Source organism: Phascolarctos cinereus, unplaced genomic scaffold (assembly GCF_003287225.1).
Source record: "Phascolarctos cinereus isolate Bilbo 61053 unplaced genomic scaffold, phaCin_HiC Scaffold_3;HRSCAF=262, whole genome shotgun sequence".
NCBI classification, from domain to species: Eukaryota; Metazoa; Chordata; class Mammalia; order Diprotodontia; family Phascolarctidae; genus Phascolarctos; species Phascolarctos cinereus.
This window is the reverse complement of record NW_027555736.1, coordinates 250,375,047-250,496,974: the sequence shown is the minus strand read 5'-3', so window position 1 is coordinate 250,496,974 and position 121,928 is coordinate 250,375,047. Positions and strand designations below refer to the sequence as shown.

The 121,928-nt window shown below is 40.5% G+C and overlaps 1 protein-coding gene and 1 long non-coding RNA gene across 3 annotated transcripts; one reads left to right on the top strand and one right to left on the bottom strand.

Moving 5' to 3' along the window:
* Positions 1-248: 248 nt before the first annotated feature.
* ZFP36L1 (ZFP36 like 1 zinc finger CCCH-type) lies at positions 249-92,420 on the top strand. Of its 2 annotated transcripts, XM_021004691.1 has the most exons (3): positions 249-277; positions 82,451-82,574; positions 89,502-92,420. In XM_021004691.1, exons 1-3 carry the CDS (start codon positions 264-266, stop codon positions 90,459-90,461), a joined length of 1,098 nt encoding a protein of 365 aa, XP_020860350.1. In that variant the 5' UTR covers positions 249-263; the 3' UTR covers positions 90,462-92,420. The 2 variants fall into 2 exon arrangements, with proteins under 2 accessions (XP_020860350.1, XP_020860352.1); XM_021004693.2 differs by lacking the exons at positions 249-277; positions 82,451-82,574 and adding an exon at positions 86,524-86,746.
* Positions 91,796-104,733, bottom strand: LOC144456368 (uncharacterized). The gene is made up of 2 exons (XR_013485474.1): positions 94,633-104,733; positions 91,796-94,113 (listed from the first exon to the last, which is right to left on the bottom strand). It is a non-coding gene; the product is annotated as an uncharacterized LOC144456368 (long non-coding RNA).
* Between the last annotated feature and the right edge of the window lie 17,195 nt (positions 104,734-121,928).

Here is a 121,928-nt window from a genome sequence, read left to right as displayed (position 1 = left end):
CATGGTGTAATCATTTGTTATACCTCACAATGGGTGGTTGGGGAAAATGAGACCTGGATCTGGGAGTGATTTGCCCAGAGTAATGCTCCCATGGTGGAGTGGGAAATAGAACCTAGGACTCCCAATTCCCAGCTTTACTTCTGCTGGTTTTAGTCGAACCATGTGGCCGGGCCAAACGATGCTACTCCCCTGGTGGGGTGGGCAGCACTACTGCCATTTATTTTCCATATGGTGGATGAGAGAATAAGACATTGTAGGAGGAAATGAAGTCTACATGGTAAGTTATCTGGTTTTTAGAAATAGAGAATTTTAGCTTCCATAATAGCTGTGTGACAGCTTTTTCAGTTGTGCCCGACTCTGTAACCCCATCTGGGGTTCTCTTGGCAAAGATACTGGAGTGGTTTGCCGTTTCTTTCTTCAGCTCATTTCACAGATGAGGAAACTGAGGCAGACAAGGTTAAGTGACTTGCCCAGGGTCAAACAGCTAGTAGGTAGGGTGTCTGAGACCAGATTTGAACTCAGGTCTTCCTGACTCCAGGTTCAGCTCTCTATCCACTGTGTCACCCAGCTGCATGAAAGAAGCAGGCTACGTTTATAGGATTTGCCTCTCTTAGGATCATAGACTTAGAGTAGAAGAAACTGTAGAGCTCATCTTGTCTATCTCCTTTATTTCATGGTTGAGAAAACTGAGGCCCCAGAAGTGAAGTGTCTTGGTGGTCTTGGTTGCAAATAAAGAAGCTGATCACTCACCAGGCATCACAAGATTTAGGTTCTGCTCCTAATCTCGCTTTGCTCCATCTTACTGTGTGACCCTGGATAAGTAATTTCTCTTTCTTGAGATTCTGGCTCCTGTAAAATGAGGAGTCACAGATAATCCTTAAGGTTCTGTCTTCCTTCTCTAAGATGTAGATACCAGCTGAGGAAATTTGAGAACTGCCAACTTTCTAACAATACTTTCTAATCCTCTGTCACGCAGTCTGGGCTCACTGTCTTCTCCCCTTACGGCCACCTCTGGGCCAAGTTAGCTGCCAGTTCTTTTGAGGCAGGGGAGGGGGGAAATGTTTTTGGATTCATCTGCTTTGTGATACAGTGGTAGGAAAGGACCCCTTGGGAAACAGAGTTCAGCCTGTGCTGGCTGGAGTGAACCATGTTCATAGCATGCAGAATGAGCCTCTGAAAACCTAGGCATCTGGCAGCTTTCGACAACCACTCTTCCTTAGGCCCCTTCCCTGAAGAGAAGAAAAAAGTCTTCTTTTTTTCATTCAAAATAACACAACTTGTTTGAATATCCAAGTCAACAACATAACTATTTTTACATCCATCCCAGCAGAAGTGTCTGGGAATGATAGAGCTGGTAAATGAAGTCTGGTTATGTAAACCACACTTTATCGGGAATATTTTGGACCTTCCCTGTTCTGCTCTGCCCATCTCACCCCCACCTACCCTCTCCCCATTGCTGGTGAGGGTGATTTATTTATCCTTTAGAAATTGCTGCAGGAGAGGGAATACCTCATAGCAGTGGGATAGTAGGATGAGGGTGATGGCATTTCTATAGTCTTTCCCTTGGTACTCACCTTTCTTCCTTTTTTTTTTTTTAAGGATAGGCAATGGGGTTAAGTGACTTGCCCAGGGTCACACAGCTAGTAAGTGTTATGTGTCTGAGGCTGGATTTGAACTCAGGTCCTCCTGAATCCAAGGCCGGTGTTCTATCCATTTCACCACCTAGCTGCCCCACTCACCTTTCTTCCAAAAAACACTTCCCTCTCCCATAATTTTTTTGAATGAATGTGAAAGGGGTCACTTGGGAATGAAGTCTTTTACTTCGACCTGGGAAGGTTAGACTAACCTCATTTCCTTTTTTTTTTTTTTTTTGACAGAGTAACTGGACTGGTAGAACAGGGCTGTGCTGTTGCTAGTTTTTCCACAGACTCCAACAAAGCCATTGTTATCTTTATGTAGAATATGGAGGAATGTGAATGAAAGTTCAAAGTTCACAACTGGTTGTAACCTGGCCCTAATAAGTTCAGCTGCTTATCAATTTGAAGGGAGTTTTCTAGTGGGGCCTCCTGGAGATCACGTGGGTATTTTAGTGGATTGCAAACTCAATAAGGGTCAATTATATAGCACAGCAGCAAGAAAAAAAAATCTCTTGGCTTAGGCCCCATTAAGAGAGGTTCAGTTTCCAAAACGAAGGGAAATGGTAACCCTGATCTTCCTGGGCTGAAGTATTATGTTCAGTCCCCATGTTTTAGGAAGGATGTGGATAACCTTGGGAATGTACAAAGGCAGATGCCTTTGGATGGAAAGGGTGCTGGAGATCGTGTTGTACATGCATGGACTGAAGCTACTCAGGATTTCAGCTGGAAAAAAGAAGACTCCCTTCAAGTACCTGAAGGACTGTTTATATCGAAGAGAGATTAGACTTGCTCTGTATTGCCCCCCCTCTTAGTTGAGGACCTGGTCTCATACTTCCTCAGAGTATATAATATGTGATAATAATAATAATGTGATATATAATAATATCACATATATAATATATATTATATGTCATCCTCAACTCCACGCTTTCACGCTTTACATTCGATCAATTGCCAGATCTCATTCTCTCTCCTTTCACTGTTATCTCCTATATACCTCCTTCTCTTACTCCCAGTTATCACCCTAGTAGAGTCTCATTATTTTCCAGTGGGACTATTGCATCGGCCTTCTAATTGGCCTTCCTCTGCCTCCAGTCTCTCTCCAATCTTTCACACAGCTGCTGAAGATATTTTCCTCTAGCATAGCTGATTATGTCACTCCTCTGCTCAATACCCTAGTGGCTCACTATCCTTTTAGGATCAAATAAAAGGATATCCCTGTATTTTAAGCCTGGATAGCTTAAAACTGCACCGAGGCTTTTGGAATAACCTATATAAAGTCCTTTGGCACTGCAAGCTCTTCATAATGTGGCCCCTTCCTGCCTTTCCTCTCTTCTTATGTGCAATTGTCTTCTATTCCCTCTGCTTTCTAGTCTAGCCATTCTGAGCCTGCCTGCCTCTCCTCAAACATACCAATATATCTATCTTCTTGTTTGCTTTGCACTATCTTAACCTATGATGCTCTCCCCTAGTCAGCTGTGTCTCCTAGAATCCCTGCTTCCTTGAAAATTCAGCTGAAATGCCATCTTGGGGGGCAGGATGTCTTTCCTGGTCTCCCCAGCAGATAGAATCTGATAGCTGCTGCTACTACTACTACTAGCTAGGGTGTTTATATAGCTCTTCAAGGTTTGCAAAGTGCTTTGTAAATATCTCACCTGATCCTCACAAGAACCCTGGGAGGTAGGTGCTATGATTATCCCCATTTTACAGATAAGGATACTGAAGCAGATAGAGGTTAAGTGTCTGTCTGAGACTGTATTTGAATTCAGGTCTCTTGACTCTACCTCTGGCCCTCTATCCACTGTGCTACCTCCTAGTTATGGCAGGTACTTAAGGGAAGTCATTTAACCTGTCTGTCTCAGTTTCTTCAACTATAATATGGGAATAATGGCACCCAAATGAGATAATATTTGTGAAGTGTTTTGCAAAGCTTAATTTGCAAACCTTAAATTACTCTATGGTTTGTTGCTAAATTGGTTTGTATGCTGTTTTTCAGCCATTTCAGTTGTGTGTGACTCTTTGTGACCCCATTTGCTGTTTTCTTGGCAAAGATACAGGAATGGTTTGTCATTTCCTTCTCCAGGTTATTTTATAGATGAGAAAACTTAGGCAAACAGGGTTGGGTAACTTGCCCATGGCCACACAACTAGGGAGTGTCTGAGGCCACATACGAACTTAGGTCTTCCTGAGTTAAGGTCTAGCACTCTATCCACTGTGCCACCTAGCTGCCCCCTGCTCTATGGTAGTAGTCTTTAAAAGTACCTAAATGTGAACTATTCAAAAAGTTATGGGGGGGCAGCTAAGTGGCACAGTGGTTAGAGCACCTGTCCTTGAGTCAGGAGGACCTGAGTCTAAATTGGACCTCAGACACGTAACAGTCACTAGCTGTGTGACTCTGGCCAAGTCATTTAACCCCAACCGCCTCACCAAAAAAAAAAAAGTTATCAGGGTGAACTGCCCTTTCTGGTAAGCTGAAGGCATTCTTTCATAAAGACTAAAGAACAGTGAGACAATAGGATTGTATTGTTACACCTACACACTCCTGTAAGCAGTGTACTGTAGTGGCATGGCCTAACCCATCTGGGGATATGAGTCTGGTATTAGTAATATCTGCTAATAAGTAACTTTCTTTAGCTGCATCTCCAGGTGCCCTGATACAGTGCTTATCTTACACAGCCCATCTTACTCACATTTTTAGGTTCTCATAGTTTGCAAAGTTCTTTCCTCACTGCAACCATGAAGAAAAAGGTAGTGGTGGTGCAGGGAGGTGTTTCTTCCTCTCAAAAGCTGTTAAAAAGATTGTTGGCTTTGTCTCTCTCCTGGACCTCTCCATAGCTGAAGAACATGCAAAGGTTCTCTCTCTCTCTCTCTATTGCCTGCCTATCACTTCAAGTTCAAGTTCTTTTACCTGGCATTCAGGGCCCTTCATACTCTGGTCGCATTTGACCTATTCAGTTTTATTTCCCAGCCTGTCCACCCTCCACTTCTGTTTGGACAGCTCCCCTACTGTCTAAACTTACTCGTGCTCTCTTGTGGCTTTATTTGGGGAGGTCCTTTGCCCTCTTCCCAACTTTTACGCTAACTGGAATAATCTTGAACAACTCAATTTACTATTCTTCTTTTAGCTCATTTTATAAAGTTTTATTATTGCCTCCCCTTCTGACATTGCAGTCATTTCCTGATCAATTGTCTCTTGTAATCAAGAAAAACTGTCAAGCAAAACCAGCCATTGCAGGAGCTGCTGCATGTATTCAACATTTGGCATCTGTACTTGTCCCCTGCGCCTCCCTCATACTGAAAGAAGGGAGGGATGTTTTATCATCTGTTTGACAGAATCAATATTGATCATTTTATTTAAGCTGTTAGTTGCCTTTTTGTAATGTTTTTCATATATATATACATAATACACACACACAAATATATACATATATACACACATACATATTTTCTTGATTCTAATTACTTCCCTCTGATTCAATTCATATCAGTCTTCCCAAGTTTTTCCTGAATTCCTCATATTTGACATTCAGGAAAGCCAGAGTTCAAATCCAACCTCAGGCAAGTTACTAGCTGTATGACCCTGGGCCGGTCACTTAACCTCTCTCAGCCTTAGTTTCCCCATCTATAAATTGAGGATGATCATAGCAGCTACCTCCAAGGATTGTTTGAAAGATCCAATGAGATCATATATTTAAAGCACTTTGTAAATCTTGAAGTGCTATGTAAATGTTAGCTATTATTCCTTCTTATTGTTTTTTTAGTTGTTTTTTTAGGCATGTCCCATTCTTCCTGACCCCATCTGGGGTTTTCTTTCAGCAAAGATCCTGGAGTGGTTTTACCATTTCCTTCTCCAGTTTATTTTCCAGATGAGGAAAATGAAGCAAACAAGTGACTTTCCCAGGGTCACCCAGCTAGAGTAAGTGTATGAGGCCATATTTGAACTCAGGAAGATGGGTCTTTATGGTTATTCCTTATGGTACAATAATATTGCATATCCTCCAATCAATGAGTTTCCAATTTTACTACTAAAAAGTGTTGTTATGCACGTTTTGGGTCCATATAGGACCATTTGTTTTTTGACTTTGGCTTCTTTGGTCCAGCCGATTCAGCAAGGCCCTGATCTGGTCCCATCTCTTCTACCCAAGTCTTAGCTTGGAGATATCTCCCCTTCACTTTTCGGCATCATTTAATGTCCATGTATTTTTGCTGCTTGATGCCCCACACACCCCCATACAGTATAGTGGGAATATTGCTAGATTTGAAATCGAAAGATCTGGCCCCAATCCTAGCGTTATTACTAGCTGTAGGCAAATCGCTGTACCTCTCCTGCTTCCAAATACATTTGCCTCTTTTCCCAGTCTCCCACCCCAACGGTACCCCAACCAATCTCAGCACAACGTCAGGCATCTGTGTCTTTTACCTATTTTGTGTAGCACTCTCTGGGGCCAAGTTTCCTTGTATGTAAAATGAGAAGCAGCCTGGCATGGAGAATTGAGAGGGCTGGGCCTAGATGGTTCAAGTCCAAGCTAAGTCTTGCCCCTGACACACATTACTAGCCCTGGAATCATGACACTTACTTAACTCCAGAGCCCCAGATGTCTCTCTTAAAATTTTGTTACAAATCTGAATTAGTGCAGGGAGCTTTTCATACTGAGAATTCTCTACATTGAAATCTCAAGCCTCCCCCTCCTACTCTTTCCAAAGGTCTGATCTAGTGACAATGGATGGGAGTTGAAAAGAGGCATATTTTAGCTTGATATAAGGGAAAACTTACAATTACAGCTTTCTCAAAATGGGATGGACTGCTTTAGAAGATGATGAGTTCCTCATCACTGGAGGTGTTCAAACAGAGGGTGCACACCCACTTGTCGGGAATTTTGTATAGGCATTCCATGGGTTGGTCTGTGACCTCTGAGATCCCTCTCAGCTGTAAATCGTGTATTCCATTGAATCTCAGAACTGTTGAAGGCTGCCTCTAGCATTGCTTTGAAACCATCCCAGAGAGATGAAGGGTCCATCTTCTTTTTTGAAAACTCCAAAAACTATTTTACAACATTCCTTGAGTAAAGTGTCCTATTCTTGAAATCCTTCTGATGCTCAAATCCATCCCTTAACAGGTTTTTGAGGGGAAAGACTGGAAAAGTACCAAACAATTCCTTTGAACTCTCTTGGAGAGAGGTCTTGGAGGTCCCAGCCTGAGTGAGACCCCTGTTTGGCCAGAAAGTTAAACCTAGTTCTCCAAAGTCCTCCCTCTCCCACCCCACCCCCTCCGGACCTCAGACAGGCTCTGTTCTTTTGGCTGTCCCGTGTTTTGTAAGTGGGAGGCTTTGGCTACCTGCACACCAGATTCCAGTTAATGCTCCCAGAGCCCTGCAATTACTCTTCTCCTTTCTGTCATTACCACCTCCGGGAGATTTGTTAGCCTTTTTGCCCCAGGGGGAGGGAAGTCGAATTTAAAACCAGCCTAACCTGATTGGGTCTGAGAATAGCACTTGGAAACCTGCAATTAGAGTGCACTTGGGAGGGGGGTGGGAGAGAAAGGAAGGAAAAGCCCCCTGAACTACAAGCTGTGACCACCAGCATCTCCAGGGCTTCCTCGGTAGCCTAAGGGGAAAAGAGCTTGGAGCCTGGGGGACAAATGTTTGAGAATATGTTTGTGAATGAAAGGAGAATTAAGGCAGTCCTAAGCATCATAATTAAGCTCCAGACACAGAAAAGTCTCGGTAACCAAACCTTGAATTGCAATCCTTTGTATTTTCATTTGCATACATTGTAAATCCCAGAATGCAAAAATGCAGGTGAAGTTGTTTGTGAATTGCTAAATTTCTCCAAATCCACTAATAAGGCCCAAATAGAGATCTTCCTAACAACTTTGAAATGCAGTTTCTCACATTCTCTTTCCATTTCCTCCCTCCTCCCTCTCCCCTCCTTTCTGACCCCAAAACTGATAACTAACTGTTCATTGGGCCCCTAGCCCCAGGGGGAAAGTCAATTCCTGGCTTGGGATACGTCCTTTAGCAAAAAATAAAATAAAAAATAAAGCCTGGGCTAAAATTATAGTAATGATAATCCCATATTTATATAGCCCTGACCTTGAAAAAGTGCTCCTTTATTATACACAAACTCCCTGAGGGCAAGGGCTACTTATTTTTTTGTCTTCCTGTCATGTCACATCATTGGTGTTTCATAAATGCTTTTTTTGTTTGTTTTTTCGGCTAGGCAGTGGGGTTAAGTGACTTGCCCAGGGTCACATACATAGTATTTATCAAATGTCTGAGTCTGGATTTGAACTCAGGTCCTACTGATTCCAGGGCCAGTGCTCTATCCACTGTGCCACCTAACTGCCCCCGTAAATGAATCGAATTCATTTGATCCTTACCCATAATGCACTGACTAGTAGGTATGAGAAAACTGAGGTTCGAAGAGGTAGTGACTAGTCCAGAGGAGATGGCAGAACTGGGTTTGGTACTCACATCTTCTGATTTCAGTGCCTTTTCCACTGACTATACTTGAGGTCCTCCAAGATGGGTACATTTCTACAAAGGCACAAACTTTTCTCCATGCCAAGATTCAGAAACATGTCTTCAGTCACCACCTATGTCTTAGCTGGTGATCCCTCTTCCTTGCTTATCTTTGGGCACTCAACAGATCAGTCTGGAATTGTCCATATTGAAGTCTGGGGAAAGGCTGAGATCAGGGCTTTCCTTATATTCCAAGCCACTCCCACGCCCCAAACCTAGGTCTATGATATAGTCCTATGTCCCTTTATCCCCACTCTCAGACACTGCATTAACACATCTTTGTGAATGAAAACAAAGATGTAGGTGGTGGTATTGAAAATAGATGAGGAGGAACACAGTGGATAGAGTACCGGTTCCCGAAGTCAGGAGGACCTGAGTTCAAATCCAGCCTCAGACCAAACTTGACACTTACTAGCTGTGTGACCCTGGGCTTAACCCCAATTGCCTTTAAAAAAAAATAGATGAGGGCTATAAACTTAGGATAAATGTGAAATCTGAGCTTGAGACTTTTGGCCCAGATGACCCTTCTGGTCCTCCTTGCCCCCAATTGTTTATTATGATGAAATTATGAAATTGCTGTACCCAGCCTCCCTCTTTCCATGCTTTCTTGTCTGTCTGTTTTTCTTATCCTGCTCCTCCTACCCTCAAACTGAAGTTCCCAATGCTTTCAGGGTCTGTATCCCTCTCTCCCTCCCAAAGCCAGCTTTTAGGACCTTAAGGGATAGAAAATATGTTCAGGCTGATAGTAGTTTAAAACAAGGGTTTTCAACCTGAGGTCCATGAACTAGATTCTTTAAAATATTTTGATAACTGTGTTTGAATATAATTGATTTCTTTCACAATCCCAAGTATTTTATTTTATGCATTTATAAACATTATTCTGAAAAGGGTTTCATGGGCTCCACCAGACTACCCGAAGAGTTTATGAGAATTCAAGAACTGTGACTTAAAATATTCCTCTCAGGGTTGCTTCATACAAGGGTTATAGGCTCATTAAACTCCTAGACTTTTGAAGCTGGCAGGGGTCTTAGAGGTCATCTAGTTCAAACCCTCCATTTTATCGGTGAGGAAACTGAGGCCCGGAGAGGTTAAGCTTATTGAATTATGGGGAAGGGATTCATGCCCAGTTTTTATTTCTTTTGTTGTTAATTCTAATTCTAGTGTTCCTTCCACACCACCAATCTAGTTCAATTTTTGAATGCAAGAATCTCCTCTGGGGCATCTTTTTGCTTTAGATGAGGAAAGGACCTTAGACGTCATTTAAGTCAACCTCTTTAATTTTATAGCTGAGGAAACTGAGGCTCAGAGATGAAGTGACTTGTCTGAGGTCACATAGATGGCAGAGCTGGGGTTCAAATTTAAGATTTGTTACTTCAAATCCAGCATGGTCTACTATACCGCACTGCTTCCTGTTCTAGCAGAGGCTAGACTATTAAACAATGATAACTAGAGAATCCCATCCATTTTGAGAGCAGTTCTAATTATTAGACTTTTTTCTTTATTGAGCTTTAATCTTTCTTCCTATAACTTCTTTCTTTTGGCCTTCTACACAAAGCAATAATAAATATTTGAAGACTATCACAGCTTCTGGTCAAATTTCTGTTCATTTCTAGCTGTGTGGACTTCCTTTTCATCTGCAAAATGGAGACTGGGCTGATGATCTGTCACATTCTACGATTTTATTCCATATTTCCCATTGTCTTCTTGCATTTCCTTAAGTATTTTCAAAGCCATGGACCAGCCAAACTGGTTAACTGTAATAACTAACCTAGTCTAGAGGTTAATGACTATTGCTAGTCTCGTCTGAAGAGACTAATTCTTGTCTCTCCATTTGGAAGATAAATGACAAAACACACTTCTCTTCTCTAGATGGAAAGGTAGAAGGAATATGGAGCCCATCACAAGATGTCAGACTTGGTGCTGCGTCACCAACTATTTTTCTTGGTTACAAGGGAGGGTTTGTTGAGGGGCTAGTATGTTGGGAAAGGCATCAATGAAATTCAAAGAGGATTAGACTAAAAAACGAATTGTTTAAAGGTTGCTTGAGGCATCAGCCATTCGGTGGAAAAGATTTTGAGGTAGGGAAGAAGTGGAAGAGTCTACTAAAATCTTTCTATATGGATTTCTACTGTTTAATAGAGGGCCTATGCTATTAAAAGGACTCTAGGATCATTGATTGAAAACTGGAAGGGGATCCTTAGAGGTCATGTGGTCCAGAGGTGTCCACATTCCTGAGTGAGCTGGAATCAGCTTTAAATGTAACTGAGAAATATTTCACCAAAAAAAAAATATAGATAACATTACATTTTTAAACTTTCTTATTTAATATTTTCCCAATTACACGTAAAAACAATTTTAAAACGTTCTTTTTTTTCAAATTTTGAGCTCCAAATCTCTTTCTTCCTCACTCCTCTCCCCCCTCCCTCATTGAGAAGGCAAGCAATTTGACATAGTCATGCAAAACATATTTCCATGTAAGTCATTCAGTTAAAGAAAACACAGACAAAAAACCCCCAAGAAAAATAAAGAAAAAGTATCTTTGATCTGCATTCAGGCTCTACCAGTTCTTTCTCTGCAGATGGATAGCACCTTTCATCTTGAGTCCTACAGAATTGTCTTGGATCATTGTATCGCTGAGAATCGCCAAGTTATTCATAGTGGATCCCCATACACTATTGCTGTTACCGTGTTACTGCTCATTTCACTTTGCCTCAGTTCATCTAAGTCTTTCCATGGGTAATGTTACATTTTGAAACAAAGTCAGGGTTACGTATGTATGGGCTAGTGCCCCCTTTCTATTGTAGTTTGATGCCACTGTTCTCGTCCATCCCTCTTATTTTAAAGATGAAGAAAATGAGGCCCAGAGAGGTCTAGCAAATTGTTCAGAGTAATACAGGTAATACGTGGCAGAGCTGGCATTCACACTTAGGTTCTCTGCTTCCAAATTCAGGAATTTCTCCCTATTACATATGGTGGAGGTGGAGGGTAGGAGAAGACAAGCAGAAGAGGGGAAAGAGAGGGTGGAGAAAAGGGGGGAGAGAGAAAGATGGGGAGAGGAAAGGAGAAGAGAAGAGAGGAGAGAGGGGGGTGGAAAGGAGAGACGATGAGAATTGGGGGGGGGAAGAGGGAGGAGATATGTCCCAGGGACTTGTACCTCCCTCACATGCCAACCCGAGGCCTTTTTAATTGCCCAGGAATTCTGGTCCAGAAGCAGGCCTCCAGGAATTACTGTCATGGGATTCTGCCTGTCTGCCACTAGGTGGTGCCTTTACACCATGAGGAAGGGGGCGAAAGTGACAGTTTAGTTTGCAATATTGTGCCTAATATAGTAACCTGGATTATGGAAGAAACATGCAATTTACAAACCTCTCAACCCACCACAAGGGAAACCTCTGAGGCTTTTCTTCTGAGAAGAGCAATTAGGCTAACCTCTTAGGAGAAGAAATTGCATTGCTGAGCTTGTCTGGGAAAGCAAAATATCTCTTCAGGAACAGCCCTGGGGAAGATGGGAGAAACCACCCAAAGAGCTTTTCATCCCAAGGACTTAGACAGACGTGGTGGGAAGGGGGAGGAGGGTACGTCTGGGTTCTGACACTGAGTGGGAAATGTCTTGGGTCTTAAGAAGTAGAATCCCCTCCATCTTTGTATCTGGATGAAGTGATGATAATTATTAGATTATCCATTAAACAAAAAAAATCATTAAAAATCTCTACTATCTACATCGGGGGATAAAAAACCAAAAGATAAAACTGACTCTGTCCCCAAGGAGCCTACATTCTATTTGGGGATTATAACTTCAGAGCTGCTCCTTTGGAGGACCTGGATTTAAATCCTGAATTCTTCCTCTGACTACCTGTGTCACTTTAGGCAAGTTACCTCTGTCTGCCTCATTTTCTTCAACTGTAGAACAGGGATAATAATAGCACCTACCTCACAGGGTTATGGAAAGGATCAAATGAGATAATATTTGTAAAGTGCTTACTCTATTGTCTGGGAACATAGCAAGTGTTTAATAAATGCTTGTTTTCTCCCTTTCCTGCCTCCCCAGTGAGACCTCTGAAGGGTGTGGAGTGCGGTTATCTTGGGACTAGGGGAAATTTAGGTTGGAAACTGGGTAGAGGAAGGACAATCAGAAAATTCTCCAGAGAGTGACTTATAAAGAGATATGGACCAGAGTGGTATGGTCTGGATGGGTTTGACAGAGCAGAGAGAAGAAACCAGCCTACAGTGGAGTATCAATATTCTGCCAGGTAGATTGTGGTATAAAGAAAGGCCATCTTATCTATATTAGCCTAAATAGAGTGAAATAAGCAGAATGGAGGGAGTAATGTATGCAGCAAATAAAACAATGTAAAGGAAAAGATCACTAAAGGGAAAGTAAACAATGGATAACTGAAAAACTAATAATGGTCCCAAACAACAGATATTGAAATATACCTCTCAGCAGAGAGGTGGGGGGCTACCAGGGAAAGAATGGGATATACATAGTCAGACATGATCACTGTATTGGGTGTTTTCACTTTGACTGGCTTTCTTAGTTACATAGGAAGGGTCCAATTGAAAGGGGTGGGGGAATTTCTAGAAATGACTGATCGAGAAACATGAGACATCAATAAAACATTAAGACAAAAGATTATCTTACTCTGAGCATAGAAGCTCTCTCATTAGTCCTTGGGAAGAAAAGCAGGACAATATTATCTATCCTCACTGGACATGCAGGGCTATGAGATATTAGCAGCAGCTCTTTCACATTCTCATCATGCAGTCCATGGTTGGTGTAGTTAAGGAGTAGGTTATGTGGGGTTAGGGTTGGAGTTTGGGTGGGAAGAGAGGTATGAAAAAATATGAAACATGGCCAAACAGCTTGCAATCTAGTTTGGGGATAAAACACATAGATGGTGGTATAGCACAGATCTAAGATAGTTGAGTAAAGAGAGGCAGTGTAGTGAGGTAGGAGGAAGAATTATGGATTGGATCCACCTGTGTGACCTTGAAAATTGCTTTACCTCCGGACCTCAGTTTCCTCATTTATAAAACAAGGGCATTTATAAAACTATGCGGCATTTAAGATTTCTCCCCAATTAAAAATTCCAAGGTAAAAATAAACTAAAGTTACAGAGAAAGGCCAAATGTTAGAATATGAACTCTTAGGAGACAGAGACTATTTTCATGTGCCTTTGTACACAAAACTTTGTATACTAGTTTTCCCCCTCAGGCTTGGGTAGGAAGGGTTGATGTATCCTCTTATTGACCTTACTGATGTGGGGAATTCCAGGTATGAAAGTTCCCTACTCCCACGAAGACCTGTAAACTTATAGCTTTAGTTGCTGAGGGGACTTAGGAGGTTAAGTGACTGGCCCTGGGTGATACAGCTAATATGTCTGTGACAGGATCTAAACTGAGTTCCTGTCTCCTAACCTTGTTGTCTCTCACCGTGCCCTTAATAGGTGCTTAATTAATTGCTTGTACAACTAAATTGGATCTTCAAGTGAAGGACAATGGGGTTTTAGTGGCGAGAGAGCTCCTTTTTAGCTAGGATTATCGATTATCGGAGAAGGCATGAAAGCAAAGAGAGAATTGCAGCAAGGTAAAAGGAGAGGATAGACCAGATAGCCACAGAGAAAAAGGGGTAATGTCAGTGGGGGAACGCTATATCAATATATGTGTAAAACGAGGTAGCTGGATGAACAGAGAGGAATTAAGAAGAAATTCTACGTTGAGGCAAATTATGAACTTTGATTAGACCTTACTTCTCTATTTTGCCATCCATTTGTTGTGTCCTCTTTTAGACTGTAATCTTCCTGAGAGCAGGAACAAACTATATTTTATACCTCCTCTAATTCTTGGTTTCTGCACAATATGAGCTCATAATCAATGTTTATTTAATTGAACGGAAAGATAGGACAGTAAAAGGAATGGTTAAGGGACAGTGGAGGGCCACGAATGCCAAACTAAGGAGTCTGGACTTTGTCCTGTAGGTGATGGGAAACCATTAAGAGTATTTAAGTAGAGGGATGACATGAAGTAATGTCTTTCAAGGATTCAATTCCTACTGGATGTACATGAGGAAAAGGAATGTTAGTACTGAGGACCACAGGGGGAGAATGAGACCTCTGAAATATTTCTCATCATACCTTCCTTGGGTTTGTTCCTGTATCCTGATTAAGTAGAATTTGGGACCCTTCAGTCTATCTGGCCACAGTTTCCTTGATGGCTTTAATTAGGCGTTGTGGGTAGAAATATACCTCTCTAGCAACTGTTCTATAATCCATTCTAAGATGTCTCTCTAAGAAAAAAAAATATTCTGAATTTAACAAACAACAAAAAAGGAGCATTTCCATATGTAAAGTAGAACAACAAAGTAGAAGATTATACCTGAAAAAGCAAATCTCTATTAGATATAGCTTGCCTTTTCTATTAAGTATGATGAATTCAACAAATAGAAGCAAACCACTTTTGTGGATGGACAGGACGAAAGGAGAGAGAGAGGTGGATAAAAAGTGGGGCTGGGGGGATAGGATAGAGGGAAATATACAGTAATCACAGCTGTGAAAAAAATTTTACACCAAGTTTCTCTGATAATGGCCTCATTTCTCAAATACATAGAGAACTGAGTCAAATTTGTAAGAATACAAGTCATTCCTCAATTGATGAATGATCAAAGGTTATGAACGGGCAGTTTTCAGACAAAGTAATTAAAGCTATCTATAGTCATTTGAAAAAAGCGCTCTAAATCACTATTGATTAGAGAAATGCAAATTAAAAGAATCCTGAGGTTCCACATCACACCTATCAGATTGGCTAATATGACAGAAAGGCAAAATGACAAATGTTGGAGCAGATGTGGGAAAACTGAGATGCTAATGTATTGTCGATGGAGTTATATACTGATTCAATTATTTAGAACAATTTGGGACTATGCTCAAAAAGCTATAAAACCATGTCATGCCCTTTGATATAATAAGCACTACTAGGTCTATATCCCAAAGAGATAAAAAACAAAGAGGGAAGGGACCTATATGGACAAAAATATTTATAGCAGCTTTTTGTGTGGTGGCCAAGAATTGGAAATTGAGGGGATGCCCATCAGTTGGGGAATGGCTGAACAAGTTGTGGTATGTGAATGGAATGGAATACTATTGTGCTCTAAGAAATGATGAGCAGGAAGATTTCAGAAAAATCTGAAAAGACTTGTATGGACTGATGCTGAGTGAAGTGAGCAGAACCAGGAGAACATTGTACGCAGTAACTTAGCTATCCTCAGCAATACAAAGATCCAAAACAATTCTGAAGGACTTACAATGAAAAATGCTATTCATATCCAGAGGAAGGGCTGATGGAGTCTGAATGCAGATTGGAGTATACTTTTAAAAACTTTATTTTTCTCGTGGTTTTTTTGGTCTGTTTTCTTTCACAACATGACTAGCATGGAAATATATTTTGCATGACAGTACATATATAAGCTATATAAAATTGTTTGCTTTTTCAATGAGGGGTTGGGTAGGGGGCAGCTAGGTGGCGCAGTGGATAGAGCACCGGCCCTGAAGTCAGGAGGACCTGAGTTCAAATCCAGCCTCAGACCAAACACTTGACACTAGCTGTGTGACCCTGGGCAAGTCACTTCACCCCAATTGCCTAAAGAAAAAAAAGCCAAGGATTCAATGAGGGGGGGTGGGGGGGAGGAGGGAGAGAATTTGGAACTCAAAATTTTAAAAAATGAATTGTTGTTATATGTGATTTTGGGGAAAAAATAAAATATTAAATAAATAAGCTAAAAATAATTCAACACATAACTTTTAAAGCTCTCCTTATCTGTGATTCCTTCTGGCCTTTCTTCTGTGCATTAAAAATGTTTTGATGACCCTTGCTTCCTTCCTTTACATCTTCTTACCTCTTAGTTTCTGCAAGAAACTTCTCTTCCTTCTTTCCATTGCTATGTCTTCATCTTCCTCCCACTTCTATCCTCACTAAAAAAAGAAAATCCTTGTAGCAAATATGCATAGTAAAGAAAAACATTCCCATATTGGTCGGTGGGAAATGTATGTTTCATTCTGTCCCTTGTGTCCATCACCTCTCTGCCAGAAGAAATGCTTCCTCATTGGGTTTATGGAATTACGGTCGGTCATTGCATTGGTCAGAATTCTTTCAGTTTTTCTTTTGTTGTTGCACGGTCACGTCCAACTCTTTGTGATCCCATTTGGAGTTTTCTTGGCAAAGATATTGGAGTAGCTTGCCATTTCCTTCTCTGATGCTGTTATTGCACAAAATGTTCTGCTCACTTCATTTTGCATCAGTTCTACAAGTTTTCCCAGACTTCTCTAAAACTGTTTCCTTCACAATTTCCTATAATTCAATAATATTACATTTGTATGCCTTAATATTCCCTAATAGATGAGTGCCTCTTAAGTTTCCAGTTCTTTGTTATAACAGAAAGAGCTGTTTTTAATATTTTTATTTATATAGGTCCTTTTCCTCTTTCTTTGATCTCTTTGGAGACATTTTGTACCTCTTAAGGGAATATTAAGCTTTAATACAGACTCAGTTCTTTGGCAGTCTTTTGGGACAAGATTATAGCACAGATAAGGTATTCTCCCTTTCTTCACCCTGAAACTAGAATAGAGAAGAACCTTACCCTGCCCAATGAGATTTCCTTCCTTCTCAAGTTTGTGAGCCCTATTCCAAACCAACCTTCCTGATCCAGAGTCCATGCCCATCTTGGGTTGAGTCTTCCCCCTGATGGGAGGGGGAGCCCTTTTTGCATTACTGGGTCACAGCACAGTGACCATTGAGAATTACGTTGGTGTTCTTCCCAATATCCACCTCCTTATGCAAATAGTAGTCGGGGTCATGACTCTGCAGAGTCCAGGGTCCCTCTACTACTAGGAAAACTTTCTACTTTCCTGTCTGGTCTACTCACTGACTCCATAGAGCATTCAGAATGGGCCTCTCAGTCTTCCTACCCCCAATCCCTACCCCTACCTTGGCAACAGATCAGGAGGACAATGGGTGGCTGTCCAACCTTTTCCTCAGGGTTAGAAGGGTCGATATCGGGTCACAATTTTCCTTAAGCAAATAGGGTTCTTGACAGACTGGTTGATGATCAACCAAAGGAGGGCTACTTGGGTCACCCAGAGTGCTGAGGGGCAGCCAGGATTAGGGAGTTGTCCATCCCATAAAAGCCCTTTGTTCCTGAGAGCCTGGTGCCAAAGGAGGTGGATCTTTGGGGGCAGGTCTTCACATCCTCTATCAATTACTTGTAAGTCACCAGAGTGCCCATCTTTCTCCCAAACATAGCTCTGGAAGGCTGTGTCATTGTGCTCTCTTTCCCCTATTTCCCCAAACATGCCTCATCAGTCTCGTTAGAATTCATATACTCTTGATAAACTTTAGCAAAATACATGGTTGTGTATAATTGATATCATATTGTTTGTTTTCTCAATGGGTAAGGGAGAGAGGGAGGGAAGGAAAGGATTTGGAGCTCAAAAATTAAAAATATGAATTTTAATATTTTTTACAAGTAATTGGGAAACATTTAACAAAATATATTTTAAAAAGAAAAAACCTCAAAAGTTCTTGTCCTTTGGTTGTAGAGAATGGGGTATGTATGGTTGTACTATATATTGTTTATAAGCCCCTGGGATGTGTGTGTGTGTGTGTATGTGTGTGTGTGAGAGAGATATTTTCTGCCTTTTGAAATTGGTTAGAGCAGAATCATGTAATGATTGTTGGATTTGAAGTTATAGGACTTGAATTCAAATCCTGATTCATTCCTTACCCCTGTGTTACTGTTAAGAGCATTTGTACTTCAGTTGCCTCATGTAGGAGTTGGACTAGGTGATCCCAAAAATGTTTTCTAGTTTTAAATCCTGTCCTAAACATAAATCCTGTCCTTAAACTACTCCAAATCACACAGATTTCTTACTACTTTGAATCTAAATTTCTTTTCTCTTAGTTACAGTTTTATACTTTTGAAGTACTTTTTCTTTTTTTTTAGAAGCTGATAAACATCGACAAACATAAACATTTCCTGATACAGAAGAACAGAGAGAGCTTGTATATGACATTTGTTGTTGTTCAGTCATGTCCAACTCTTTGTGATCCCATTTGGTTGGGTTTTTTTGGGGGGAGGGCAAAGATACTAGAGTGGTTTGCCATTTCCTCCTCCAGGTCATTTTACAGATGAGGAAACTGAGGCAAACAGGGCTATGTGTCTTGGCCAGGGTCACACAGCTAGTACGTTTCTGAGACCGAATTTAAACTCAGGAAAATAAATTTTTCTGATTGCAGATCTGGCACTCTATCCACTGTGCTACCTGCCTGCCCTTATAAATTGTGGTCCCAAAATTTAATCCGACATTCAGATGCTATCTTCTTAAGGAAATTTTCACTTCCCAAATCTGCCTTTCTTCAGAAGCTCTTGCTTTCAAATTCCAACAGTGATAAAACACTACCTCTGGTCTTCTTAAGGCCTTGCTAAAGACTTCATAATCCTTAGCAATGCACTCTAGATTCATAGATTCTCAGAACTTCACAGGAGGAACCTCAGAGGCTATCTAGTGCAATCTGTAGTTCAAAAAGGATCTTTGCCTCAGTTTCCTTATCTGTAAATGAGCTAGAGGAGGACATGGCAAACCACTTCCGTATCTTTGCCAAGAAAACCCCAACTGGGGTCACAAAGAGTTGGACAGTCTGAAAGAACTAAATGAAACAATTTATAGATATAAAGATAAGGCAAAGGTTTCAGTATCTCTAAAAAGGGCTAGTAAAAACAAAAACAGAAAACCCCTGTATTTGCCTGGAGTCTTGCAAATCTAATCAACAGTGCTTTGCAGATCTTAAAGTGCTATGTAAATATTGTTAAGAAGCAAGCCCCAGCGGCAGCTAAGTGGCCACAGTGGATAGAGCACTGGCCCTGGATTCAGGAGGACCTGAGTTCAAATCCAGCCTCAGACACATAACACTTACTAGCTATGTGACGCTGGGCAAGTCACTTAACCCCATTGCCTAGCCCCTCCCCCCCCAAAATAAGCAAGCCCCATCGTAGATGTACTTGCCTAGGAGAGAGGAAAACCTGGGTTCAAGTCCTGCTTCTGACACAGCCTCAGGTCAGTCACTTATAATCTCAGTGTTCAGGGCAATTTCCTAAATTGCAGAGAACATGCTATTTGGAGCTGAAATAACAGGTATAATAACTTATTTCATATATCATATGTTTTCACATAATAGTTCATATAACTTATTTAATGGAACAACTGTTATTTTAGCTCTTATTAAATAACGGTCCCTATCTATATCTTTATTATTTATTTAAACTGAAAAGGAAGGAGGAAGGAGGGCACTGACTACATATATCCACTTACACTGGATACTATAGAGTAGTTAAATTGTAAGAAAGAAAAAAGCACTGGAGAGAACCAGAAATTCATAGAAGATAAAATCCAAAAATGAAGCCAGCAACAAAATCCATGGCTTCAGATATCTACATAAAAATGCAAAAATTGATAACAGGCAAGGTAGACTAGAGATTCTGGCACGGAGGCAAATTGAAATGTGTAGGTGTCGCTAAGACTTGGCTGCATGGAGCGCATGTCCAGAATATGACTCTGGAAGTATGTGCATATGAAATGTTAAAAGAATGTTAAAAGAAGGGGTAAAGTGTGGAACAGAATTGTATATGAAGAAAAATATAGTATATATAAACATATATACACAGAGACATACATATAGACACAAGCATATATGTACATGTATATTTATACACATAAAAACATACACACATATATGTATGTACGTATAAATCTATACACACACAGAAACCAGAGCATGGTAAGTAGAGATCAATAAGAGTCAGAAATCGAAGCAATATTATTGTCTGAGTATTATACTACAGACCACCTGGACAGAAGAGTGAGCTAGATGAGATGTTTAGGAAACAGGTCACAAGCCTAGCATAGATGCATGATATAGCAGTGTTAGGGGCCTTCAGTTATCTTGCTATGTGCTAGAGCTTGCTTTCTTTGCCAAAAGTAGGCCTGATAATTCCTGATTTTTCTTAATGATCATCTCATTCTTCTAAATATGGAAGAAGAAGTGAGGGGATGACTGTCCTGCATTTGCTTCTTACTAAGAACAATGATCGTAGAATCATAGACTCATCGACTTACAGTTAGAAAGGTCATCAAAATCATAAATACCTGGAAGGAATCTTAGAGGCAATCTAGTCCAATTGCATGGTTTTATGGACGAGGAACCTGAGACCCAGAGTGCTTAAGTGACTTGTCTAAAGTCTCCTAGGTTATAAATAGCAGAGCTGGGATTCAAACCTAGATCTTAACTGATTGCAAAATAGAAAAGAAATCTAGAAGGGACATGATCACTCATATTAGAACAAACTAGAATAATGTGCAACACTCAATGTTACATACAAGTGTAGCAGGCCTTGCAGAGGGCCCCTGGGAAATTTAAAGCTTTTTGAAGAGGTTATGTTCCCTTCAGAGCTCAGGAAGCGACATAAGTTATAATGTATTTGGACTGGATTGGACAGGGTTATACTGACCCAGGAAGTTGGAAGTGAACACCTTCTGCTGCAGCGGCAGAGCAGACAAATTGAATAACACGTGAAATCCTTACAATCAGCAAGTATTGCTGCGGAAGGCAAAGATTGCAGCTGGTGTGGGCTCAATTCTTCCTCCTCGAAAGAAGTGGAGCTGAATTCTTCCAGACCACGAATGTCTCCATCATGGGGCTTTGCTTTGGATAGAGCCTTCCCTTTGGTCACTGCCTCCTCCCTCTCACCTCCCACCCCCACCCCTTTCCCTGTCATCAGACTGGTGGGGAATGTGGAGGTTCTCACTTTCAGAACCTACATTCGAAGTGGTCCCAGTGCTCTAGTTAAAGAGATAAGTTCATGGTTTTAGTACAAAGGCTCAGTCCACATGCGTTCCCAACTGTTGTGGGGGGGTAGCATAGGAGTATGCATAATATTGCATATTATTAATAAAATCATAAAGGCTCAGAGCCCCTCAACCTATAAAAACCTCTATATTCAAATAGCCACTGCATCTTTCATTTATACTGTCTCTGCACATAAAGATAAAACCAAGAAATCTTATCTGTTGTTGTGTTTTCAATTGTGTCCATAATTTCTGTGACACCCATTTGGGGTTTTCTTGGCAAAGATACTGGAGTGGTTTGCCATTTCCTTCTCCAGCTCATTTTACAGATGAGGAACTGAGGCATACAGGGTTAAGTGACTTGCCCAAGGTCACACAGCTAGTAAGTGTCTGAGGCCAGATTCAATACAGGTCCTCCTGACTCTAGGGTGGGCACTTTATCCACTATACCATGTTATCTAGAACCTTATCTAGGGAAAGTAAGTTGTGGATTACTGTTAAAATAGTAAGGAATAGCTTTTTAAAAAAAAGGAAACAGGAATTTAGGATTTAAACCTATGCTTTTTTGGATAGAAAATGGAGTAGGGAAGAGAAAAAGTATATAATTCACTAGCTGCTTAGGTTTTCCTTGAGAAAGACAGGTCCTATCATTCCTCAGCAGGATTTTTATTAGAGAAGCTGTTAAATGCTTATCCTATTGAAAATGCCACTGTGGGTGCTTACTTCTCTCCCTCTCTGTGGCCATTGAAGACCCATTTCAACTGCCCAGGTCGGCATAGCCTTGCTCAGTCTTGTCCTAACGTATTTCTACCCCAGCTGGGAAGGCAATTTGTCCCTTGAAACCCTGCCCTACATTTCCCAAGGGGCCCTCTGAACAGCAAGAACGACAGCAGGAGAATTTAACTTTCAAGTGTTCAGTCTGAGCAGTGGAGTGCAATTCCATCCAGATGTTTTCCTTCTTGATTAGAGGGGGCTGAGCACCAGGACTTCTCAGCTGACTAGCTGTCCTCGCTTTAATAAGGATTTTCCTTAAGCCTGGCACCACCGGTGCTAGCAAATGGGGGAAGCACTATGTTTGAAACGACCCATCAGGTGTTACCAAAGCCTGAGAGAAGACTGTAAGAACTTTGCTCCCTGGGACTCTAGTGAGGTGGTTCAGCCAGAGGTCTCTGGTATGTCAGGCCTTGACACCTGACCTATTTCAAGCTGACTGTCTCCACACACAGGCAGAAGAGTCTGGCACAGCTATGCAGGAAGCACAGCTGAGGTTCGTCCCAGAGATACTGGGATGTGAAAGCACTCACCCCATGCTTTGTGAATGATATGCTTTCTTTTTTTTTTTTGAATGGTATACTTTCAACCCTATGCTTTCAGCTATAGCTTTTCTTGCAGGACTGATGGGGCTTTTCAAGCCCCTAATCGATGTTTTTGAAGTGTGAAAGCTTATTTCTCTTATTCTATTTAATCAGACTCCAATTAAGAGTTAATGAGCTGAGATTCTATTCCATCTTAGCATTTGTGATAGATAGAGCTAATTTTGTTGTACATGTGAAAGGAATAGCAAGTACAGTTTCATACGCAATCATCTTTTTACTGTATTATGTTATGGAAATGCTTGTTTTATTCCATAAATTAAAAATAAAATTAAAAAAATTTAGGAATAAACAAGCATCCTTAGATTTTAGGAGAGCAGATTTCAAAGTGTTCAGAGGGTTTGTGAGATCCTTAATATTCTACAGATAGACTATTGTGAAGTAGCTAGGTAGCACACTGGGCTTGGCATCAGGAAGATTTGAGTTCAAATCTAGCCTCGGACACTTACTAGTTATGTGACCCTGGGCAAGTCACTTAATCTGTTTGCTTCAGTACTCATCTGTAAAATGGGGATAGCAACAGTCATAATAATTATAATAATAATAATAGTAAATAATACTTTTCAGGGTGGTTGTGAAGATCAAATGAGATTATAATTGTAAAGCACTTAGCCCAGTGTCAGGCACGTAGTAAGTGCTATGTACATTACTAGTTGTTACTGTTGTCCCCTCCTTCTCCTCTTCCTTCTCTCCCTCCTTCTCCTCCTCCTCCTCCTCCTCCTCTTCCTTCTGTTTCTCTTCCTTCTTCCTATCATTACAAGGGAAATCATCATGGGGGATTTAGGAAGCTCCCACACAAGGGGAACATGAAAGGGACACAATTCTCAAGTTTAAATGTATACATAGGATGCTCACTGACCAACTTAGACTTTAAAAAGACAAGTAGAGAAGAAGCACGAGGAGGTAAGTGAGATAAATACAAAAATGGGGCTGAGTATTCTTAAGATGTCAGGAATATACAACTCAGGGCAAGTAAAGGTTGAGCAGTGCTAAGGAACACAGAAGGGTTTTTTTTTTACTTTTGTTTAGTAAATCGGGGAGAAGAAGATAAGGAAAGGATAGAATCAATGTTTAAGGGATAAAGATAAAGTAATAGAAAACAAAAAAGACGGTAAAACTACTCACCTCTTATTTTGCTTTTGTTTTTCTCTGAGAAAGAAAACTATCTTTGTGAGGAAATAGACATTTTTTTGTAGAACAAAATTTTGTAGAACAAAAATTGCTGGCACAGTTGAAATCCAAGATAAATGATGCTGTCAGAGCTCAAGTCACCAGTATCAGATGAATTGTGTCTCTCAGAGCTACTTCAATTTTCACTATTATAAGTGATTTGGAGCACATTTTCTTCTAAAAAATTTGTTTCTTTGATAGAGGCAGCCATGGAGTTAGCAGATAGAGTGAAGGCCCTGGAACCAGGAAGACCTGGGTTCAACTCCTCCTTCTGATATATGCTATCTTTGTGGCCCTGGGCAAGTCACTTAGCTTCTTAGTATTCTAGCTAACTCATGTTATGCTACCCACTACCTCATAATATTCTACCTGTAGAATGGGATCCTATGAATCCTCTCTCCAAACACTTTGAAATCTCTTCTATGAGTTGCAGAGAAAGTGCCAACTTGGATTCTTCATTGGGGAGTTCCCAATATTAGCAAAATCATTGATTGGATCCTCTATATTTTTTCCTTTTGACAGCCACTTATCTTTTAGAGAATAGTTCTTGGTATTATATGGGTCAATTCCCAATGTGTTTTTAAAATAAATTTTTATTAATGTTCCCCACTGTATTTTCCTTGCCTCTACTCCCTCCCATAGAACCACCCCCACATAATAAAGAATTATAAAAAGGAAGGAAGAAGGAAAAAGTTTTCACAAAACCATCTTCAAGAAAGCCTGAGGTAATATGCAGTACTCCCCCCATGGATCTGTACTTCTGCAAATGAACATGGGGAGTTACCTTCTCATATATCTTTTCTTGGGACTAAGCTTGATCATTATAAATGCATGGCATTCAATCTGATTATTTTAGTGGTGGTCTTTCTATTTACACTGTTGTGATAACGAGGATCATCTTTTTCATCTGTAGCAGTTTGCATCTAATTCACTTTTCATCAGTTACTGGTCATCCATGTCACGATCATTTGCATCACTCAAAAAACATGGACATTTTAGTCCCTTCATTCATATGATCTCAATTTAGTTATACCAGTTATAGCTCTACTAGCAAAGTATCATTGTGCCTGTCTTTCCACAATTCCTCCAACACTAATCATTCCCATCTTTTATCATCTTTATCAACATGGCAAGTGCTATATAAATGTTAGCTATTATTATTATCATTACTATTACTATTTGCTGGGTGTGAGGTAAACCCTCAGTTGTTTTGATTAGAATTTTCTTATTTTTAGTGACTTAAAACATTCTTTCATATTTTCCCCATATGTTTTTTAGTATCAGACTTATTTTCCAGTCAACAATTTCTCTTTCAAAAAATTTTTATTTTATGTCAAATTTGCCTGTTTTATTGCTTATGATCTCCTCTTTCTTGTGTAGTGAAGAATTCAATTCTCAGCCATAATTGTAAAAAGTGTTCGTTTCAAGCTTATTGTTGTATATTTTCTAGGCTGTTCCTCTAAACCTGTTTCTAACAGACTGCTTTGTAGTTTCCTTAGCAGTTCTCATCAAGAGGGAGTCCTTCCCTCAGTGACTTATGCTGTTGGGTCATCAAATACCAGGCTACTGGTTTTGATCACTTCTGTTTCTTACCAAGCCTATTCTAGTAATCAGCCTTTTCTAACTTGCACCAAATAATTTTGCTAATTAATATTTGACAATTAAGTTTGAGGTCCAATGATGCTATATCTCCTTCACATTTTCTAATTCTTTTGAGATTTTAAATCTTTTGTTTGTCCAAATTTCGTTATTATTTTGTCCCAAAAGTCTCAGTGCAGTTTAAAGTTCAAGTTTAGCTGTTTAAAACTACACTAACACTTTGGGGACATGCTATGTAAAATATTCCTTTAACAACTCACTCATTACAGCACTAGATCTGTAAATTAACATTAGCCATTTTTCAATTTCAGTAGCACAGTCTACCCATGAAGAAGAATAGTAAATCTCTCTTCAATGAAAGTTTCCCTCATTTCTGTAAATAATGTTTCATAGTTTAATTTATATAAGTTTTATGTGTATTTCAGTAGGCTAACTCCCAGATATTTTAGGTATTTTGTAATTGTTTGAATGATGTTTCTTTTATTTTTGTATGTACTGAAAGGCTGCTGTTTTTTTTTTTTTAAGTGAGGCAATTAGGGTTAAGTGACTTGCCCAGAGTCACACAGGTAGGAATATGTCTGAGGTCACATTTGAACTCAGGTCTTCCTGAATCCAGGGCCGGTGCTCTATCCACTGCACCACCTAGCTGCCCCTAAGGCTGATGATTTTAATGGATTTCTTTTATATCCTGTAACTTTGCTGAAACTTTTAATCATCTCAATTAGTTTCTTTGATTGTTTGTTTTTTCCTCAAGTATACCATCACATCATCTGTAAATAGCATTTCATCTCCTCTTTGCTGAAGTTTATGCCTTTAATTTCATTCTCTTGTCCTCTTGCTATAGGTAGAATTTCCAGTACAATATCACATAGTATAGAGGGAGAACATCCTTGATGTTTTCCTATGCGTACTGGGAACCCTCTCAGCGTTTCTCCATTGCAAATAATGCTAGCTCTTGGTTTTAATATATATGGTTTTATCATTCCTCCTATGCCTATGTTTTTTTTAGGATTTTTAAAATAAATGATTACTATATTTTGTCCAGGTCTTTTATTCATCTATTGAGATAATCATAAGGATTTTAGCTTTGTTCATGTAGCTCACATAGGCTCTGGGCTCCCTCTCCTATCCCACATATAGCAAATTGGTTCACAGGGTTTTGCTACTTTTCCCTTCACAGTTCTAGGTATGATCCTGCCTGTTACATAGTAAATATTTGATAAATGATTGTTGATTTGACTGACTGTTGTTCATGAGGCCCCATCCAGTGCATTCCTCCCAGTGTTGGTTAACCTGTGATATCTCCTCATATCAATTGACCAATTAACATAAATTATCTTTTACAAAGGGATATTTACTGAGAAAGTATGGCGAGGAGACAGAATTATACAACTACCCTCCTGTACCAGGGCACACTCCTTTACACAACCACTTGGGATGTAGGGGGAAAGTTTACTCAAACTTAAAGTGGTGAGTACTGAATATTCACCCACCCTCTCCATCGCTATCACCCAACCCCAAGTTCCCTTCTGTGTGTGGCATAACTGAAATTAAGTGGCTCCCTAGCTTGGAGGACATGTTCTCTGTACTTGATTCAGTGTTAGGCTGGGTCAAGCAGATTGATCCTCAACATCTGGCTTCTCACTGTCCTTCTCTACTGCACCTGCCGGCAAACTCTGCCATGAATTCCAGCTGCTGAATTTCTAGTGACTCTTCTTATATCTGAAGCTCGCAAGATTATAAATCAATTTATATAATACAAATCAATGATCGATTCCGTCTGTGATACTCATTCACCAAAGGAGATTGACTCTATTTCGCTCTGTTGCTAGTCTGGTTTACCAGTCCCTACTCACCTGGGACTGTGGAGCAAGGATTCTCCTTCTCCCCAGCCTTCCTGGAGGAGGTAACTCCTAAACGTCCCTAAATTTGCTGCACTCCTAGAGGCTGAAGGAATGCCCTGGACCAAAGTACGGGATTAGTAGGGGAGCAGAAATGCTTTGAAAATGGTAGGACTTAAGCCAGCTAGGTGGTGCAGTGGCTGGAGCACTAGCCCTGGAGTCAGGAGGCCCTGAGTTCAAATCTGGCCTAGCTGTGTGACTCTGGGCAAGTCATTTAACCCCCGATTGCCTCACCAAAAATAAATAAATAAAAAATGATAGGAATGAGTGGCTAGTGAGTTGATCTTCAGCTTTTTTTCCCCCCATACGAAATACTCTGTTGACGGTTCTTTTACCTCTCTTGTCATCATGGAGTTGATCGGTATTTTTTTTTCTTTTTTCTTTTTCAATTTTGGGCCTTTTGTATGAGGTATTACTCCTCTGCTATGTGGACATTTTGATTGCTTGAAAGGGGAAGAAAAAGAACATTTCTGTGTAGAACACCGATAAAATCAGGTTGAGAAAAAACAAAGCCCATCAGATAACAGTGCTTTAAGGACAGACATAGACTGTTCTGAGAGTACCAGAAAGAGAACATTGCCTCTCTCTCTCTGAGGCAAAAGGCCTGGTGAAAGGCAAAGATGTGTTCCAGCAGCTAATTTTCACAGTGCTCTTTTAAAACTTTGAAAATTTAAAGCTGGGAAATGATAAATTAAATAACTGTTTGGAGGCCATGAGAAAAGCATATAAAGACTGTTAAGAGTGGATTTTTTCATTTCACATCATAAGGTGAAGATGAGTCACTAAAACAAAGGAGGCAGGAAACTCAGTCAGAAGATTGAGTGCAAGAGGGGTCAGAAGATGCTAGGGATAGAAGACATAGGAGGGGAGAAAAGAAGCTGAGACCTCAGAAGCCAGAAGATAATTTCAGGTTTGTAAAGTGCTTTCCACATATTATCCCATATTATCCTTACAACTACCCTGGGAGGTAGGTGCTATTATTATCTCCATTTTACAGATTAGGCAACTGAGGCAGACAAAAGTAAAGTGACTTGCCTAGGATCACAGAGCTAGTAAGTGTCTTATGTTGCATTCGAACTCGGGTGTTCCTGACCTCAGGGCCACCATTCTATCCGCTGTGTCACCTATCTGTCTAGAACACAAAGAAGAGAATAATAAATGCTTCAAGGTGAAATAATAGACTGGAGATAGTTTTTCATCTGCTTTTTGGTGAGCTGTGCTTATTGTAAAAAAAAAGCATTGCTTTAGTGAGAGCTGATATCCCTTTGTCACCATGTACGGCATGGGAAAATGAACTTACTTAACAGAGGAGGGAAGGAGGGGGTTGGGTTTGCAGCTGTTTTGCTGTTAAGCTATGCAGATTGGAGAAGAGTCGTTGCTAGGAGCTAGTTAAAGAGAGCAGAATCCTGCTGTGTGAAGATATGGCTGAGCTGATCTACAATACTCTTTAGCAGTTGAGGATATATACCTGAAAAGTTTAGACTCAAGGCTTAGGGCTGCCATTTCACTGAAAGAGTGTCTCAAAGAGTTTGGCTATGAAAGGGAGGAGAGATAAAGAATGGCAGCTTGAGAGGATCAAGTAAAGGTTTTTTGTTGTTTTTTTTTTTAAGGATAGGGTTGTCTTGGGTGTGACAAGCTTATCAAATTCTCAAATGACACACTGGTAGGTGTGATACCTAACACGTTGAATGACAAATTCAGGATCCAAAAAAAGTCTCAACAGGCTGGAACATTGAGTCAAAGCTAATACATTAGTCAACTAGGATTTATTATGTAACCACCTACTTACTGAGTGCCAAGCTCCGTGCAAAGCCCTGAGGATAAAAAGAAAGTCAAAAGATAGGCCCTGACCTCAAGGAGTTCACAATCTAATGGAGAGAGACAATAAGCAAACAGCTATGTATAAACAAGTTATATACAAGACAAATTGGAAGATAATCAATGGAGGGAAGGTACTAACACATTAAGGAAAACCCAGAAAGGCTTTCTGTAGAAGGTGGGAAGCCAGGGAAACCAGGAGGTAGAGATAAGGAGGGACAGCATTCCAGGCCTGGGGGGATAGCCAGTGAAAATACCCAGATAGGGGAGAGGTATGGTTTTGTTCAAGACTAGTGAGGAGACCAGTCTCACTAGATCAAAGATTACATGCTGGGGGGTAAAAGGTAGAAGAAGATTGGAAAGGTGGGAAGAGGCTAGGCTTAAAAGCCAAACAGAGGATTTTGTATTTGATTCTAAAGGTAACAAGGAGCTATTGGAGTTTTTTTAAAAAGGTGGGGGCAATAATGTGGTCAAAGCTTCCCTTTAGGAAGATTAACACTACATCTGAGTGAAGGGACATCTCGTGAAGTGAGGGGGGAGAGCCCAACCAGCACATTATTGTAATAACATGAAACTTAAGAATAAACTGATGTTGGGACAGCTAGGTGGCGCAGTGGATAGAGCGCTGGCCCTGGAGTCAGGAGGACCTGAGTTCAAATCCGCCTCAGACCAAACACTTGACACTTACTAGCTGTGTGACTCTGGGCAAGTCACTTAACCCCAATTGCCTAAAAAACCCCAACAAACAAACAAACAAAAAAGAATAAACTGATGTCTTACACTTAGTTAAAAAAAATAAGTAAAAGGGAGGAGGGATGGCAGCTATCCTGCCGTTCATTTGAAAGAATTCTGGCCATTTTAGCTGTCTGAAAGTTCAAGTTAGATAAGAGATGGTGAGGGTCTGAACTAAGATGGTAGCTCTGTGCATAGAAAGAAGAAGATACAGTCAAGAGATACTGTGGCAAATGGAAACATTAAGACCTGTTGGAAATGTGGGCTAAGGAGGAATGAGGATGAATGAGAAAGCTGAGGATGATGCAAATCAGGGAGTCTGGAAAGACTGTGATGACCAGTGGTTTTTGGAGGGAAGAATATGATTTAAAGAAAAGATTTTTGGGGAGACAGGGGTGAACTGGAGTTAGCTCAAACGCTCAAGCTGATTGTTATATTTTCGGGGAGAACACGTACACCTTGGAAATTGACAAAGCTACATCTGAGCTTGATTTATTGTTTCAGGGCCTGAGTTATCATGTTATTGACTGTCTAGACTTAAGAAAGTGATAATAATGCAGATTAAACTTAAAAGTGTGTCATGGGTCTGGGGATAGCCATTTGTTAAATAAACCTTTACCAGCATACCCCTGGAGAGATGTCCCTAGAATTGGAGATGTGGCCTCAGAGTCTGGGGTGCTGGAACATGGGTTATACTTGATCTGTATAATTTGTCCTAAGGAAATGTCACTACCAATCCTATCGGGCCCCAATTTTTTCTTTCTTACTAAATGCTTACCAAATATTATTTGTTCTTTCTGGCATCTTGTGACTGGTGAAGAATCCAGGGAGACTAACCCCACGGAGAAAACTTCTGTATTGATCTGTTAGAAGTATAAGACCTTTAACCTTCAGGGCATTCCCATATAGAATGATAGCAGTAGTGGAATGATGGAATGAACAAAAGATGAGGTCCTAGTCCTGAGTGGAGTACTAGTCAGGGCTTTGCCAATCGCTTAACTTGGTGACTTGAGATAAATCACAGTCTCTCTGGCTTCAGTTTTTCTCTCTATCAAATGGAGAATATCTGTTTTTCCTAGCTCCCTGGGATGTTGTGGTGATTTGGTGAGAGTATATGTGAAAATGCTTTGAAGAAAGTATAAAGGGGCAGTAGATGGTACAGTGGATAGAGCACCAGCCTTGGAGTCAAGAGGACCAGAGTTCAAATCGGGCCTCAGATACTTACGAGCCCTGTGATCCTGGGCAAGTCACTTAAACACAATTGCCTAAAAACAAGCAAAATTAAAAAAAGAAAGTATAAAATATTTACGTCTGTGTGTTTTTAAGGGCACATTTCCCCAAGCTGAGGGAAATCTTACACTCTTGGCAGTGGCTGTGTTTTTTTACAGGCCATCCTGTGTCCACCAGACATTTCATAGGTTAGTTGATTTAGAGCAGGAAGCGACTTCAGTGTTGGAAGCCATCTGGTCCAATCTCCTTATTTTAAAGGTGAGGAGACCCAGGCTCCAAAAGGTTAAATGACTTACCATAGCTAGTAAGTGTCAGAGTCAGGATTTGAACTCAGGTCTTAACCTAACTCTAAGTGTAGAACTTCCTACTGTGTCATGCTGCTCCTCTGAAGACTTTGGGCAAAAGGAGAAAAAAGATAAACCAAAGAGAAATGCTAACTCCTAAGGGACCACAAGGCACCTGTGACAGCAAGGTGTGGCCTCAATTGTCTTATATCAAAGAACACTAGATTTGGAGTCTGAGGGTCTGGGTTCAAATCTGCCTGTGTTGTTTCTATTAGCAGGTCGTTTCATCCCTCTTGGTCTCAGTTCTCTCATCTGCAAAGTAGAGTGTTGGATTATATGACTTGTTACATTTTTTTTGGTTAGGCAATGGGGTTAAGTGACTTGCCCAGGGTCATACAGCTAGCAAGTGTTATGTGTCTGAGGCTGGATTTGAACTCAGGTCCTCCTGAATCCCAGGGCTGGTGCTCTATCCACTGAGCCACTACCTGTCCCAGATTACATGGCTTCTGAAGGATCCTATGATACTGTGTTAGAGCCCCTCCCCCTCATCGCAGGAATCCTCTTCTATTAACTTTCAGCTTAGCACCTATGCACCAATAACCCACCTTCTTCGCACCTGGGTTATTGGTGCTCACTCCTCACCTGCCCCAGAGCATCTTTCTCACGCTCCCTGGCCACCCCAGCTGCTTCTCCCTTCCCTGAGAACCTTAGTCATGGACTGGCTCTTCTGCCCCCAGGTGCTACTCACCTGAAGAAACTGTGATTATAAATATAGGGGTGACACATCGCACATCTCTTAAATGCCTTTCATCTGGGGAGCTGCAGAAGGGCTAATTGGTTTGGGGAGGAGGACGAGTAAGAAGTTGTCAGTCCTGGGCCCAGAGAGATGAGCTGGTGGAGGAATGAGGCCGACCTTCCTCAGGTTAAACTGGTTAAAGAAGATGGTTCTCTGCTTCATAAACTAACTCCCTCTCTCCCACTCTTCTTTCTCTCGGCTCCAGAAAAAATTTAGCAACCCCCTCCCTTTTTTTTTGGCACTTAGGACTTTGAGTTCTCTAGGCTGGGAGGCATGAGTTATGTGTCAAAGAATCATAAAAGTTTAGAGCTTGAAGGGAACTTAACAATTAGACCTAAAGAAGCCCAATTTCCTTACTTTACAGATGAGGAAATCGAGGTCCAGAGAGGGGGATGATAATAATGTATTTGAATAGAGCTGTTAGGTTTCTAAGGCAATTTTCCTAGAACAACCCTGAGTGTTAGGCAATGCAAGCATTATCCTTGCTTTAAATGAGGAATCTGAGGTTTAGGAAAGGGCAGCAGCTTGCCCAGGGTTACATAGCTAAGAAATGTTGGAGCTGGGATGGAAGATTTAGAATTAACAGTGTCCTCAGAGGCAAGTCAATCCCTTCATTTTACAGCTGAGAAAACTGAGGCACAAGAGGTTAAGTGACTTTCTCAGGATCACGCAGCTAGTAAGTATCTGAGGCAGGATCTGAACTCAGGTATTCTGACTCTTAAGTCTTGCCCTCTATCTACTCTGCTTTCTTTACCTCTTATCTCTCTATATCTCCTGATTTTCCATTATGCCAAGGTCACTCTTGTATGACTTGGTTAAGGTCATATGGTTACTTTGTAAAAAGACTTTTATCTCAAAGCAGGGAAGAGTAAGACTATATAGTACGTTGTAGACCCAGTGACAAATTGAATCTACAGGCTAAGGAGCATAAGTATAAGTCCAAAGAGGCTTATACTTATTAATGACCACACATGAAACACAAGAAAAAAATTTTAAATGGCTGTTAGCTCTGTGTAGCCACACATAGTGACAGTGTGTTTAGCAACTGTGGTGGCAAAAGAATTTTTTTCTGACTATTTTTTCTAAGCCATCTATGATCATTAATTAATGGTAGATCCTGTAAATATGTGATCTTACATTTAAAGGCAGCCAGGTGATGCAGTGGAGAAAGCCCAGGACTTGGGAGTCAGGAAATTCTGAGTTCAAATCTAGCCTCAGATACTAACTGTGTGACCCTGGGCAAGCCATATAATCTCTGTCTGTCTCAGTTTCCTCATTTACAAAATGGGATAATAATAGTACCTACCTCCTAAGATTGTTGTGAGGATAAAATGAGATAATATTTGCAAAGTACTTTGCAATTGTCAAAGTGCTATATAAATGATGGCTATTATCATTATTATCTTTGTCAAGTTACTAACAAATGAACATATATTACTGGACAAATTGAATTCCATTAGTATTGATATTCTTGCAATAAATGAAATCAGAACACAAAAGGAATTGGTAACCAAATGGAAAGCTCACTTATAGGCTTTCCTTGGAGCAGAAAATGAAGGAGTTGATTTCATTATGCGTCCAAAAGCAGTAAGAAACATTTCTAGCACGCTTTGCCATTTTGTCTTGTCTAGCCCCTGTTACAAGCAAAAATGTCACCTTGAAAATAACTGTAGCTTATACTGTATCTACACAAACATCTGTCCGATAGGATGAAGAGTTTAAAAAATTGTACAACTTGATGAGGCAGTCAAGTGGGCACAGTGGATAGAACACTGGATCAGGAATCAGGAAAACCCAAGTTCAAATCTATCCTCCTTACTAGCTGTGGGACCCTGGGCAAATCACTCAGCCTCTGTCTGTGTCAACTATAAAAGTGGGATATTAATAACACCTACCTCCCAAGGTTATTGTGAAGATCAAATGAGATAATATTTGCGTAGTGCTTTGCAAATCTTAAAATGCTATCTAATGCTAGCTGCTTCTATGATTATTATTATCATCCTCCCAATCATATTAATATACACTTTAATAGTTGGTGGTGACTTCATTGTGATGGGAAGGAGGAGGATGGTGAAAGAGAATGTTAGAAAATGAATGAAAAATTTATTGAACACTTACTATATTCTAAGTACTGTGCTAAGCACTGGGGATATAAATTCAAAAGAAAGATAGGTCCTTTGTTGGAGGTCCATGGGGCTAACTCCAAGGATAAGAGAAGTTATTTAAAGCTTCTCCTTCCCATTCCCCAACATTTAATAGTTATTGCTGCTAATCTTAAAACCTTCTTGAAAATTTACCAATGCTGACTGGACAGACAGAATGCACAGAAACTCATGAATTGTCTTTTCTGGGTGCTATAACTGTAACTATAGAAAGAATTATCCACAAGTTAAGAACTTTGTTTCTGGGTGGATAGTTCTTTCTATTGTCACTATTGGTGTCTGACCTTCAGTAGTCTCAGAGGGTAGGCATCTGTTGTTGAAGGGGAACCTATGATGGAATGGTTCCAATAATTAAGCCAAGATGATATAAGGTCAGCAATGTTGGGAGGTATCAATCATCTCAAGTTGGATGGTCTGTTCAGCTAGGATTATAATAAATTTCTGACAATGACCTTGAAAGAAGCTACTATTGGGGGAGGGGGAGAACGAGGAAACTTTGGCAAAGATTAGAAGAAAAGGAAAACGAAAATCAGTTGCACTTTTGGAAAGCAAATTCATGCAGTTATAAACAGATATGGTTCAAGGAAAACTATTAACTCAATACACAAGCAAAAAGGATTACCCCCCAAAATCATTCTTAATACAAAAAGTTCTCCTATTTAGGCAAAATGTGGGGAGGGTTGTACTTGCAGTTTCAGAATTCAGTGAGTAAAAATAATTATAATTATAATGATGCTAATAATGATAAATACTGGCTTGATCCATCCCTTAGCCTCCCTTCTATTGGTTCATGTGAGGTGGATCACAGCAGTATAAAGAAAGAAGGAAGGAAAGAAAGAAGGAAAGGAAGGAGTGAAGGAAGGAAGAAAGTACTCAAGAAAGCACTAGCTGATAAGAATAAAAGCAGCCCTGCTTATGGTACTTACATTTTTTAAAAAGATTTTTTATTGATGTCTTTTGTTTTCATAGTGCCTAAACTCCCCGTGTCCTTCTCCCTTCCCAAATAACTACCATTTATAACAATTTTTTTTAAAGAAAAAGAGAAAGGAGAGGTCAACAAAATTGATCAATACAATGAAAAAAACCCTCACCTTATAAATAATGTTCCCATTCGTAGACCCTCCCTACCTCTGCAAAGGAGTATCCTGTCATGTAATTCTTTGTGCCAAGTTTGTTTTTTTTGTAATTTCACATTTATTTTTCAGCTGTTTTATGCATGTTGTCCCTTCATTTACATTGTGGTAGTTATTGTGTATATTATTTTTCTGGCTCTGCTTACTTCACTTTATATCAGTTCATGTGAATCAATAATTCTCTGTATTCACCACGTTTGTTATTTCTTACAGCACAATAATATTCCATTACATTCAAGTTCCACAATTTGTTTAGCCATTTTTCCATCAATGGGTATCTATTTTTTCCCCCAGATCTTAGTTACCACAGAAAATGTCACTATAAATTTATATGGGAACTTTTTTTTCAATGTCCTTCTTGGGGCATATGCTTAGCAGGAGAATCTTTGGGTCAAAGTGTATGGACATTTTATCCATTTTATTTTTATAATTTATATAATGATATCTATATCATGGGCAGCTAGGTGGTACAGTGGATAGAGCTTTGGCCCCGAACTGAAGAGGACCTGAATTCAAATGCATCCTCTGACGCTAGCTAACAATGTGACTCTGGGCAAATCACTTACCCGTTTGCCTCAGTTTCCTCATCTGTAAAATGAACTGGAGAAGGAAATGGCAAACCACTCCAGTATCTTTGCCAAGAAAACTCCAAATGGGTTCATGGAAAGTCAGACATGACTGAAATGATTCAACAACAAAATATATAATGTAATTTGTAAATTGCATTTTACTCCCAAGTCTATATATCTAGCCTTAAGTCTTCCAGGCTCTAGTCCTACATTACCAACTGTCTATTGGACATTTGCTACTGGATAGCCTGTAGGCATCTCAAACTCGATATGCTCAAAAAAGAAAATTCACCTCTCCCACTCTTAATTCATCCCCTTTTCTGAAGGGGATTTTTCATTTATTCATTTTTGTTTTTAAAATAAATTTTATTAATATCTTATTTTTATATCACTTAGATTTCCCTCTGTATATACTTCTTTCTCCCCTCTTATAACAAAGAAATAAAAAAAAACTTTAAAAAGGGGAGAATGAAAGAAAAATTCAGCAAAATCAAATAATTCATCAAAAAAGTGACACATGTTATGTTTTATACCTGGTGAACCTCCCCCTGCCCCTCCCTCTCACATACACACATGTCTGCAAAGCGGTGGGCTATGTTTTCTCATGTATCATGCTTCATTCTCGAGGCCAAGTTTTTCTTTCTAATTTCACAACATTCATTTTCAATTCTCTCATGATTGTTGTTGTTGGGGTTTTCCATTTACATTATTGTAATAATTGTGTATATTATTTTCCTGCCTCTGCTAACTTCACTTTGCGTCAGTTCATGTAAGTCTTTCCATAATTCTCTACATTCATGTTCATGTTCATTGCTTCTTACAGCACAGTAATATCACACACATTCATTTAATTTCCAGTTCTTTGCTATCACAAAAAATGCTTCTGTAAATATTATGATATACATGGAGACTTTCTTTTTGTCAATGATCTCCTTGGGTATATACCTCGAAGTGGAAACTCTGGGTCAAAGAATATGGACTTTTTAGCCACTTTATTTATAGAATTCCAAATAGCTTTCCAGAACGGTTATACTAACTCACAGAGGAGATTACATTCTAATGAGGAAGACAATATATATAAGGAAGTGTTTGGGGAAGGCCAATTTGGTTTAGGATGGTGATTGGAATGATATGGCATTCAGTTGTTTCTAGAAACAACGAGAGTGTTGATTTGATTATGGTTATCCCAGTCAGTGGTGGAAGGTTATGTGGGGGGCGGATTGGGAACAGAGGAATGAAAGAAGTCAAAGGTTGTCATGCCTTTGACTCATGAATGCTTTCTTTTAGAAGAGAGTTGGAAGGTGCTAGACACGGTGAGCACCAAATTAAAAAGCCCAAATTTAGTACCTCTTAACAGACAGTTAACAACTGGCATTTGTTATATCAGAAGTGGATTTCTCTGTACATTCAGATCATTTAATAGAGTAAAAGTCAAAATCAACATTAAATTAGAAAGCCTTTTCCAAACCTTATTAACCTTAGTGCCCTTCCTCTGAGATTATCTCCAGTTTATCCTGTATATATCTGATTGGTATATAGTTGTTTACATGATGCCTCACCAGTTAGACTGTGAGTTCCTTGAGCACAGAGACTTTTATTTGCCTTTCATTATGTCTCCAGGGCTTAGCACAGTAAATAGCACATAGTAGGCTCTTAATGAGTGCTTTTTTACTTTTAGTTGAAGGATAAGTCTTAACCTAACTTATTCAAATGCAAAAAAAAATGAATTGTTGATGCAAAAAAATAGGAAGTAGAAAAAAATGTCAAAAGATGACCTTAATTGTCCCCATTTTCTGAAAAAAAACTTTAGCAGATATAAAACAGTTGCTATGAGGAGGCCCAAAGAAATCAATAAACAGTGGTTAGGATATAAACTAATTTGTAAAAGACTATGGGGGGCTCAGGGTCTGGACTGTGCCTCCCCTGACCAGTGCATGGGCTCAACACCCCCAGCCTCTCTTGCCTATGGCTCCGATGGGGCCGCCACTCCAGCACTGAGCCTGAGACCCTGGAAAGCCGATATGCTGAGGCTGGCCCAGCAGGGCTGATCAAGGAGTGACAGAATCCACAAAAAGACAGAGTGAAACGATTTTCCATCCCAAAAGAACTTAGGACTTCAGGAAATGCCTGTCTCATTTGGATAAAAGAGGAGCAGAGCCCAGGGCAGGTGGTATCCAGGCAAGCCAGCAGGTGACTCTTAGCCACAGTACAGATCATCAGCTGAGGCCAGTGGCCTAGGAGGGCAGTTGTGAGGCCTTCAGCCCCAGCCCAGTAGGCAGATTTCCAGCCCTAGAACCCAGGGCACAACAAGTGTGACTAGGCTGGGCCACCCCAGTGCAGTAGGCAAGCTGCTAACACCTCAGGCCCTGTAGCAGAATGCCAGTGACCAGGCCCAAGCCCCCAGCACAAAAAGCTTGGGACAGTGCCTTCTGTGCCCCAGGAGTAGAGCTTGACTTTTAAAAATGAGCAAAAATGGAAAAGAGCCCTGATCATAGAAAGCTGCTATGGCAACAGGGATGATCCAAACACAAACTTAGAAGAGGATGACAACATCAAAATGCCTGTATGTGAAACCTCAAAGGGGAATATGAATTGGTCCCAAGCACAAAAAGCCTTCTTGGAAGAGCTCAAAAAGGATTTTAACAATCAAATAAGAGAGGTAGAAACAAAATTGGGAAAAGAAATGAAAGATATGCAAGAGAGAGTTCACAGCTTGGAAAAGGAAGAACAAAAATTGACTGAAGAAAACAATTCCTTAAAAAATACAGCTGGCTAAATGGAAAAAAAAAATCTACTCGAGAAAATAATTCCTTAAAAAGTAGAATTGGCCAAATGAAAAAGGAGGTACCAATTCTAATTGAAGGGGCAGCTAGGTGGTGCAGTGGATAGAGCACTGGCCCTGAAGTCGGGAGGACCTGAGTTCAAATCCAGCCTCAGATACATAACACTTACTATAGCTGTGTGACCCTGGGCAAGTCACTTAACCCCATTACCTAGCCCCCCCCCCCAAAAAAAAGCTAGAAAAGGAACAAATTTAAAATCCCCAATTAAATACCAAGTTAGAGATTCTGAAAATAAAAGGAGAGATAAATAAAATTAAAAGTAAGAAAACTGTTGAACCAATAAATAAAACTAAGAGCTGGTTTTATGAAAAAAATCCAACAAAATGATAAATGTTTGGTTAATTTGATTAAAAAAAAAGAAAGAAGAAAACCAAATTACCAGTATCAAAAATGAAAAGGGTAAACTCACCACTAATGAAGAGGAAATTAAAGCAACAATTAGGAGCTATTTTGCTCAACTGTATGCCAATAAATCTGGCAATCTAAGTGAAATGGATGAATATTTACAAAAATATAAATTGCCCAGATTAACAGAAGAGGGAATAAATTACTTAACCTCATTTTAGAAAAAGAAATTGAACAAGCCATCAATGAACCCCCTAAGAAAAAAATCTCCAGGGCCAGATGGATTTCATGTGAATTCTACCAAACATTTAAAGAACAACTAATTCTAATACTATATAAATTATTTGGAAAAATTGGTGAAGAAGGAGTCCCACCAAATGGTTTTTATGACACAAGCATGGTGCTGATATCTAAACCAGGAGGAGCCAAAACAGAGAAAGAAAATTATAGACCATTTTCCCTACTGAATATTGATGAACAATTTTTGAATAAAATATTAGCAAAGAGATTATAGCAGTTTATCACCAGCACAATGCACTATGACCATGTGGGATTTATACCAGGAATGCAGGGCTAGTTCAATATTGGGAAAACTATCAGCATCATTGATCACATCAATAACAAAACTAAGAGAAATCATATGATTATCTCAATAGGTGCAGAAAAAGCTTTGGACAAAATACAGCACTTATTCCTATTAAAAACACTAGAGAGCATAGGGACAAATGGAGTTTTTCTTAAAATGATAAGTAGTATCTATCTAAAACCATCAGCAAGCATTATATGTAATGGGTATAAGCTAAAAGCCTTCCCAATAAGATCAGAGGTGAAACAAGGATGCCCATTATCACCACTATTATTCAATATTGTACTAGGAATTTTAGCTTTAGCAATAAGAGAAGAAAAAGGAATTAGAATAGGATATGAGAAAACAAAACTACCACTCTTTGCAGATGATATGATAATATACTTAGAGAATCAACTAATAAACTAGTTGAAATAATTAATTTTAACGAAGTTGCAGGATATAAGACCAACCCACAAAAATCATCAGCATTTCTTTATAATACTAACAAAGCCCAGCAGCAAGAGATAAAAAGAGAAATTCCATTTAAAATAACTGTAGACAATATAAAATATTTGGGAGTGTACCTGCCAAGACAAACCCAGGAACACAATTACAAAATATTTTTTCATACAAGTAAAGTCAGATCTAAATAGTTTGGAAAATAGCAATTAAGCTAATATAATAAAAATGACAATTCTACCAAAATTAATTTACCTATTCAGTACCATACCAATTAAATTACTAAAAATTATTTTATACAGCTAGAAAAAATAGTAACAAAATTCATCTGGAAGAACAAAAGGTCAAGAATATCAAGGAAATTAATGGAAAAAAAAATGCAAAGGAAGATAGCCTTGCTGTACCAGATCTAAAACTATATTATAGGAGCAGCTAGGTGGCGCAGTGGATAGAGTTCTGGCCTTGGAGTCAGGAGGACCTGAGTTCAAATCCGACCTCAGACACATAACCTTATGAGCTGTGTGACCTTGGGCAAGTCACTTAACCCCATTGCCTAGCAAAATTTAAAAAAAAACTATATTATAAAGTGGCAATCATCAAAACTGTTTGGTACTGGCTAAGAAATAGAATGGTGGATCAGTGGACTAGGTTAAGTACACAAGACACAATAGTAAATGACTATAATAAGCTATTATTTGATAAACCCAAAGACTTCAGCTTCTAAGATAAGAGCTCACTATTTGACAAAAACTTCCGGGAAAATTGGAAAATAGTACGGCAGAAACTAGACATAGACCAACATCTCAAACCATATACCATGATGAGATCAAAATGGGTAGCTAATTTAGACATAAAGGGTGATGCCATAAGCAAATTAGGAGAGCAAGAATAGTTTACCTGTCAGATCTATGGAGAAGGGAAGAATTTATGATCAAACAAGAGATAGAGAACATTATGAAATGCAAAATGGATAATTTTGATTACATTAAATTAAAAAAAGGTTTTGCACAAAGCCAATGCAAACGCGATTAAAAGGAAAACAGAAAGCTGGGAAACAATTTTTACAGCCAGTGTTTCTGATAAGGCCTCATTTCTCAAATATATGTGGAACTAAGTTAAATTTATAAGAATACTAGTCATTCCCAATCGATAAATGCTCAAAGGATATGAACAGGCAGTCTTCAGATGAAGAAATTAAAACTATAGTCATATGAAAAGTACTCTAAATCACTGTTGATTAGAGAAATGCAAATTAAAAGAACTCTGAGGTACTACCCCACACCTATCAGATTGGCTAACATGACAGAAAAGGAAAATGATAAATGCTGGAGAAGATGTGGGAAAATTGAAACACTAATTGCATGTTGGTGGAGCTCTAAGCTAATCCAACCATTCTGGAGAACAATTTGACCAAAGGGCTATAAAATTGTAAATACCCTTTGATCCAACAATACCACTAATGGGTCTGTGTCCCAAAGAGATCATAAAAAAGGGAAGAGGACCCACATGTAGAAAAATATTTATAGTATCTTTTTTTGTGATGGCAAAGAATTGGAAATTGAGAGGATGCCCATCAATTGGGGAATGGCTTAACAAATTGTGGTATATGAATGTAATGGAATACTATCGTGTTATAAGAAATGATGAGCAAATGGATTTCAGAAAACCCTGGAAGATTTGTATAGACCATTGCTGAGTGAAGTGAGCAGAACCAGGAGAACACTGTACACAGTAACAGCAACATTGTGTGATGATCAGCTATGATAGACTTAGCTCTGTTCAGCAACATGATGATCTAAAACAATTCCGAAAGACTCATGATGGAAAATGCTATCCACATCCAGACAGGCATGCTGTTTTTGCTTTTTTTCTCTCTCATGGTTTTCCCTTTTGTTCTGATTCTTCTTTCACAACACAATTAATGTGGAAATATGATTAATATAATTGTACATGCATAAACTATCAGATTGCTTGCTGTCTTGGGGAGGGAGGAATGGAGGGAGAGAGCAAAATTTGCAATTAAAAATCTCATAAAATAATGTTGAAAACTATCTTTACATGTAATTGGAAAAAAATAAAATACTATTAAGTGGGAAAAAAGACTATGGGGAAGAATAGTGAAGGACTGAACAATATTTCTCATAATACAACAAAAAGCAGTAGAATCAAAAAAACAACTCTAGAGAAAGCTTGGTATGGGTTCCTAATGTTCTATGTGATCAAAAGATGATAAAACTGTCAAGACAACAAATTGACAAATTTGCTTTGTTTAATGTCTGTGTTTCCATATTTTTTTACCTTCAAAAGGAGAATAATTACATTTGAACCTTAATACCTCTGTTACTTTTGTGTTGTACTAGGAAACTTTAGAAGACAAAGTTAGGACAGAGAAAATCTATAACGGAGACTTGTAAACACTGAGGGTTCAGTCTATAAACTCAGGGAAGAGAAGATACCAAGAGAAGTGAGGGGAAAATAAAATTGCTACCCTCCCTCCAAAAGAAAAAAGGTGATAAAGAGGATTACTGATTTAAGGGGCTAAGAGATCTAAGCAAAAGAATCGGAGTCAGGAAACCTGAATTCAAATCCATCCTCATTCACTTACTAGCTGTGTGACCCTGAACAAGTCACCTAACATCCCTGTGCTTTAGTCTCTTAATCTGTAAAATAAGGATAATAATAGCATTTACCTCTAAGGATTGCTGTGAGGACAAAATGAAATATTTGTAAAGCACTTCGCATTACTATACATTACTATACAAATGTTTTTTTGTTATTTTTCAATTGTTTCATTCATGTCTGACTCTTCATGACCTCATTTGGAGTTTTCTTGGCAAAGATACTGGCATGGTTTGCCATTTCTTTCTCCAGCTCATTTTTACATATGAGGAATTGAAACAAACAGGGTTAAGTAACTTGCTCAAGGTCACGCAGCTAGCAATATCTGAGGACAGATTTGAACTCACAAAGATAAGTCTTTCTACTTTAGGCCCTCCTGACTTCAGGCCCCTCTATGAATTGTGCCACCTAGTTGGCAATTATCATTATTAGCTATTACATGCCTACGTCTTTTTAACAAAATATTGGAATGATCTATATAGGTATTGAGGGTATCTTTGTAGGCTTTCACATGCTGTCTTCTACTGAAATCATATCTTTATGGTCATATAATTGCTTGAAAGGCACACAGAGTATAAGATCTTTCACTGTTGATCATTTAAAAAGCATTTGACTTGGTAGAGCAAAGGTTCCCAAGTATCTCATGCTTATGTTAAGATCATATAAAATTCCTTGATAAATGCAACCATGGAGATACCTGTTGATGACCCTTTCATTTTTAATGTCAAAGAAAGTATAGAATGAGGAGGTGAATACTTACCAATATATTCACCTTTATCTCGGGATATTCTATGTAGGATCCAAGTGGAAGAGGGATTCCCTACAAATAGTGAGGTTTCTAGATGTTCCTGTTTGCAACTGCAAGTAAGAAGGTCCTGTTATGTTCTGGTACTTCATACAAAGACATACATGATTATTCAAAAGGCTAATAATTTGTATAGTGTCTTGTGCAGACCATATTACATGTAGTTGAATGGACAATCCATTGAATTACTACATTAGAACATCTGTTTGGGCTAGGCATTGGGGATGCACAGAGGTGGTCTACAATTGAATAGGAGAATACAACATGGTTGGATTTGAACTTTTCAAACTGTGTGGTACTTTTAATAATCCAATGATTCCAAGCTATTTCTTGGCATGAAAATCCATTTTTTAAACACAAGTATTTTCCTAGTGTATTGCTTTATTGTTGTGAGTGACTCAAGGGGCAATTGAGAGTTGCATGGTTTGCCCAAGTAGGCCATAGTAAATATTTCTTAAAATTTTTCTATTTTATTAAGAACTTAACAAACGTTTCAATATACAAAGAACAAAAAAGATGAGTGTATAAAAAACTGAACTTACCTATAGTTAAAAAAGAAATATATACATATATAATTATGCTTAACAAGATAGTAGTGACAAAATTGCCCAGTTTTGTGTCTCCTTACATACTTTTTTCCTGCACATTTTTGTTGTAAATTTAACAATCATAAATAAATGCTTCAAGAAGCAAAGAAGATTAAGAAAGAAGAATGTATGAGAAACTGAATTTCTGTTATATACATTTCTTATCTGATAAGATAAGCTAGTAACAAAATTGCTCTATGTTCCTTTCTGGTACTTTTTGTCCTTATTTATTTTTATATGCTTTTACATTTCTTTTTACTATGAACATAACAATCACCAACACATACATTTTAAGATACAAAAAAGGAAAGGAATGTATAAGAAACTGAACTTATAATATATGTTAAGTTTAATAAAGTAGCAACAATTTATTTGTGCCATCTGTACTTTTTTTTTCTATGAATTAAAAAAATAGTTTTTGGGTGCACTCTCTTCTGTGTCTATCCTTACTCATTAATGAACACCCTCCTCCCTTTTCTGCCTTACCCGCCTAGAAGCCTTGTCTTGTAACACATATGCATAGTTACACAAAACAAATTAGCACATTGGCTGTGTCCAAGAATTCATGTCTCATTATTTATCTCCAAAGGCACTAAGACATTTGGGATACTCTGTATGTTTCATCAGTCTTTTGAGGTTGTGATTAACCTGTTGCTTTGCTCAGGGTCCTCAGGTCTTTCGAGTGTAACTTTCCCTCATATAATTGTGGTCATGATGTTAATTGTTTTCCTGGTTCTGCTCACTTCATATTGCATTGGTTCATATAAGTCTTTCTCGGTTTCTCTGAATTAGCCTCTTTATAATTTCTTATGGATCAATAATATTTCATTAAACACATATACCACAATTAGTTCAATTAGGCATACAATTAGTTTAATTAAGTTCCCAATTGATGGATAACCTATTTTTTTTCTAGCTCATTGCTATAACAACCACAAAAAATGCTGTTGTAAATATTCTTATACATATGAGTCTTTCCCCTCTATTCTTAACTTCCATGGAATATATGTCTAATAGTGGAATCATTAGGTTAAAGGGTATATACAGTTTAGTGACATTTGGGACACCATTTAGAATTATTTTTCAGAATGGTTGAACCTATTCATAGCTCTACCAACAGTGTACTAATGTGCCTATTTCCATCCTCCAACTTCCCTCAACTCCTTGAACATTTCTTATTTTCCTCTTTTTTTTGTCTTCCCCAATCTGATGGGTATGAGGTAGAAACTCACAATTGTTTTAATCAGCATCTTTCTAATTAGTGATTTAGAGAATTTTTTTCATGTGATTGTTGATTGCTTATCTTTATTTCAGAATTGCCTGTAAATATATCCTTTGACTACTTATCTATTTGAGAATGACTCATTACATATTTGTATCAACTAGTTATATATAAATTTGATATTTGACCTTTAGCAGAGCAACCTATTATGAAGATTATCTCCCCCCCAAATTCTTTTCCTTCTGATTTTAACTATTTTATGTGTACAGAAGATTTTGATTTTCATGTAATCAAAATCACTCATTTTATCTTTTATGATCATCCATTGTTTCCTCTTCTAACTTGTTTATGATGACCTTTTATAGTAAAGTTTTATATATTTATCTATATAATATACAAATACATGTATTTGAAGTTTATTGTGGTATATACTGTAAAATGTTGGCTAAATTTGATTTAACAGACTATTTTCCAGTTTTCCCAGCAGTTTTTTGGTAGATAAAAAATAGCATGTATATAGGGCTTTAAAGCCTGTGATGCACTTTATATCTATTAATCTTTGTATGTATTTATTTGCATGTTGTCTCCTCTATTAGATTGTAAGCTCCTTGAGGACAGGGGTTGTCTTTTGCCTCTTTTTGTATCTACAGTGCTTAGTATAGTGCCTGGCACATAATAGGCATAATAGTAGGGTAAATGTTTATTGGTTGATTGATCAAAATCTCATTTGCTTCTCACAACAGTTTTATGAGGGAGGTGATGTGATTATCCCCATTTTACAGATGAAGAAATCAAAGTTGAGAAAGGTTAAATGATTCATCTAGAGGTCACACAGCTAATTTGAGGCAGCATTTGAACTCAGGTCTTTCTGATTCCAACTCCAGCACTCCATTCTTTACTCTACCTAGTCCTTGGGGCACTTACGTGGCACAGTGTTGGGCCTGGAGTCTCCTGACTTATCTTCCTGAGTTCAAATCTGGCCTCAGATACTTAGTAGCTCTGTGACCCTGGGCAAGTCACTTATCCCTCTTTGCCTCAGCTTCTTCATCTGCAAAATAAGCTGGAGAAGGAAATGACAAACCACTCCAGTATCTTTGCCAAGAAAACCCCAAATGGGGCCACAAAGAGTCAGACATGACTGAAAAATGACTGAACAACAAATGTAGCCTTTATCCCAGTATTTGGTGTGCTCAGGTGTGCTAAAGCATATTTCCAATAACAAGGAAAATATATGAAAAGGAAATGAGCCGGTCACTTAAGAATAAGGGATGAAGGGTGAAAAAAAAAAGCTTAGATGCTTCACTGATACCTGAAAAATGTAAAAGGTCCAAAAGCCCCCCCAGCATGTTGAGTATTAATTAATAAGAATTTATTAAGCATTTTCTCTGGGTACTCTGGGTCAAGCACTGTGCTAAGCAGAAGGAGACTACCAAAAATAGGGTAAAATAGTATCTTCTCTTGAGGAACTTGTATTCTGATGGGGAAGACAACATTTACATACAAGATTCATATAGAGTAGATGGAAGGGGAGGCTCCAGCTCCTGAAGGGAACTGGGAAAGATCTGCAGAAGATAGCATTTGAGCTTTGGTCTTAAAGGAAACCAGGGATTCCAAGAGGCATTCCAGATGTGGGAAATAGCCAGTTCAAAGGTGAGGGGATCAGAGATGGAGTATCATGGGGGAGGATCAGCAAATAGGCCAGTTTGTCTGGAGGTAGATCCTTTATGTAGAGTTTGTGGGAAAAGAGAGATAAGGACGGGAGAGACTACTCACCCCTTGAGATCACAGAACCATTGAAGTATATAGTACTTTAGAGTTCACTAAGTGCTTTCCTTATAATGATTCTAGGAGGGTGGTGTATTCAAGTAGTTTTACTCCCATTTTTATAAATGAGAAAACTAAGTCTCTAGTCTTAGATCACACAGCTAGTTAGGGTCTGGGACACAGACCCATATCCCTCTGACCTCTGAGTTCAGGACTTTTTTTTTTTACTACACCAAGGAAAGTATTGGTAAAGTAGAAGCCCAGATGGTAAGGGTCTGGGGCTCTCAGGAAAATTGCTAACAAATACAATCACAATAGACCAAAACTGAACTGTTGTAAATGGCGTGAGTTTTATTAGCTGTACCAATATAAAGGGGTGTGTGTGTGTGTGCGTGTGTGTGTGTGTGTGTGTGAGATGCCCCCCCTCCCATGGCCATATATGGCAGACAATCAAGAAATATTTGTGAAATTGAATTTAGGTAGGAAGCCCACCAGCTCTCTCATTTATGTGACAGTTATATGATGACTAAATACTTGCAAACAATATACTTTTTTAAAAGCTCATTTTTGTTGTAAACTTAGAATATTGTTATTATAAACTGAAAGAATATTTCCATATACAGAAGAAAAGAGGAAGATTGCATATAAAACTGTGACTCTCCATTTCCTATTGCTCACTTTTGTTTGAAGCATGAAATTAATTCCACTTGTTACTTTCAAAACTGTCCTGCTTGTCTGTTTTTCTTTCTGTTCCTTTCTCTGCGTTTTTTCCAGTGGCCTTCTCTTTTGTGACATCACTATTGTTAAGTCAAGCATAGTCAAGCAAAATGAATCCACACTAAGGCCATATGTTAAAATGCAAAACTCCTCTTATCCCTTGAATCCATTCTCTGTCAGGGAACGGGTAATGTGCTTTATCATTGGTTCTCTTGAGACATAGCTGGTCATTCATTGATCAGCATTCTTAAGTCTTCAAAAGGGGTTTCCCTTTACATTGCTGTTTTCCTTGTATAAATTATTCACCTGGTTCTCTGCTACTTTGATTTGTATCAATTCATACTAACCAAAATTTCCTGAAATAATCTTTTATTATTTCTTATGGAGCAACAGTGTTTCCTTGCATTCATATGCCACAACTTGTTTAGCTATTCTTCAGTTGATGGGCATTGACCTTTGCTCTTATTTTCCTTTTCTTTTAGAAATCATGTTTGTTTTGCTTGTGACTATTCTTTTCCTGTTATTATTCCCCACTCTTATATATCCCTATTTACATCCCCATTTATTTCTCTGTTGAGATATATATGTGTGTACCCCCCCACACACACACCAGAGTTTGTGTGTATGTGTTTGTGTTCAATCTTCTGTTGTCCATTTCAAATAAATGAGGTTTAACTGATGCCAGCTTGTCCCACCCCTTCCTCCATGTTTGTATATTCTTCTCACTGATCTGGATCATGAAAAGTAGTAAGTTGGACTCCCTTCTTCCTCCCCTTTCTATTAACGTATTTCTTTTACCTTCTCTTTCTTTCCCCTCTTAGAACAAACTCATGCACCCCCAGGTCTTTTGTTTTTCTTATTTGACTCCCTCAATACCCTGTGACATTAGGGTCTTCAAATGTCTTGAAGAAATTGAAGAAGGGGTGTTAAGGGAAGACCAGTATCTCTGGTGTGAAGGCTACTAAGCCCTTATCAGGACTTCTTTCCACTTTTGGTGTCTACCTGCCATCCAACTCTCACCTGTGGCTCCATGAAACTGTAGCATGCACAGTGGCTCCACCCAGGTACAACTGTTCCAGCAGATGGGCCAAGCCAAGAGACTTCACACCTGTCAGTGAGTTAGGGTGCTGTCTATGCCAAGTATGTGAAGACTTCCCTGGTGGTATAGGTGGATGTGAGCAATTTGTTCCAAAGAGCCAGGAGAGAGGCAAAAGCAGGTGCTGTGGAGCACTTAGAGCGTGGTTAGACATCAAAGATACCAAGGTCATTCACTGAATCCCAGGTCATCACCGGTCATCTTGACTTTTTTCTTGCCACTGGACTCCAATGACTCTGGGAGAGAGTGAGGTCAACAATTTTGCACAATTCGGCCTCACTTAAATTTGATTTATGAGTCAAAAGATGTCACATTTTTACCATTTTTACCTACCTTGAAGTCCTGTGGTGATGAGCAATTGATAAAGCAACAGATGGGGATACACTGGGAGCTATAGTCACAACCCTGCACACAGGTGGCCCATACAGTTGTCTTCTCAATGGACTGAAGCAGCAGTGGGATTCAACAGCCCCCTGGTATTTGAGCAGCCTTTTGAAAAGACTGCACTTTTCGCTTTCTTGCATGAGTAAGGGACTAGAAAAAGTGCCTTAAAAACGGTCTGCTTCATCTAACCTAACCCAGGCCTGTTTACTGCAAGAGGTGAGTATCCTACTCTGCAGTTGAAACATTAAAAAAAGTGCAAAAACTTTTGTGAAGGTGATTCCACTCACTATTGGTATATGGAATATTTGAACACTTATGGACAACATGAAATCCTGTAGACCAGAAAGATGAACAGCTCTTGTTGTGAAAGAACTCAGCAGTTATCACATCCAAATAGCAGCCCCAAGTGAAACAAGGCTAGCAAATGAAGGCCAGCCTATTGAAGTTAGAGCTGGATACACATTTTTCTGGAGTGGCTGCAGGGATGGGGAGTGCTGTGAAGCTTGCCTAGCTTTCTCAATCAAATCAAATCTAATCAACAAGCTTATAGGCCTCCCAAAAGGAGTGAATGGTAGGCTCGTGACAATGCAATTACCACTTGCAGGAAAGTGCCAAGCCACCATCATCAGTGCATATGCTCCCACCAGGAGGAACCCTAATGAAGTCAAAGAAAAATTTCATGAAGATCTGGAGAACAGAGAATTAATGAAGATTAATGTGCCAAAAGAAGGCAAGCTTGTAATTTTGAGTGATTTTAATGTCAGAAAAGGCTTAGACTATCAAACATGGCAGGGAGTCCTTGGATACAGAAGTGTTGGATACAGAAGTATCAGAGTCAGAGTTGGATACAGAAACAGCAATGGTCACTTACTACTGAAGACTTGTGCATTTCGTGACTTTCTCATCACCAACACTGTCTTCCATTTACCTAAAGGCAATAAAACTTCACGGATGCACCCTTGCAGCAAACATTGGCGTTTAATAAACTATGGCATTGTAAGGAGAAGAGACAGACGAGATGCGAGAGTGACAGAGGTGATGAGTGATGCAGAGTACTGGACTGATCCTCTCGGAGAGAAACATTCACATTCGACAAAAGTGGCCCCAGGGCAAAACAACTAGCAGATGACTTAATGTCAACAGATTCGAACGCTTCTCTGTGAGTGAATAGTTTGTTGCTAACTTGGAGGAAAAGCTGAACCAATACACAGTTGGCAACAGTAGAGCAGAAAAGCAGTGGGCAGTTTTCAGAGATTTGGTGTATAGCACTGCATTTACTCACCTGGGCCAGAACACTCACAAACATCACGACTGGTTTGATGAAAATGAAGGGGAAATTCAGAAGTTACTAAATGAAAAATGAGAACTCCACAGGGGTTTACCAGCATTTAAATAGTTCATCCATCTCTAAGTAGATAGCATTTAACTTCATCAAAAGTAAAGTACAAGTGCAACTTAGAGAAATGCAGGATTCTTGCTCAGTAAGAAGGCAGATGAAATTCAGTTTTATGATGGTAGTAACAATCAAAAGTGCTTTTATCATGCCCTGATGGCTACTTATGGGCCAAAGATCTATGGTACATCTCAACTACTCAGAACTGGTGGAGCCATATTGATTAGTGATGAAGACATGAGACTGGAAAGATGGGCTGAAGACTTCCATAATGTTCTCAACACACCATCATCAACAAAAGCAGAAGCCATTGACCACATACTTCAGGTTGAAGTCAATTCCTCTCTAGCTGAACTTCCAACTGAAGAAGAGGTTTTGAATGTTATTAGGCTCCTCTTGTGTGGCAAAGTATGTGGTGCTGATTCTAATCCAACTGAGATTTACAAGGCAGGGGTCCGCTGCTCATACAAAAACTGAGTGACATCTTCTGGGTCACATGGCAAGAGGAGATTATCCTCCAGGAATTCAAGGATGCCTCCATTGTCCATCTCTATAAAGGAAAAGGACATAGGTTGTCCTGTGACAATCACAGGTGTCTTAGTCATTGTTGGCAAGATTTTCCCAGAGTCCTCCTTAATAGGCTGATCCTTCACCTGGAAGATGGTCATTTGCCTGAGAGCCAGTGTGGCTTCACAAAGGGCGAGGAATGGGTGATATGGTGTTTGCTGCTGACAACTCCAGGAGAAATGCCAGGAACAGAACAGAGGTCTGTACACAACATGTGTCGATCTGACCAAAGCCTTTGATACTGTCAATCATGAGGGCTTGTGGAATATTACGGCAAAACTTGGTTGCCTCAGAGAATTTCATCAATATTGTATGCCAGTTCCATGATGGTATGCTTACCTGAGGTCTGGACAATGGATGGTGCTCTTATGCTTTCTCAGTTATCAAGAGAGTGAAGCAGGGCTGGGTGGTGCTTGCTCCCATGCTTTTTGGCATGATATTTTTGGCCACGCTGTCAGATGCTTTCAGTGAGGACAAGAACAGTATCACAAGATCACATGGTAAATTATTTAACTTGAAAAGGCTACAAGCCAAGACTAAAGTGGAGGAAGAGTTGGTGTGTGATTTTTGTTCACAGATGATTGTGCACTCAATGCAGCCTCAGAGGCTGAGATGCAACAGAGTATGGATAAGTTCTCTGTCGCTTGTGCTAATTTTGACCTGACAATTCACTCCAAGAAAACAGAAATTCTCTACCAGCTAGCCCTGTACCAGCCTTATGTGGAACCACTGGTCACAGTAAGTAGAGAAATTTTGAATGCTGTGGTTAAGTTCACTTACCTTGGCAGTTTGCTTTCCAGGGATGTACACACCGATGATGAGGTTGATTCACACATTGCCAGATCTAGCTTGGTGTTGGGAGGTTCTGAAGGAAGCTATGGGAAAGAAGAGGTATTAGACTGTCTACCAAACTGAAGGCCTACAGAGCTATCATGCTAACCTTATTGTTGTATGCCTGTGAAGCCTGGACAGTATACCAGCACTATGCTAGGAAATTGAATCACTTCCATTTGAATTGTGTTAGGAAGATTCTGAAGATCACCAAGCACAGGGATGGGGAACTTGTAGCCTCAAGGCCACACATGGCTTTCTAGACCCTTGGGTGCAGCCTTTTGGCTGAGTCCAAGTTTTACAGAACAAATCCTTTTATTAAGGGGATTTGTTCTGTGAAGTTTGGATTCAGTCAAAGGGCCACACTTGAGGACCTAGAGGGCCACAAGTGGCCTTGAGTTCATAGGTTCCCCACTCCTGAGCAAGAAAACATACTGGACACTGAGGTCCTTTCTTGAGCTGAACTGCCAAGCATTCAAACCCTACCACAGAGAGTGCAACTCCAATAGTCTGGCCATGTTGTTCGAATGCCACATCTATTTTTACCTAAAAGACTATTTTATGGAGAACTCACACAAGGCAAGCACTCACATGGAGATCAGAAGAAGAGATACAAGGACAGTCTCAAGGTCTTTCTGAAGAACTCTGGTATCAGTTGTGAAACATGGGAGACACAGGCACAGGACCACCCAGCATGGAGTGCTTGCATCAAAGAAAGGTGCTGTGTTCTAGGAGCAAAGCATACTTGCAGTAGCTAGAAGCATGACAGGTGCAAATTTAGACACGTCTCCATGCCAAATGTTTATTTGTGCCTGACCTGTAGTAGAGCCTTCTGAGCTCATACTGGTCTGATCAGCCACAGTTGGATACACTGTACGTTGACCCTAACATAGTGATATCATTTTGGTCCTCTTCAATTACAAAGGACAACAATCAACCAGTTTGACTCCCTCAATACCCTTTGAAGACATTAAGGTCCTGAAGGGATATTTGTTTCTTCTCCCTCTTTTTTACCTTTTTTTTTTAGTGTTTGCCAATTTCCTCAACTTTTATTTTTAAATTAATTTTTTCTAATTACATGTAAAAATAATTTTTGACATTCTTTTTTTCTTTTTCCAAATTTTGGGTTCCCAAATCTCTTTCTCCCTTCCCCCTTCTCCACTCTTTAAGAAGGCAAGCAATTTGACATAGATAATACATGTCCAGTCATGCAAGACATATTTCCATATTAGCTATGTTGTGAAATAAAAAAAAACAAACAAGAAAAATAAAGTTTAAAAAAAAAGTATGCTTTGGTCTGCATTCATACTCTTATCATTTCTTTCTCTGGAGGTTTCTCTCCCTTTCAGAATGTTAGCACTGCATCACCAGGAGCAACTTCTATTTGCTCAGATACATGTACCTTCCTAGGTTTCTCTTAACTCTTGTGTTAACATTTCAAAGCTCCTACTTAGCTCTGGCATTTTTATCCAAAGTGTTTGAAAGTCTTCTATTCCATTAAAAGTCTATTCCACCTCCCTCAATCCCCATAAGATTATACTCAGCTTTTCAGGGCAAGTTATTATTTGTTGTAAGCCCATATCTTTTGCCTGTTAGAATGTTGCATTACAAGCTCTCCTTTCTTTAAATAGAGGCTGTTGTCAGGTCTTGTATCATCCTGACATTGTTATCTTAACACCTTCCTGGATGCTTGCAGTATTTTTTTCTTTGACATGGGATCTCTGGATTTTGGCATTGACATTCCTGGGACTTTTCCTTTTGGAAGTTCTTTTCAGGAGGTGACTGGTGAATTCTTTCTGTCTTCCTTTTGTCCTTTTGTTCTCATAGATCGGAGCAGTTTTCATCTATGGTTTCTTGAAATGTAGTATTCAGGCTGCTTTTTTTTTTTTTTTGGTGAGGAAATCAGGGTTAAGTGACTTGCCCAGGGTCACACAGCTAGTGAGTATCATGTGCCTGAGGCTGGATTTAAACTGAGGTCCTCCTGACTTCAGGGCCAATGCTCTGTCCATTGCACCACTTACCTGCCCCTGAGGCTGCTTTTTTAAATCATGCTTTTGAAAGAGTCCAACAATTCTTAAATTATCTTTTTTTTTTTTTACTGATTTTCTAATTTTACTGATTTTCAGTTGTTTCTGATATCACATAGATTTTCCTCTATTTTTTCAATCATTAGACTTGTTCTAATATTGTTCGCTACCTAATAAAGTCATTGATTTCTGTTTGCTAACCTACTTATTGAGGAGTCTGCTACTTGGGCAAGTTTTACCACTTTTTCTTCTAAGTAATTTAATCTTCTAATTTCTTCTATCAGAGCTTCTATTTATTTATTTTATCTCTTGCTTCATTTCTTCTAGGTATTCACGTAGTTTTTGTAGAAAATCCATTTTTTCCTTTGAGTCTCTACTTGTAGTTGTGTTACAGAGTTATTCTCTCCTTTTGGGGGAAATCACTACAACTACAATGAATTTTTTTTATATTGGTCACTGTTTTCTTTGGTTTAGTTCTTAAAGTAGAGCTTTGTGCCAGGACCAGGCTCTACTCTCTGCTGTGCCTTTGGGTAGGAAGGTTGGCCATAGCTGGTCATTCCCTCAGTCCCCTCTGTTCTTGCACCTCCTGGGCTTAGGCCCTATTGCATCTTTATGGCTGGCAATGCTAGATCTTCAGGGCCCTCTCTGATATCTTAGGACAGAGTGCTATAGACTTAGGAGGGAGGCCCTGGGTACATAGGCTATCATGATATGGGCATTGCCATAAAGCACTGCTTGTTGAAACTTCCTGGGGTTTCCAAGGTCCTCACTGTGGGTTTCTGATGCTTCTAAGGCTTTTTCAGGGAGCCCTAAACCTTTGCTGCCTTTCCACATGAAGTTCTGCCAGCTAGTGGCCTTTTCTTTATGCTTGCTGGGAAGCTTCCAACCTATTTGCTGGGGCTGGCAATGGAAGTCCCCTTTCCTATTGCCTCATGGGCTTCTGGCTAGCTTTTTGTGTAGTTCTGAGGGGGGTGGTGAAAAAAGTAATTTACTGTAGTTTCTCATTGGATTTCTTGTTAATTATTCAATCTGGTGTGAATTTAAAGTTTTTATCAGAGTGAGTATGGAGAGTTGGGTGGTCCTCTTCTGTTCAGTTCGCTCCCCTTCTGTGTTCTGCCTAACAGAGAATATTGTTTAGGTTTCTTCGGGATTAGAATAGAAGGGGAAAGTGTGTAGTTTTATAACACAGGAGAGGAGTGGTAAGCATTTGGCCCAGAGGCTGTAGGGGAGGGTTTCTCTAGGATAGGACATGAATAGCACTATTTTACTCCAAGCACTATTTTGCTCCTTTCTCCCCCATTTGTTCTGTCCAAATGTTGTCATTTCTGAGACTGAACATAGCTAAATGCACCCTAACAGCAACGCTGATTAACTACATATTTTGTTCTGGTGGCTGATGCGTTGTGGCAAAAGGCAGGTTCGAGGGGCTATGAATGGGAAGGTGGGAAGGATAAAAGACAGGTGACAGAAAAATGGCCTTTTCCAAAAAATAGCAAAGGGTAGTTTCTCCTGACACTGGATACGTGGCATACAGGACAGCTGCATGTGGCAGGGAAGTGGTGGAGGAGGGGGAGGGTAGATGGAACCCACCTGTGGCTCTTCAAAAGTACCTGTATCTAGCTACAGACCAGCACAATGTTATTTCTCATAGTTGCCACTGGAGGGTAGTATGACCACATTTATCTATCTCAGTCCTACAATGGTAGCAATGATGACAGCCTTAGATGTACATAGAGAGTACAGATGAGTGGGGCCATATTCCACCAAGGAACACAAAGAGGGAGTTAGGCACATTTTTGCATCCTCCTAATTGCTGATCATACTTCTCAAAAATTCTTGCAAGCTACAGGTAATCAAAGGTTTGGTTCCAACACGCCCTTGTAACATCAAAATTGTTCCAGAGTCTTTGGGGCAAAAGCAATTTATCCTCTTTGGTTTATTCCTTGTCACAGTGGGGAATTGGACTGGGAAGTTTCCACCCGCTTTCCTATTTGATCGGTCTGCGAGTCCAGCCTCAGAAAATCCTTCCTGCCTGTTAGCTAGTAGGTCTGTCAGGACTGAGATTTGTTCCTGTAGAAAGCAGGGCAGGGTGCCAATTTGGGAGGCAAAGCCTTGACTGTTTCCCCAGAGCCAAAGGGCAGTACTATCCTCGTGATCCTTTTAAAAATGAGAAAACAATTTCACCATCTTTTATGTGGCCAGGTTTTAACCCAATCTTCATCCCACCAAGGACTTTTGTTCAGGTAATCAAATATCCTGCAAGATGAAAATATTTCTGTTTTCCTTCCTGTTCTTCTTTTCTTTTTTTCTTTCCTTCCTTCACCTGTTCCTTCCTTCCTAGGGTCACAAAAAGTCTTGCGAACATTGCCACTCCAACAATAAACTTTGCTCACCAACAACAGGCTTTCTTGAGTTTAGGGTGTGAAGAAGAAATACGGTGAGAATGAGTGATCCCTAAAAACAGAAAAATCTTAGAAATTAGTATCTTTTCTTAGGAGTGCAAGACAGGATTCCCTTGCAAATGAATCCAGTTCATTGTAATTTGGTTGTTTTCTTATGGAATACTGGCTCTGAGGTATTTGCACTCATTTGGGGTCCTCAGGTGGGCGGTTGACCCCCTCAGAATTCTAAGGGTTAATACGATAGCTCCTGAGCCCCTACCAGTGTGTTCACTGTTGTCAATCAGTCAGCTAGCCTCTATTACCTTTTTTTTAAAAGGAGATTTATTAAGATGGTATAACAGATGGTAGAAAATATTCCTCCCAAACTGAGGGTTTAAAATCCTCTTACACACCTACAGTTTTTCTGAGGAGAGTGGGCTCCAACTTAAGGTACAATGGTAGTTAAACATACACGTAGGGAACATGTATAAGCTGCAGGGTACCTACTGCCTCATGGCCCTAGAGATTTTTTCTTCCCTTTATGGAGTCTTCATGAAGTTTCCCCTGGGTGTAGCTCTTATGTAGGCAGGCCATTGCACTGCTGATACAAGGTTGAGCTGTTCTGGTACTCTCTTCCCTACCCCACCCCTCCATCTGCTTGGGTGCTAGGGAAGAAGTCACTAGCTGGCTTTTGTGCTGGATCCTTGCCAGTCTTGGCTGCTGTGGGGTTAGGACACCCAGCTATAACCCTGCCACCTTACAATGATCACAAAGTCACTGCCTGGGCATACCCAACTCAAGGTTGCTATTTAGTTACCTCATTATTCCTGTGGTTATTGCTGCTGTCTCTGGTAGATGCTACTAACCAATTCTGGTTGCTGATGGGACCTGGATCTTCTAAACTCAGTCATTTCCTAGACACATTAACTTTGAAGTACTCATTTCATCTAATACTAGAAAAGAATTAATACAAAGAGACAGAGACATCAATATGCTCACAACTGACACTGGCTGGTTGAGGGGATGCCAGGCAGCCACCTTTGTCCCCAGTCAGCTCTCAGACCATTTCAGAGCAATCCTGCCTCTTCGAAGCTGCAAAGAGAAGACTGAGAGATGGGCAAGTTGTACCTTTCATATGTACACTCAGTTCTAGCTCCATAATTCTTGAATCATTAGTTCCTCTGACTCTACAGCCATTTAGAAGACTTTTCATCATCATTTTCTAGCAATCCCCAAGTCACTCATTGTGGAAACATGGATCCCCAAAGTTTTCATGGGGTTGGATTAGAAGCAGGCAGAGAGCATCTGTGTTTGCTGTGAGGATTTCCTCGTGTCTCCATTGGCCAGTTCCCTCCAGAATCTGCCAGATTCTAGAAAATATAAATATCAGTGGCAATTGAAGTTGATCAGCATTGCTGTCAAATATTTATTGAATGCCCAAATTTCAGGGCCCAAGGCTGGGTGTTTTACAAAGTATAGTATCTAGAACCTAAGGTTCTGGAAGCTTATACGTAGATTATATGTCAACATATTACACCCATCTAGGTACCAAGAGATCTGGGCAGGCTCCCATACTAATTTTAAGATTTTGCTGATAATACTCACTAAATTATTCATTGGATTTAATTAGTTATTCATTTCTTCATCTGTAAAATGAGGGAAATGGAGTAGATTATTTCCAAAATCCTTTTCCAGCTCTAACCTGTAATTCTGATCTCCCTTTTGCCTGCATTTTGGTTACCATGAAAGCAATCTCAGTGAGGTCCTACCTCTCCAGTTGTTACCACATTTCTTAGTTCTCCATCTCCTCCAGGAATGGGGTATCCTAAGTCCTGTTTCTTCTATTTTCTCAGCATCTGCAGAAGCATTATGAATGTCAACTTATAAGTTGGTCCGGGCTTGTCATAGGCAAGTGAATTTGAATCCTGGTTAAAGAAATATTTGAAATAATGTTTTCTTAGACACTATAATGAAATATTTCTTCCTTTTGAGTTTATTGATTTTATTGATTTTAAAATTTTTTAAGAAATTTTTTGGCTTTGAGGCAATTGGGGTTAAGTGACTTGCCCAGGGTCACACAGCTAGTAAGTGTTTGATCTGAGGCCGGATTTGAACTCAGGTCCATCCTGACTTCAGGGCTGGTGTTCTATCCACTGCGCCACCTAGCTGCCCCGAGTTTATTGACTTTAGCAGACTGTTACAAGGACAAGTAAATATAATATTGGACTTGGAGGCAGATGTCAGACCCTGGTATCTTCTTGACTGGGGCATGAGATAGGTCTGGATTTTATCCTTCTGTACCCAGCGGTGAGAATACTTCAAACAGACAGGATAACATAGACTATAATCAGTTACAGAGCATACAAAGACAGGTGAGGAAGATCTGTACCTACCCTAGAAGAGCTTAGGATCTTAGTTAAAGACTCTCTAAGGTCCTTATGGTATTGATCAGAGTGTAAAGTTAGCTTCTGAGATGAATGAAGAAAGGTGCTAAGTTAAATTTAAAGGTGGGGAAAGGAATCTAATTCTTTAACAAAAAAACAAAAAAAATTAAAAGACAACATTTTCAAGTGGAAGACTCTGGAAAACTGCTTTCAGGCCACACCGCCACATGATATAGTGAACGCTCATTAAAGAGAAAACAAACAGTTGTCTAGCTTTATTTATGAATTTAAAAATAAATAAATGAAGTATGACAACAAAATCTGAAACCAGGCTCTGAGACCTGGACTTTCACTTCCTTGATGGGAAGCAAAACAGAGAAGCATCCCCCTCCAAATAAAAGTGAAGTTAATAATCAGACAACTTTAGCTGCCGGCCACATCCTGTGCACTGGCCTCCACACTCTGTTTATAGCTGGTGAGATTGCCTCCAGAGCCTTCACCAGCAGCCAGCTTAACCCCTTCCTTACCCTCACAGGGAAACTCCAAATTCTGCTTTGATTGGATTTTATATCCCTTTACACTCTTCTCATCCCTTTGGAGTATCCTTTCCATGTTCAGCTATACCTCAAACAACTCATCCCAAAATTATTGCAGAAGAGATAGAGATACATCATCACTCCCCCAACTCTGTCACCTCCATATCTCCAGGGAAAATCCATTGGATTCTGAAGCCCATTGTCTACCTTATTCCTCAATCTTTCTCCCTTAGCTCCTGATCTCTCTCTCTCTCTTCTCTCTCCTCTCTCCTCTCTCTCTCTCTCTCTCTCTCTCTCTCTCTCTCTCTCTCTCTCTCTCTCTCTCTCTCTCTCTCTCTCTCTCTCTCTCTCTCTCTCTCTCTCTCTCTCCTCTGTTTCTCTCAAAATCAGAAAAGGGAATGACATTTTTTTTCTCCTTGCCTCAAATCTGTCCCAGTTTCCTATTCTTCGGAGCCAGTCAATAAGTTAACATTTGGTGCAACAGAAAGAATGCTGGATTGGAGCTTAAGGGCCTGGGTTTAAACCCTAGGCCTTGTACAAGTCATCTCTCTCTCGGCCTCAGTTTCCTTGTTTGTAAAATAAGGGGGTTGTTATGTCACAGCTAATTAAGAGAGGGTCTCCTGTTCTTGGGTCTGGGATCTTTCAGAGCAACTGATAAGTCAGAAGAAATTCTTGCATGTGTTATTTTTTTGATTTTCATTTTATTTTTATTGATGTCTTTTGTTATCACATTATCTTCTGAATATCTCTATTTCTGTCTATCTGCACTTCAGTAAAATTAACCATGTCAATGTTGTTTGTCAGTAAATACAATATTCTGCCTTCATGATCCCCCATTACTGCAATGAAAGGACAGAGATGCATCTCCTCAACCCTTCTCTAAGGCCATACCTACCTCCTGTAATTATATAACATTGCTTCTCTCGTTTTTGTTCTTTCCATTTCCATTCTAGTGGTTGTGTACATTGTTTTCTTGGGTCTGTTTCAATCTGAATCAGTTCATACAACCCTTCCTATACTTCTCTAAATTCTTCCTATTTCTCATTGCTTATTCTACATATCCCATTACATTCATCTACTGTAATTTAATTGTTGTTCAGTCATTTCAGTTGTGTCTGACGGTTTTCTTGGCAAAGATACTGCAGCGGTTTGCCATTTCCTTCTCCAGCTCATTTTACAGGTGAGGAAACTGAGACAAATGGAGTTGAGTGACTTGCCCAGGGTCACACAACTAGTAAGAATCTGAGGGCAGATTTGAAAGATGAATCTTTGTAACTCCAGGCCCTGCACGTCATCCACTGTGCCACCTAGCTGCCCTGCAATTTGATTAGCCATTCCATAATCAATAATAACCAACTTTGCTTCTAGTTCTTTTCTACCATAAAAAGTGCTAATATGTATATATTTTTTTTGTATATTTCTGTCTTTGACTTTGCTGGAGCACATGCCTAGCAGTGTGATCTCTGGAGTCAAAGAACATTCATATTTTAGTCACTTTATTTTAGCCTAATTCCAAATTTCTTTCTAGCACAGTCAGGCTGTTTCACAGCAGCACCAATAATTTATTAATGTCCTTGTTTTACCATAAACTCTCCATGGACATTTTAATCTTTTTGCCATATTTGCTAGTTTTTGAGATGGGAGGTAAAAACTTAAGAGTTGTTTTGAATTACATTTTTCTTATTGTTGTGATTTAAAGCATTTTTCCTGTGATTGCTAGAAGTTTCTATCGTGTGTTTAATAAAGGCTGAGCCTTCTCCACTGAGCTCTGACATGCTCAGCTGCAGCTTGGTGTAACCAGATTTGTTCTGTGAAGTTTGGATTCAGTCAAAGGGCCCACTTGAGGACCTAGAGGGTCACATATAGCCTCAAGGCCGAAGGTTCCCCACCCCTGGTGTAGTCTCTGTCCAATGGACCGAGCAGCAGCACCTCCACATAGGGAAAGAGATTCATATGTTCAACGTATGTTTGCCGAAGTGTCTCTTAGCCTATGGCTGTCGGTCAAGAAAAAAAAAAAGAGGTTAAAGTACAGAGCGTCAGTTAGTTAATAAACATTTATTAAGTGTGCCAAGAACTGTGCTGAGCACTAGAGATACAAGATAAAGTAAAAGACAGTCTCTGCCTTTGAGGAGCTTACAATTTAATAGGGGGAGATAACTTGCTAATAACTATGTATAAACAATCTATATACAGGACAAATTTGGCATGACTGATTAGTATTCTCCTGATACTTCTCTGATACCAACTCTCGGCTTTTCGGAGAGCTACACCAAGGGGACGAATCTAGCCCCATAGAACTGGGAGGCCTTAATCTCTTGGTTGTAGTCTTCAGGAAGGAGCTTTAAGCATCAGAGGCCCAATCAGGATATGGGCATAGCAACCATATAACCCAGTGGTACAGTCCTGATTTTAGGAAAATAAAATGCGTGTTTAATAATGCTTTGCAAAAAAGAGTGTACTCTATCTGGCCACCTGTTTCTAATTTTTAGTTTGGAAGACATATGGAGATGAGAGCAAATTCCTTTGACAGGGACTAAACCAACATTATTAGTCACTCTTATAGCTTGAATCCAAAGGATCTTAGCTCCTGATTTAATTCAAATATTTATTAAGCACCAATTATGTGTAGTGCCTGGTTTTAGGTCTTAGAGATAACAGGCAAACTCCTTTTCTCCCGTGCTTAACTTCTGTCTCAGTCCCCTTGCCCAGATACTCTTCAACTTCTCATTCCTCTGCTTTTTATTCAATCGTTTCAGGCATGTCTGACTCGTCATGACCCCATTTAGGGTTTTCTTGGCAAAGATACTGGAGCGGTTTGCCATTTCCTTCTCCAATTCATTTTACGGATGAGGAAACTGAGGCAAACTGGGCTAAATGATTTGCCTAGGGTCACCCAGCTAGTGTCTGAGGTTGGATTTTGAACTCAGGAAAATGAGTCTTTCTTACTCCAGGCCCAGCACTCTATCCACTGTACCACATAGCTGCCCTCTGTTTCTCTGTAGCTACCAATAAAATACCTTCTCCTGTGACTTCATGCCATCCTTGCAAAAAGTCTCTTCCCCATTCCCTAGGGGCAGGCTGAGAATTATTGCGTGATTGAGCTTGCCACTCTGTTCATTTCCTGGAGCAAGCATGGACTAGTAATAAATGATGTTGCTGAGTAAAAATGAAGTACTTTTTTATGCACAGGTAAGGTTATCCGATCTTTCTGTTAGCAATGTCTTCTATTGGGAAGCCCAAGCATTAATACCAAGGCTGATTTTGCCCTGGGTTATAGCTGCTTGGTCCCCTAATGCTGGGAGGCCCTCCCAGATATTTTGCTTACAACAAAGCTCAGTTGTTCATTGCTGGGCATGGGGTCTTCTGTGGATCTGTAGGAAGTCATGAGTTCACTGAACCATGGAATTAATAGATTTCCAGGATCAGAAGGGATCCAGAGGATGATTTAATCCTATCCCCTCATTTTGCAGATGAGGAAACAGATCCAGAGAAGGGAGATGAGTTACCTGAAGTTAAAAAAAAAAGTCACTTTCTCCCGAATCTGGAAATGAGCTGATTGGCAATTAATTGTGTGTGGTTTGTCCTTCATTTTTGAAGAGGACCATGACATCAGGGAGATGATGACATGACTTGCAATTGACTTTAATTTGACTGAGGGAGGGCTGTGCAAAATCACCAGACTCATTTTCTCCTCCAGAGCCATCTGGGTCCAGTGGCCAGATATTGATCAGGACGACTGGAGATGCCCAGGATTTAGGGGGAGGGAGACCTTGACCTTTTAAGCGAAGGTCTTTTCAGGTTCTCCCTTTGAGTGAGGCAAGAAGTGCGTCAAGGGATGGCTTGTTTAATTTAAAAAAAAATCAAACTGGGAGGGGAAGAACCTCAGGGTTGCTGGCCAATAGAGAAACAGTTACTATTTACATTCACTCTGAGCAAGGAGGGCCCAAAAATAGCCATTAAGTGGTGCTTGGGCAGGGACTTATTGTCCAAGCCATGAGATCCAAAGTGAATTGGGTTTAAGGCTTGGTCTTTGAGAAAGAAATCTAGTCGGTAAACCCCAAGTTAACTAGGTAGCTTTCAGCCATCAAAATTTACCTTCCTTTGGGCAGAATACAAGGAGAGAAGGGGAGTGAAGGGGAGGAGAGGAAAAGAGGGAAGGAGAGGAGAGGAGAAGAAAGGAGAGGAGAGGAGAAGAAAGGAGAGGAGAGGAGGAATTGAGTTGCCCAATCAGAACTGGCCAGCTGGTTCCCCATTCAGGCAGCTTGGACTACTCACAGGTGTGGCCAATTATTTAGTGGCTCTATAGCCACCAATACTCATGTTCACTTCTTTTCAAATTTATGGCACAAACCACGTACCTGTGGTCGAGTCTAAACTTGCTCACAGTAAAATTACCATCTCCCTTGTTTTGGATACCCCTAATAGATCAGCCTTTTTTTTTTTTAACTGTAAACTATTAAGGATAGGGTCTGACAGTGAGTGAATGCACAGAGTAATTAGTTGAATGAGTCAATGAATGTATTTCTCAACTCTCAGAGAAGGGATTTATTCTGTTTCCTCCTCTCAACCTTAATTTCCTTTCCCACCTCTTAAAGTAATCTCTTGGGGCAGCTAGGTGGCACAAGGGATAGAGAACTGGCCCTGGAGTCAGGAGGACCTGAGTTCAAATCCGGCCTCAGGCACATAACACTTACTAGCTGTGTGACCCTGGGCAAGTCACTTAACCCCATTGCCTAGCCAAAAAAAAAATGTTATTAAGGTGTCTCTTTAAGAGTTATGTAGTAAAAGATGGTAGTTATCAGAGCTCAGCCATCTGGGCTCCAAAGAAAGTCAGAATCATTAGAAAAGGTAAAGTACAATTTTGTAATGATCCTGGTTGGCTAGACAATATATTGTCCAGGGAGAAAAGTAACCCTTGACAGAAAACTTTGTTCCTGTAAATACAAGGATTCCAGCCAGATGTTTACTGCTAAACTTGTATATATTTCATAGACAAGTGGGAAATAAAGATAAGAGAATCAAATGCCGAGGTATCCAAGGTAGTCTTTCTTCATCCAATTTTTTTTAAAGGCATCTAGCCCAGGGTAATCGGGGAGCATAGCATAGGAAAGACATGGTCTATGATTAATAGATGAGGGTGCAGGGGAAAGAACAATGTAGGAAGTGGAGTCAAGCCTACTCAGGTTATTTTGAGGTTTTGTGGGAAGCAACTGTGACCTGGAGTTGTGCAGGTGGAATGTTAAATTGTCCCCACTTAACATCCAAAGAAAAGGCCCATCCTGCTAAAACTGGGACTACCAGTCTAGAAAATGGAACACCAATGGAGTTTCTTCTCTGATGGAATTCTAAGACCCCGCAGTGCCTAGCAAATCTCTCCTATGTAATGGATGCTCTGAAAGTATTAGAGCTGATTTTGGGTTTTGATTCCAGAAGGAAAGCTTCATTTAAAACCAATCCCATTAAAATGGGATTTCCCAGTACAAGATATCTACACTTCTTGCCTCCACTTATCACCAGATTTCTCTGAGTTCTCTATGATCCTATATCCCATGACCTTTCTCACCTAATTCTCAACTCCTTGCAATCTGATTTCTTTCACTGCTCCTGAGGGAGAGGTGCGCTGAGGGTCAGGAAGACTCGATTAAAATCTACCTCAGAGACTAGCTGTGTGATTCTGGGCAAGTCAATTAATTCGTCTCAGCTTCAGTTTCCTCATCTGTGCAACGAGGACAATAAAAGCAGCTATCTCAGGGAATTGTTGTGATAATATATATAAGTGCTCTGCAAACTTCAAAGTACTATATAAATGTCAGCTATTACTATTTACCACAAGCAGTAGTGTGGTTTAGTGGCTAGAGAGCCTTCTTAGAAGCCAGGCAGATGACCTGAGTTCGAGTCCTCTGTCTGGCACTTATCAGCTATGTGACCCTATGTGGGCAAATCACCTAACCTCTTACTTTAAGTTGCAACCTGTGCTGGGAGAGGAAGTTTTTTATACGGATGAAATCATAGGCCCACTCCCTATTCCTAGTATCATCAGTAAACACAGACTGCTCTTTCCAAGGTCACCAATGACCTCATTGCTAAATCCAAAGACCTTTTCTCTGTCATCCTTTTTGCTCCATCTGTGACATTTGTCAATGCTGACCTGTCCTTTAGGAAACTTTCTTCTCTGGTATCTCATGTTGCTACTCTATCACTGTTCCCCTCCTACTTGTCTTAGAAATTCTTTACTGTCTTTTTAAGATCATTAGCCACATGCTCTTCCCAGCCCACACTGCCAAACCCAGTGCAGAGGTATATATGCCTTGGCCTCCCAGGTCCTCTTCTCTCTCACATTCTCCTTCTTGGTGAACTCTTCAGTTACCAGGTGACCGGCTAACATCCGTATGCAAATAAGCCCTCATCTTTCTCCCGAGGTCCAGTTCAACATCTCCACTTGCCTATTGGATACCTCTTCTACATGATTATTCTTCAATCTCAATATATCAAAAATGAAGCTTTCTCTTCCCCTTTGAACTCCACTCTCCCATCATTCTCCCAGTAACTCAGCTTCACAATCTAAGAGCCATTCTCGGCTTCTCCCTGCCCCTTAACCTCTCCACCCCTATATCCAATCACTTGGCTAAGTCCTGTCTATTTTGCCTCCTCAGCATCTCTCACATCTGCGCATTTCTCTCTGCTCATGGCACTACATAACAGTTCAGGTACTCATCACCTTTTATCTGAACTAAGGCAATAATCTCTTAATTGGTCTCTTTTCCTCCACTCCTTTTCTTCTCTAGTTTATCCTACACACACACACACACACACACACACACACACACACACACACACACACACACACACACTCCTCCCAAATTGATATTCCTAAAGCACATTTCTGACCTTGTTACTCTCCTTCTCAACAAGATCCTTTGGCTCCCTATTATCTCAAAGATAAGTTCAAACTTCTCTGGCATTTAAAGCCCTTTACTGCTTGGTTCTAGTTTTATCTTTTCAGGCTTACTACACATTTCTCCCCCTCATGAACTCCACATTTTGGGCAAACTGGTCTTCTCGCCATTTTCCTATGTCATTTTGTGGAATTCTGTCCCTCCCTCCTCACCTCTGCTTCTTCGAATCCTTGGCTCCCTTAGCACAGGTCAAGGGGTACCTCCAACAGGAGGCCTTGGTCCATTCTTCCTGCTTTTTGTATTCTTGAAATTACTTTTTTATTTATTTGGTAGATAGCTTGTATTTACTTATCTGTGCATGCTCCAGTAGACTCCTTGATGGCAGTACTCTTCAGTTTGTCTTTGTGCCCCCAACGCCTAGCAATAGGTGCTCAGTAAGGGTTTTATTCAAGGAGATGGGTCAATGCATATACATTATAGCCAGCATGGAAAAGTCAGCTATTTGCAAGCAGACCCACCCAAAACCATAGAAAAGTTTGATGCAGGGCTTAAACTAGAGTGAGGATAACTTTTTAAAAAATCGATTTCTGCTGAGTCTAAAAACCAATGAATTAGAAAACCAGATAATAAAAACCAAATTTTGGAACCTAGAAACATCTGTTGTCGCCAAGGCGGCAGTTCTTCTGAGGTTCATTGAGCCCTTCAAAATTTCTGCTTATGTTCAGACAGAGAATTAAAATTTGTTCTCTTTACTGTGCTTTCACCAGCCCATCTAGATAGCTAGCCAGATTTCTTCTAGTAGTCATTCACCCGTCATATTTCTTTTTTTGAGTTAATACTGTATTGAAAACTCAAGTTTAAAGTAAATATTATTTTTTCTAACTTTTATTTCAACTCCGTAAAGAGTAGATTTTAAAAAATAATTCATTTAAGCTCTGAATCAAAGGTTTTTTTTCTGCATTTGGGCAGGTCCCATCTGCCAGCTTGCAAAAGGGCCAGTTTCTACAAATGGACTATAACATGTGTATATATGCAAATGCAGCAAAGAGAAACTAATATGAGAAGATTATCATGGCCCCCTGCAGACTTCCCCCACCCACTTAGAATGCCCCCATCCACTTAAAAGCCCTCATTCTGAGTGATTGAACTTGGCTTGCCTATCCAGTTTTCCACTCGCCAGCTGCTGGGTCCCTCCACTGGGCATTCCCCCTATCTCTTGCTCGAGGATACATGACCCTGCTTCAGTGACTCCGTGGAATCCCACCTTGCTAGGTCTGCAAGCTTACTTTTGTCCTGCTGGTACTTACCTTAAACAGAGACTGTTTATTGGGTCTGCTTATCGGGATTCCTTTAATAATCTACTGGATAGCTATGGTCCAAGGTTAGTGGCCTCTGTGTGAAATTGCTGTCAGCCTTTGGCCAAATTCCCAAAATTTAATAGACACTATTTTCTCAAATGGCCACATTCTCTAGTGTAGACACAACTATGACTTATTAAACACACCCTCATTAGAGGATTAGCTGGGTTGAATGGAATGAATTTTAGGTCTGTCAGTCTCTAATTTCCTTGTTTATTCTTCCTTAAAGTCAAATAATAGTCTGGTTGGCAGATTCAGACAGAGTCTGAAGGTGAAGATTGGGACAAGGAAAAGAGGATGGGCGTCACCTGTCTTACACTGGTTCACTATTCAGTATTTCTTATCACATCTTTATCCCTCCTCTTTTAAATCCCAACACCAAATCATTGCCCCATTACAGATAACCCAGAACTCCTGAGTTTAGAGTAGGATGAATTTTTTTTGTCCTGTCAAGTTAAATGTGTGGCGGTGTGATGTTCTAGCAACAGCAGAGCTTGGCAGAATTATTTATTAAATGGTGTGTGTGTGTGTGTGTGTGTGTGTGTAGAATATTGGAGTACATTCACATTGCTATCTAGGTATTAATCCTAAATGATACAACCTCTTCTAGTAATAGTAAGATCTCCTCTTTCCCTTCCTTCCTTCTTTCCTTTCTCCCTTTATTTTTCAACTCCTTTCAGTTTGCATTCAGACCCATCACTCCATTGAAATTGTTCTCCCCAAGGTTACCAATGATCTAAATTAAATCCAGTGTCCTTTCCTCAGTCCTCATTATTCTTACCCTCTGTAGCTTTTGAACCTTCCTCCTCCTAGGTACTCTTTCCTCTGGGATCTCCTATCTTTTCCTCCCTTTTTTTTTTCACTTAAGAAATTTATGAACTTGACAATCACTCCAAAAATGAATATTTCAATTTACAAAGAGTGGAAAAAGAGGAATACACACACACACACACACACACACACACACACACACACACACACACATACACATACGTACATGAATCTCTACTATGTATAGCTTGTTTTTAAAATATATACTTAAATATATATTCCCACCTTTTGCAAGAACTCTTTCCTGGTCCTCCTCAATGTGTTAGTGCTTTTCCTCTGTTGATTATCTCTAATTTATCCTGTATGTGTTTTATTTGTACATAGTTGTTTGCATGTTGTATCCCCTAATTAGACTGCACCTTTCTTTGTATCCCTGGTGCTTATCACAGTGCTTAGCAAATATTAGGTGCTTAATAAATGTTTATTGACTTGACTAGGAGTATGATATTATCCTTTGCAAATTGTTATAGGTATAGTCAAAGTTAGGAGAATGATAATAATTTGGGCATTATAGTACTTTTAAGGTCTACAAAATGCTTCCCTCATGAGGTAGCCATGTCAAGAATGATTTCAATTTGACAGAGGAAGAAACTGAGGCTCAGAGATATTAGGTGACTTGCTTATTTGTCTCCCAACCACTTAGAAGCAGAACTGGGCCTGAGACCGAGTCAAATTCTCTAAAGAAACCTTTTTTCATAAAGCCAGGATTCCATCTTCATAAAGTCAGTCTTCTGGCTCCAAGTCCAGAACTCTTTCCATTTGGGGATATCTTCTAAGCTGCAAATTATCTATTTCCCTTACTTCTTAATTTTCAGTGGAAGAGATGGAGGAGGAAAGGGATGATGATGGAAAATTGAGAAGTTTAGAGGGAGGGGAAAAAGAGCTCAGACAAGGCTCCAAGAGGAAGGGCATATGTCAAGATGGCAAAGTTATAATTCTCAGCCTCTATACATAGAATTCATATACTTAAAGATGAATACCTGTCCCTCATTCAAGAAGGGCTGTCAGAAGGAGACATTTCTTTAGGACAACAGGTGAGACCTCACTGTTTCTTTATGTTGTTCCAGCTAGGTGGTGCAGTGGATAGAACACCAGGTCTGGAGTCAGGAAGACCTGAGTTCAAATTCAGTCTCATATACTTACTAGCTCTGTGACACTGGGCAAGTCACTTAACCCCATTGCCTAGCAAAATAAAAAAAAAGTAATATCTCCATACTGTTTTCAGATTTATCTTTATTACTTATTATTATTATGGACATGCTACTCCTTTGTTAGAAAATCTCCAAAGATATTCTCTTGCCTGCTGAGTCCAGTTCAGACGTTTCAGAATGGCATTTCAAAGCCTTCCATGAGCTCAAGCCACCCTACCTCATCTCTCTCATTCCGCTGCCTTCCATGTAGTCTGTATTCTATACAAAACACCAGCTGCTGTCCCTTATGTACTCTATAACTCCATAACCCCATAATTCGGCTCATGCTGTCCCTCACATCTGAAATACCATTGTCTCTAACCCTACCTCTTGAAATTTTATCCACCTTTTAAAGGCCAACTCAAACGCCACCTCACTCATGAAGACTTCCTTGATTTCTCACTTCTCTAAGATTCTGACTGGGAACTTCACAGAACAGCTTGGACTCTTTTTTATAAACTTATGTAGGGCAGTGAATAAAGCACTAGGCCTGAGTTCCAATTTGACTCAGACAACTTCCTAGCTGTGTGTGACTCATGGCAAGTCACAACTTCTGTTTGCCTCAGTTTCCTCATCTGTAAAACGGGGATAATAATAGTACCTACCTTGCAGGGTTGTTGTGAGGATGAAATGAGATAATAATTGTAAAGTGCTTAGTGAAGTACTATATAAATGTTAACTATTAATTATTATTACTTTATATTATTTTAATATATTTACATATCATTTTTATGTATTATTTTATGTTTATTTTGTTTATGTTTTGCATTATTTTTATGTGTTGTTTTTTGTTTTTATTCATTTTACGATTCTTTTGTTTTATGTGTTATTTTTATATAGTTTATTTATGATATGTATCTGTAATCTGTAAATTCTGTGAGGGTATGGAGGACATTGAGGTCCTAAATAAGACCTGTGTCTTATTTAAATGCTCCGTCTCCCACAGGCCTAGCACAAGAAGTGTTTAACAAATATTTGAACAGAACTCAGTTGTTAAATTGAATTGTATGATCTCCTAGGCCCTCTTCTATAGGTCCTACAGTCAACACCTGAGAGTTTATATTACTGTTGGTTACCCTACCCTTTAACACCTGCAGGGTCATAGTATTAGTTTCTCCTGGAAGTGTTCCAATATCCCCATTCAGTTTTCTATAGGACAACAGGAATGGCTGGATGCTATTTCAACCTTCACCGCTGGTACTTAGAGCTTAAAGGAAAATTTCGACTAAGGGATAGTCAGTTTCCCCTAATAGCAGATTATACTGGGAGAGGGAGGTAGTCCATAAGGGCTGGATGAAAAGGAAGTATAAGAAGGAAAGTTTGCTTTGCTGGTGCTGTTTTCGCAAGGTGAAGGGCTTTACGTCTTTCATTCATTTTCATTCTGTCCAAAGCAGGACCATTCAATTGGGTTGTTCCTAACATTTATTTTATCATTTTTAGCTTTTTTGGAAGGGAGTGGTAGGGAATTGTTTTGAGTTCATTTCTGGCTCCTTTGCTCTCCTGGTTCCCTTTCCCTTTTTGGCCTATTTATTTCTAAACTTTTTTTCTTTTCTCAGAATATTTATAACGTTTCCCTGTTGTCCCCCTTCTTTCTCTCCCCCACTCCCAACACACATACTGCATCAGTTTTCTTTGTTTTTGGCCTCCTTCACATTGCATCTGGGCTCTTGGATGGTCCCTTCTGTCTTTTGCTTTGAGTTTCCCTCCTTTCCTCTTCTGCCCTGTTTCCTGTACTGGTCTTTCTTGGGCTTCAGTTCTTTCCCCCAAAGCTTTCCTTAGGCCACATGGGTCTTTATTCATGTTCATCTGTCAAAGCTGTGCTGGCAAAGAATGGGCAGGCAGCCGGCAAGCAGGGCCCAGGGCAGCAGATGAGTAAGTCAATCGACCAAGGGTTCTCAGAGATCCAGGTGATTTCCTCCTCTCATGATCTGCCTCCCCTTCTGTAAACTGAAGGGTAATAGCACAGGCTCCTCCTCAGGAGGTAGGGATGATAATCTAGGTAACACCTAGAAGGGTTTGAGTCGAGGCCATTATATCACCATTATATTATATCAGGCCATTATATCATGACGTAGAATCAGAGCACTCTTAGGGAATGTGGTTTCAATCCTAGACCTCCCTTCCATCCTTGATCCCAGCTTATGTGTTTTATTGGGATCATAGAAAGAAAGTGATGATTTCATTAAGCCCCACAAGATGTCGGCTCTGGATATTGATGAGAAGTTAACTTCGGCACTTCCAGGTATCACTTCATGGTGGGTATGGGTGTTCTTCATGCTTACTGTATCCCAGAGGCTTGGAAGCATTTGAAAAGCACATTTATCGATAGTGGAATCGAGGGATTAGAAGAAATCTGGTTTGTTTGTTTTTTTAAGCCATGAGCCTCAGCAGCTATAGCCCTTGACCTTGACAAGTCCTTAAGAAGGTATGTATGCGGGGCACTTAGCATTGAATTAGCCATGGTAGGGCTTTGATGAGAGGTATTCCTATTGCCCTCAGGAAGCTTACAGTCTAGGGTTGCATCAGACAAAAGGGAGAAAAACTTCAGCAGCTCAGGCAGGTATGTGTATCTAAATTTCCAAGTAAGAGCCTGAGACCAGAGGAAATGTGATGTCAAAAAGAGTGACAGTCTTGGAGTCACAAAGACCTGGATTTGAATCCCCTTTCTGATCCAACTAGCTATGGGCCCACCTTAGTCAATTTCCTCACCTGTAAAATAGGGATAATATTAGTTTCCTTATTTGCAAAATGAGTACTCTCTAATTACTTCATCTGTAAAGCAGAGATAATACTAGTCAGTTTTTCATCTATAAAATGGGGGATAATAAAACTAGCTGCCTCATCTGTGAAATGGGCATACTACCAGTCAGTTTCCTCATCTGTGAAAAAGGGATAATAACACCTTTAGCACCTACCTCAAAATGTTGTTGTGAATGAGATTTTTTTTAAAGTGCTTTGCAAACCTTACAACTATTATTTATATGGTGCTTTGTGATTTTTATCATTATTAATAATTACTATTAAGCAGCACAGGAGAAAGTAATCCTTTGCCTACTACTTTCCAGAGATCTACTCCTTCTAGAATATTTAATTGGGTTAGAGATCTGGTGCACCATGTCTCTGACTAAGCTTGAATATGCCTATTCCGTATTCTGCCCTCTCTCTTCCCACGAACCACGTTTTATAAATATTTACACCCCCAAGCTGGCAAGAATCTCTCTCCAGCTGCTTCCCCAGGTCTCTGGGAGGGCTTGTTTTCTCACCAAGCAGCTGCAGGCAGATCTGATTGCCTCTCACCAGACAAGGGTAGACGCTGGTCAGGGGGCCCACAAAGGCCTTCTAGATTTGAAGAGTATACATGAGGGGAAAAGTTTCCTGTATGAAAGAAAACATCGGGAGGTAAACAAAATCAAAAAGGTTTTTCTGATAATGATAGCAGCAGCTGACATTTATATAGTGCTTTTAAGGTTTACAATGCACTTTGTAAACATTATATTGTTTATGACAACCCTGGGAGGTAGGTGCTGTCATTATCCCCATTTTATGGCTGAGGAAACCGAGGCAGGCTGAGGTTAAATGACTTGCCCGGGGTCACACAGCTAGTAAGTGTCTGAGGCTGAATTTAAACTCAGGTCTTCCTGACTTCAGGTCCACTGTGACACCTTGCTCAGTCTTGAGAGTGCAGAGTCTAAATTGGACTGTGGGTGTGTGAACTTCCTTCTAAATGAAGAGTTGTGAAAGACCTGACCTGGGTGGTCCTAAGATTTTGTTCTACCTCTATGGTAAAGAGTTGGGCAGGGTACAGTGTGCACTGCAGTTGGAGTTGGAAGGGCTTGGGTTCAAATTCTGCCTCAGGCAGTTCCCATCTGTATGACCCTGGGCAAGTCACTTAAGTCTCTATATTTTGGTTTCCTCATTTTTGTGTAAAATCAGGGGGCTGGATTTGAGGGCCTCCAAGATCCCTTCTGGCTCTAATTCTACAATCCTATGATGGCTGTTGTTCATCTTTCATTTTCTGAGAGGACCAATGACATCACAGGCGATCTCTTGACTTGCACATGAATTGGATTTAAGTGAGGCAGAGTTGCTGTGCATTGTCCAAATTGGCTACAGACCAAACCAGGTAGCAGGCTTATCCTAAAGGAGATGCAACCTCCAGTTCAAGCCCCAAATCCCTCTAGACACACCCCATTTCCTCTTCTCTAGCCCTCCCCCTTGTCCTGTCTTTCCCCCCAGAATTGGACCAATACCAGTCACTTTCCTCTGGTAGCAAGAAAGTTGGATGTTCCTTCTCTCTCCCACCTTCTTCCTTGCAGTATCAGGGAGTTGTGGGGCTTTCCTTTTCCAGGGAGGAAAGTGTCAAATTTGTCAAATCTTTAATTTCTTTGAAGCATGTTCCCTTCTCTCTTTTCTCTCCATGTTTCTTCTTCTTCTTCTGCCTGTCTTACATTAACACAGCCGAGTCCAACCAACTTCCAGCAATAGATTTCTTTCTCTCCCTATTCTCCTTATCTTAGGAGATAACTTTCAAGAGTATTGGGGTGAGTGGAGATCAGAAGCAAAGTGGTTGTTTTCTGCCTTCCTGACCCTTTACTTGGCTCAATTGGTCTCATAGAACGTGTTGTTGTTTGGTTGGGGAGGGGTAGAAATCATAATTAATATAACCAACCTAAAGCATGTTGTGCCCTACCCAGATATGGGACGTTAGACAAACAGGACAAAATGGTGTTTTTATTCCAACTATTCTTTGTAGTCAAGGGAAGTCTGTGTGAGGGAAGTGATCTGCCAGGTGTGGGAAGCACCCAAGGATGTGACTCAGCCTGTTCACAAGCTGAAGAGGAAGGAGATGGGGTTAAAAAGCCCATGACTTTTTACATGTTGCCCTGTAAAATATTCATTCTAAGTGGTGGTTTGCTGGGAGGGAGTGGGAATGGGAGGGTGGGGTGGGGGCTACAGGCATTAAGTGATGACAAAAGTCCAGCCCATCACACAGTGTGCAAGAGGGGAAAGGGGTCTGTGGTGACTGAACAAAAGCCTCCTTTTCCTTCCCTACACACCCATGCCAGAAAGGAAGAAAACAGGAAGAAAAAAAAATCACCCACACAGAGCAAGAGTCCTTGGTAGCAGCACGATTAAGCTGAGCTACCGTGGAAGGTGCTTGTGTGTGGGGAGATGGAGGCCAGGGAAGGGCTGGACTCTTCACACACCGCACTGGGGCATGTGTGTGGAAAAAGGTGGGAAGCCGCAACTCCGAAATGCAGCTGTAGGACATTCCTGACTGCCTCCCCAACCCCAAATGGTACAACAAAACCCAAATAAAACCCTGACCCTGCAGATATTAATACTTCAGGGCAGGGGCTGGTGTGCAAGAAGGTTTTCCTCCCCAACACCCCCCTCCCCCTTTTCTGTTTCTATAACTGGCTGAAACAAATTTAGCTGAACAACCCCACCTGTCTGAAGGCCTGTGATTTCAGAGCAGTGGGGGCTCCCTTACATGAAAGCCCGTGTTTTTTTGGGAGCTTGTAACTTTGTATAAATTCCCTTGGGGGAATGGAATGCATCATATTTAAGAGGATTATTGCTCTGCAGGGACCGTCCTTCCTAAGTGAATTGTTTGGCATTGAGTGGCCTGTGGAAAAGCTGATCTTGGAATAGTGAGTCGACTTTCAGTCATTTAGTCCTATCCGTTTGTGTGTTTAAATTTTTTAAAAACATTCCATGCTCATCTGAACCTGTGCTATTGGCCTTGTGTTTTATTATTAGCTTCAATTTATATATCTATATCTATATCTATATGTATGTGTATTTATATATACTGCTTACAATGTGTTTTCCTCACAATTACCCTCTGAGATAAGCAGTCCAAGAATTAACTCCATTTTACAAGGGAGGAAACTGTGGTTTAAGGAGTCTATAAGGGACTGGAACATAGTCATAAATCTAGTAACTGAAAAAGTCAAGACCTGAGCAGGTCTAATTGGAACTTTACCACCTTCTATACTTATGTACTTACCTTACAAAGAGCTGGTGAGATGTACATGAGATAAGGTGCCTAAAGCACTCTGTGACCCTTAAACTGATATGTGTGTCTGTGTTGTCATTATTATTAAAAAAAAAAAAAAGATTTGAGCAGGTCTTCTAACTCCAAATACCTTACCTAAGGATCACTTATATCCAAATTTCTCTAGAAAGCATCACACGCAGGGCTACTCTAAGTTACACTGTGATGATTGAGTCCCAGATGTTCAATTTATGGACTAACCTGGCCTTTGGAGGCTCCACTCTTCACTAAGAGGGAGTTCTTCCTCACCCTCAATTTCTTCTTCACATTCTCAGGACCTTACCAGTTAATGGAGCCACTTCTCCTTCTCATGGTGGACTAAAGATGCTGCAGAGCAAGTCAACCCACAAATATGTGTGAAATAGAATTTTATAGGTTAGCTCAGAAACTTGAGTTATAACACTGTATCTATGGGAAAAATATAATCGAATAGGGCTCCAAAGAGTGGTCTGACAAAGAAACATTTGGAATATAGCCCCTTGGTAAACTGGAGACTGCTTTTATTCAGAGTCAAATATATAATCTTTTTTTTTTCTTTTTTAGGCAATTGGGGTTAAGTGACTTGCCCAGGGTCACACAGCTAGTGAGTGTCAAATGTTTGGTTTGAGGCCACATTTGAACTTGGGCCCTCCTGACTTCAGGACTGGTGCTCTATCCACTGCGCCTCCTAGCTGCCTCTCAGACACATAATCTTGTATAGGCCTCTTCTCTCATACGCTAGTAAAGGAGTTCTGAACCATTTTTGTGTGTTGTAGGGATCCCCTTTGGCAGTGTGAAGGCTGTGGGTCCCTTTCTCAAAGTAAGGTTTATTGCCTTCATTCATAATCAAAGGAAATACTAATTTTCAGTTAGGTTAGTAAAAAATAAAAATGTCGCTTTTTTCCCATCTAAATTTACCGACCCTCTGAAATCTTCACGAACCGCAGGCCAAGAAACCCTACTCTAGACGTTTCCCATCTCTCCTCTTCTGTCTTCCCTCGGCTTCAAAGATACCTGCCCTGCATGACTTTTTCCTAATTGTTCTCTTCCTTTGCAGGTTCATAACTGATCACCTCTCCTATAAATGTGAATGTTCCCCAAGATTCTATCCTATCTACATCCTGATCTTTGGTGATCTAAACCAGTTGTGTCAAATTTAAATAGGAATAGCAGTGGGAAGGGGATTTCTAATCTGTACATAAGGATCCCTCTGGGCTACATATTAATTTGGCTTTAAAATGCAATGTTATCTGTGTTTTATTGTATTTTTATTCATTTTGGATAAATATGTCCCAATTACATTTTAATCTGGTTCAGCAGCATTGAGCTGGACACTTGTGAGTTTAATGAGCACCCAAATCTACATATTCAGCCCAAGTCCCTTAAATTCCAGTTGTACATTGTCAGATATTTTGTCAGACATCTCATCTCAAATTTAAGAAGTCCAAAATGGAACGTCTCCTCCTCCCCTCACCTGCTCTGCCCCAAGTTTCATTGTTTTTGTTGGGTGAGCTATCATCTTTCTTGTTACCCAAGTTCACAACCTGGTCATCCTTGCCTCTTCTCCTTCCTCTACCCCCCATATCTGATCAGTTGCCAATCTGGTGTACTTGTGACAAGTACTACCCCAACATCTTTAGGATTTGTCCCAAGATGGGATGGGAAAGAAACTCGCTCTAGCATACCCTCTGGTAGCTTTCTACTTTTAGGAATTATTCTTGCTACCTAGGTGCTAGGATCTATTGTTTCTAAGTTGCTGAAGAACCACATGTGCTGTCAGTATCCTCCAAATTTGATGCTTCAGGGCAAAGCGCCAGTTGCCTCACCCTAGTTACAGCTTTGTATAACAGAAAAGAGTGCCGAGATGGTGGGCATATCTTTTCAACTCTGCAAGCTTCAGTTTCTTCATCTGCATTAATAGGGGGACTGGACTAGCTGATCTTTAAGTTATAAATTCTATGCTTTAGATATCTACTCTGGACAGTTTAGAACTCCTGCCTAGAGGTTGAAGCCTGGACAGCATGACTTTTTGAGGTCACTTTCAAAGTCATTTAACATCTGACACTCAACTTCCTCTAGCTGTAAAATGAGGAAAACAATACGTACTATCTACTTCATGGGACTGTTAGTGACTGTTGCGTAAGTCACACAAGTATATATTATTCTAATTTCTCTCTGCCTAATTTTTTTTCATTAGTAAAATAATCATGGGCCATGGCCTCCACATTTTATAATTCCTAAGTACCCATTATAGCATCATACCTTGCTTAATAGTAGGTTCTTTTTAGGGGACGTGGTGGTGTGGTGGATACAGCACCGGCCCTGGATTCAGGAGGACGCGAGTTTAAATCTGGCCTCAGACACATAGCATTTACTAGCTGTGTGACCCTGGGCAAGTCACTTAATCCCATTGCCTAGCCAAACTAAATAAATAAATAAAGAGTAGGTTCTTTTTAAAAGGCCAAAATACTGTTCAAATGATGATTCCTGCTTTCTATGTACATTAGAAGGATGAAAGAAGAAGCACAAAAACTCAGTTTTGGAAGGGACCTCATATACTATCTGGTTCAACTTGAACCAAAACAGCAATTCCCTTTACATCATGACTGGCCTAGTGGTCACCTAGACTTTGCTTGTCTCCTTGAGGGAGAATCCACTATCTTCTGAGGCAGCCCATTACTTTTGGATAGCTGTAATTATTTAGAATGTTTCTGGATCCACCCCCACCTCTCCCTTACATCAGGGTAACGTTGTTCTTTACAACTTATATGTCTCTTTGCAGGTAGGTGGTGCAGTGAATAGAGTACTGGGCTCAGAAGACCCGATTTCAAATACTCCAGACACATGCTCTGTCATCCTGGGCAAGTCACTTAACCTCTGTGTGCCTCAATTTCCTGCACTGTAAAATGAGAATAATAATAATAATAATAATAATAATAATAATAGCACCCATGCACAGAGTTCTTTAGAGGATCAAATGAGATATTTGTAAGGTACTTAGTACAGTGCCTGGCACACACTAGGTGCTTAATAAATGCTTGTTCTCTTCTTCTCTTGGTAATTTTTACCCTTTGCTCCTAGTTCTACCCTCTGGGGACAAGCAGAATAAGTTTAATCCCTTTTCTAGATGATATCCCTTCAATTACTTTAAGACAATTATCGTGCTTCTTCTTTCAGGTTAAATAAAAATCCTTACGTGGCATTGTCTTGAAGCCCTGAAAAATCCTGGTGGTTCTTTTCTTCGTTTTTCAGTTGAGTTTCAGTCGCGTATGACTCTTCGTGACCCCTCTGGGCTTTTCTTGGCAAAGATATTGGAGTATTTTGCTATTTCCTTCTCCAGCTCGTTTTACAGATAAGGAAACTAAGACAAGCTGGGTTAAGTGACTTACCCAGGGTCACACAGCTAGTAAGTATCTAAGGCCAGATTTTGACTCGTGAAGATGAGGAGTCTTCTTGACTCCACTCCTAGCACTCTGCCCACTGTGCTACCTAGCTGCCCATCTCTGGATGCTAATAATTTTATCAGTGTCCTTCCTAAAATGTGATGCTTAAAACTAACATGATGTTCCAGTAGCAATCTGACCAGTACAGTGGAATTGTCACCTTCCTAGTCTTACTGAAGTATTTCTTTTCTTTTTTTCTTTTTTTTTTGGGGGGGGGTAGAAGGCAAATGAGGTTAAATGACTTGCCCAGGGTCACAGAGCTAGTAAGTATGAAGTGTCTGAGGCAGGATTTGAACTCTGGTCCTCCCGACTCTAAGGCCAGAGCTCTATCCACTGTACTACCTAGCTGCCCTGAAGCATTTCTTTAAAGAACAGTGTGAAAAGTGGGAAACAAAAAGGGAGGATGACCACTGAACATTTTGAATTAAAACAAAAACAAATGTGAGGCTGTTTCAGAAGAGTTGGATATTCTGACAAAGAAAGAGCTGCTCACCCTTCAAGAATAGCAAGGAAACTAATGAAGGATCAGAGGAAGAAGAGACTGGGAGTGATTGATGATTTCCTATTGAAGGGATATTGAGTCAGCTATTTGCTGACCTGATAACAGGAACATCTACTGTTTTCCTAGGGTACTTCTCCAAGAGGTAACAGAGAACCTTCCAAGGTTTGTTGGAACAGATGACCACTGCTTACTTCTGGTGAATTGTGTGGGAACAAAACTTGGGCGATAAACTGAAGACCTTAGGGGGTACAGGTGCTGTTTTTATCACTGCTATCCATCAGAGGCAAAGGATTCAGAAAAGTCAGCAGCGGGTTAGGAAGCTGGCATCGGAGAATGGGATTTGGATTTCTGGACCATGGCCTAAAATGTAGATTCCTGTTCAGGGATGGAGTCTATCTCATGAGGAATGGTAAGAATGGTGTTTTCTGAGAGGCTTGAAAATCTAATCAAAAGGATTTCAAATTTGGGGGAAAATACCATTTAACCAACCCCAAATGATATATAACTAAGAAAATATTCTACACCAGTGGTGTCAAACTCTAATAGAAAGAAATGGGGCACTAAAACCATACCTAAGGATCTCTGTTGCCATGTGTTGATGTAGAAAACCACACAAATCTATGTTCCATTGTATTTTTATTTAATTTGCTAAGTATTTACCACTTATATTTTAAGCTGGTTCTGTGACACTCGGGAGTGTTGGGCCTTGTATATAATACGCCTTCTCTGGACCCCTGAGACCTTTATCTGGCAAGAATGCCTCTTTGAGTTTCAGAATCGAGCAATCAGAGTTATGAGCTAGCTGTGTACAGGTTCTAGAAGCATTTACTGAACCGATCGAAGGTGTAGACTAGGTGCAATAAGTTTTTAAATAACATTAACAGCATTTATTAATCACCTGTTACGTGCCAGGCATTGTACTAAATACTGAGGAGAAAAAGGAAGGCAAAAAACGAAAATAAAACCCACCAGCACCAAAACTCAGTGCCTGATCTCAAGGAGTTCACCATCTATTGGGGGAGATAACATGCAAACAATTATGTGCATAAAAGATATATACAGCACAAATGCATAGAAGATACATTAGAATTAAGTTTGGAATGAATAAAGTGCTTCTAGCCATTGGATGAAATCAGATAACACACCAAAAATGTATTGGGATTGGTGGAAAGAATTAGACCCATAATCAGGTGGCAGCATGGGTGGGGTGAGGCTCCTCTTTGACGGGGGATGACCTTGTGAACTTTGGTTTGTATTTCCCGTGGCTGTTTGTAGCAATATCCCCACTGGTGGCTGACGGCAGCTTTTGCATTAAGAGCTCAGAGATATAGTAAAGGCAGATGTCATATTGAGGAAAGGCAGTTTCAGGTGGCACCAACTTGGAGTATATCAGAGAGCTATACCTATGAATTACTCCTTTGACAAATGTGCCTTCTAAGCTGGAGCCCACTTTCCCCTGGATTCTAGGTGTACTTATGGGACATGTAGTGTTCCAGATACGTGGGGGGAATGCTTTTGTACCAATTATTCTTACAATACTATATTGGTAAATGCCCTTTCTAAAAGCTAAACAAAAGTTTGGCCGGCTGATAATCTGAGGTGGGCATGTTGACTGGGGGCTCATGAGTCATAATTACCCCTAGAACTCTGAGGGAAGAAGTAGCCAGACACTCTCTGAAGACCCAACTTGTTAGAGCTAGGAAGTAGCCCAGAGGTGGGCTGTGAGCACTTCTTGAGCTCCTTTTAAGAATTGTGTGAGTTGGACGTATTCAACTTCCATCATGTGGCAACAATGCACTGTTTCTCTTTCGGTGTTCTGTGATGCTGGATTTAAAATTCAAATTTACCAAGCACTTACATGATGCAGACAGTCGATTCTTGGTCATTTCTCCAGTGTATAGGACTATCAAGAATATTCCAAGGTCTAGATTCAGTTTTACCTTCATTTAGAATAACTTCTCATTTATCTGACAAGACAAGAGAAAGAGATACCAATTAATTTTCTGGAACCACTCCTCCTACCTTAAAACTATTTCAAGTCTGTCATCCAGAGAATGGTTGGATATCAGACCTTAAAAAGCCAGGATAAGGTGTTTGGGTGCTATCTTCCCAGTTATCACTTCCATAAGTTTTAAGACCCGGTCATATTATGTTCCCACATCTGACCAGATAGATGAACTCCTGGAAACTGGTAGCTCCATTTAACAGAAATTTGACTTTTGCTTTCAATGCACTAAGACAACCAGATTTTAATGGAAGTCTATGCTGAAAAACCCTTTTGTAAAGTGTAATAGAAGGGTGAATTGAAATGAAACACAGAACCACAGATTTAGAGCTGGAAAAGAACTGTGATGTCATCTGGTCTAACCACCTCATTTGATCAGTCAAGAAACTGAGTCCCAGAGAAAGGATAAGTGAGTTGCCCAAGGTCACACAACTAATCAGGGATAAAGGCATGACTGGAAGGCAGTTTCTCTTTAATCCAAATCCAGCAATCTTCCCACCTGGATAGTGGGACTGACTATGTCACTGACTAAACCTTAAGTCCTAAGTCACTTAACCTTTTTTTCCCCATCTTTGTCTTTCTTTGAAATTACCTATGAATTACTTCCCCTGTGTCCCTAAAACTTTCTTTTATTGATTAATCTGGCATTTTCATAATGTCTTGCCAGTTTTGCCTTTAATAAATTTATTTTTTAGTTAGATACATCCCTGCTGTTGCCAGACAGAAGATGGTTCTGTGGATGGACACTTGAGAGTTGAAAACCAAGGTGCTGGAGTTAGAAGGCAGTGTAGGTCCCCCTCTCTGACTGGTACACTGACTTGCCTCACCCTTAAATGCAGCCATCGACTTGATCACGTGCTTCCAGCTTCCACTACAGACTACATAGCCGAGGCCTGGCAGCTCTCGGCCTCTCTCTGCAGGAACAGTCGGCTTCCCCTGAGGTCCATGACCCCATTTATGCAAGTGAGTAATTTTGCTACTTTTTAAAAATTACTGACTTCTTTTCCTGGTAGCACCGAGGAGATCCATGTAAAAACAAATTGAACAAGCCCAAACTTAAAAATAACTTGATACTGTGTATCAGCAGACCAGTTTTGGGGCTGAAAGTCCTTCGAAGTCCTCTACAATCAGGCCACTTAATCTGAGTTACTCTTTGCTGTGTATGAATCTGTTGCTAGGCGGGACACCTCCCGGCCAAAAACTGCAGTGCAAGGGAAGGAGTGATTGCCCAGACTGTGGGCTCAGGAAGAAAGGAAAGAGTTAAAAAAAAAAAAACCCAAACAATTCAAGACACTTTAAAGTGGGTGGACTGTAGGGGAGGGGGTGGTGTGACCTAGACCAGTTGAACTCCCGGATCTAGACCTGGTTGCAGTTAAATTTCAGCCCTGCCTCCCATCGGGTCTTAACCCCTCCTTATTCCCTCCTCTCTTCTCCCCTCCCTTACTTAGGGACTGCTCCCTCCTGTGACTCTGTAGCCCCTGTGAGCTCGAATGCAACAGAGGGGCTGGTAGGACTAGGTCAGCAAATGGTTAACACAAGTCTGCTTCCCTCCTGGACTCTGTAACCCTTGGAAAGTCCCTGAAATGACGTTTCCAACCCAACAATTAAAGAAGGTTTAATTATAGAGAGTAGCTCCCAGAGCTGGGAACAAACCCGGTCTGCCTAGCCAGTAAACAACTGCCGAGAGAGAGCCACATGCTGGGGGCTGCTTTGGGCCCTGGCTGCTGGTCTGGGCCAAAGTGGGGATGGGAGGAGGGCTTGGGGAGAGGCAAAGAAGGGGGATCCTTGAGTTGGAGGGAAGAGGGAGAAGAAAATGGGGGTGTGTGTGTGGATATACCACTCATGTTTAGAAAGTTTAAAGAAATTCGTAGAATAGGGTCTTTAAAAAAAAATGTAAAAAAAAAATTCTGGATTGGATGGAGTCTGTGGGCGTCTTTTCGTTTGGTTATTTTGGCTGGTCTTGTGAACCAGAAGAGGAAAATGTGGCAGCAGCCAAGAGGAGAATTTTAAAGCCCAGTTCCCGAGGGCTGAAATGCATGGAAGAGGAAGTGGGAACAGGGGCCATTTGTTTTGAATGGGATCTCTTCTCGCTTCTCCTATTTTCATCATTTTCTCTCCTCCCCAGCCCTCTTATCCCTTTCCCCTCCCCTCCACCCTCGGCCTCTTATCCCCCCCACCCCCCCATTCTTCACTCAGCACTCCCCCCTTGGTCCCCCGCTCAGTTCTTTGCTTCCCCCTCCCTTCTTCGCTGCCCTCTCTTCTTCCTCATTTCCCGTCTCCATCAGCTGTGTCCTACATCCCACTGGAGGTGAGGGGCTAGTCCTGTTGAGTTAAGGACCAGTGTTTCAGAGAGGGGAGGGAGGAGGGCTCAGCCAGGATGGGTTCATTCCGAAATAGCCTCACATCAGGAGTCATACAAACCTCGTGGTCTTAATGTGCAACCTACTTTGTGTATTGAAATCTGGAACTCATTACTTCATCACCGAGTAACTTTATGAAATAAAAACTTACTCTTACCCCCAGACTTTAGAAACTTCTCTCCACCCCCCTTCTCGAATTAGGGGGAAAGCATAGTTTAGGAATAAGCAAAACCCTTAAAAAAAAACCCTGAACCTTAATGATTTAAATTAATGTGGATGTGAGTTATTTCCCTTCCTGGAGCTTGCCAAATTTAAGTTAAAAATTGGAAAAAGGGGAGTAAGGGGGAGTGAATCAACAGGAGACAGTTGTCCAGGGGAGGGTGGGGGGAAGTAAGAAGAAGCCAGTTGTGTTAAAAATATTCAAGTCAAAGTATAGAAACATGGAGTTTGCCCAGAGAGTGAGAATAACTTCACATTTATGCACAGCTTACATTGCTTTATAAGCTTTAAAGTTTGGGAGGATTTTATTTTTAAACCTTAATTTTTTAAAGTTGCTTAGTATTTGCTGGGGCTGTTGGTATTTTTTTTTCTAATAAAATATGGAACTTTAAATGTGCGTTAAGGGGGGGGAATAAGGCGAGTCCTATTTTGCCTTTCCTACGAAAAAACGAGCTTATAATAGGGTGACCTAATTACATCGAAATGGAAAATGCACTTAGCCACACACAAACACATACTGGGTTTCATAATAAGATTGAGTAGTTAAAAGTGTTGTGGAATAAACATTGAGTCGGGTTGAAGGGTTTTACTGTAACAAGATGGCACAAGGGCTCATGGAAACGGAGAAGAAAAACACCCCGGAGACGCTCCTTCTCTACCTTCCATTGCAAAACTTGCTAGGGCGGGGGAAGCAAAACGACCCGTCAGTCAGCTAACAAGTGCCTACTATGTGCCAGGCAAGCACTGCTGAACCCTGAGGGATAATACATTAGCGACGAGTGGATTTTTTTTTAACTTTAAAAAGAACAAGTTTCGGCCTGAGAGCCCCATGCTCTTCCCGTCCCGCCAAAACAAGAGTAGAAGAAAACACCCAGAGTGAAACCAAGCCTTGAAGGGACTGAAAAGCCATCTGTTACATTAAATTGGGCTGAGTTGGGGTGGGTGGGGGTAAATCAAGAACAGGGGAAGAGGCAAGATATGTTCTCTCCTTCCTTTACCCAACCTCAGTTTTAAAGAACAATTTATCCTCGGGTTTGGGGGGGAGGGGAGACCAAGGGGAAAAGGAGGGAGGGAAATGCTTTGGAAGTTTGGAGGGTTCTGCAAGGGAGGGTTTAGTGAAGGATTTAGGATCGTCTTTGCTGGGAATCCTTGGAGGAGAGAGAAGGAGAAAGTGAAAGAAATTACTCTCAGTCGGTTAAAAGAGGGGAGGAGGAAGAAGAAGAAGAAGAAGATTTGTAATTGCTGGAAGCAAAAGACCTAGAGGGGTGGTCGTTTTTTCTTGCAAACTCCCCAAGCGGGAGAGGTATCCCGTAAAACCTGGCTGCTGGAGTGCAGAGGCATGCGGACGCGAATAGTGCCATCCGTCCTGGGCCCCAGCGGCCGCAGAGTTAATTCTCAAGAGGCGGAAAGAAAAAGAAATAGAAAAACTTTCCTGGGTTCCTATCCATCCCCCCCCCCAACAAGCACCTCGTGCACCCTATGGCCCTGCCTCTAAGAAGACTAAAAAGTTTTGAAGGCATCTGAACTTAAAATTTTTTTTTAGCAAAAAAAGGGAAGGAGGAGGACAATAATGGGGAAAGAACGGAGCAAAGTGAGGACAACTTTTTAGGTTTTAAAGTGAGACCTAATTAAAAAAAACTTGTCTGAGTTCCTATAACTCACCCCTCCCCTCCGCCTCTGAGAAAACTTAAAAAGTTCTTGAAGGCGTCTGAACTTTAAAAGTCTTCTCTCCCCTTTTACAAAAAGGGGAAGAAAGAAGAAACTGAAGGGGAAAGAAGGGAGCAAAGTGAGGATGACAACTTTTTAGGTTTTCAAATGAGACCTGATTTAAAAAAAAAATTTAGTGTAGAACCTGCAAGCAGAGACCCGATTCAGATCTCAGCAAAAAAAAAAAAAGAGAAAGTTGATACTGCCTTCCAAAAAAAGAAGAAAAAAAAAGTGGGTGGAATAAATGTGATGTCACGGATCACATTCAGAGGCTGACAAAAGAAAAAAAACTTGTCCATTTCTCCATCCTTCCCCCTCCCTCCTCCCCCCTTTTTAACTCTAGGTGCATTTAAAACGTACATACGGCAAAGGGGAGTGAACTCTAAACTTTTCCTCTTAAAAAAAGTTGTACAGCTTAAGTGTGGTTTTTTTTTCTTTCCTTTTCTCCCCTCCCCATTCTTTCTTTTGAAAGTTTTTTTCCCTCTCTTTCCCCTGCGTTTGACCGCATGGCTGATTCAACCTCGTTGTCAATCAACTTTTTTTCCTCCTCTTCCTCATTTAAATGAGTTTAAAGCTCCTCCTTCTGCAGCTAGCAAGTCTTGAAACTTTATAAATTGGGCCTTAAAAGCTCAGCAGCCTGGGAGAGTCTAAAAGCCGAGGGGGTGGTTAGAACTGGGAGTGAGAGAACTCCAGAACCCAGAGAAACTGGAGGCTGTGCCTTACCAACACTGTGATTCTTTTTTAAAAAATTTTATATATATTTTACCCCCCTCCCCTTTTTGAACTTCGAAGATGACCACAGCTCTGGTGTCTGCAACCATCTTCGACTTGAGCGAAGTTTTATGCAAGGTAAAGCGGGTCAAAGCGTTTTTGTTTTTGGTGGGTTTTTTTTTCCAATTTAAACTTTTGCTTAAAAACAAAACCTTTAGCTCCTGGAAAGTGGGAGGAGGGGGATAGATAGGCAAGATTTTTTTTCGTCCCATTATTACCCTTCGCCCTCCACTTACAACTCGTCGTTCTATTTTTTGCCTTTTTTGTTTTGTTAAAAAGTTCGGGGAAAAATTTGAAAGGGATTTTAAAAAAGCAGTCCTATGGGAGGAGGGAGGAATCAGAGACTTTTGGAAACTTTTTTTTTTTTTGTAAAAATCTGCATTAGTTTCTCAAGAAGTTCAAAGTACACTTCCACGGCTCCGTCCCCCCCCCCTTCCCTCTTTCACCCGACCCCAAAAGTGCCTTTCTCTGGTTTGTAATTCTTGTCCACCTTGGTCTTACCTTCTTTTCAATTTTGTCTTATAAAATTTGAGAACTGATTCGATTTGTATTGCTTTTCCCAAGGAGAGTCTGGTCTTCTTGGGGGTGGTGGGATGGCGAGAGGGTTTGGTGTGGTGGGAAAAATGGTTAAGATTGGATCAGAAAGGATATTGCAAAACGAATTTGCTGAGGAGTTTTGTATTTGTGTTAGTCCTAAGTCTAGGCTGATGCCCCTGCATTCTTCCAATTGAAAATACACAACTTTGCCTGCAGACTTTTCATTTGGGTTAATCTGGTACTTCTTGGGAGGCAGGAAGGAGGGGGGAGTGTAGGTACAGTGACTTTGAGGGCTTGGGAGCTAGAGATATTTTCAAACCTAGAAACTTGTTTGAATTGTGTATCTGAATTCGACGATTTCTTAAATTCGAGGGTCTTTGTGACAAATATGTATGCCTTTTAAGTGGTTTATATAGACTTACAAAAGTTGAAGTTGGCTGGTACCTTAGACATTATCTAGTTTCAAGAAGGTGAGGGTGGTTTAGCAGTTAGCAAGATGTTTGAAGTTGGGAATATTGTGGGAAAGCAGTTTGTATATGTAGCAACTGGCTGACGTGTTTTAAGTTTTCTTTCTTCCGCTGAGTCCTGGGTTCCCCCCCCCCATTTGAAAGGGTGAAGTTGCTCAGCCACTTTTAATTGCTAAAGTGTTTTGACTACATTTTAAACATGTCTGGTCTTGTTTGCTGTAACTTTTCCCAATTTGCTGTTGGTTGCTTGCTCCCACGGCTGGAACTAGAAGTGCAAGGAATTACTAGGAGTTGCACACACACACACACACACACACACACACCACACAACACACACACACACACACACACACACACACACACACACACACACACACACACACACACACACACACACACACAACACACACCCCCGGCCCCATAGAATAACTTTTCCGCCTTTCTTGCTGCCTCCCAGTGTTGCTTTTAGCCACCTGGGAACTTTTCTCTTCAATCCTTCTTTGATGTGATTGTCTCCCCCTACCCCCCCCTCCCCTCCCCCTCCTCTTCTAAATGAGCCCCATTGTTGGAAACCCAGCTCTTAGCTCTGGAGCTGTAATCGGTTTGGCTGGATTGGGCTTGGCTTTGGGGCTTGCCTTTATTTCTAGCTGCTGACCTGGAGGGGCAAACGTTGAATTTGCACAGTGACACCCACATGGTAGTGAGAGCCCAGCTCCCTTTCCCCTTCCAAATTTTGGGTATATTTTTCAACAGGTGTGACTGGAGCGGGGTAGATCTGTGGGGCAGAAGTATGTGGTTTCCTCCCCAGGATAGAGCGAAGGATGGGGGTGGGGTGAGACTTGAGATTGAGGCTTCTTTTTTTTTTTTGCTTTTTTTCCCCCTTCCATCTGCAGCCTTCCTCTAAAGATTAAACACTGGTGCCCTTATCCTGCCCTGTTTTTGCATGCAGCCAAAAGACTAATTGCAATGGAATCCTCACAGGGTTGGGGGTGGGCAGAGGAAGGGGTGGTGATGTAGAACTATGATGGAAGATATTTAGGACAAGAGCATGTGTCTACAGATTATCAATGAGTTTATTTCCCTGGATACCCCTTCCCACCATCCCACCCCAACCCTTCTGCATCCCTGAGCATTTTGCTACCCAGCTATTCTCTAGAAGTAGAGAGCTAATGAAGTCTAGAGATCTGATTTATGGGGAAAGTGTTTGGAAGGGAAGAAATTGAAGGATCTTTTAGGCCAAGTTAGAAGAGAAAAAGGGAGCAGGCAGCAGGGGGTGTAGGGTGGCAAAGACTGATGAAAGGTAAAGGGGAACCTAACTGGTTGGTTGCTACCCCTAAGACTTTTAGGGGGCACTCAAGAAATCAGAGTTCCTTTGGAAAGGCTTCAAGGCTGTCTGGGGTGCCAAACAGGTTGCATTTTGGTGAAATAGGGAGGCAGTTTTTCAGGGCTGTTTTAGTGGCAGTGGGTGTGGCAGGGAAACGTTGCTGGAGTGGTAGGGAGAGACAGAGAATATGATATTTTTGCCAGTAGGGATTGTTTCTTTCTTTGTACTGGAGTGCGTGGACTTAATAAATAGTTGTTGATTGAGGCTCGAGGCCTCAGGTGAGGACTGTATAGAAACTTAGACTGTTAGGAATGAGAAGTGCATTTGCCTAGAGCAGCTTAAGAGCTATTTAGAGGGACTGGCACAGAGAGGACGTTTTGGTTGCCTGGGCTAAGGAGGGGGCGTTGGGGCGGCAGTTTGCTGGGATGTTGGGGTATACTCCCTCTGTCATCTCATTTCTTCTCCCTTTTCTCCCTCCCTCTCTTCTCCCTCTTCTTCCATACAGAATAACAAGATGCTCAACTATGGCCCCTCCAGCCCAGGGGGCTGCCTGCTGGACAGGAAGGCAGTGGGCACCCCAGCAGGTGGGGGTTTTCCCCGGAGGCACTCGGTCACCTTGCCCAGCTCCAAGTTCCACCAGAACCAGCTGCTGAGCAGCCTGAAGGCGGGGGAGCCGTCCCAGGCGCTCAGTTCCAGGGACAGCCGCTTCAGGGACCGCTCCTTTTCGGAGGGGGGCGAGCGGCTCCTGCCTCCTCAGAAGCAGCCAGGGGGAGGCCAGGTCAACTCCAGCCGCTACAAAACAGAGTTGTGCCGCCCCTTCGAGGAGAATGGTGCCTGCAAGTATGGAGACAAGTGCCAGTTTGCCCATGGCATCCATGAGCTGAGAAGCCTCACCCGTCACCCCAAGTACAAAACAGAGCTGTGCCGTACCTTCCACACCATTGGCTTCTGCCCCTACGGCCCCCGATGCCACTTCATCCACAATGCTGAGGAGCGCAGGGCGTTGGCAGGGGGCCGGGACCCCTCTGCTGACCGCCCCCGCCTCCACCACAGCTTCAGTTTCTCTGGCTTCCCCAGTGCCGCCACCGCTGCTACCACGGGGCTGCTGGACAGCCCCACTTCTATCACCCCACCTCCCATCCTGAGCGCTGATGACCTCTTGGGCTCACCCACCTTGCCCGATGGCGCCAACAACCCCTTTGCCTATTCCAGCCAGGAGCTGGCCAGCCTTTTTGCCCCCAGCATGGGGGTCCCTGGGGGTGGCTCCCCAACCACCTTCCTCTTCCGGCCCATGTCAGAATCCCCCCACATGTTTGACTCTCCCCCCAGCCCTCAGGACTCCCTCTCGGACCAGGAGGGCTATCTGAGCAGTTCCAGCAGTAGCCACAGTGGTTCAGACTCCCCTACCTTGGACAACTCAAGGCGCCTCCCCATCTTCAGCAGACTCTCCATCTCAGATGACTAACCAGGGCAGGGAGGGTTTCCCCCTTCCTATCTTCCCCTCAATCCTCTCCCTTCTCCCAAATTCTTCTATCTTCATCAATTTCCCTACTACCCTTTCCGCATTAACAAGGTTAAGCTCAACCCCTTTCCTCAGCCTTGGAATACTCCCCACTCCTCGCCCCTGTTTTGTCCCACCTAACATAAGGACAAGTCCATTTGTCTGTAGCCTTCTCTAGCTTGAACCTTTTCCCTCCTACCTCCAATTCCTCATCAATTTTCTGCCCCACTTTACATAAAAGACAAAAGTCCCAACTGTTGGTAGTTGCCTTTCTCTCTGGCTTAAGCCTTAAGTGCCAAATCACAAAAGCAAAAAGCAGTAACAGTTTACAAAAACAACTTAGTGCCTTTAAACCTAACTCCCCCCCCCCCCCCACTGTGACTACATTACCTCTCTAGCTGCAGAGGGCACCAGTGGGCCTTCTTGACTCTGCCCTTCAGATGTAAAGGGGAAGGAGTACTGGGAGGCTTTGGGGAGTGGAAAAGGATCATTGGAATCAGTAGCTCCCTCCACTGGCCAGGAGAAACTGGACCTCTATTTCAGTCCCCCCTCTTCCCCCAACCTTCCCTTCTTTTCCCTTCCCTTCCTCTCCCTGGGACAATTCCCACCAGGCCTGCTGCATGTAGAAAGCTGGCAGCATTTTAATCCTTTCCCCTCCCATCCCTCCTATTCCCCTTGTTGACTAATCTTGCCTGGGTCTATGCAGATTAGCAGGAAGGAAGGCTGAGAATGGACAAAGATTTGTGACATAAGTGGGACTTTAACGATTTAAAATTTTATTTTATTCTATTTTTTTTTTTAGTGGGGAGGGAGGAAGGGAATGCTAGGTGGACCATGAAAGACTTTTGATTTTGGTGCTAAAAAGTTCCCCAGTATATATGTGACATCTATAAAAAGAAAAAAAAAAAGGAGAAAGTATAAGGGGTGAGTGGTGAATGGTATTCATTCCATATACAATTTCTGTGTAAAACAATTTCCAGTAGAAGTAGCTATAATGGTTTTTGCTCTAGAGTACATTAAGTACATTAGGACTATTGTTATAGCACTCACGCCATGCTTTTTTTTTCTGGGTTTTTAACTGTATAACTTTCAGAAATTGGAGAGCAAAAATTTTGCTTGTCACTGCACACAATATAAAAAAAAAGCTTATTTAACTTATCAAAAAACGTATTTATTGCCAAACTATGCTTTTTTTTGTTAATTTTGTTCATATTTATCGGGATGACAAATCCATAGAATATATTCTTTTATGTTTAAATTATGATTCTTCCATATTAATCTTAAGATTGTGAAGTGTCTTTTTTTTTCCTTTTTTTCCCCCACAGTTTAATATATTATACTACAATGACATTTTTTTGTAACTTTACACCTTTTGGTTATTTTATTTTAAAAAAAATGAAAAATTAATTTAAAAAAATGCAAAAAACTGTTGGATTATTTATTTTAGAAATTCCCCCCTTGTGTTGGACTGCAAATTGAGTTTCTTTCTTTCTAGACCTTACACAGCTAGGACTTAGAATGTATGTAAAAGTTGTGGTAAAAAAATAAAACAGTAAAGAAGGAAAACAACTTTTTTTTTTTTGTATAGCTTCTAAAAGGGAAAAAGCAACAGCCACAACACACAAAACCCTTGGACTTCCCACATGCTACTCGAGACATTCTGAGCACAGATTTGTGGTTCAGTATTCCAGGTCTGGAGTTTTCCAATATTACTATAAACAGGACTCAAACACACACACACACACACACACACACATGCATACATACACAAAGATGAATGTAATTACCTTTTTCCTGTTACTGTTCACTACCGATGCTTTCTATTTCTTTTTCCTTTGTGTGAGTTTATTTAAAGAAAAATCTTTTTGTAACAACTGTTTGCAGTTTAGAAATCAATAAACCCCCAGGTTTTTTTTCAAGAAACTTTGGCAGTGATACTGGTTTTGTTCTCGTGTACTCAAATGGTGCTTCTTAAATTTCTGGTAATCTCTTTTACCTCCAGTTCCTCTTCTGTCCAGTGAAAGAGGGTTTAGCCATATGAGTTCTAGCTCTTAACATTCCATGGTTAGAGAATCTTTTTTTGGCACCGATCTCTATCACTTCCCTTGCTGATGGGCTCCAAAGGTGTGTGTGTGTGTGTGGGGTAAGGTTGTTGCCTGACCCCAAGAACTATGTGATCCGCCAGTTGCAGAATGGGAAGAGGAGTCATACCTTGCCTTCCCCGCAAGAGCCAACCATGAGAGTTGTATCTAACCCAGTCACACTTCACCGTTTTCCCCACTAGTCTGCCCCTTCTGTTGTTCCAGTTCCTAATCTCCTTTCTGAGTCAGGCATTGGACTCTCAGGGGAGTTATGTTGCTACCTGGGGACCCATAGCTGCTGCTATGCAGAATTCTCATTTCCTCACTGTCCTTGACCTCTCTCTAGGTCACCCCAGAGCTGTGGCAGGTACCAAGGTGCACTGCTTTGATTCAGAACTAGTAAGAGCCCTATTACCCTTTTCATTTTGAGCGGGGCATCGTGAGTTGCACAGTTTTGAGTAGGCATGGATGAGTTGTGACAAATCACAGATCTCGCTTCATTACATTTTCCCCCAAACTCTCCCTTCTTCCAGATTACCCTGTTATTGTTAAGGATACCACCAGCCTTTTAGTTTCCCAAGTTCACAACTCAGTCATCTGACTTCTCACTCTTCACCACATATTTCCAGTCTGTTGGCAAATCTGTGTCTCCATAAACTTCTATCTCATTTGTCCCCTATATCTCCATGGCCTAGTGGCCACCTCATCTGAACTATCGCAGTAGCCACCTAAATGGTTTCCTTGCCTCAGTTTCCGCTGCAATTCACACAGCTGTCCAGGTGAGGTTTCTGAAAGTACAGGCCTGACCATGTCACTCCCCTACCCAATAAACAAGGGGCTCCCTATTGACTCCAGGCATAATTAATCATTAGCTCATTATTAACATTCACTTTTATGTTATATAATTTATACAATTAAATACGCAATTATGAAAATAAAATTTATACAGTTATAAATAAATGTTCACATTAGGGATGCGTGCTCAAGCATTTTATGCTGATAGTGGTACAGAATCAAAAAAGTTTGGAGGTCACTTCACTCGAGACCTGACCTGTACCAAAGTGAGGGACATTTTTAATTTTGCCCTGTTCCTTTTTACTAGCTTGGTGTTTCAGAGATATTTTTCTAATCCAGCGGGAGTCAGGGAAAAGGGGGAGGGAGTGGCTAGTTGGAAATGGGCAAGGCTGCACAAGTTTTGTTTCCCTTGCCCACAAATAACATCTTTCCACCCTGTAGACCCATGAGGTCTTCCCGCTAGAGTGTCCTGCTGCCTCTTCTGTGGTAGCCATTAGCCTATCAATGACTGATACTTGGATTCCAACAAACGTTATTTTAGTTCCATCTTTCTTAAACGCTTGCTGTCCATCCTTTGTTCTTGAAGAGGACCAATGACATCACGAGGGTGATCTCTTACTTTGTTGGTTGGGGGTAGATGAGTAGCTAGAGACATCTGATGGTAGTCATGGAAGTCCTCGGAAGATCTAGGGAAGTTTATTTTTCTGAATTAACTAGGCCTATCCCGAGAGCAGTTGGGTCTGTAATGGACATTAGACAAGTCAAAATCAAGGGAAGGATTGGCTAGGCCTAGGAGCATCAGTAAACTGAACAATGCTTCCCTTAGCTTTGGCCTCTACTATAGAGGGTAGAGGTATATGAACCATCAAAAATGTATGCAAGTCTTTAGTTTGAGGCAGGAAAACTTTGCTGAGGCTAGGGTAGGTCTCTAGGTCCCTGAAGGTCAGCATGTGCCCTGTCATGGGGAGGGTTTGGAGGAAAAGTGTTAATTTTGACATTTTCCTGAAGCATGGCTATTGATCTTTGATCACTTTGGCCAAAATGTCAACCTGGGTGGAAGTGAGGTCAGTGTGACTTCTTTCCTTCTCTTTATGTTATCAGATAATCATGAATTGGTGAATCAGACTATCTAAAGCACTGATCTGGGACCTAGAAGAAATGAGTCTACATGTACACTCTGTCACTTAACTAGTCACAGGACCCTGGACAAATCACGTAAACTCACCAACCCTCAGGTTCCTAAACTAGAAAATACCTACCTCACAAGAATAAGCAGGCCCCAGAGGACTGGGCAGTGGTTGGAATGTGTTACGAAGGCTGTTGTTCCCTCACTACTTCTCAAGTAGGCCTGAGGTTGTAGGGTAAGCCTTATTCCTGGGTCCCAGACTTCCAGAGAGCAGAGGTTGGTGGGGAATCCAGGGCAGCACTGCTTCTGTATCTGTCTGCCTTCTGGTTCAGGGATTCTTCACCTGAGGTCCATGGATACCACTTAGATATCCATGGAGAGAGTTCAGAGGGTCCATGAACTTGGATGGAAAAAAAATTACATCTTTATTTCCATTAAACTCTAAAAGAAGTTTAAGCATTTCCTTCAATTATTTGAAGACATCATGAGATGTCCACCAGACTGCCAGAGGGGTCCATGACAACACGCAAAATAGTTAAAGCCCTTTCTTTGTTCTTGTTCTTTCATAGCTCTGGTCAGTCTGCAGAGCACATTATAGAGAGAATGGGCTAAAGTTAGAAATGGGAATGGCTGGTCTCTCTCCTTTTGCTACTGCTTTTGTTATTCAATTGTTATCAACTCTGTGATAGCATTTGGGTTTTTTTTTTGGCAGAGATACTAGAGTGGTTTTCCATTTCCTTCTCTAACTCATTTACTCATTTTACAGATGAGGAAACTGAGGCAAACAGGTTAAGTGGCTTGGCCAGGGTCATATAGCCAGTAAGTCTGAGGCCAGATGGGTGTTTCTCACTCCAGGCCTGGCACTCTATCCACTGTGCCACCCAGCTGACCCTTTCCTAATGCTATTTTCCTAATTAAAAGTTCAGTTCACTAACCATTTTTCTTTTCTAGAGAAGATAACAAGGTCATAGAATCATAAAGCTAGAGCAAGAAGGAACCTTAGAAGTTGTCTAGTTCAACCCCATCATTTTAAAAATGAAGCTGAGACATCTTGGGGTTAAGTGATTTGCTCAAGGTTATAAGAGAAGTAAGTAGTGTGGTGATTTGAACCCAGGTACTGGGATTCTAAGTTCAGCACTCCATATTCAACACTCCTTCCATTGCAAGGATAGTTGGTAAAAGAATCATGGAAACTATGGATTTTTCTAGGAGGAGACAGTACAGTCTGAGAAATGGAGAAAGGATGGGAAAGTGTGGGCCTTCATCCTACATGGCCAGGCTTGACCATTGGCTGAGCCTCAGCCCTACGTATCGTCTGGGCCTGGGATGTGCTGTTACTAGGGCCAAGATCTCTTGCCTGAAAAGTGCCAAGTTGGATGCGCAGACAGATGTAAGCTCTTGCAGCTGCTGCTAGCTCAATGAAGTTTTATTAGAGTCAGCAACACCCAGATTCAAATAGGACCTCAAACTCTTACTGACTGTGTGAGCTTAGCCAAGTCACTTAGTCAACATTTATTTAATGCCCTTAACCTCTGTGCCTTATAGATGAGGAATTTCCTCATCTGTAAAATGAAGAGGTTCGTTTAGATGGCGTTGAGGCCCCTTTCAGTTCTAAAGCTGTGATCCTATGATGTGATTACTTGGCCTAGGAAGAGTAGTAGCCTGATAGATTTCTAGAGAAGGAAATATCTTTATCTGAGAGTTAAAACTCACCAATTCCCTTCCACCAAGGATAGAACAAAAGAAGTATCCCTTTAAATTGGAACATGGGAGAACGTAGGAAGAAAGACTGTAGGAATGTATGAAGAAAAGAGAATGTAGTGAAGAAAAGATTGCTGACACTGTGGTCCCAAAACACCAGGATGGGCTGCTAAAGGGCAGGAAGCAGGGGGGATGGCTCAGCGACCTATGCCTTCTCACCCTAGAAGTCACTGAACTTGCTCCGTAAATCCTTGGGCTGATATGTTTGAAGGTGGGTGTTTCACGGGAAGGGGATAGGCCACCCCTTTGGACTTTCCTCCCGCTCTGACTGCTGTAGGGGTGCCCTTTGTTAATGATTGATAAAGGAAAGATCAGGCCCAGGAATCCTAGAGGGGGAAATCAGTCTTGTCCTGTTATCACAGACCTGCCCCTTGTGTATATGGCTGGGCCAAGTCAACATCACCAATGGGACAGGCTTAATCCCAACTGATTTCAGAGGTGGGGTTGTTTCCCTTCACCTACTACCTTTGGAACACTGTTTTTTTTGCAGCTTGATTATTGGTTGGAACAAAAGAGGTTCCGAGGACCAGGCAGCTAGAGAGCCAAAGGTAGGCATTTTCTTGATGGGTACAGCACGTAAAGTGCCTCCTGCAAGTGCCAACTCTTCTTGGTGGTATGACTTGGAGATCAGTAAAACCTCTATTCTAAGGAAGATTATACTTTTGTTCATTTTTATGCCATCAAGATTTAGGAGCAGATATTTTTCAATCTTCATTTTAGAGATGTGGAAACAGAAACTCTAAGGGAGCCGAGACTACCTGAATGTTTGGTGTTCTGCCTTCTTACACATTTTTCTTCAGTCTATGTAAAAAACAAACCAAGAAATCCTCCCAACAGTCATTTTAGTTACAGTTATGGGTGTTATTCCTCTCCAAATTATTTAGTAGATTTTTTTTTCTTATTTTATTTTTTCTCAACAACATGTAAAATTTTTTTTAACTTTCATTTTTTAAAATTTTGAGTTCCAAATTCTCTCCCTCTCTGCCCCCCCCGTCTGCCTCCTTGAGAAGGCAAGTAGTTTGTAATAGATTATACCTATGAAGTTATGCAAAACATTTCCATATTAGCCATATTGCAAGACAAAAAAAAGAAGAAAAAGAAAGTAAAACTTTTCAACTCCATCAGTTCTTTCAGACTCTTACCAGTTTTTCCTCTGGAGATAGGTGACATTATTTATCATAACTCCTTTGGAATTGTCTTGGATCGTTATATTGCTAAGAATAGCTAAGTCATTCACAGGGAAATGATCATTGTACAATATTGCCATTACTATGTACATGATTTTCCTGGTTTTGCTCACTTTACTTTGCATCAGTTCATATAAGTCTTCCCAGGTTTTTCTGAAAGCATCCTGCTTTGTCATTTCTTATAGCCCAATAATAATCTGTCAGTCATATGCCACTCATTTCATTTACAGCACGTAAAATGCCTCCTGCAAGTGCCAACTCTTCTTGGTGGTATGACTTGGAGATCAGTAAAACCTCTATTCTAAGGAGGATTATACTTTTGTTCATTTTTATGCCATCAAGATTTAGAAGCAGGCTTCTCAATTTTCAATTCTTTGCCACCACAAAAAGAGTTGCTATAAATATTTTTGTACATACAGGTTTTTCCCCCCTTTTTCTTTGATTTCTTTGGGCTACAGATCTAGTAGTGGTATTACTGGGTTAAAGGGTATGTATGCACAACTTTATAGTTCTTTGGGCATAGTTCCAAATTGCTCTCCAGAATGGCTAGATTAGTTTATAATACCACCATCAGTGCACTGGTGCCCCAATTTTTCCACATCTCCAGTGTTTGTCATTTTTGTCATAATTAGCCAATCTGATAGGTGTGAGGTGGTACTTGAATTATTTTAATTTGCATTTCTCTAATCAATAGTGATTTAGAGCATTTTTTTCATATGAGTATAGGTAATTTTGATCTCTTCTTGTAAAATCTGCCTTTTCATATCCTTTGACTATTAATTGGAGAATGACTGATATTCTTATGAATTTGACTAAGTTCTCTATATATTTGAGAAATGAGGCTTTTATCAGAGAGCTTCTCCCCACCCCCTATTTCCCACTTTCTTTCTAATCTGGGCTGCATTGGTTTTGTTTGTGCAAAAACATTAAAATTTAATGAAATTATTTATTTTATATCCCATAATACTCTCTGTCTCTTGTTTGGTCACAAATTCTTTCTGTAGCCATAGCTCTGATAGGTAAAATTTTCCATGCTCCTCTACTTTACTTATGATATCATCTTTTATATCAAAATCATATACTCATTTTGACCTTTTTTCTTGGAATACAGAGTGAAGTGTTCATCTATACCTAGTTTCTGCCAAACTCCTTTCCAGTTTTCCCAGTGATTTTTGTCACATTATGAGTTCTTGTCCAAAAAGCTTGGATCTTTGGGTTTATCAAACACTAGATTACATATCATCATTTACTACCGTATATTACGTACCAAATCTATTCCACTGATCCATGACTCCATTTCTTAGCCAGTACCAGATTGTTTTGATGATTAATGTTTTGTAATACAGTTTGAGATCTGATACTACTAGGCTACCTTCCTTCACATTTTGTTTTTCATTGATTCCTCTGATCTACTTGACCTTTTGTTTTTCCAGGTGAATTTTGATATTATTTTTCTGGTTCAATAAAATAATTTTTTGGTAATTTGATTGATATGATGTTGATAAGTAAATAAATTTAAGTAGAATTGTCATTTTTATTATATTGGCTCAGCCTACCTATGAGCAATTAATATTTCTGCAGTTGTTTATATCTGACTTTATTTGTAGGGAAAGTGTTTCGTAATTGTGTTCATATAGTTCCTGGGTTTGTCTTGGTAGGTAAACTCCTAAGTATTATACATTGTCTGCAATTATTTTAAATGGAATTTCTCTTTCTAGCTCTTCCCACTGGACTCTGTTGGCAATATTATTTTATATCTTGCAACTTTGCTGAAATGGTTAATTATCTCAACTAATTTTTTAGTTGATTCTCTAGGATTCTGTAAGTATCTATCATGTCATCTGCAAAGAATGATAATTTTGTTTCCTCATTGCATATTTTAATTCCTTCCATTTCTTTTTCTTCTGTTATTGCTATAGCTAGCATTTCTAGTACAATATTGAATAATAGTGGTGATCATGGGCATCCTTGCTTCAACCCTGTTCTTATTGGGAAGGCTTCTAGTTTATCTCCATTACACATAATGCTTGCTGATTGTTTTTAGACAGATACTACCTATCATTTTGGTGTATACAGGGTGTTCAAGGAGGACTACTGCCTCTGATGGGAGGGCTTGCTGAGCCCTTTTCAGGGGTGCTCATCCACCTTTGGTATCTACCTGGTGTTCAATTTTCACTTGTGGCTCTAAGAAACTGTAGCCGTTCAGGGGCCACGACCCAGTAAATTGTCTTGGCAGATGGGCTAAGGTAGGTTGAGGGTAACAGATGGTCCTCAAACTAATTGTGAATTAGGGAGGTGTTTACTCCAAGCATGTGAAGAGACTTCCCCTGGAAATGGAGGAAAACAATTTGTTCAATAGCCACAAAGACGGCGGAAGCTGGCACTGTGGCATGCTTAGACTTTGGTCAGACATTGAAGACACCACAGTCATCCATTGCATTCTGGGTCATCACCACTAGTCCTGACTTATGTCTTGCCACTGGACTTCAATGACTGGAAAAGAGAGTGAGGCTTTCTACTTTGTGCAATTCTGCCTCACTTAAATCCAATCATCCATGAGTCAAGACATCACCCTTGTGATGTCATTGGTCCTCTTTGAAAATGAGGGACACACAACACCAAGAACAATAACTTATCTTTTTAAGGAAAGTTCCATTTATTCCCGTGCTTTGTAGGGTTTTTAATGGTAATGAGTGTTGTATTTTGTCAAAAGCTTTTTCTGCATTTATTGAGATAATCATATGATTTTCATTGGTTTTGTTGCTGACATGGTCAATTATTCTTATGTTTTTTCCTAATATTGAACCAGCCCTGCATTCCTGATATAAATCCCACCTGGTTTATAATGTGATCTTTATGAAATATTGCTGTAATCTTCTTGCTAGAATTTATTTAAAATTTACTGCATCAGTATTCATTAGGGAAATTGGTCTATAGGTTTCTTTCTCTGCTTTTGCCTTTTCTGGTTTATATGGTTTTGAAATTAATTGTTCTTCAAATGTTTGGTAGAATTCACTTGTGAATCAGTCTGCTCCTGGGAATTTTTTCTTAGGGAGCACATTTATGACTTGTTCAATTTCTTTTTCTAAGATAGAATTATTTAACTATTCTATTTCCTCTTCTATTAATCTGGGCAATTTATATTTTTGTAAACATTCATCCATTTCATTTAGATTGTTAGATTTATTGGCATATAATTGGGCAAAACAGCTCCTAATGATTGCTTTAATTTCATCTTCCTTGTTGGTGAATTCACTTTTTTCATTTTTGATGTGGGTAATTTGGTTTTCTTCTTACTTTTTTAAAAATCAAATTAACCAAAGGTTTGTATATTTTACTGTTTTTTTTTAAATGAAACCAGCCTTTAGTTTTATTTATTAGTTCAATGGTTTTCTTACTTTCAGTTTTATTAACCTGTCCTTTGATTTTTCAGGATTTCCAGTTTGGTTTCTAATTAGGGATTTCTCATTTGTTCTTTTCCTAGGTGTTTGTTTGGTTTTTTTTAATTATATGCCCAATTAATTGATCTCCTCTTTCTCTATTTTATTAGTGTGTTTAGAGATATAAAATTTTCCCTTAAGTACTGCTTTGGCTGCAGCTCATAAATTTTAGTATGTTGTCTCATTGTCATTCTTTTTAATGAAACTATTGTTTCTATGACTTGTTCTTTTTTGTAAATTTTATTATTTTAAACTTAAATACAAAATGAGGCTACATGTTGTGTACATAAGAACAAATGCAGAACATAAGAGAAGATTCAATATAAAATGATAAATTTTCATTTCAAGAAAACCTGCATAATAAATACTACACATTATTTTCAAAGCTGTCTAGCTTTTCTTTGCTTCCTTATAGGTTTTCTTTTGTTCTCTGCTGTACACTTTTTACTTTATTTTTCCCTTCCCTCTCTTCCACCCACACCCCTCACCATAAAGAAGACTATAATTAAGCATGTGTATATATATGTATACATACACACATATATACGCATGTGTATATATACACAAACACATGTATATGCATACATATAGATAATCTATAAAAATATGCATATTTACACTTATACACATAAATGTAAGACCATACTATGCTTATTTGCACTTGTCCTCTGTTTCTCTGAAGGTGGATAGCATCTTCCTTCATATGTGCAAGTCTTTCCATGTTTTTCTTAATCACCCACCTCATCCTTTCCCCCACCACAGCAATGTTCCAACCCAATCACAGCCTATCTGAGAGATTGTCTATGAAAGTTCCCCCTCACCCCCAATTTTCTATATTCATTTTATTCTTGGCTGCATAGGCTTTATTTATACAAGAAAATTTTAATTTAAAATAATCAAAGTTATTCGTTTTATACTTCAACAATGCTGTCACCTTATAGTTTAGGTATACTTTAAGGTCTGATACTGCTGAATCTTCTTCCTTTACATCTTTTCCCCCGGTTTCTTTGAATTCTCTGTCCTTTTATTCTTCTTTATGAACTTTGTTATTATTTTTCTAACTCATTAAGATAATTTTTTAATAACTTAATTGGGATGGCATTAAATAAATAGATTAGTTAGGTAAAATTGTCATTTTTTTTTATTATATTGGCTTCACCTGCTCATGAACAATAGATATTACTTCAGTTATTTAGATCTAACTTTATTTGCATAAAAAGTGTTTTATATTTATGTTCATATAGTTTCTGTGTCTGTTTTGGCAGGTATACTCTCAGGTATATTGGCTAGTTATTTTAATGGTCTAAAACAATGTTAAATAATATTGCTGACACATAGCGTAGTTTCCCTATTTTTCTCTTTGATTAAATTTATTTTAGCTTTAACTTTGAGATCATGATTACTATCCCTACTTTTTTTACATAATAAATTCTACTCCTGACTTTTTTTTTAATCTTTGTGTAGATCTCTCGTTTTTATAGCATTTCCTGAAAGCAACATACTACTGAATTCAAATTTTTAATCTGATATTAATTTCCATTTTATGGGTAAATTCATCCCATTCACATTCTAAGCTACAGTTACTTGTTGTGTATTTTTCTCCTTCCTATTTTTCCTTACTATCCTTCTCACCCTGTTCCTATCCCTCCTCACTCCTCTGCTTTGTTTCTACCAGCTACCTTGCCCTCCTATTCCTTAACCTGCCCACCCCTCCAAGAGTCCCTCTCTTATCCTCTCCTCCCACCCTGTCTCTTTGCCCTCTTATTTCTGTATTTAGAAGATTTTTATATATACATATATAACATATACACACATATATGTTGTTCCCTCTTTAACCCATTCCCAATGAGAGTAAAGTTCCATCACTATCTGCCCTCTCTCTTTTTATACCTCCTTTTATCTCTCCCTACACAATTTTATGTTTTTAGAATCACCTTATCATAAGCTCAGCCTAAGCCTTTTTTCCAAATAATAATGAGTCAAAATAGTACTTATAATATTTTCACATATAAGAAGTAAACAACTTTACCTTATTGAGTCCCATATAATTGATCTTTAATGTTTGCCTTCTATTTCTCCTGGATGTTATATGTTGAATTTTCCCTTAAGTTCTGCTGTTTTTATCACAAATACCTGAAAATCTTTCAGTTTATTATCCATTTTTTTTTCCATTTAGAATTATGGTTAACTTTGCTGGGTAAGTTACCCTTGGTTACTACCCCAGCTCTTTTGCTCTGTGAAATATAATATTCCAAGATCTATGGTCCTTCAGTGTAGTAGCTGCTAGATCTTGTGTAATCTATGATATTAAATTTTTTTCTTGTTGCTTCCAATATTTACTCCTTAACCTTGGAGCTTTGAAACTTGGCTATGATATTCCTGTAATTTTTCCTCCTGGGATGTCTTTCAGGGGCTGATTGGTGGATTTTTCCTATTTCTGCTTTTCCTTCTTCTTCTAGAACTTCAGGACAATTTTCCTTGATAGTTTTTTGTAATATTGTATCAAGATTCTTTGTTTTTTAATCATAATTTTCAGGCAGTCCAACTATTTTTATATTATCTCCCCTAGATTTGTTCTCCAGATCAGTAGTTTTTCTGATGCAATGATTCACATTCTCTTCTATTTTGTCATTCTTTTGATTTTGTTTTAGTATTTCTTGGTATCTCAGAATGTCATTAACTTCTTTTTGCCCAATTCTAGTTTTCAAGGAATTATTTTCTTTCTTAAGTTTTTGATTCTCTATTTCAGGTTGGTTGACTTTCTTCTCATAATTTTCTTGATTTTCTTGGATTGCTCTTATTTTTTCTAATTTTTCCTAATTTTTGGTTTTTAAAGTCCTTTTTCAGTTCCTCCAAGAACTCTTAAAAAATTTTTGTGTGTGTGTGTGCGTGTGCTTGGGACTGCTTGATGTTTCTCATTGAAAAAGGAGAGGCTTTTTCTTGCTCCATTATTTTTCTCTGATCCCACATCTTCTCTATTCCCATAGTAGCTGTCTAGGGTTGGGTTCTTTCTCCTTTGCTTACTCATTTTTATTTTTTATTTTATTTTATTTTTAGCAGCTATTAGTGTAATCAAGTTATAGTCCCAAGGTATGGGGAATGATGATGCCCCAAGCCTCAGGTCCTTACTGTTATTTTCTGAGGTCTGTCAGGGCTCTCTCCTCTTCACTCCTAAGCTATGGCTAGGGTCCCTAGCCACATTGTCCTGAAAATGACCTTGCTCTCTGTGGTCCCTCAGGTGGCTGCAAACTACAACTGTCCTCTCTTCCCTGGAACTGGAACCAAGGACTCTGCTCTCCTGCAAGTGCCCGCAGCCAACAGAGTCGCTGCCCTTCCCTACTGCACTTACCAGGGGTATGCTAGCGCCTTGTCCCCACAGCCACAGCCCGGGATGCATCTGGTCAGCACAGCTGTGCTTGGCTTCCCTTGACAGTAGAAGATCCTTCAGTCCTCTCCTGCTCAGCCATCAGATCCCCACACTGTCAGTGAGGTGACAGTTTCTAAGGCTGCTTCCCAACCCAGCTGTCCTCAGGGCTTGTTGTTTGTGGATTCTGCAGAGTCAGCCTGGAGATATTTGCACTTCACTCTGGTTGAACCTCCTGGGGTCTTCTCAAGTTGTCTTAGGAGAACAACTACTTAACTCTAACTTTTGTTTATTTCAGCCGCTATTTTTGTGGAGGAAATTTGGGGAACTGAAAGTTTTCTGACCTACTGTGCCATCTTCCCAGAATCTCTATGACTTGTTCTTGACTGGGAGGTTATTCTTTAGGATTAGGTTATTTGGTTTGTGATTATTTTTTAATTTAGGTTTACATGGAATGTAATTTTTATTGTATTATGGTCTGAAAAGGATGCATTTAATATTTCTGCTTTTCTGAATTTGGTGCCCTAATACACGGTCAGTTTTTGTGAAGGTGCCATGTATAGCTGAGAAAAAGATATACTCCTTTATATTCCCATTTAATTTTCTGCAGAGGTCTGTCATATCTAACTTTTCTAAAATTCCCCTTAACTTCTTTCTTTTTTATTTTATAATTAGATTTATTTAGTCCTGAGAGGGGAAAGTTGATGTCCTCCACTAGTAATAGTTCTACTATTTCCACCTGTAGCTCATTTTAACTTTTCCTTTAAGAATTTTGATACTGTGCTATTTGTTGCATGTATTTAGTGTTGTTATTACTTAATTGTCTATCACACCTTTTAGCAAGATGTGGTTTCCCTGTTTTAATTAGGTCTAATGTTGCTGTTGCTTTGCCTGAGATCGTGATTGCTGCCCGTGCTTTTTTTTTTCTTCAGTTGAAGCATAATAGATTCAGTTTTTACTCTATATGTGTCTCTGTTTCAAGTGTGTTTTTTTGTAAACAAAATTGTTGGATTCTGGTTTTTAATCCATTCTGTTATTCATTTCCATTTCATGGGTGAGTTCATCCCCTTTGCATTCACAGTTATGATTACTGTGTATTTCCCTTTATCTTATTTTCCAATGTTTAACTTTTTTCTCTTTCTCTCCTTTCACCCTGCTCCTCCTCAAAAGTCTGTTTTGCTTCTGACCACTGGCTCCCTTAATCTGCCCTCACTTTTATCAGCACCCCCTCCTAATCTTATCCTCTTCCCCTCCCTGAAGGGTAAGATACATTTCTATACCCATCTGAGTGTGTATGTTATTTACTCTTTGAGCCAATTTTAGTGGGAGTAAAGTTCAAATGTTGCATGCCGCACTCTCCATCTTCTCCTCCGTGGTAAAAGCTCTTCCACAATTTTCCCTGTTCTTCTCCCTTCCCCTTTCTTTCCGTATATCCCTCTTCCTCACTCCTTAGTTTTATTTTTTTTTGGAATCATCCCATCATAGTCTACTCACACCCATGCCCGCTGTCTATGTATACTCCTTCTAACTGCCCTAATAATGCTAAAGTTCTTAGGAATAGAAGAAGAAACCTATTGAGCTTGTGAATCTTTGGTGCATTGGATTGGTCTAGGACTATGAAACTTAAACCTCCCATTGTCAACAGAAACCTGGATGCAAATCCTTCCGTATTATATTGTCCATTTACTCTGTATTCCAGGAAAGCAGCTGGTCTGTGATGTCCATGTTCATCTGTCATAGATCCAACACTAGGAGTTTCCACAATGACATCATAAATGATTCCTCCGGCGATGAGGAAATAAGACACCACCACCACGGCGTACACCATCATAGCTGACGGCATGTGGGCCCGTGGTGGCTTCTTCCACTTCAGGCTGGGACACTCGAGGACCAACAAGGGCACCCGGTACATTGCCATGAAGGGCAATGTGCAACGGCCCACAAGCCCTTCCCTCCTCAGCACTGGTGCTACCACCACCACCATGGCACTAGCAATTCACATTTTTCTTTGAGGTTTTGCTTGTAGTTGTTTTTGACATCATTGTTGCCTCCTTAGTTTGTTTCTTGATTTTCCCTGGCATCATGTTAACTTTTTATGATTAGGTCCTTTTTTTGCCCATTTTTCTAGTCTATGTCTTCAGTTTGAATTTTATCCTAAAGTTGTGCTTTGCTCCTAGGATTTTTTGTGCTGCTGTTTTCAGAGCTAGTTCTGGGAGTCTGTAAGTTTTCAGTGCTGCTAAGGTGGTGTGATATAAGGAGAGGTTGGCATTTCTGTCCTGGCCTGTGCTCTGGTCTTTATTCAGAAAGGGACCTTGTTCCCCTGTAGCCATAAATGCTAGCGTTCCTTTCTGCCTTGAAACAGGGTCTCTACTCCTTATGAGGGACCACAAGCACTCTTCTCTGTCCTGGGATTGTAACTAGGGTCCCTGCTCCCCTGTAGCCACTCCTCTTCATTCTTGAACTGCAACTGTGTATGGGCAATGAAACATAGTCCTGCACCCAGCACCAGCAGAGGGTCCCCTATATGTGATCAGTTGTCTGATCCCCTTACTGGCTGTGAGCTGAGATCCTGAAACTGCTCCTGCTACCTTTCAGCCACTTCCAAGGCCTGCTGCTGGCGTTGCCTTGGTGTGGTCTGTGCCTGACCTATTGTGATAGACCTTTCCTGCCAACCTTTTCTAAGTTGTCTTGGACTGGAAAATCGTTTTATCCTGATCTTTCAGAATTCGATTTGAGGCATTGTTTTAAAGTTGTTTGGAGGAGAATTTGGGAGAGTTCAGGTGAGTTCCTGCCTCTACTCCACCATCTTGGCTCCAAATGTTATGCTGTATTTCAAGATACTGGTGTCACATGGTATGGGGCCAAGTAAGAAATTTCATCCACAGGTGATAATATTTGCAGTGTAGGTTAGCCCAGGATATGGAATAGATAAATATAATGGATAGCCAAATCCGAAACAATTCATTAACCACTTGGAGATAGACATGGACTTGGGAGTTCCTAGGGTAAAGTACTGCCCCTTTCATATCTGAACATTTTATTTGCCGAAAAGGATAGAAAAGGGCATTTGTGTTATAAAAGTACCTTGAGACAATACTGAACTCCTTAGATCCCTCTACTGAGAAAACCTTTTGAAAAAAATCTTAAAGGCACAAGTACTGATTGAAGATGAGGATGGTAGCAAGGCATTGTTCATCACCTCATTTATATGTGACTTTTTAGGGGTTTGAAGAATATAATTGAGAAACTATACATTGAAGAACTGCTAGTAGACTACGAGAAAATTTTTTGTATTATACATGATAGAACGACATAGTTTGAATTTTTCAGCTTGGGTTATACATGGGTCACCACTCGTGAGGACTCCTTAATTTGAGTGTGTGTACATTTGGTCAGGGGAAGGAGGAGACTGGCCAATGATGTCCCGGTCCTGCAAGCCTACAAAGTGTGTATGTGTGTGTGTGTGTGTGTGTGTGTGTGAGTGTGTGTGTGTGTGAGTGTGTGTGTGCGTGTATGTGTGTGGCTCTCCCTGTGCATACTTTGAACACACTACATAATCATATTTTCTAGGACCTCCCATGTGGTTTGGTAGTAGGCAGAATCCTTGTACATGTTCCCAGGACCAGACCTTCCTTGGCCAATCCTTCCATTACATGAGGCATTAGGAGCTTCCTTCTGCATTCAGCCACAAAAGTGATTGTCCTAAAGTGCAGGTCTGACCGTGCCCCCCACCCTGTCCATTCAGTAAACTCCAACGTCTCCCTGTTGTCTTCAGGATCAACTACAAAATGCTCTGTTTCACATTCAAAGCTCTTCATAACCCCCACTGCCACCCGCACCTTTTCAAATCTTGTTACACCTTACTCCCTGATACGTACTCTCTGACCCAGTGATACTGGTCTCCTGGCTTTTCCACAAACAAGACACTCCATCTCTTAGCTCTGGGCATTTTCTCTGATTATTTCTCATTGTTGGAATGCTCTACCTTCCTCTGCTCCAACCACTGACCTCCCTGGCTTCCTTTAAGTTGCAATGAAAATCCCATATTTTACTGGAAGCCTTCCCTCTGTTATTTTTTTCTCTATTTATCCTGTATATTTGTTTGCATGTTGGTTCTCCCCGCCCCCCCCCCCCCCATAGACTGTAAGCTCTTTGAGAACAGGGACTGGCTTTTGCCTCTTTTTTGTATCTCCAGTGTTAGCACATGATAAGTGGTTAATAAATGTTTAGTGATTGATTGAAAAGCCAGAGATCAAAAGAAAGAGAGAACACAGTAGTTTGCATGAGAACTGAATCTTAAGACAGAAGCAGAGTGGAGATGCCCCTCCTGCTTGAAATAAGCAGAACTGAGGAAAATCAGAAGATCAATTATTTGGGGCTGAGTTGGTTGAGAGAGCTGACCAGCCAGGCAGGCGGCTGATTGGAAGAGAACTTGTAGGGGCTAGAAGTAGTGTGGAGAAAACAGAGTCCTCCTGCTGTGTGAAGAGTGGGGTGGGCTTGTGTATAGTGTCCCCTTTTCACCATCTACAGCTTGAGAAAGGGAAAATATTTCAGGGATTTGAATGTGTTGCCCTTTATCACAAGCTTTAGCTAAGAGCCAAGAGAGCATATCTGAGGAGTGTTGCTTAAGGGAACCACTTATTACTGAAATACCAACCTGCTTTAGTCTTCAACCAAGTGAGTAGACCTGAAAAACTGTAAAACCTGGAACCCACACTGTTTCACAGAACTAGGGTAATACTACTGCTTTGCTAAAGGAACTTCAGTGGCCCAAGAGTAGCAGAGAAGCAACTTTGTCCAGTGGGAGAGCACAGAGGCTCGGAGGAGGAACGGATGGCATATAGTGCAGACTGTTCTCTAAAAGAGACCAATTACATTGAATTTTGCAGCCCAGAGTTGTGAATTCCCCGCCCCCCCACGGGTTTCCCTACTTGTGTGCCTCACTGCTAGGTTTCTGTAAGTTTGTGCCCACTCTACTCCCCACCTTGGCCCCACACTGTTTACACTGGTGACAGGATATGCTTATAGTTTATGGGATGATTGTTATCTTTTGATTATTTCTGATTTAGGCTTCCATTGCATAAATGTTATGATTATTTTTGCTTTTGCCTTCTTTAGAGGGTGCGTAAATGTTTCATGTTTAAGGTTCAATAGTATTTTTGTAACTGATTTGTGTAAATAGGAAGCACGTTGGTTGGGGCTCAGGAGCTACACTGGTGAGTAGTAGCAATGAATTCTCTCTCTCTCTCTCTGTCTCTTTCTCTCTGTCTCTCTCTGTCTCTCTCTCTCTCTCTCTCTCTCTCTCTGTCTCTCTCTCTGTCTCTCTCTCTGTCTCTCTGTCTCTGTCTCTCTCTCTCTCTCTCTTTGTCTCTCTCTCTGTCTCTGTCTCTCTCTTTCTCTGTCTCTCTCTCTGTCTCTCTGTCTCTCTCTGTCTCTGTCTCTCTCTCTCTCTCTCTCTCTCTCTCTCTCTCTCTCTCTCTCTCTCTTCTTTCTCTCTCCCCCTTTTTTACCACCATATGCACACTTAGGCTACCCCTGTCCCTGAGTGAGTTGTAGCTCCTATGGCCAGCCCCGCTCTGAGAATATTCTCTCATCACCTGCTAGTGTGAACACAAATCAGGGTGAGTCAGCTGAGAGTGGAGTATGGGTGCCATGTTGTCACCTAAGGGATATACTGCTAGAATGAATACATCAGTACCACACCCGAGCTGTATTAGGTATGGCATTCTGAGAAGAAGACTCTGCCCCAAGCCAATTACTATGAAGACTAGGATGCCACAGTAATTCAACCGCTTCATTTAGTGGGCAGAAGAAGACTAGTACCTCTCTAGGAACTACCACAATTGTAGTTCCTGAAGGGGCATTATGTTTTAAGAAAATCTAATATACAAAAATCCAGAGAGGTGGTTATTCATGCTATGAATATATATATATTTTTTCATTTTAAAAGGCCTCATCATAAGTTTTCTACATGTAGTAAAACGAAAAAGAAATTTTTTTCAGGGGATGGGATCAAGCTCTATATTCAGTATTCATTAGCCTAATTTCTTTCTCCAGAGCCAAATGCATGAGCCAAATTCTGAGGTTACCAGGAAAAACCCTAGGTGGTGGCAGAATGCGCACAGAGAAATTTTAGAAAGAAACTTCGAAGATTGAATCTGTTCCATGCAAATGCAGTATTCGGTGCCATAGGCGTTATTCAAGTAAGAATTGGTTCTGTACAAAAGAACATGGAAGTCTCATGGAGCTTTGCTTTCCATCCAAGAGCAGCCCCTGGCTCATTAACCCTTTCTATTCTTTGGACACTGAAGTGATTCAATGATTTGGTGTCTTCCTGCCCCAAGGAGGCAGAGTTATATTCAGTCCCTCCATCCCACTTCTCCCCACCCCTCCGTGGAGTGGAGTGAGCCAGAAGGTCTGCTAGAAAGGGTCCTCTGGTTCAGCCTGAGTGATTCCACCCAAAGGAATGAATCTATCGAAAGGATAACTCTATTTTCTCACTGTGCCAATCTAAGGACACAACTGAATACAGGAAGCGTGAGTGCACATACACACATATAAGCGTGTGGCAGATCATAGTATCATTGATTTAGGGTTGCCAGGGACCTCAGAGGCCAATAGTCTAACCCCCTTACTTTAAAGATAATTGAACAGAGGGCCAAAGAGTTTCAAGTGATTTGCCCAAGCATTATAGTGGCTTTTCATAGAAGGTGGGATTTAAGGTGGGATTTGAAGGAAGCCGTGGAAGTCAGAAGGCAGGGATGAGTAGGAAGAGCATGGCAGGTACGGGGGATGGTTAGAGAAAATGCCTTGAGCTGGGAGATCTTGTCGGTGGAAGAACCAGAAAGCCAGTGTCATTGAATTGCAGAATACGTGAGGAGTGAGTAAAGTGTAAGAAGCCTGGAAAGGTAGGAGGGGGGCCAGGTTGTAAAGAACTTTGAAGACCAGAGAAGTTTTTTAAAGTTTTATTCATATGTTTTGTTTTTCCATCACAAACATTTACAATTTACTCCTAATTTGTAAGAGGTCTCTTGAAACAAAGTAAAACAATTAAGTAAAGCTAATAATATGGTGACCTCATTTGAAAGTGCATGCAGCATTTCACATCTGGAGTACTACTCCTACTTCTTTAAAAAAAAACCAGGAATCTATTTTCTTTCCCTTCTACTCCTATTTTGTTGGGAAAAAAAAGAAAAACAAGTTTTTGGTAACAAATATGCATAGTCAAGCAAAATAAATTCCCCCAATGTCTATATGCTATATAGATATGATACATATAATATATAGTATGTGAATATAGTATAGTATATATAGTCCCATAGATGTATATATGTATATATATATACACTATGTATATATGTATGTATGTGTGTATGTATGTATGTATGCATGTCTCATTCCACATCCTAAATCCATCTCGTGTATAATGAATAGCATGATTCATCATCACCCCTCTTGAATCATGAATGGTCATTATACTGATAATAGTTGTTTATCTTTATAGTGTTACTGTATAAATTATTCCCTTGATTTTGCTCATTTCATTCTTCATCAGTTTACAAAAGTCCTTTAAATAGTTCACTTCCACAAAATTGATGTCATAGTATACGTTGTTCCTCTGCTTACTTCACTCTACATCAGTTCATATAAATTCATGACTTTTGGAAATCACTTATTTCCTCATTTCTTACAACACGGAAGTATTCCTTTACACTTATGTACCACAACTTATCCAGCTGTTTCTCAATTGATGCGCATCCCCTTAAATTCCAGGGGGTTTTTGCCACCGCAAAAAAGAGCTTCTGTAAATATTTTGGTACACATAGGACCCTTTCCTGTCTTTGATTAAACAGCCTACTAAAACTAAGATTAAAAGGTAAATAATTACCCAGGGGGAAAATTCTTTACAAGTATAATAAAGTGATAAATGTCTTATTTCATATATGTATATATACATATATATCAGATTCACATTTATAAGAAAAAGAGCCATTCTTCAATTGATAAAAAGTCTAAGGATACGAATAAGCAGTTTACACCCTGGGAAGAGACCCAGAGTATCTATAGCCATATGAAAAATGTTCTCCAAATCACTACTAATTACAGAAATTAAAATTAAAACAATTTACACCCATCTGAGTGCCAACGATGCCCAAAAAGGAAAATGGTGAATGTTGGAAGTACTATGGGAAAATAGGCACATTGATGTACTGTTGAACTTGTGAATGGGTATAATTGTTGTGGAAAGCAATTTGGAATTATACTTAAAACTTACTAAACGATGCATGGCCTTTGACCACTATGCCATTTCTAGGCCTGTACCCAAACAGAAGATTTTTATATTTGATCTTGGAGATGATAGGAAACCATTGGAGTTTGTTGGATGGGTTGGGGGTAGGGGTAGAACTCTACGTGTTCAGATTGGATAAAGTGACAAGGGACTCAAGAAAGGAACAGTGTATGAGCTGGTTCACCAGAGGGCCAAGATAGGGAAGGGAGGACTTTTAACTAGTGCAGGGGTAATGGATAGCCTAGGAAATAACTGAGGGATGGATAGCTTAGAGGTCATGGTGAAGACCAAGGACAGGATTTGGTGTTTCAAAGCAAAGGCAAAGAAGGAATTACAATAGATTATAATCATAAAGAAATGTCACAATTCATGGATGTGGAAGTTATGCATTTGTGGGTGGCAATAAGAATGAGGGTATGACCCCCTCTGTGTGTTGTTGAGGTGAGGGAGAGGGGTAGGTCATATGAAGTTGAGGAATTGTGAAAGTAGGTTGGTATGTATGTTGAAGTCCCCAGGCAGAGGTGTGCTGGAACCAGCCATACTGATTGTTCAAGTGTGAGTATTTATGTTTTGGAAATTGGCAAATGCTACAAATCAGGAATTAATTTGGTGTGTTATTGATTGTCAAGAAAGTGATGAGATTATATTATGAGAACAGTGCAATTAGGGAATGACTTGTGTTTTTATCAATTTGACTCTGTTCTCTTTTACATGATTGCACATGTGTAAACGATGTCTGATAGCTTGCTGTCTCAGGGAGGAGGGAGAGGAGGGAAGGAGAGACAAAATTTGGAACTCAAAACTTTAAAAAAAATGTTTAAAAATTGTTTTAACATCGGAGTCAGGAGGACCTGAGTTCAAATCTGGCCTCAGACACATAACACTTACTATCTGTGTAACTCTAGGCAAGTCACTTAACCCCAGCTGCCTCACCAAAAAAGGTTGTTTTAATTTGCAATTGCGGAAAATAAAATATTATTATTTTTGAATTTTATTATTATTTTTTTAAAAATATTTATTTATTTTTGGTTTTCAACATTTGCTTTTATAAGATTTTGAGTTCTAAATTTCCCTTCCTCCCTCCACTCACTCCCCCTTCCCCAAGAGGGCATGCAGTCTGATTTGGCTATACATGTATGATCATATTAAACATATTTCCACATTAGTCACGTTATGAAAGAAGAATCAGAACAAAAGGGGAAAACCATGAGAAAGAAAAAGCAAAAAAACAACAAAAGAAAGAGAAAATAGTATGCTTTGATCTGCATTAGATCTCCATAGTTCTTTCTCAGGATGTGGATAGCATTTTCCATGATGAGTCTTTTGGAATTTTCTTAGATCATTGCATTACTCTGAACAGCTAAGTTTAACAAAGTTGGTCATCACACAATGTTACTGTGTGCAGTGTTCTCCTGGTTCTGCTCACTTCAGTGAGCATCAGTTCATATAAGTCTTTCCAGGTTTTTCCAAAGTCCACCTGCTCACCATTTCTTATGGAACAATAGTATTCCATTACATTCATATATCACAACTTGTTCAGCCATTGCCCAACTGATGGGCATTCCCTCAATTTCTAATTCCTTGCCACCACAAAAAGAGCTCCTATAAATATTTTTATATATGCAAGTCCTTTCCCCTTTTTAAAGGTGTCTTCTGGATACAGACCTAGTAGTGGCATTGCTGAATCAAAGGGTATGCACAGTTTTATAGCCCTTTGGGCATAGTTGCAAATTGTTCTCCAGAATGGTTGGATCAGTTCGCCACTCCACCAACAATGCATTTCCACATCTTCTCCAACATTTATCATTTTCCTTTTCTGTCATATTAGCCAATCTGATAGGTGAGATGTGGTACCTCCAAGTTGTTTTAATTTGCATTTCTCTAATCAATAGTGATTTAGAGCATTTTTTCATATGACCATAGATAGCTTTAATTTCTTCATCTGAAAACTGCCTGTTGATATCCTTTGACCATTTATCAATTGGGGAATGACTTGTGTACTTATAGATTTGATTGAGTTCTCTATATGAAAAAGAGAAAATAATGCAATTAAACTTAAAAGGTTTTTTTTTTTGGGGGGGGAGGAGAACCAGTTGTTAAATAATTACCAGCACACCCTGGTCTCCAGGTATGGAGAAAGGAGTTGGGAAGGAGAAGGAGTATGGTGAGCCAGGCACTTAATTCATTGAGGAAAGAAGGGGAGTGTCCTAGAGGTAAACAGACAAATAGCTACCAGAATTTTGATTGGATGATAAATATGGACTGAGTGCATCTCAAAGGAGGAGAGACTACTGAATGAAGGGAAATCTGGAAGTGGCAATGGGGAGCAAGGAATATTCCAGCTGACTGAAAATGAAACCCAGTACTGGAATGAATGGCCCTCCAGGCCATCTCATCAAGAGGAAGCCAGGTCTCAGAGCTAGAAATGGAGAGAATGGGAAAGAAAAAGATTTAAGATGAAATCATGTTTCCTATGGAGCAGGCATTTCAAAGAGCACAGAAGAAGGGGTGGGGAACCTTAGAATGGGGCACTGGGAAGGGTTGGGTTGAGCGGAATGGGATTGGGGTGTGTGTGTGTGTGTGTGTGTTTGTGAACAACTTTGAATGATGACAGAGGCGGGATTCAGAATCTCTGGAATGGAGAGGTATGAGTAGGTGGGAGTTTGTTAAACATTGAGGAATGAGTTTAGGTCAATTATCAACATCCCTAGCTAAGTGTTTAGCCTCAGAATGGTGTCCTTTCAGGGCCTTAGGTGAGGGGACCACTTAAGAGGGGAATTGAAGAAATGTCATGCCTTCCTAGGATTAGGGGAAGGAAACACACTCAAATCCTCCCAAAGGCAGATGTGTTCTTAATGGAATGGAGTCTTTTCACTGTTACCCTCTCTAGAGCTCTGATGCGGTTTGTTGTCTCAGTTTTTAAAGGTCATTGGACGAAATTGCACAGTCAAGTGGGTAGTACAATGACTTAGCAGACCACCTTACCACTTGGTGGGGGACATGAGCAATACCAGCCCAGCACAACCCTCCGGAAAGCCTTTGTCATCCCCCATTCAAGTGGAGTGTCTACCCCTGAGTTAACTTTAAAGATATTAAAGTTGATATATGACAAACCTTGCTCTCCCTGATGCCACCGAGGTTCCACACCACTTTTAAAAAATTGTAGAAAGAGAGAGACAGATCTTTGAGACAACTTCATCCATGTGAGTTTGTGCCAGTCCCCAAATCTCCTTAGGCCTTCCCAGCTTTCCTCATTTGTTAAATGAAGTAGTTTGACTAAAGGACTTTCTGAAGTCTCTTTGAACTCCAAAATCTGTGATCCTATGATCTAGTCTTCCTTACACCCCATTTTATGGATGAAGAAGCTGAGGTGAAATGACTTGATTTGGAGATCTTATTTCTACAGGCTGACATTGATCCATTAACTAACAATTAGTTATAGCTGATTAGTGACAGAATCCAGGACCATATACTGGTATCCTGGCTTCCTTCCCAGTCCAGTCCCCTGTACTACTTCAGAAGAACCTCTTTCCTTGTAGAAAAAGAATTTAGTTAGGTCTTCCTTGCCAGTCTGGGGGCAGCTAGGTGGATCAGTGGATAGAGTGCCAGGCCTGGAGTGAGGAAGATCCATCTTCCTAAGTTCAAACCTGGCCTCACACACTTACTAGCTGTGTGACCCTGGGCAAGTCACTTAACCCTGTTTGCCTCAATATCCTCATCTGTAAAATGAGCTGGAGAGGGAAATGCCAAACCACTTCAGTATCTCTGCCAAGAAAACCCCAAATGGGGTCATGAAGACTCAGACAGGGGGGCAGGTAGGTGGTGCAGTGAATAGAGCACAGGCCCTGAAGTCAGGAGGACCTGAGTTCAAATCCGGCCTCAGACCAAACACTTGACACTTACTAGCTGGGCAAGTCACTTAACCTCAATTGCCTAAAAAAAAAAAAGAAAGAAAAGAGTCAGGGCTGAAAAACAACTGAGCAACAACCCTCCTAGTCTCTCCTTTACTGGTTGTTATTATAAAAACCAGTCGGGTTTCTGTAGGGACAACACTTTTTTTTAAAAATTTATTGCAAGGCAATGGGGTTAAGTGACTTGCCTAAGGTCAACAGCTAGTAAGTGTCAAGAAGTATCTGAGGTCACATTTGAACTCAGGTCCCCCTGACTCCAGGGCAGGTGCTCAATCCACTGCTCTACCTAGCTGCCCACAAGGGACAACACTTTGTAATGATTAATTTACCTTCACTCTCTTTTGGTGAGGTGAGTGGAGACTCTGGGATTCTTCTCCCCATTTTAAAGAAGGAAAAAATAGGAACAGGGAGGGTTAAGTAGAAGTCCAGCTTTGCAACTCATCCCTTAGTTTTCTAGGCTCCTGTTTAGCTGACTGCTTTGTAAATTGGAAATAATAATATTTTATAGCAGGGGTATCGCCATGATTAATGAATGATTATAAACTGCAGAGAATTCAGGGCCTTGATAATTGTCAAGCTGATTACTCCACTATTACCAATAAACTGTTTACATAGTTATTTGATTATTTTTCCTATTCCCTCCTCTTACCACGACACCCCTCATCTATTTGTTGTTCGTTCATTCATTCATTCATTCATTCATTCATTCATTCATTCATTCATTCATTTTCTAGGATTAGAATGAAAATGACCCCATGGCAGGTTTTGAGAACATTCAACCACTGAATTGGAGAAAGAATGGAAAAGAGGATCACCCAGGCCCCTTAAGAGGTTAAAAGCAGTCTGCTCAAATTCTCTACTTAATTGTCTCAAGCTGGGAAAATGAGCTGAGGGGGCTGGAAGGGGCGGCGGTGTCGGGTGTGATTCATTAATTGGCCCAAGATGGGAGTTTGTCATTCCAGGCCCTGTTATCCCCTTTCCTGTCCAGAGTACTTGCAGTCTTGGCCCAGGGACACATGGGGATCTGGAGGCGGGGGTGGGGGGACTGCTCTCTCCCTGGGCAGTTCTGGAGCTGGTTAAGTCTGGGCCCACATGGAACACTTAGGCTGGGCTAAGAGAAATGCTTGGGTTCCTCCTTTCCTCCCTCTCCCCACCCCCTTCCTGTGACTTTGGATTGTTTATAGCGTTATCTGAATCTCTGTGGTTCCGTACGTACATGGAATGAGAATAACAATCCTCCAACCGCAGGCTGGAGGGGCCTTGTTTTCTGTCCATGTTTTGAGTTGGTTTCATTCTCTTTTCTTGAAGGTTCTGTGCAAATTGCTCAATGGAAAGACCGGTATTGGAGGGAGGAGCCAGTGTCTTTCTCTTCTTACAAATGGATTGAAGAATAACCAAATGCTAATAAGAAGTAGGATACTTGAGAGCACAAAGGGAAAATCAGTAAAACAGAAAGAGCCCCAGTCTGAGAGTCAGACCACCTGAATTTTAGATCTCCCACTGCCACTTATTGGCTGTGTGACTTTGGACAAGTCACTTAAGGGTTGGGGATTCATTTCCATTTCCTCATCTACATGAAGGAAGGAGGAAAACACGCATTTAATAATACATGCCAGGCACTGTGCTAAGCGCATTTGAACCTTACAACTCTGAGAGGTAGGTGCCATTATTATCCCTATTTTGCAGTTGAGGAAACTGAGGCAAAGGGATTAAGTGACTTACCCAGGGTCACATAGCTAGTAAGTGTTCCAGTCTGGGTTTGAACTCGGGTCTTTCTGATTCCAGGCCCGGCCCTCTATCCACTGCTGCACCATTAGCTGCCTCTCATCTGAGTGGTTAGATAACGTGATTTTTTAAAGTCCCTTTTTTAAAAGTCTCAGATAAAGTCTCAGATAAAGATATTTTTAAGTCCCTTCAGCTCTAAACTTCTATGAGTATCTTAGAAAGCAAAAGTCCCAGGGCTAAATTTAAATTTCCTTTCCTGTGCCTAATGAAGAGAGGTAACAGAGCCAGTAGGGTCTCTATTTTGAAAACTTCACTGGAATCTAAAACGGGGTTGCAGTTGACATACAGGATTCCTAATGTCAGCTGACTGCCATGAAGCCAGTGAGAATGTCTGCATCTTCATTCTGCCCCAGCCACACACAGGAATGGTTATGTCCCCAGTCTGCTGATCTACTATACATACCTCTGAAATTCCTCTCCCCGATCCTAACCTACAATCCTATCTTTCCCTGTGTTTTATCCCTCTTTTCCGTCCAGTCCTCTACCCTGGCCAGAGTTCCCAGACCACCCCTCTTGGTTAACCAGTTGAGGTTTTTACATTGTCTTCTGCCTCCTTGTCCCGTGGAGGAAGTCTCACCACCGTGCTGACCGGGACCCACCGCCCAGTTATGTTCTACAAGCTCTTGTGGGCTCTCACTGCTGCTCCTCAGGCCTTTTGCTGTTTTGTGACTGAAATGTATTTCATTCCTTTCAGTGGGCAAGTCACTCTAAGCCTCTTTACTTATTCTCCTCCACCGCCTTTCAAGCAGCAGAAGATCTTGCCTTATAACTCTCTGACAAATTCCAGGCCATCCCTTTTGAACTCCCTCTTCTCCCTAATACTGTCCTTTAAACCTCCATGTAATCCCCCACTGTCTTTCAGGCTCAGAGAAATAGGGGGCCTTTCCCTTTGTAAACAACTGATCCCATCCTCTCCTATTTCTTCTATGAGGTTGGCTCTTCTATCATCCCCTTTCTTTTTCCCAATTTTCAATCCCAATTTTCAATTTCATTATCACATTCCCTTCTGTTTATTGAGGCAGCTGGGTGGATAGAATACTCTACTTGGAGAGAGAAATACTTGAGTTCAAATCCTGTCTCAGACACTTCTTAGCTGTGTGATCATGGACAAGTTACTACATTGCTTTTAGCCTCAGTTTCCTCATCTATAGAATGGGAATAATGCTAGCATTTCCCTCACATGGTTGTTGTGAGACTCAAATGAGATAATAGAAATAAACAACTGTATAAATCTTACAGCTTTATATAAATGTTAGCTGTTATTATTTATTATTATTATTATTATTATTATTATTATTATTATTATAAACATACCCAGATTTCTTCCAACTCTAAACAAATTTCATTTGATCCTACTTCCCTGATGATTCACTTTAGTTTCACCTGCTCCTTCCATTAGGCCTTCTGGAAAGCCTATTCCATCATGGACAAACTTCTTGAAGTCCCTCTCTTCATCTTTCCATCCTTTGGTACTCATTGAAACCTGCCTTCCCTCCCCCACCTCAGGAAACTGCAGCCCTGTCCAACCTTTCCAGTACTGATTGAAATTTTTCTCTGATACCCCGTGACTCACTGATTATAATCCTCCAAATTCATCACTCACTCTAGATCTTGGTAGCCATTTTCCACTGACCCTCGGGGCCCCCTCCCTGCCTCCCTGGGCCATTCTCCCTCTTTCCTCATTGACTTCAGATCCTGGCTCACAGTTGCTCTTTCTGCCCCACCTCCTGCCCTCATCATAAGGGACTTCAACACACATCTTGATGTTTCCTCAAATACCCTCACTTTGTAGGTCTGCTGCTGATCTCATTTTCTATTCCACCCCAGCTACACAGAGGGATGGTCATAACCTTGATCTTGCCCTCACCCATAAGTGTCCCATTTCCATATCTATGAATTCAGAAATTCCTTTAACCAATCATAATCATTTATCATTCCATCTTTCTCTTTGCCTTAAGACTCTTAACTTTTTTCATCATCCTCAACATGACCTCTAGTCCCTGTACCCCTTAGTTCTTTCCCTGGCCATCACTCAAGTCCTGTCTATACTTTGTGATCTTTACCCCTTGGTGACCCAGTTCAGCTCTACCCTGTCTATCCTTTGCCTCTTATCTGGTCATACCTTGCCAAATTCCAACATGAAATTACCACCATCATCTGCTTCCTTCGTTCCAACTCATGTACTATTGAACAAAATAGGAATAGAGGCTAGACTCGTGATTTAATTGATATTGGGAACTCCCTGGTGAAGAAAGTCCTACTAGCAATGTACCGGCACCTTCTCTATAATTTATGGTTTTTGAGAATTACCAATAGCAGGGGTTGGCAAACTACTGCCTGAGGACCAAATCTATCTCATACCTGTCTTTGTATGAACTAAGTATGGCTTTTACATTTTTAAATACAATAAAACTTCATGTAAAAGGAAAAAAAAAACATTCTTAGCTCTCAGCATTACAAAAGGTGGCACAGTGGACAGAGTGCTGGGCTTGGAGTCAGGAAGACTCATCTTACTGAGTTCAAATCTGGCCTCAGACATTTACTAGCTGAGTGACCCTGGGCAAGTCACTTAAATACTGTTTGCAATTAGGTATTAAGAAAGATGAAGACATTTATTTAAAAGATGGAGGCAAACATGCTCTGGTGGCCTGGAAACTCACCTGATTTTAAATCTTCTTGACCACCTCGCTGCCCCTCACCTACTATGTTTCAGAAAAGAGGTGGGGAGCCTGCGGCCTCGAGGCCACCTGCAGCCACAAGCTTGGCCCTTTGAATGAATCCAAAGTTCACAGAACACATTTCCTTAATAAAAGGATTTGTTTTATAAAAGTTGGCCTCAGTCAAAAGGGTACACCCAAGGACCTAGAAGGCCTCGTGTAGCCTCAAGGCCACTCCTCTTCCAGATATTGAGCTAAGTGCTGGAGATGAAAAGAAAGGGAAAACAAAGAAAAAACAATCCCTCTTGCAAGGAGCTCATAATCTAATGGGAGAGACAACATGCAAACAACCATGTACATACAAGAAAACAAGAATAAATTGGAGATCCTCAATAGCGGGAAGGCACTAGCATTAAGGTAGTAGAAGGTGGGATTTTAGCTGGAACTTGAAGGAAGCCAGGAAGCAGAGATGAGGAGGGAGAGAATTCAAGCCAGTGAAAATGCCTGAATTGGGAGATGGCTTGTATGGTTCCATGAACAGCAAAAGAAACCAGTGTCACTGGAGCTCAGAGTACGAAGCCTTGAGGGATACCAGAGGTTAGGGAAATGAGAAACATGATGGCGCAGCAAATAATGCTAAGAAGGAGCAGTCCGGCAATTAAGGAGACCAGGAGAGAGGAGATTCATGGTAGCAAGGGAGGTGAGACTATCCAGGAGAAGAGGTTTAAGTGTGTCAAAAGCTCCAAGGAAGGTCAAAGAGAAGGAGAGCTGAGAACAGACCAGTTGAGCAGCAAGTGTATGAACCAGATAGCAAGAGGTAAAGAATAAAGAATTAAATTATCAAGAGGGAACTCCCAGAGGGAAAGAAAGTGTATGATCAAGGGCACAAGTCTGGGGGCTGGCTTCTTCAAGAAGAAGGATTACTTCTTCCTTACAGACTGGAACGAAGGAGGGGAGGAGCAAAGGAATTCTGAGGTGTAGGATAGGAGAGAAAGAAGAAACTCATGGGGCCTGGCCTTGATTTTCTCAGTAGA

Excerpts from the sequence above, each read along its gene's own strand:
- ZFP36L1 (XM_021004691.1), top strand. Across the intron at positions 82,575-89,501 it reads CCATGACCCCATTTATGCAA|AATAACAAGATGCTCAACTA; the intron begins GTGAGTAATTTT and ends TCTTCCATACAG.